The following is a 125,084-nucleotide window of genomic DNA, read 5'->3' on the forward strand; positions in this document are numbered from 1 at the left end:
AATGTTTGCTCCATTTTATTTTACGATTGGAGATATCTACTCCTTCATATCCATTCTCAATATCTACATAATTACTCTAAATATCTATCAAATCSAAGTGTGATTGATAATATTGTAAAAGACAATGGCTTAATGTGTACAGTTCGAGGAAATTCTGTGTACTTTTTTCTGAGTTGAAATACAAGTCTCCCTCTCACACACATATTAGACCCAATGTAAATCAATTGTAATAACTTGTTTATTTTATGTATGCTCCATTTTATTTGAGGAAAATATCTGCAATAAAGTACATTCACAGTTAAAGCAATGTCTTTGGTTTAGTGGATATTTCTCTGAATACAATGTGTGACCAGAAGGAAGTTGGCAGACCTGCAACCCTTGGACTGTGTAGGTTTTTTCATCGAGCTGAAAAATAGAGGGATGGGAGGAAGAGTGCAGTTTAAAGGTTTATCATTAATAACTGACACAATTCTATAATAAATACATATTAGAATAATAATACATAGAGTGACCAATAGTTACTGTATTGTGATTATTTAGTGTTTTATTTACTCAATCAAGTAGTGCCACAAGGAGGGATCGAACCGTATCTTAAAAGCAGAAGATAAGGTCACAAATGTCCATTACAGCTATTCACGACTGGCCCCCGCGGAAGAGCAGAGTACTGTGAGSCAAAAGATTGAGAGTTCAAATCCCCGGTGAGGATATGTTGAATGATAATTTCTGTATAAATGAACGTGCACAATGTAATCATGTGTCAAACATCCACATTGAAAATACTGTATGAGTATCTCTTTTTATTTTTTACATTCATTTAACTAGGCAAGTMAGTTCAGAACAAATKTTTATTTAAAATGACGGCCTACCCTGGTAAAACCCTCCCCTAACCCGGACRACGCTGGGCAAATTGTGCGCCGCCCTATGGGACTCCTGATCACGGCCGGTTGTGATACAGCCCGGAATCGAACCAGGGTCTGATCTCTAACCTTACCAACAGACAAAGAGCTATGAATGGATCAGTGGTTTATCAACCAGGGCCTGGCTTGGCAACAGTAACAAGACGCGATGTATAATGATTAGTTTTTTGGGGGGGGTGCACAAATGTTCTTGCAACATTCCCATGAAATATGTCTAGAACATACAGTACYGGTCAAAAGTTTTAGAACACCTATTCATTCAAGGGTTTTTCTTTATTTTTACTATTTTCTACATTGTAGAAAAATAGTGAAGACATCCAAATGATGAAATAACACATATGGAATCATGTAGCATCCAAAAAAGTGTAAAACAAATCAAAATATACTTTACATTTGAGATTCTTCAAATAGCCACCCTTTGCCTTGATGACAGCTTCTTGGAAACATTCCTTACACATCACGGGAACATTCCTATGAAAAYGTTAGTTCATTTYCTAAACGAGATTCTTCAGGGAATGTTCTTTAGAGTTGTGGCAACGTTCATTGTTCGCTGAGTGTAGCTTTTCAGAGCTGTCTTTTTCAGCTGGTTTACCAGGTGCTATGGCACCGATACCTATGACTGGTGGGTTTGATAAGCTTCATGGTAGTGTTTTTTCCCTGGGTCCATTTTTTATGCGTAGGGTCCAGCACTGGGTGCCAGCCGGTTACCAGTACTCGTCTTGCTGCCTAAACCGAGTGTCTCGTTGTGACAGAAGTACCCCAAAGTGGCATTGCCAATTGGATTACGTCACTGATTGCCGGAGCCCCCGAATCCAGAGTAGACCGGGCTTCAGGCAAACCTCGGTACATAAACAGTTGTGAGTACCCAAACTTCCACAATGTTCAAGGGTGTCGGAAGTGTTGCGTCTCCCACRTGGGTTCAATGAAAAGTGTCCCTTCTCCAGATCCAGACAAATGGTGGTCGAGAGTGGTGGAAAGGGAAAAAGAACCAATCTCTCCCAGTCCACAAGGTGGTGTCCCACCCCTTCAGATGGCACTTAACGGGATGCTGCTGTCTRCTCCAACCAATGGCGTGTATGCGCAGTGTTGCTCTGCATCATGCAAACAGTTATGTCTGGGTACAGGCTCCAAATTCTTGCTCTTTCCCYGCGCTTTTGTGGCGTCGTCACTTTGACTGTTCCCGAGGCCTCAGTGCCTGTTTTGAGGGAGGGAATATCCTCCCGTCTCCAGAMGCCAGCAATCCGAGTGGTTTCTATGTCAGATCCAGGACGGCAGGTACAGMCAGTATTTCCTGGTTCCGAAAAGTGATCTGAACTTTCTCCCCCTTCTAGACTTCAGTGTCTTCAGCAAGCACCTCAGAGTCTATTAATTCAGAATGCTCATGAGCCACCACCGGCTATTACAATTGACTGGCTGGAGGAAAAAAGTTTTACACACATACTGCACATGCTGGTGTCCAAAACCAGAAAAATTGTTGTCTTCCGTTTCGGGGTCTCAAGTGAGACTCACTCGCAAATCACGTTTGTCTATCCCTACACGGGGTGTCCAGGTTCTGGCTCTGATTAGATACATTTCGGCTGTGTCACGCAGTGCGTTCCCGCCAGTGCCTACGCCTACTGGGTTGATGGCTTCTGTGATAGAAGCCGCTCCCCTGGGGCTATTGTTGTTGCAGCCTTTTCAGTGATAGGTGCTAGTTGCTCACCTAGACACATCTCCCAGCCTAACCGGTTGCTTCAGGTGTCCCAGTCGGGGCTACGGGCCAGGGTGGTGGACCCCTTGTTATTGTCAGGGGACTCCAATGGGTTCAGTTTTACTCTGCAGGGTGWTCACGACAGATGCATCCCCCAGAGGGTGGTGGGGGGGTTATGGACAGCGGTGTGGAGCCTGGAGTTCCTGACGRTCTATCTGTCACTCAGGTGCTTCCTCCCGCCTTTGTTTGGCTRGCTTGTGCTGGGCAATATTTACGGCGGTGGTGGCATACATCAACAGAAGGTGAGGGACTCAGTCTCTCTCCCTTCTAACCTTGGTGATACCTATTGCTGTGGAGCAGTRCGCACATACTCTCGYTTTGGGTGATGCATGTACCTGGTTGCCTCAACTCGGGTGCAGATCTTCTATCCAGGGGTGCTCTCTCTTAGGAGTGGTGGCCACACCCCTAGGTGGTCTCCCAGATGGGAAATGTTCGGCATGGCCGACGTAGACCTTTACGAGTCACGAGGAAGCACGCTTTATCCTCTTTTTCTCTCGATGAGGGGAACGGATGCACTGATTGATATGAAAAACATACAGTGCATTTGGAAAGTTTTCAGACCCCTTGACTTTTCCACTTTATTACATTACAGCCTTATTAAAATATTATGCACATTTATAAAATTTAAAAAAGAAACATATACATATAGATTATCTATCTATATATACAGTTGAAGTCGGAAGTTTACATACACCTAATCCAAATACAATTAAACTCGATTTTTCCACAATTCTGCCATTTAATCCTAGTTAAGATTCCCTGTTTTAGGTCAGTTAGGACACACTTTATTTTTAAGAATGTGAAATGTCACAATAATAGTAGAGAGAATGATTTATTTCAGCTTTTATTTCTTTTATCACAATTCCCAGTGTGTCAGAATTTTACATACACTCAATCAGTATTTGGTAGCATTGCCTTTAAATTGTTTAACTTGCGTAAACATTTTCGAGTAGCCTTCCACAAGCTTCCACAATAAGTTGGGGGATTATTTTGGCCAACTCCCGCTGACAGAGCTGGTGTAACTGAGTCAGGTTTGTAGACCTCCTTGCTCGCACACACTTTTTCAGTTCTGCACACACAATTTTCTATGGGATGGAGGTCAGGGCTTTGTGATGGCCACTCCAATACCTTGAATTTGTTGTCTTAAGCTATTTTGCCACAACTTGGAAGTATGCTTGGGGTCATTGTCCATTTGGAGACCCATTTGTGACCAAGCTTTAACTTCCTGACTGATGTCTTGAGATGTTGCTTCAATATATCCATATAATTTTCCTACTTCATGATGCCATCTATTTGTATAGTGAACCAGTTCCTCCTGCGGCAAAGCACCCCCACAACATGATTCTGCCATCCCCCGTGCTTCATGGTGGGATGGTTTCTTCGGCTTGCAAGCCTCCCCTTTTTCCTCCAAACATAACAATGGTCATTATGGCAAACAGTTCTATTTTTGTTTCATCAGACAGAGGACATTTCTCCAAAAAGTACGATCTTTGTCCTCATGTGCATTTGCAAACCGTAGTCTGGCTTTTTTTATGGCGTTTTTGGAGCAGTGTCTTCTTCTTGCTGAGCGGCCTTTCAGGTTGTGTCGATATAGGACTCATTTACTATGGATATAGATACTTTTGTACCTGTTTCATCCAGCATCTTCACAAGGTCCTTTGCTGTTTGTCTGGGATTGATTTGCCTTTTCGCACCAAAGTACGTTCATCTCTAGGAGACAGAAGTGTCTCCTTCCTGAGCGTTATGACGGCTGCGTGGTCCCATGGTGTTTATACTTGCATACTATTGTTTGTACAGATGAACATGGTACCTTCAGGCGTTTGGAAATTGCTCCCAAGGATGAACCAGACTTGTGGAGGTTTACCATTTTTTTCTGAGGTCTTGGCTGATTTCTTTAGATTTTCCCATGATGTCAAGCAAAGAGACACTGAGTTTGAAGATAGGCCTTGAAATACATCCACAGGTACACCTTCATTTGACTCAAATTATGTCAATTAGCCTATCAGAAGCTTCTAAAGCCAAGACATAATTTTCTGGAATCTTCCAAGCTGTTTAAAGGCACAATCGACTTGGTGTATCTAAACTTCTGACCCACTGGAATTGTGATACAGTGATAAGTTAAATAATCTGTCTGTAAACAATTGTTGTAAAAATGTATTGTGTCATGCACAAAGTAGATGCCCTAAYCGACTTGCCRAAACTATAGTTTGTTAACAAGACATTTGTGGAGTGGTTGAAAAATTAGTTTTAATGATGCCAACCTAAGTCTATGTAAACTTCCGACTTCAACTGTATATACCTTATTTACATAACTATTCAGACCCTTTGCTATGAGACTCGAAATTGAGCTCAGGTCCATCCTGTTTCCATTAATCACATTTGAGATGTTTTGTAGAACTGGATTGGAGTCCACCTGTGGTATATTCAATTGATTGGACAAGATTTGGCAATGAACACACCTGTCTATATAAGGTCCCACAGTTGACAGTGCATGTAAGAGCAAAAACCAAGCCATGCGGTCGGCGAAATTGTCCATAGAGCTCCGAGACAGGATTGTGTTGAGGCACCGATCTGGGGAAGAGTACCAAAAAACCTCTGCAACATTGAAGGTCCCCAAGAAACACAGTGGCCTCCATCATTCTTTAATGGAAGAAGTTTGGAACCACCAAGACTCATCTTAGAGTTAGCTGCTCGGCAATACTTAGCAATTGGGGAAGTAGGGCCYTGGTCARCGAGGTGAGCAAWARCCCAATGGTCACTCTGACAGAGCTCCAGAGTTCCTCTGTAGAGATGGGAGAACCTTCCAGAAGGAAAGCCATCTCTGCAGCACCCCACCAATCAGGCCTTTATGGTAGATGGTAGAGTGGCCAGATGGAAGCCACTCGTCAGTAAAAGGCATATGACACCCCACTTGAAGTTTTCCAAAAGGCACCTACAGGACTGTCAGACCTTGAGAATCAAGATTYTCTGGTCTGATGAAACCAAGATTGAACTCTTTGCCCTGAGTGCCAAGCGTCACGTCTGGAGGAAACCTGGCACCTCCCTACAGTGAAGCATGGTGGTGGCAGCATCAWGCTGTGGGGATGTTTTTCAGTGGCAGGGACTGGCAGTTTAGTAGGGATCGAGGGAAAGATGAACGGAGCAAAGTACAGAGAGATCCTTGATGAAAACCTGCTCCAGAGCACTCAAGACCTCAGACTGGGGYGAAGGTTCAGCTTCCAACAGGACAACAACCCTAAACACACACCCAAGGCACAGTAGTGGCTTCGGTACAAGTCTCTAAATGTCCTTGAGTGGCCCAGCCAGAGCCCGGACTTGAACCCAATCAAACATCTCTGGAGAGACCTGAAAATAGCTGTGCAGTGACGCTCCCCATCCAACCTGACAGAGCTTGTGAGGATCTGCAGGGAAGAATGGAAGAAACTCTCCAAATACAGGTGTGCCAAGCTTGTAGCGTCATACCCAAGAAGACTCGAGGCTGTAAACGTTGACATAGGTGCTTCAACAAAGTACTGAGTAAAGGGTCTGAATACTTATGAAAATGTTATATATATATATTTTTTTATATATATAAATTTGCCCAAAAATATATAAACCAGTTTTTGCTTTGTCATTATGGGGTATTGTGTGTACAATGATGAGGGATTATTATTTATTTATTTTTCTTATTATTTTTCTTATAAAGCTGTAACGTAACAAAATGTGGAAAAAGTCAACGGGTCTGAATACTTTCAAAAATTGCCTGTACATGGCGGCTATTTCAGAATGTCRTGAGAATTGATGGTGCCACTCCAGGGGCTCATCAGCCAGTGGTGCAGTTCCTCAAACTGGCTCAGACCGGTCTCTAAACCTATTGCAGGCACTCGGGATATAGCTTTGGTTTTGGGTGCTCTGTGTKTGAACCCTTTGAACCACASGAGGCTGTGGATCTGAGTTTCCTCTCCTACAATAACTTCCTGCTCATGGCTTTGACCTCAGATATGCGTGTTGAAGACCTCCAAGTTTTACACCCTTCTTGTACTCAGTTCGCCCTGTGTAATGTTGCGTCCAAATGCGACCCTTCACCCCAAAAGTCATGGCTATGTCCTACAGGTCTTATGCTTTTTAGATATTTCCCTTATCAACTCCTCCTTTTGCTTATGAAGAAAAACAGAGGTTACATGCCCTGTGCCCGTTCCAAGCTTTACGCATCTACATTGAGTGGACCAGGCATATCCAGTTCTGTAACTAGCTTTTTATCTGTTTTGCTAATCCAGCTCACCAGCTTTTTGTCTGATTTACTTATGAAGCTCGCGGCAGGGTGCTCTCTAGGCAGCGTCTCTCCCACTTGATTGTGGAGACTATCTCCCTGGCATATAGCAGCAAGGGACAAGGGTTACCTAGCGGTGTACGTGCCCACTCCACTGGGGGTCTGGCAGAGTCTTGGGCGTTATTTAAACTTTAGGGGAAATTTGTGTTGTGGCTGGTTGGGCATCAGTGTGCTTACATTGTGCTTACAGCTGGGACAGGGGAAAGTCACTAGACACCATGCAGTGTGCGCAATTCCCAGACTACCGCTTCTTGCGGGGTCGAGGTCTTGGAGGTCTGCGTGGACCGTTTCATTTAGTATTCGCTGGGCTCAGCTTTGGGCTTGATTTCATTTCCCCATAGTAGTGTTGTACCAAGAGTACTAACTGAAAGGGAAAGTAACATTATGACTATAAATACTGTTCCCTGAAGGAGGGAAAAGAGGTACAACACCAGTTTGGCCCCGCACCGTCCGTTCCTGGGCTCGGCGAAGGGCAGTATTTAATTGAAGGAATAAATCCGAGCTTCACGTTTATCACCTGTGGAAGGCCGGGCTTCCAGCAAGGTGCTGATTTCATTGGCCTTGTCAGGCTTGATTTTCGTTTTTCAATCGAGGTTGCGGGGGTGCGTCTACACCATAGTTGTGTTGTACCTCGTTTCCCTCCTTCAGTGAATGGTAGTAATCGTCATAATGTTACGTTTTGGCCCTCCTGAATACATTTTGTGAAGTTACTTGTGAGCTTCTGCATTTGACCTACAAATCAAATCAAACCTCCCTGCTCACTGTGGCACCGTCCCACATGCACTGGAGACCACCCGATTGGTTAAACATTTCAAGGGGGCAGGAGCTAAGGGGGACAGGGCAGACATATCAGCATGCAGCTGTCATTCTGATGCCTTCTGGTTGTGTGGCTGTCTCTTCCGCTAAGGACTTGCCTGGCAGAGGTTGCGAGAGATCATGAGTGAGAAAGCTTAGCTCTTTTGGGACAAGAGGGGGGGACAGACAGTGTACATTTGGTGCGACTGAGACTGGTGCATACTGAATTGGAAACAAAGTGAGTTTGTCAGCCAATCTTAAGGGTCAAACTGGGAAGTAAGGGAATAGTCCTTTACAGGTTTACAAGAGTTCAGTGCAAGTTTTCTTTGACTCGCGCTGAACGAGTTCAAGACAAGGACCGGCTCAAGAGGGGTGAGAAGCAAGAGAAACCAGCCAGGGGAAAGGAAGGTGAAAGGCAGAGGCCATCAACTTCTAGAAGGCAAGACTGGGAGCTGTTAATGCAACATGATCCTGTGGGTCTTGCCCTAAAAATACCGCCAGGCAGGAGAACGTGCACAGACTGTATGTGCCTAATTTTCCCAATTGGACTTCAAAAGCCGTCACAAAAAAAAAACATTTTGGCTTGGGCACTTTGAAGGTAATCTAATCCAWTGTAATGACGTTTATTTGCTTGAGAACTTTGATAGCAGAAGTTACAGGGATATTCTTAGCAATACATGAGCCCATTCAAACCACTTTAAAAGTTAGTGTTACGTTTGAAAGGCTTAACAATAGTTATAATAATCAAAATGATCAAGTCTAGATGGGAAACTTACTTTTAATCTTCTCTTGAATCTCTCTACGTCAACTATCATAAAGAAATTTAGAAAAAGGGTCCAGTAAACATTGGGACCCATTTTGAATACGCAGCTAATGCTATTATAAGAAAGCATCACTGTGACAATGAAAAAGGCAGAGGTGCAGATGACCCTGAAAAAGGGAGCAGATGAGGGGGTACGCAACGTCCCTAGCCCCATCTTCATGCCAAAGCGGGCCAAAGCCAATCCTAACCCCGGTCAGACGGTCCCCGACTCGGGGGCCTCCGCGTTTCCCACCCAGACCCCTCCTGTGTTTGTACGCAAAATGAGGAACGCCGCTGTGGGTACTGGCTGCGACATCCGCCTGAAAGTGGCGGTGGCCGGAGACCCGCAGCCCTCGCTCTACTGGTACCACAACGACGACCTGCTGAATATGGATAATCAGGAATACGGGGGCCTCTGGATCAGGGACTGCAAGCCCAGTGACGCCGGCCTTTACACCTGCATCGCCAACAACCATCTCGGGGAGGTGCGGAGTAGCGCCGTGCTCGCCGTCCTGGACCTGGGGGAAGGTAATGTAGACGGATCACTTATCCTATTGTTTTGTGTTCAAAGTCCTTGACCTTTTATCGATGTGTTTCTCTACTCAGTTCTGGCACAATCAAGGATGTTTTGGGGCCATGTTGCCCCCAACTAATACTCCCATGTGTTTCAAGCCATTCATACTTATGAGTATTGATCCAAGAATATGTGAGCAAATAAGGTTTGAGTTTATTTTGAAAAACTTAAGCCATTTACACTATCTCCACATTGTCATGACATGATAGTTTACCGATTGAATCTCTCAATGCTCAAAGCTTGTGAAAAGTTGAAGGGTTCACATGAATAGCATAATGAATCATTGAATTGAACCAGTCATAATGCGTGATTTGATTTTGTAGCTATGTTTGTGCAGAGCTAAAGAGGGATTAATAGTGAAGACCAACAAAGACACAGTGGCAATGTGATAATGGACAACTTGTCCAACAGGCTGTACATTTGTAATGGTGGGATCATAGGGAAGAGTTGGGTAACACTTGACATACATCCTGCAAGAATGATGTATTATGATGCAGTTATAATGCATTTTATGACTATATGTCACTCTTATAATGTTGTATTATCATTTATGATGATCCTTAAAATGAAGCCATTTTGAGTCAGTTGAAATGTTGATACATAGAGACATAACATATTATAAATCTTTGTGTAAGTCATATAAGCTTACAACAAGTCATAAAGAAGTATACCTTCATGCTTCAAGTTAAGTGTTACCAACAGTTTTATAGGGGCTAGAGTGCTTTATCGTCCCGGGTTACCTTGTTTTGTCCTGATGACTGAATCCTGAGGCCTGTTTTGTGGCTGCAGGAGTGAGGATATCCAAAATCACTGCATAGAAGTATGGCAGCCTATAGAGATGACATGTTGCTTTAGGGTTGTGTTTGGTAAACTGCATCAGGTTAATAAAGTAATAGTCTAATAACTCTTGCACTTCCATAATCTCAAATAGAATTATGTAATATAATGTATTATAGCATGGCTCTGTCCTGGATCAGCAGGTCGTTCGAGATTGACAAAATYGGATGTGCTGAGGACGTCGGGAAATGCCTTAAGAACTGTCCACTAGGGGCAAGTAGGCTTGGGTTTTGCTAGGGTGTTGTGGGCTGGGGTGGTAGATGTGTGACTCTGGATTAGAACGTTGTGTATTCGATCCCATTTGTGGACAGTGTTTTTTTATTTGAACCCTATCCCAAACCTTCACACTTACCTTAACCATTTGGAATGAGTTCCTAAACCTTATGTTTTAACCCTATCCCAAATCTTAAMMTTTACCTTAACTATTYRGAATGAGTGCCTAAATTTAACCCTTAACTTCGAAATWTGAAGCTTGGAGATATGGAACGATACAACTACTTCTCAGACAGAGTTCAGTGTGTCAAATCGGAGGGACTGTTGTCTGGACCTCTGGCAGTCTCTATGGGGGTACCACAGGGTTGAATTCTCGGGCCAACTCTTTTCTCTGTATACATCAATGATGTCGCTCTTGCTGCTGGTGATTCTCTGATCCACCTCTACGCAGWYGACACCATTCTGTATACTTCTGGCCCTTCTTTGGACACAATCTACCTACCTCATCCCCATACTGCACACCAGTATTTCTACTTGCACATCACCATCTGCTCATCTATCCCTCCAGTGTTAATTTGCTAAATTGTAATTACTTCATTACTATGGCCTATTTATTTCCTTACCTCGTCACGCCATTTGCACACACTGTATATAGACTTTCTTTTTTTTCTATTGTGTTATTGACTGTACGCTTGTTTATTCCATGTGTAACCCTGTGTTGTTGGTTGTATCGCACTGCTTTGCTTTATCTTGGCCAGGTCGCAGTTGTAAATGAGACCTTGTTCTCAACTGGCCTACCTGGTTAAATAAAGGTGAAATGAATTAAATCAAATAAAAAAACAGAGCAGCAGGAGCAATAAAAACACTTCGAAATTTGACGTTTGGAGCAAGTTCGAAATTTGACGTTTAAAGAAAATGGATGAATGTCTAATTCTGTAGTGARACTGTGAGAGCTTATTTCCTGGATAGCTTTCCACATTTTCCAGCATAAAGTTTTTCATGCTAGCCTTTAAGTGTAATTTTACATTTTCAGGCTACCTGGATGTATGTTTAATCTACGATATTAAAAACATGAAAATATACAGTGGCAGTGTGATTGAATCTAGCTTTCAGTCTTACATAGAGCCTTACTTACGGATATGCATGTGTGTACAATCATTTCCAGGGTATGTGCTCATTATTAAATCAGTGACACCCGTTAGTTGTATGAAAATCAGCTATATGACTGATAGACCAATGATTCATGTATCCAGAAATCAGCATGCAATCATCACACTACTGAGCCAAGCTGAGCTGAGCCAAACCAAGCTGTATTGGGCTGACCTAGTTACGCATCCACCATAGTTGCTGGAACCGTGTTGAAAAGCAAAGTGTGAACWTATCAGAGCAAACACAGTTTTGTTCAGGTCTGGACGATAGTATGAAAAGGGTAATAGATGCTGTTTGGAAATACCTAAATATGCCTTGGTCTTTTGGCCATGTTTGTCTTGTAGGATGGGTTGACTGGTCTTGATCATCAGATGTAATACCAGGTATTCAGTGGTATACAGATCTGGCGTTTTTACCCTGGCTAAAGCCTGCTCCCAATCAGATGAGTTACTGTTTCAAACATGCCTAAGATCTCCTGTTCGCACTGCAGCTTCTTTCATTGCCGGCATCGGGTTCGATTTTTTTAAGGCAGTAACTTTTACAGTTCAAGTTTTTTGTGTGGAACAAGCATTCAATAAAATTGGATTATAACTGCAGTTTATACTCTTGTGATATTATTCTGCAACCGTGTGGACTTGAGAGTGTCTTGTTTTTGTACAGAAATTACAGTATGTGATTCAAATGTCACCTGTATGGCATACTTTTTTAGGACACCCTCAGCTTCAACAGCCTCCTCTGTCTTTACTRCTACAAAGTGCTTTTGGGTCAAATGGGTGTAAACAAATGATTTCTTGCTCTTTGACTCTTGAAACTCTGTGTTTCAGTCCTCAGCCCTGACTGTGCCTAGTCTACAGCTGTCCTATCAGTCATTGGTAGTGCCTTAGCCCTCTGCCTCTCTCTCTCCCTCTCTCTCACCATCCCCTTCCCCCTCATCGACGACCAATCTCTGCACCGCATGTTATTTATACCCATGGAATGTGCCAGGCCTCAGATTTGTGTAATGTTAATAGGCCACAGTGTCTCCAATTACACAGGAAGACATCACAGCTAATAATAGACCTACCCCCCTGGAAGAGGTTTTCAGGGTTCTCTGTTATCAGAACTCAAATCTGAATGACCAGGGAGACAAATTTGATTTCAAACCCACACATCCTCTCAAAACATGTTGATACTATATTCTGAAGATGCCCACTCAGTACAGTAGATATCCGTGGTCAGCCTCTAGGCCCCGGGAGTTTGATTTTAGCTAAACTGGCTAAATGAGGATCTTATTGATGGGGCTTAGGATGGTTACCTGGCCAGCACCACACAAATACAAGGCCTTTTAACATTTGGCTCAGACAGAGGCCAGCTAGCAATGGCCCAGAAGCGGCCCTCTTCCGTGGGGCCGGAACTGACTGAATCGGCCCGGATTCGGATGTCGGACTCGCCCCGGAATCAAAATGAATGACTGCCCAGAATCGTCCCAAGTACATCAGGCCGTTTCCGTCTACCAGAATTAGGATGGTTACCTGGCCAGCAACACACAAATACAAGGCTTTTTAACACTTGGCTCAGACAGCGGTTGGCTTCGCCTCGTGCCTACCCAGCTAGCAATGAGGAATCGGCCCATGCTAACCCCTGTTCAACCTCTCTTCCGTATCGTCTGAGATCCCTAAAGATCTCCCCCTCTTCATAGGGGGAGACACTCTAGACCCAAACTGTTACAGACCTATATCTATCCTACCCTGCCTTTCCCATTGTACCTTCTCCGCTATGCAATCTGGTTTCCGAGCTGGTCATGGGTGCACCTCAGCCACGCTCAAGGTCCTAAATGATATCATAACCGCCATCGATAAAAGACAATACTGTGCAGCAGTTTTCATCGACCTGGCCAAGGCTTTCGACTCTGTCAATCACCACATTCTTATCTGCAGACTCAACAGCCTTGTTTSTCAAATGACTGCCTCGCTTGGTTCACCAACTACTTCTCAGACAGAGTTCAGTGTGTCAAATCCTGTTGTCCGGACCTCTGGCAGTATCTATGGGGGTGCCACAGGGTTCAATTCTCGGGCCGCCTCTTTTCTCTGTATACATCAATGATGTCACTCTTGCTGCTGGTGATTCTCTGATCCACCTCTACGCCGACGACACCATTCTGTATACATCTGGCCCTTCTTTGGACACTATGCTAATAAACCTCCAAACGAGCTTCTATGCCATGCAACACTCCTTCCGTGGCCTCCAACTGCTCTTAAATGCAAGTAAAACTAATTGCATGCTCTTCAACCRATCGCTGCCCGCACCCGCCCGCCCGTCTAGCATCACTGCTCTGGACGGTTCTGACTTATAATATGTGAACAACTACAAATACCTAGGTGTCTGGTAAGACTGTAAACTCTCCTTCCAGACTCACATTAAGCATCTCCAATCCAAAACTAAATCTAGAATCGGCTTACTATTTCGCAACAAAGCATCCTTCACTCATGCCGCCAAACCTACCCTTGTAAAACTGACTATCCTATCGATCCTTGACTTCGGCGATGTCATTTACAAAATAGCCTCCAACACTCTACTCAGCAAATTGGATGTAGTCTATCACAGTGCCATCCGTTTTGTCACCAAATCCCCATATACTACCCACCACTGCGACTAGTATGCTCTCGTTGGCTGGCCCTCGCTTCATATTCGTCGCCAATCCCACTGCCTCCAGGTCATCTATAAGTCTTTGCTAGGTAAAGCCCCGCCTTATCTCAGCTCACTGGTCACCATAGCAGCACCCACCCRTAGCACGCGCTCCAGTACGTATATTTYACTGGTCACCCCCAAAGTCAACTCCTTCTTTGGCCGCCTTCTTCCATTTTTCTGCTGCAAATGACTGGAAGAATTGCAAAAATCACTGAAGCTGGAGTCTTATATCTCCCTCACTAACTTTAAGCAGCTTACCGATCATTGCACCTGTACATAGCCCATCTGTAAATAGCCCACCCAACTACCTCATTCCCATATTGTAATTTATTTTTTGCTCCTTTGCACACCATTATCTCTACTTGCACATTCATCTTCTGCACATCTATCACTCCAATGTTTAAWTGCTAAATTGTAATTATTTCGCCACTATGGCCTATTTATTACCTTACCTCCCTAATCTTACTACATTTGAACAAACTGTATATAGACTTTTCTACAACCAAACCCTCCCCTAACTCGGACGACGCTGGGCCAATTGTGCATCGCCGAATGGGTCTGCCGGTCACGGCCGGCACGGGTCTCGAACCAGAATCTGATGGAAACACAGTTTCCACTGTCTTAGACCGCTGCGCCACTCGGGAAGTTCCATCTGCAATGTTTTTAATGCTTATCAATTGCCTTGCCCAAAGTGGCAAAATACTAAAATACTACACAGGACTCTTAAAAAATGTCATTCAAATGTTAATTGTATTTTTTGCTGACAGAAACAATGAGGAAAATATTGAAAAATAAATAAATAATGAAATGCTAATTATATAAAGCAGCTCGTGTAATCATCTGCCAGAGTGTAGCCCCAATTGGCCCGAGCCCCAAGTAATACATTTGGGCCAGAAAACTCTCACCGGAATTGGCYCGAGCCGCAAGTAATATATTTGGGCCAGATAACTCTCACCGGAATCGGCCCGAGCTCAATCCCTGCATCCTAGCCATAAGTAATRCTGCCGAAGTTGGCCCAGACTCAGGCCACATGACGTCGGCCGAGTCTGACTCTCAGTCGAGTGCCCCGACTCTCAGCCGGAATAGGCCCAGATCCACTGTGCTAGCTGGGTAGTGATCGCAGGCATTCTGAATGGGTGGCAATGACAATTTAGTCTAAATAATTAGTAGGAAAACTCTTTGCCACCGTTATGATGTCGTCAGATCTACTTTAGATATGACACTGATGTGGCTTTGTGACCCAGAGGAGGYAGAGGTTGGCTTTTAGCTATGATAGCTCTACACGGTCTCGGATATAGTCTAGCTCTACACGGATTTAGATAATAGGCTCGCTATCTCTTCACATTCATGGATATCCAAGCAGTGAGAGGAGCAGTAGACACGACACATACCAGCTTTTGAACTGTGTGGCTGTAGTGGAAAGCCAGCTAGCGAGCTGAACCGGGTGCTACTAAATTCATTTCTAGCTAGCTATTATAGCTAATCTGGTGCTCTTCATTAAATCCTAGCTACCTAGCTCCTGTAACATTATACTATATCTAAACTAAATCTGACAGCACCATAATGACACAGGGTATCCTTACCTTCCTTTGAAATGTCCAGCCACTATAGTGCACTTACACAATCATTGTTAAATCACAGTAAAGCTGTGAAACCCATGACTAGGTGCTCTAATCACGTTTTTTATTTGAACTGGCCTTGTTGCTCTTTGTATAATTAAACATTTGAAGAAGTGGATAGATTGTCTCGCTCTCTCAACCACAAAAAAAGGACATACACTATGGGTAATATGCATTTGGAAATTGTGATGGTGTGAGTGCACCATTCCCTAATTTAGATCATTGGACATTAAAGTGATAAGGAATGAAAGGAAGCCATCTTAGACTATTTGGACAGAATCACTCAAAGGATCACTCTGTGTGTGTAAGTCTGTTGAGACATGAGCCTCAGATCATATCCCAGATCATCAGTATTATGTCTGCTGTGAAAAAAGCACGACAGCCTTTTCTGTTCACCTTTTTCATCTTGGCTCTTGATTCTCGTTTTCTAATCCCTTATGCCCCTGTAATGTATCAAAGTGATTGACTCACACTGCCTGTTTGTTTTTCAGCGTGCGGCAAGAGTTCAGTTGACTGTAAGTAGTAGATACATGTTTGAAAAACAAACCTGCATCTGAACTGCAATTCCCATGTTCCTATTGAGATAGCTCCTGACTACACGGGGTGATCATGGCATGGCATGGCATTCTGTCTGTCTGAGTTGACCACAAATTGCATCGCGGGTTAAATAAAGCCTCCACGTCAGTGCAACACTTCTGCACATGGGGCATCTCCTGATCCCATCCATTTCAGGGCTACTGCAATTGCCAGGGATCTCCTCTCACAATTCACAGAGACTATTCTCTCTCCTACAGTATGTCTCAACTTGCCAAAAGTGTGACAAAGATTTTTTTATCAGTACAGCAACTCCTACTTGGAGCTTCAGATTAATTTAGTATTTCAATTTATAAATGTATCTCTTTCATCACAAATATGCCTACTTACATGCCTTCTATCAGTCTCTTTACATAAGTACCACATTGAAAATTGCATCAAGGACCATATTGGAAATAAGTTATCCACCGAACAAAAATGTGCGCAAAAAAATATAAGTTGAATCAAATCAAAATACATGGAAAGTATAAAGATAAAGATACCATAGAGATAGTTCAAATTGCAAACATGTTCTTTCACAATGTTCGGAAAAAGCTGTTGCTTTGAAGGCCAAAATCAAAAGATCACTTTTTAAACTCTGTGTGTAATTCCCTTTTGAATGGCCTGACCGGTGTTAAATCTAACGACAGCGCTCCTGTTACTACTGAACGAAAAAGTGCTCGTGCTTCAAACGACAAGTTGAAAACAGTCCACATCATCCAGATAGTCACATTCAGTGAGTAAAGCCAGGAATTAACTAAAAAAAAAAAAAAAAAACAGACAGTGGGACAGATTTACCAAGTATTTGCACCTGTTAGTTACAAGTAAAAGAAACCGAGCTGAACTATATAAACTTGACTCTTTACCTGAAAGCCGTATTCCTTCTCTTTACCCTCATTTGACCTGTTTGTTCCATCGTTTATGTTTCATGGAAAAAGCAAATGCACATTTAGCACCAGGGCAAATGCTTAGTCAATCTGATCCAGCGACTTTAGTTCATATCATTGTTTGTTATTTATTGTTCTTTATTATTTGTTCTTTGGAGTAGAGTTGGTCAGAGACACTGGTTGAGTTTTTTTGGGAAGTGTCATGGTTTTTTTAGAGCAGAGGACATGACATGAGGCAGAATGGCAGTGGCATCAGAAACCCGACAGTGCAAGGGGTGAGCGTGGGGGATTTCCAACCCATTCCACTGAACATATGAACAGGGGGACAGTGAGAGCAGCAGGAGAGGGAAAGATGGGTGACAACAAGATCGGTCTTAGAAAAGAGGTTCACAGACAGCATTGTGAATTGCAAAGTGTCAGCAATGGTTGGAGAGAAAGGGAGAGTAGGGTAATGGACATTATAATACACATTTTGTCATCTAACCAAGTCTCCCATATCCAGCAGCTCAATATGGTTCTTCCTCACGGAGAATGGTCACGATTTCAGATATGTGTTCATACACAAGTTATCAGGAAGCAATTGCATTGGCCACCCTTGCTCGAGGTACAGTGGTACTCGTTGAGCTGCCACCCGGCCACATGCTGTAAGTAGTAGATTAATTTGTGGCTCGCAGTGATTTTCCTATTTTCCATTCATAATACATAACAACGATACAATTTCAATTCAATGTGTTTAATGCAGGCCTGAATCACTTCATTGAATATATCTATTGTTCCCTGGATGGCAGATAGATGGCAGTATGGTGCAGCTGTTGAACAGAAAGGCCATACTAGAACATTTGCCGAAATAGAACGCAACTGCTCAGCTACAGCAACCGACACATATCAGTTTGCTACTAACTAATTTTGCAGTCAGGTCGACATGGATCGATTTATTGTGAAAATTAAACGTAAATCTATTGACAATGAAAATGAGGGGGGAAAAGCTGGAGAACAACGTGACAGCTATGAACAAACAACCACCGGAGGACCAGGAAATGGTGGAGGGGAAATGCAGCTAGCTAACGTGGCTCCGGTGGCTAAGAGAAGGATATGGTAGATTCAAGAAGAACCCAGAAAGTTCCGAGAGAAATGGACAGACAAGTATTTTTTCGTACTGCACGATGGGACTAGCTCACTTTGTCTTATTTGCCAGAAGGCAGTCAATTGTTTAAAACAAGCAAAGTTAGAGCGACATTTCCAGTCACACCATGACCACTTTGACAAAACATATCTGCCATAAAGCAACCTCAGAAACAAAATAATAGCGCAACTCAAAGGGCAACTGTCACGCCTGTTCCCGCTCCCCCTCTCTGTCACCATCGTTACGCGCATCAGCGGACTCACCTGGACTCCTTCACTTTGTTGATTGCCCCTCAATATCTGTCTGTTCCTCAGTTTGATCCCTGTGTCAGCATTCATGTCATTTTGTTTCCCCTGTCCAGACGCTGTCCGTGTTTTGTTTCATGTCCGTTACTTATTAAATGTTCACTTCCTGTACTTGCTTCTCGTCTCCCAGCGTCTGTTCTTACAACAACAACAAATGATGGACAGATCTAGCACAGTTGCAGAGAAAACAACAGAGATGTATGAGATTGCTTGGATACTCGAGAGAAACAAGAAGGCCTTCACAGACGCGGAGAATGTCAAAGAATGTTTTTTGACCTCAGCCAAAATATTGTATGCTGATTTCACAAACAAGGAAGCTATTGTAAAACAAATTAGGGGACTGCCACTCTCAGACTCAACCATAAGAAGACGCATAGAAGACATCGGCAAGGACATCGGTAGGCAACTGATTACTGACATATCCATGGCACTGTATTTTAGTATTGCGCTTGATGAAAGCACTGATGTAAGTGACATTGCCCAATTATGTGTTTGGGTCCGTTTCCCTCAAAACGAGTGGTTCAGAGAGGAACTTTTATGTTTACTGCCCCTTCAGGGACAAACACGAGGAGAGGATAATCTGAAAGCCCTCGTAAAAAATTTTGATGATAATAATATTAACTGGTCAAATTTTGCATCTGTGTGCACTGACGGCGCCCCAAACATGTGAGGGAAGGAGAAGGGACTCATAGACCTGATGAGAAAGAGAGAGGATATTCCCGAATTTGTTACGTTTCATTGTATCATTCATCAGGAAGCACTTGTGGCTAAACTCAGACTGTGATTTACAGAATCTGATACAGCAAGTCGTGCTCGTGATGAACATTATTATTGCGAGGGCACTGAATCACCGGCAATTCCGCAAGTTGCTGGAGGAATACCAGACAGAATACCGCGACTATTTCACAGTGAGGTGCGATGGCTGTGTTTTCTCTCTCTCCTCCCTCAAATCCGTGAATTTGTTGCAAGCAAGGGGAGAGAGGAGCCAGAGCTGGATGATCCACAGTGGATATGAAAGCTGGCTTTTTTAACTGACATCACCTGCCACCTGAACATGGTGAATCTCCAGCTCCAAAGGAAAGCTACAATTCTGGGCAAAATGCTGCGTGTGGTCACAGCATTTCAAAATAAAATCACCACACTGGTCATACCTGACAGACAGTTTGATCATTTCCCAGAACTCAGAGCCGTCACCACATACAACCCAGACATACTGCAACATTTTAGCTATGATGCATTTGTGCGTGTGTTGGAAGAGTTGGAGTTGGAGTTTGATTCAAGGATATCATGGAGTACAATGAGTTTTTCTACTTCATTGAGAACCCCTTTCATGTGCCAGTGTCATCTCTGACCCAGTCATCACAGCCCTCTGTCCTGACCGTGCTGGAATAGAGTGAGATAATGGGGCTGCAGGCAAATGACACAGTGCAAGGTGAGCTAAGGTGTTACCTATTTCTGGAGCCTTGTGTCAGACACAGAGTATCCACTTCTGAAGCAGTGTGTGCAAAAGGTGACATACTTCTTTGTCAGCACTTATTCATGTGAAGCAATATTTTTAACAATGAACATTGTGAGAAAAAAACTGAGAAACAGACTGACCAATGCACACCTGGCTTTCCTCACAAGTATAGCAATTTAGAATTAATTCAGTCAAGGAGCAGAAGGGACATTTTCGCTCATCCAACTACTGAGGTAACCGTTAACATGGGTCTTACACGTGATGCAGCATATTTGATGTCTGTATGTATATATTTGTGATGTGCTGTACATCAAATCAATTGCATGTGCTCTATTGCTCTGAATTTGCTCTCAATTGATAATTGATAATATTGGGGGGGGAAGTAAACAAATTAAAGATCTGTGCGGCCCTCTGAATGATTGTCTCAACCCAAAGTGGCCCCCTTACAAAAAATTGTGAGTAACACTGCTCTAGGTTATGTATCAGATTTAACTAATCTGGGGCAGATTTTATGGATGGACTTGAGAAACGTACAAGCTAATTACTTTGTACTGTGGCGTACAGCAGGTCAGCCACCAGGGGGAGACTCGTCCGGGCCTGGTAACAGATGGAGTATACATCACGAGGCGATGGCTCCATCTGCTGGACGTGCCAGGTCTCGACGGGCTCTCCAGCCAGGACAAATTGGGGCTGATTGGGAGTTGGTGAGTAATCAAGGGCGGATTGCTCACCAGCTGTGCAAGGCCCATTAAGCTGCCAGAAGGGCAGCACACAGGAGGAACGGTGGAAGAAAGGACTCTTGTGGTATTGTTGACGGTTGCAGAGGTAACAAGAGGGAGTTCAGTTTTGTGCCCGACAGGATACAGCCAGACCCGGAACCCAGAAGACGGTATCCCGTAGAGGGTCTCATAGGGGAGACCTATCCTTTTCTTTTTGATCTATTATTTAAATTAACACCCTTGAAACTGAGCTAATCCTTCTCTGTCCGTGTCTGATATGGGTAAACGTCTTGACCAAACCCCCTGGTTTGCCACAGTACATTTTACACCTCTACTCAGTGGTGATTTTAGCATGTAAATCTTGGTGAGGCAAAACATGAATTTTGTGGGATGCATGCCAGCAAAGCCACTACACAACAGAACACAACACTAAACAATACATTATTTGCACTATAACGGTGACAAATGGTGCCCACAAACTGTTAGGGCCTACAGTACATAAAACTGTCCCAACAGTAGTCCCAACACCTTACCACTRCTACACCTGGCTATTGGCGGAGCCTTGTCTGGTAGCGAAATAGTTCATTCAGCCTCATTTACTGCCTTTAAAAAAATATAGCTGATATGACTGGCTTAAACAAATGTGGTTTCTACTGACAATTGAGATGTACAAACTACGGCATAAGGGGACGATTAAGACATTAATGAGTGAGCTAGAACAGACGTATTCAATATAGCTATTTGTTTCGCACTTTTGAAATGTACAGCGACAGAATTCAGAACATGGGTCGTGCTTACAGTGTTCTCCCTGTACACCAAGTCAGAACCGTCGGATAAATAAAGGGGGCTTATAAGCAGACAATGAAAGCTCTTACAATTTTTGATTATTACATTTCTCAAAAACTGGTTATAGGCTACATGTGCACCACCAACTCAGAACAGTAGGTGAAATTAAGAGGTGAAAATATAATTATTAGAGTGAGGCACATGGGCTACTAACAGCTTACTACGCAACATAAACATATTACTTTCTTAGCTACAGTAAGGTATCCCCCTTTCCTTTCCTTTATACATATCTCCCTGGCATATTACATAATTTATGCAGCAGCATACAAGACATTTTAGGACTCACCTTGTTGTGCTGTGCTCACTTGAACAGGAAGGTGACGTGGTGGTCCTTCGTGGGCAAATCTTGTCATCAAACTTTGTCATCAAAGTCTAGTCATCTCTGGATTTATGGTGCTTTCAAGACAACTCGGGGGGAAAAAGTTGAATCATGATGACGTCAGTGATCTTCAGGTCGTGGCTCTAGAAAAAGGCCCGAGATCCGAATTTACAATTCCGAGTTGGATGAAAGTTCAAAACGTATTTCCCAGTCGTAGCTAATTTTTCCCCAGTTCCCAGTTGTCTTGAACTCACTAAAATCAGATTTTTCAGTTCCGAGTTAACAGTTGTTTTGAGCGCAGCACAAATCATGCTTCATTGACAGCATGGCCAATGTTGAAAGTTTATCATTTTAAACTAGGAAAAGATACCCTTTAATCTTAGACACGGCCACTCCACTGAATAGCAGGCAACGATTGCTTTGCAATGTTTGCAGTTAGCCACACTGATTCCTTCCAAATCACTCATTGTTAAATTTGCGATTTCCAACTTGTTGTGTAATGTTTATGTCCAATGGTCGATGAGCACCGATACGTTTTATCTATAATTTCTCTTCATTATTCATCTTCAAATGAAAGGGATTTGCCAGTAGATTGTTGAATTGATTAATGATGATGACTGCTAGCTAAGATTTTGAAAGTATGATGTTGACAGTCCAATCAAAGCTACTGTAGATAGAATGTGATTTGACATAATTGTATCTGTGGCCAATGACCTTGAGCCTTCTTGGATGGGCACTTCTAATGTAACTCTATGGCAGCACCCAAGGGGCTTGAATTTTCAAGCTCTACCTTTAGACTTGGCGGTGACATAGTGTCCCCATGAGTGACAGAACACTGAGCCAATCACGGCACAATGCTCTGTATTTTCTGCTGGCTTGAGCTAGTCTGAAACACCTGCATTTTGGAGCTGCCTTAACTCAAGAAAACAAAAAAGAGACCATGTTTGTATGCAGCTTTATTAACTCAATGATATAGAAGATCTCGTACAATGCGGTGTACTACACCCTTCACAGAACAGCGCAAACTTGCTCTAACCAGATAAAGAGGAGTGGGAGGCCCCGGTGCACAACTGAGCAAGAGGACAAGTACATTAGMGTGTCTAGTTTGAGAAACAGACACATCACACGTCCTCAACTGGTAGCTTCATTAAATAGTACCGGCAAAAAAACAATCTCAACATCAACTTTGAAGAGACAACTCCGGGACGCTGGCCTTCTAGGCAGAGTTGCAAAGAAAAAGCCAAATCTCAGACTGTCAAATAAAAAGAAAAGATTAACATGGGCAAAAGAACACAGACACTGGACAGAGGAACTCTGCCTAGGTCAGCATCCCGGAGTCTCCTCTTCACTGTTGACGTTGAGACTGGTGTTTTGCACTTTTCACTCTGATTTTGGTTTACAATGAAATATCTTTCTGAAACATTATAATAGGCGTACATGTTTACATTGTTACATATTTGTCGAAATACAGAACAATCCAATCTCATTTGGACCAGAATAGCTAGAGAAAAATAGTTTAATAAAATACTGTTTTTCTCAATAACGTACAAGCATTTTTTGGAACAGTTGTTGATTTTCAATACAGTGTACTAAAGACATAGAACTTTGCAAAACAGAATATGCAACTTCAAAATGTATTTTCCTTGTCAATTCAAATGTATTAATCAAAACTATATGATACACTGTCAAAATTGCAAATACATTTGTGCAAGAACCCGACTGTCTGCAAAAAGATTAACACAAACATACATTAATCTTCTATCTAGGCTGGCAAAACAGAAAGTAAAAAAAATCCCAGTAGATCAGTAGAATTTCTTTGCAGTCACTAAGTCATGCTTTTATGCATATTTCACCAAACAATTTCATACACATCAAATCAAATATTATTCCTGATCAAAAAGAAAATGGTAAATAAGCACATCGTGTGCAGGATTCATTCATTTGTATCATCACAATCCAATTCCATGTATTCAATATATAGGCTGGTCTGCTCATATTAGCAGACTGTCCATGGGCAAGCAGAAACATAATCCCCAATAGAAATGAGGAAAGGTGAATACAGTGGATGAACACGACGCATATGAATGTATAGACCACAATGTTCGAAATGACGAGTGACCCAAAGTTTCTTAGAAGTAACTCAACTTCATTCCATGCATCTCTGCATGTCCATAATGTTGTAAAGATATCCTAAAAATTGACATTTGCCTAGATCTTTCCCTATATTTTACCTGATTTACTACTGACAAACACATTTACAATTTTGTACAGTAGTACTTACTGATTTCTGAAAGCTGTGATCACATTTGCAACCTTTTCTCTTCCGATCAAAACAACGTGTTTAATATTTTGTGAATATACACTTCACAGTACATGTTGTATTCATTGACGACAATTGTATTGAACGTTTTGGCAAAAGTGGTTCGAAAATATGCAAGCCAGGTATAAAGGCAAGAATATGATCCAGCATTTTCCAAATGTATTTAAACATTTGATCATTGATGTTCTGCTTCAGGCATGTTTAATCACCATTCCCCCCCCCAAAAAAATTGAAGCAATTAAGAGAAACTGTGATTTGAAACTTAAAGGTAATACCTGTCTTGTACAGAACCGGTAACACTTCACTTGAATAGTCCATCTGTAGATGCTCATCAAACAGACTATCAGTAACGTGTCAACAGCATATCTGTTGACTTGCACGATGTTACTGATAGTCTGTTGATGGGCCTCTGTGGCTTAGTTGGTGAAGCATAGCGCTTGAAACCCCAGAATCATGTCTCCCGCAGGGACCACTCATGTGCAAAAGCTATGCACGCATGACTTGGATAAAAGTGTCTGCTAAATTGCATATTATAGTTTGCTGTTGATCTACACAAACTAAATGTTGACCCTTTTTCCACTTATAGTCAGTTTGCAAATAACACATTTTCCATTGTGTTACATGTTTGTTCACTTGTTTGAGCTTGCCTCTTCCTTGAGAGTTTATCTCCTCAGTGGGAACACACTCAATGTCTTTAGGGCATATTTGTGTGCTGTAGCATGGCACTGTTCTCGGTGAGCTTAGCCAGCTCAATATATCGATTCACAGTGTAGAGGAGAGAAACTGAGATCTTAAGCAAGGACATGGGGCGAGTCATGTTTGCAGTCATGCAGCGCTGCTAGCCTAGTATGTTATTGTCACTTCAAATATCCATGCCTGACAATATTATTCATAAGGGTTGTTTGACGTTTGATATAGTTTTATCTGCCCAAATTGTGGATTTATTGTGTGCAAACAAGAATGGAGAGTCACTGTAGCCTACATATCCTTACAAAAAAACATAAAAACAAATCACCATGCAACCATTCACACATATAAAAAGAATGTGTTGAAATTTTCACGCTTGTGATGTTTCACATGTACATTTTTCACCAGTTTTTCCCACTTGAATTTTTTTCTCTCCCAATTTTCACATTTATTTCATCACTTCCAGCTACGTCTGGAGACCAACCAGGACCAAACCTGCTTAGCTTCAGAGACTAACTAGCAGGGTGCTATGTTTCTGGAATGAACGTGCCAAAACTTGCAGCTGGGGGAAAAGGCAGTGAAAGCAAAGGCCAGCGTAACAACCAAAGATAGGGAAAATTGCAGGAAAGAAGGAGGCGTTTTATGTAATCGCATGGTCATTTTTTTTTAAATCACTGAACTATATTTTTGCAACCATTCACAATGAATTTGTTCTCCCATTTCAAAACTATTTCCTTGCAATATTTAGTTTTGTTATCAATACTTCTGAGTTCATGTTTGCTTTCATTATCATTATTTTTGTTTGCAATACTAGGAATCTGGTTCTCAACTTCAGAGGTTTTGCTTGATATTAATGGCACAAAAGTAACTCACTCACTAGAGTATTGCACCATATTATTTTTTTTTATTATTTTTTTAATCACTAAATCAATGCCATATAATAGCATTATTCCTCTATTAAAGGTATTTAAAGCGGCAATCCTTAACTGAAACATTAACAAAGTGTTCTCTCCTCCACAGTTTCAGAAAAAGCTGAAGGATGGGGCTGGAGAAATGCAGCCATTTTCAAATCCATAGATTACGCTATGGATGGAAGGACTGACCATTCATAATATCAAAATTATACTTTTAACCATGTTTCTAGTGGTTGTTCACATTGAGTTTGTTTACATTTTGGGTTCTGATGGGGCACAACAGAACTAAGCTCATGGTGTATTTATACTTTATATTCTTCAAGAATCATTAAGTACATGTCATTCATTTACAAGTCAAAAAATTGATGTAGCAACTAAGGCTTGCCCTTTGAACAGGCAGTGACTATACTGCAGAACTGGAGTAAGTCGCCATTTGATCGTGATTCATTAACCTGCACCCCGACAAAAAAATCACGGTTGTAATTGCAAGTTCACGTGAAAAGCAATCACACGTGAAAGTGAGATTTTCACATGTGGAGTTTTCTTACATGTGAATCTGCATATCCGATTTTCAAGTGTAAGTTTTTAACATGTGAAACAGCAAAAATATATTATTCTCATCACGTGAAAAGGTCAACTCTAAATGTAATACTTGTGCAAATATGTTTTCGGGGGGGATATGTAAGCTCAACATTTGTTGAAAACAGCAATTTCACATGTGCAAATGCAATTCTGCCTCTGAAAATGCGATTTCACATGCGAAACTGCAAATTTGACGTGTTTTCTTTGTAAGGGAAAATATAGCCCTCAGCTTGTTTTGATGTCACATTCAGTAGTTCATCAGGGATGCGGAGTAGTGAGGAGAGTCCTGACTAGAATCCTCTCTTCAATGCTTATCTTTCCTCTACTGCACACAACATTGCTTCATTAAGCCAACCCAGGACTGTTATGTAGACAGAGACTTGGGGAAGAAAAAAAAGGCACTTGGGGAAGAAAAAAACGGCCCTATTGTCAGGAGACGCTGATTCCCTCCCACTGCTGCCTCTCTGCCTCTCCTTTCTCGTTCTCCGTGCGGTGAGAGACGCGCACGGGGGAACGCGCTCGCTGTCTCTGGCTACTGTTGTGAGACGCAGATTATTCTTTATGAAAAGCGAATAATATTTGATGCTCTTTTGCCTGTCGACACAACCATCTGTGCTTTACGGAAGTGGCGTTCCTTTACTGATCCACGTTGACTCTCAGGAGGATCAGGGAGTGATAATGACAATCGTTGTAATGATTATGTAATAAACCCTAGTGCCTTGATGCCCATGTTCCTCTGCACAGCACGTTGGAAAATGCAATTGTTGAATGACAGATTCCATTTTTTGAGCTCAGTTCTTGCAAGTTGATTGTCGGAGTACGATGAAAAATCTGTATCTTAGTGAAGAGGATCTCCCTTTTCTGCACATATTATACAACGCAGACCCAACCAGAAAAATGGTCAAACAAAGACCCAAGGCAGGCATGAAGAAAACCAGGTCAAAGAAATTCCTCCAGGTGAGTTCAAACTGTTCTGAAAGAATTTGACATAGTGATTTCGCTCTACGCTCTATCATTTTTAGTCGAATAAAATGGTATAAACTCGCATTTGTATGTTGTCATGTAGGTTAATGTCATATTGCAGCATGCTAAATGATGAGTAGGACTTGATCTACACACTAATTCATGATTAGCAATGATTTATCTTAATGTGTTAGTGGAGAATGAGCATTACACCCTTACCAATCAATGCCTTCAAAAATTATTCAGACCGCTTGACTTTTTTCACATTTTGTTACGTTACAGCCTTGTTCTAAAATGGATGACATATCTAATAATAACGAAGCTAAAAAAAAATATGTTGTAATTTTAGCGAATGTATTACAAATAAATAAAAAAATACATTATTTACATAAGTATTCAGACCCTTTGGTATGAGACTCGAAATTGAGCTCAGGTGCATCCTGTTTCCATTGATCCTCCTTGAGATGTTTCTACAACTTGATTGGAGTCCAGCTGTGGTAAGTTCAATTGATTGGACATTATTTGGAAAGGCACATACCTGTCTATAACAGCCCACTTGGAGTTTGCCAAAATGCACCTAAAGATTCTCAGACCATGAGAAACAAGATTCTCTGGTTTGATGTAACCAAGATTGAACTCTTTGGTCTGAATGTCAAGCGTTAAGTCTGGAGGAAACCTGGCACCATCCCTATGGTGAAGCATGGTGGTGGCAGCATCATGCTGTGGGAATGTTTTTCAGCGGCAGGGACTGGGAGAAGTACTTAGAAAAGGGTCTGAACACTTATGTCAATGTGATATATATATTATTTTTTTTGCTTTGTCCTTATGGGGTATTGTGTGTAGATTTAAGAGGCAACATTTTTGGGGGGGACATTTCAGAATTAGGCTGTAACGTAGCAAAATGTGGAAAAAGTCAAGGGCTCTGAATACTTTTTGAAGGCACTGTAGGCATTAGGCAATCCATTTCTAGGTTCAGATGCCATGGAGACAATAAGAGGCGTTCAGGTTGATCCACTTGCAGGGATTATTATTCTCACAATCTGGCGACGTTCTTATTCACAGAGGACCTATTTTTCCAGAAAGATCAGCAGYCATCTGGAATGAGCAATCCTGGATAAATGTATATGCTCCCCCCCACCCCACCCCCGCCCCAAGACAAAATTTAAGACCATGCTTTCACTTTTAACTAGCATATAAGAATTTCCAAAACTTTTGTTTATCTGAGAAAAGGTTGCATCCTGAAAGACTTGTCTACGTGACAACCATTGTCATATTTACCAGCCTGTCAGCTAATGACACCTACGAAATAAACACATCTTATGCCATATTATTTATGCCCCAGGCTATTGTATCACATGCCCCAGGGCCAGCTCTAGCCTTTTGGGGGTCCTAAGCAAGATATTATTGGAGGGCAGCCACCTCAACGCAAAACATTTTGGTGGCCCCCCTCTTGAGGACAGAGATAAAAATGTTAGTTGTAAATTTAATTTCCTGCAATTCCACACATTTTGCCATGTAGCCCAGAGAACATTCAGAAGGAATGGGACAAAATTCTAATCCTACTCCTAATTGTCAACAAATTGAATGACTGACATAACAAGAGAAAAACTGCTGATGCACAAACAAATTTCGAAACTGCACCGCGTATTCTACTATTCTCAATACTAAATTGAGACCCCGACTGAGTTCCTACATTTATTTTTGGGGGTCGACCCCCTAGTGGCCAGGGCCCCTAACCGGCCGCTTATGCCTGGAGCCGGCCCTGACATGACCATTGTTTACTTTCCACATCCACATTCCACATGACCATTTTTTGACTTTTACATCTCAGGAATGTATTATTTTCTTTCATAAGTTCTCTATGTAATACATGCTAGATAAGAATGAAGAGGGTGGATAATGTAACCTATTGATCAGGTACTATAGCAGCCTAAACTTCAACTTCAGAGAAGGTTGTTTTATAGCCCTTCTCTCTCATGACTTGCTGTGTGTGAGGATTAAAATGACCAGTCAAGTATGTTGGCAGGTCACTCTGTATGTCCGTAATTTTGGAAAATGTAACAGGAGCCCTTAGCTGCGCTTCTGGAAGCATGTTCCAGAGTGTCCCGGGACAGCAGAGTGGTCATGATAGCTCTGCGTCATTAAAGCCTGCTGGCACTGTCGTCATATCCCCCAGACTTTCTATTCAACAGCTGTAGGCTACAATCCCTGCCGACCTCTCTAAAAATGTCTCCTTTGGCATCCTGGGAGAAAACACATTACTCTCCACTCACTCGCTCAGTCACTTACTTTTCTCTCACATGTTGCATCATACAGCACCAAAAATGCATGTGAGCAAAGGAAATTATATTTTCACTCTTATTATATAATTATAGCATCAAAACATTTACTGTATTATATTTATGCATTCTAATACTGTTTACCATGGCATTAAATCACTTTTTGTTTCTCCTTTCAGAAAACTGCCAACTCAAAGCAGCCATTTGGATCATCCACTCATGGTGTGTTCGGAATTAGCAATAACAGGTTACTAGAACACATTACCTATGGAAGCTACAGGTAACTGCCAAAATAATGGAAACACTTGATTAAATGAGGGATACAAAGTATATTGAAATCAGATGCTTCCACACAGGTGTGATTCCTGAGTGAATTAAGCAATTAACATCCCATCATGCTTAGGGTCAAGTATAAAAATGCTGGGCAGGCCATTATTTTGGCTACCTTGGCTATGCCCCCATAGGATGACAATGCCCCCATCCACAGGGCACGAATGGTCACTGAATTATTTGATGAGCATGAAAACAATGTAAACCATATGCCATGGCCGTCTCAGTCACCAGATCTCAACCCAAATGAACCCTTTTGGGAGATTCTGGAGCGGTGCCCGAGAGAGCGTTTTCCACCACCTTCCACAAAAAGCGATTGAACTTATTAGATCAATTGCACATATGATTTWAAAAAATTACGTATCGTCAAACAGAACTGTAGTACAGTATAATTCTGTTGTAAGCTAATTCATCTCATACTCAAATCAAGTCTAACCAATCAGATGAACATCAAATAATCATTGAGTTCCAATCCATCTCAAGCGGTGAACTTTGAGCATCGAATCCTCCCATGTTGAGGTGGAGAACATCTCGCGAGAGCTGCTGGGTTTACCGATGRCTCCGTGGAGTCTCATCTATTCTGAGTGGTAGCCGTGACTTGGTGCGGTGGAGCTGTATGTCAAGAGTGTTTGGCAGTCTGAACTCAGTGGTGCTGTAGAGATGTTCAGGTGGTGTAAATGATGATGCTGTTGAGTACAGCTTAGTTGAAGGTTATGTTCAGTGAGTGGTTGTGTTCTGAGTTGTACTCTTTGGCTGTGAGCCACGTAACATTTAGCGACCTACGAGGTAGTCATGTCCAATGATTCACTATGTCTTGCATGATGAGGCAGTTTTAATCACTGCTCTTTCACTCTTAGCTCAAACTCAGAATGCCTGTCTTGTTTGAATAGACAAGGAGAAGTATGATTCACTAGGTCTTGCATGAGACAGTTTTAATCACAGGAGAAGTATGATTCACTCATGATAACCAAACTGACTCAACCGATTCACAACAATTAATATCTCCAAAATAATGATTTCAAAGTTTTCCGTGCATCCTTTACTGTGTTTGAGGTAAAGAATTACAGCATTGTGTTGAAACGTTTTTCCAAATTCACCTCTCTTCCCTTACAAAAATGTATTTGTTGCAGCAAACTTCCTGCATGTTGCCAGGAGTTTCCAAATGTTTGCCTCTAGTGGTGAATCTGCGGTAAACCTTTGGCAACAATAATATGTACTGCCACTAGTGGCAAACAGTTCGCCAAAGTTGTCCGGTGAGTGTCTAACTTATTAATTAAACTTCCTAATAAACCTGAACATTTTATTAGCTAAATGATGCCTAGTTATTTTTTTTACCTTTATTTAACTAAGCAAGTCAGAAAAGAACAAATTATTTTTTACAATGACGGCCTACCCCGGCCAAACCCTAAGCCGGACAACGCTGGACAAATTGTGCACTGCCCTATGGGTCTCCCAATCACAGCCAGTTGTGATACAGCCTGGAATCAAACCAGGGTCTGTAGTGCCTTAGACCGCTGCGCCACTCGGGAGCCCGAGGTAGCAATGTCATGTTTTATGGGATAGAGTGAAACACATTTTGATGATACCAGTTTCAATCTCTGTCACTGACTGGCTAGGGTTTAGCTAGCTAACGTTAGCTATCATATTTTTTGCAAAAATACAGATGGATGTCACGTGTGCTCCGTCTCCGGCCTCTAGGTCACTAGGCTGCTCGTTATAGCGCACACCTGTCACCATCGTTATGCGCACCTGCGCGTCGTCAGACTCACCTGGACTCCATCATATATGTCACTCCCTTTGGTTCCTTCCCCAGGCGTCGTTGTTTCTGTTTCAGTTTCATGTATGTGTGCTGTTAGTGTTTCTTGTTTTGTATTATGTTCCGTTTATTTTATTAAAACACTCACTCCCTGAACTTGCATCCTGACTCTCAGCGCAAATCGTTACAGAATGGCTTCACCGAAGGGAAGCATCAGTTTTTTGCGGGGTGCGGGAGCCACTACAGGTTCTCATGCCTCAAACAGATCACCAGGCTCCCTTGCCTCAGCCGGTTCGTCAGGCTCTCATGCATCAGCCGAATTGCCAGGCTCCCCTGCTACAGCCGGCTCCTCGGGCTTTCATGCCTTCACCGGATCGCCAGGTGGAAAAATCTGCCATTCTACCCTTCAAGACAGTTAACCCCCAACAACTGCTCCCCGGGTGCTGTTGATGTCGATTTAAGGCAGCCCCTCCCACCTCTGATACAGATGGGTTGGGTTTGTCACACCCTGATCTGTTTCACCTGTTTTTGTGGTTGTCTCCACCCCCCCTCCAGGTGTCGCTCATCTTCTCCATTATCCCCAGTGTATTTATACCTGTGTGTCCTTTATCTGTTGCCAGTTCATTTTGTGGTCAAGCCTACCAGTGTTTCCCCTTGCTCCTGTCTTTTTCTAATTCCTGTTTTCTAGTTTCCCGGTTTTGACCATTCTGCCTGCCCTGAGCCTGCCTGCCGTTCTAAACCTTGTCACACAACCCTGGATTAATGACCCCTGCCCGCCCTTGACCTGTCGTTTTGCCTTCCCCCCGTTCTAGAAATAAACTTGTGTTACTTCAACACTGTCTGCATCTGGGTCTTCTCCTGAAAGGCGATGGGTTAAATACGGAAGACTCAGTCAATTGTGCAACTGACTAGGTAGCCCCTTTTCTCTTTTGTAGCGGAGGAGATAGACCAAGAAATGCTCTTGCTTTTGGACGATTACACTATAAGCCTGAAGTTAAAGAACATAAGACTGACACGCTTTGAGTATTCTGTAAACGCCACATTTTTTTATACACAAGGGGAGGTCCTTGGGGGGGACACATAGGACTGTGGACACACCAAGCGACACACCAAGCGTCAGCAGTAGCCGGGTCTTGCCAGGTGTACTGTATGTTGAAAGATGTGTATTTTGTAAACTGATTGTTAAAATGAATTTATACTTAATTTATTACTTTCCAGTCCTCATATTCTAAAATGTAATGATTTCCATCTAACAGGTTGGGACCAATATGCTTGAGTACCTGCACCAGGCAGAGGTGACCAGACCCTACCCATTTGTGTGGGTGCTTGGGGACTGCTCACAGGTGTTTACAGTCATTAGTGAACAGGCATTGGAGCAAGGTACATTGCTTGGGATACTGGATGTGTGCTTCAAGTCCTATTATGTGTTTGATATCAACTTTACCAGACTGTGTGCTCCAGCATGGTATGTACCACAGGCCAGTATATCAGCTGTCAGGAACAGAATCCCTGCAGTAAGACTGTTGCGAGCATGTCTTTCAGTCAGGCTTAGTCCATGTCCTTAGTAGAGTGACCTTCAAATGTAATTTTTTTACACCTGTTCTCTGTGTAACATTATTTTGACTTGACTCAAATGTAGACCATTATTGTATGGCAAAACAGCAGGATGTGTGTGTGCTGTCACCTAAGATCGCTGAAGTGTGTCAGGGAACATGCTAATCTATTGATTAGCTCCGGCACTGTCTGATAGACAGATCTGTGTTAATACCACTTAAGACAGTCTCACGGATGCGTGCTTTGTTTTTCCTCAGATTGCAATCCGAGTGTGCACATGCAGTTCAGCTGAGGCTTTGGTCTGTTTGGTTAATGAAATAATATAAATCAATTTTAATAATCTATCCTAGCTTATGAAATTACAAATACTGAGACAATAGGGCTTTGTTTCAATTTGCTATTTCAAAAAATGTATATATATTCTTGTACATTGTGGACAATTCTCTGCTGTGATGTATATGTTCTGAAATGCAGGCAATAGACATTTATTATTTGACATTCAACATTGTATCTTGATTGTGTGTCGGAAAAGGAGGGAGTGGTATGGTAGAAAAGGCAAATATTTAAGCAAAATTAGGATTACACTGAAAATAACCCAAGGATTACATAAAAAAAATGACTCAACTGCTGGGTCAATCCCCCAACCCAACACGCTGGGTTGTTTTAACCCAGCATTATAGTCTAATTTACCCAGCAGCTGGGTCAAGCGCTCAACCCGAGGCGATGGGTTAGAAGCTCAACCCAAACCCGCTGTGTTGAATCAATCCAATGCTGCTTAAATCCAATATTTACCCAGCGCTGGGTTGTTGGAATGACCCAAATTGGATTATTTTTAACACAGCTTTTTTTTAAATGTAACAGTAGTTAATATTGGAAAAATAATATGAATTGCCATATTAAGCATTACTCAATTTCTACCTGCCAAAATAAAATGTTTTCAGTATCCTAATTTAGTTTTTGTTTTGTGATTGTTCCAATGCATGCATTCAACAAGCTTTGGACTTCCACAGGGCTGCCATCTCCAAGTTCAGTCAAAGGCAATAGCTCTGAACTGGGTTTCATTTTAGTTTTATTTGTTAAAATGTTGTTAATTATCTTTTAAACTTCCATTGGTTGAAATCTATTTCTCAGTTATCACTTGGCTCATAAATAATGATGTAGTTGCCCCTTTAAACATTCAAAGGTCAACATGCCCATAATGTTCACATTTCTCTCGTGTTAATGTTGTAGCTACATAAAAATATTAAATAATCAATGTATTATGGTAACATCCAGTCTTTGCCCTTTTTTCATTACCATGCTGATTTCAAGTTGTATTGGATTTATTTTTCAATGTTAAGTATGTTTCGTTTTTTCTATGAAAAGTTTATTTAAAGTTATGTGACTTGGATTATGTAGATACATTTCACACTGTAACCAAAAAAAGGATTTCATTTGCATATTTGTACTTTTTGCAACAAAAAGTTTGCAACAAATTTGCAGCAAAAATTGAATGTTCCCTACAAGTTTCCCAGAATAGTTTGCCAGAAGTTCACAAATTGACACAATCAAATTGATTAATCGCAAGAGTTTGCCACAACAATGTGCATGTGAAAATATGAGCTTGCCGCAAATTTGTGACAAATTGACCAAAGGTGTGCCACAACCAATTGCCAGAAGCCTGTTTTTCGGTAAGGGTTGTCTTGCAGTAGGTTGACTATTCATAGCATCAAATGTCGTAATCAATTAGGCAAGACACCAATGACAATGGTAACTGAACCACCAAATATATGAAACATCATGATTGAGGTGTATCTGAGTGTCTGCCATTTGTGAGGGATGGCAGATTCCTCAACTGGCAGCTTCATTAAATAGTACCTGCAAAACATCAGTCTCAACGTCAATAGTGAAGATGAGACTCCAGGATGCTGGCCCTCCTCTGTACAGTGTCTGTGTTCTTTTGCCCATCTTATTAATATTTTATTTTTATTGGCCAGTCTGAGATTTGGCTTTTTCTTTGCAACTCTGCCTAGAAGGCCTGCATCCCAGAGTCATCTCTTCACTGTTGCCGTTGAGACTGGTGTTTTGCGGGTACTATTTAATGAAGCTGCAAGTTGAGGACTTGTGACGTGTCTATTTCTCAAACTAGACACTCTAATGTACTTGTCCTCTTGCTCAGTTGTGCACCGGGGCCTCCCACTCTTTCAGTTCTGGTTAGAGCCCGTTTGCGCTGTTCTGTGAAGGGAGTAGTATACAGCGTTGTACGAGATCTTCAGTTTCTTGGTAATTTCTCGCATGGAATAGCCTTCATTTCTCAGAACAAGAATAGACTGACGTGTATCAGAAGAAAGTTCTTTGTTTCTAGCCATTTCGAGCCTGTAATCGAACCCACAAAGGCTGCTGCTCCAGATACTCAACTAGTCTAAAGAAGGCCAGTTGTATTGCTTCTTTAATCAGGACTACAGTTTTCAGCTGTGCTAACATAATTGCAAAAGGGTTTTCTAATGATCAATTAGCCTTTTAGAATGATGAACTTGGATTAGCTAATACAACGTGCCATTGGAACACCGGAGTGATGGTTGCTGATAATGGGCCTCTGTACACCTATGTAGATATTCCATTAAAAATCGACCGTTTCCAGCTACAATTGTCATTTACAACATTAACAATGTCTACACTGTATTTCTGATCAATTTGATGTTATTTTAATGGACAAAAAATTGCTTTTCTTTCAAAAACAAAGACATTTCTAAGTGACCCCAAACTTTTGAACGGTGTATGTAGGATCTTAATTGGATCACCCTGTTGCAGGAGAACCTTCCTACATTGCAGGAAATGTAAAACTTGTAATGAATTTGAGTTTTAAAAAGGATTATAAGGTTTGTAATTCCCACTGAAATTTCAGACTTGGTTTTTCCTTACAAAAAATGTATCAACCCCAACAAAAATGTCCATTAAATATATTCCACGTAATTCACATTTCCTGTTGCTGCAGGATTGTTTTCCTGCAGGAGCAAATTGGCTCAAAATAAGATCCTACACCTGTATATAGGGTCGCAAAATTCCTGGAGATTTCAATAAATTTCCTAGTTTTTCCCGAAATCCCGGTTGGAGGATTCTCGGAATCAGGAGAGAATAAAGAGGAAATCAGGTTTCCTACAACCAGGATTTCTAGAAAACCAGGGAATTTATTGAAAGTTCCAGGAATTTTGCAACCCTACCTATATCTGTGACAATAAAACACACACCTGAGAGCAAACATTGAATTCTGACCATGGTTCCATTTTGACACCTGATTTGTTTATTTTACCAATAGCTATTTTTTCTTCTCTATGTCATGTTGGTTTTTCCTAATGCAGTGTTTCACAATATATTCCTGGGGGACCTCTCAGGGGGTGCAACATTTTGCTCAGGCTCAGCGCTAATACACCTGATTCAACTAATCAAGAGCTTGGTGTTTAGTTAAATCAGGTGTGTTAGTGCTGGGCTATAAATGCGGTGAAAATTTAACTTAAGTGGAAGTTAGGACTCAACCCATAGTTTAAAATGGAATGTCATGCAACATCATACGTTATCTGTTAGTGTTGGGGTGGAAATCGACATACTTAAATTTTGCAATATCATTTTGGATGATATTATATACAGTAGATACTTTGACTCTAAGACATTTACATTTTTTGGTAGATAGCTGTAGCTCGCACTAGTCGGCTGTACCTGTGCCAAAACTCCGGTCATTTTCATCTTATAGCTTGTTCTCATATTCTTTTTAATTCAATAATGAGCCAACGTGTTCAGCACTTTTATTTCCATGACTGATCAAAAGTATTTTTCTCATGCTCTTTCTTGTCTCTCTGCACCAGGCATAACGCTGAGTATACAAAACATTAAGACCACCTGCTCTTTCCATGACAGACTGAACAGGTGAATCCAGGTGAAGGTTATCATCCCTAATTGATGTCACTTGTTTAATCCACTTCAATCAGTGTAGATGAAGGGGAGGAGACAGGTTAAAGAAGGATTTGTAAGTCTTGAGACATGGATTGTGTATGTGTGCCTTTGAACAGGTTATGGTAGTAGGTGCCAGGCACACCAGTTTGTGTCAAGAACTGCAAAGCTGCTGGGTTCTTATGCTCAATAGTTTCCCGTGTGTATCAAGAATGGTCTACCACCCATTGAACGTCCAGCCAACTTGGCACAACTGTGGGAAGCATTGGAGTCAACATGGGCCAGCATCCCTGTGGAATGCTTTCGACACCTTCTAGAGTCCATGCACCGATGAATTGAGGCTGTTCTGATGGCAAAAGGAGTGGGTGCAACTCAACATTAGGAAGGTGTTCCTAATGTTTGGTATACTCAGTGTATCATGAGCAATATGTTTGGAACATCAAATAAAATTGCAATCGAATCGCATACATATAGAACCGTGAGGATCATGAGAATTGCAAAAGATATCATATTGGCATCTAATTATTGTGATAATGTCGTATCATGAGGCCACTGGCAGTTCCCAGCCCCATTATCAGTCCACAGTGATTTGAGTCAAATATCTTTTCTTTGTCACTCTTTCAGACTCAGAGACCACAGAMGACGAAGGTGGAGACCCCATTGAGACTAAAGAAGAAAGCAGAGGTCTTCAGGACCAGGCTATGCATGCAGGTAAGGTGTCTTTTCCAATCATCCCTGTCTCAAATGCATGAAGGATAATGTATGAAACATCAACAGGTCCATGTGTGTAACTGTTACACATTGTCAGATACAGTGCCTTGCAAAAGTATTCATCCCCCTTGCCGTTTTTCTTATTTTGTTGCATTACAACCTGTAATTTAAATAGATTTTTATTTCGATTTTATGTAAAGGACATACACAAAACAGTCCAAATTGGTGAAGTGAAATGAAAAAAAAGTACTTATTTCAAAAAATCCCCCCCAAACAGAAAAGTGGTGCGTTTCGGATATTAAAAAAATATCCGAAACTTTGAACATCCCACGGAGCAGCATTAAATCCATTATTAAAAAATGTAAAGAATATGGCACCACAACAAATCTGCCAAGAGAGGGCCGCCCACCAAAACTCACTGACCAGGCAAGGAGGGCATTAATCAGAGAGGCAACAAAGAGACCAAAGATAACCCTGAAGGAGCTGCAAAGCTCCACAGCGGAGATTGGAGTATCTGTCCATAGGACAACTTTAAGCCGTACACTCCACAGAGCTGGGCTTTACAGATGAGTGGCCAGAAAAAAAGCCATTGCTTAAAGTGTTCACCAAAAGGCATGTGGAGACTCCCGAAACATATGGAAGAAGGTACTCTGGTCAGATGAGACTGAAATTGAGCTTTTTGGCCATCAAGATAAACGCTATGTCTGGCGCAAACCCAACACCTCATGACCCCGAGAACACCATCCCCACAGTGAAGGATGGTGGTGGCAGCATCATGCTGTGGGGATGTTTTTCATCGACAGGGACTGGGAAACTGGTCAGAATTGAAGGAATGATGGAAGGCGCTAAATACAGGGCAATTCTTGAGGGAAACCTGTTTATCTTCCAAAGATTTGTTCACCTTCCAGCAGGACAATGACCCTAAGCTTACTGCTAAAGCAACACTCAAGTGGTTTATGGGGAAACATTTAAATGTCTTGGAATGGCCTAGTCATAGCCCAGACATCAATCCAATTGAGAATCTGTGGTATGACTTAAAGATTGCTGTACACCAGCGGAACCCATCCAACTTGAGCAGTTTTGAGCTGGAGCAGTTTTGCCTTGAAGAATGGGCAACAATCCCAGTGGCTAGATCCCAGTGTCAAGCTTATAGAGACATACCCCAAGAGACTTGCAGCTCTAATTGCTGCAAAAGGTGTCTCGACAAAGTATTGATTTTTGGTGTGGGGGAGGGAGTGAATAGTTATGCACGCTCAAGTTTTCCATTTTTTTTTCATTTCTTGCTTGTCTTACAAGAAAAAATATTTTCCATCTTCAAAGTAGTAGGCATGTTGTGTAAATCAAATGATACAAACCCCCCAATTATCCATTTTAATTCCAGGTTGTAACGCAACAAAATAGGAAAAATGCCAATGGGGGTGAATACTTTCACAAGCCACTGTACACTACATGACCAAAAGTATGTGGACACCTACTCGTCGAACATCTCATTCCAAAGTCATGGGGATTAATATGGACTTGGTCCCACTTTGCTGTTATTACAGCCTCCACTCTTTTGGGAAGGCTTTCCACTAGATGTTGGAACAGTGCTGCGGGGACTCGCTTCCATTCAGCCACGAGCATTAGTGAGGTCGGGCACTGATGTTGGGCGATAAGGCCTGGCTTGCAGTCGGCGTTCCAATTCATCCTCCTTGGTGTTCATTTGGGTTGAGGTCAGGGCTTTGCGCAGGCCAGTCAAGTTTTCCACACCGATCTCGGCAAGCCATTTCTGTATAGACCTTGTTTTGTGCACGGGGGCCTTCCCCAAACTTTTGCCACAAAGATGGAAGCACAGAATCGTCTAGAATGTCACTCCAGAGAACGTGTTTCCACTGCTCAATGGCCAATGGCAGCAAGCTTTACACCACTCCAGCCGGCGATTGGCATTGCGCATGGTGATCTTAGGCTTGTGTGCGGCTGCTCGGCCACGGAAACTCAATTCATGAAGCTCCTGACGAACAATAATTGTGCTGACGTTGCTTCCAGAGGCAGTTTGGAATTCGGTAGTGAGTCTTGCAACTGACGACAGATGATTTTTACACGCTACGTGCTTCAGCCAGCACTCGGCAGTCCTATTCTGTGAGCATGTGTGGCCTACCACTTCGCGGCTGAGCCGTTATTGCTCCTAGACATTTCCACTTCATAAGAACAGCAGTTACAGTTAACCGTGGCAGCTCTAGCAGGGCAGACATTTGACGAACTGACTTGTTGGAAAAGTGGCATCCGTTGAAGGTGCCACATTGAAAGTCACTGAGCTCTTCAGTAAGCCAATGTTTCTCTATGGAGATTGCATGGCTGTGTGCTCGATTTCTCTACACCTGTCAGCAGCGGGTGTGGGTGAAATAGCCGAATCCACTCATTTGAAGGGGTGTCCACATACTATAGTGTACATTCTAGACATTTGTTTGCTTGATTGAAGGGTATTGCCTCAAATATTATATTTTGTGAACACCTGTGTAGTATTAAAGTTTCATGGTAGTTGTAGACTTTATAATCATCACATTCTCTGCACCAGATAGCTGAATATAATTTATGCCATGATTTGGGTTCACAGAATTGTCTGTATAGAAAGGAAAAACATTTTTTTTACATGGTTGCCATGGAATTGAATAGGAACATTGCTCTTTATAAATCCAGGGCTAAGGCATATTTATCCTATCTGACAGTTGCAGGTCTTGTGTAAGCTTAGTGTGCTTATATGTAACTGTTTTTTGCATGTCTGAAGCTTATATCTGAGTCAGCCTTTGTTATCTTAACTATGCCAACTGAGGTACTAGATTATTTCAAGTAGAAACTGATGACTGAACTATAGGCTAAACACACAATATTATACATTTTTCATGTTTTATCTTGCCACAGGGGACAGAATGATGGACAGCTGGGGCGAAGAACTTCAAACCATCTCCAAGCCCGCCAGGCAAGCAAACAGTGTGGGGCAAGCACAAAGGGGTCAATTCTCTGATTGGAGCATCATATGTTAATCTAACCCGGCCAGTATGGGAGTCTAATGAACGTCTGTCTTTAGCTAGCGGTTTCTATGACAGCAGGTTCAGTATCTATAAATGGATACTCAAACCATACTCCTTTTGGTTAACACTACCAAGAAGCCTGGATAATACACTTAGGAAAGACTAAAAGATTAAAGCACAACAAATACAACACAAGTTAATAACAGTTTTTCAGTTGACTTACTCGTATACTGTGCAACACATAATAATGCTTTAAGACGTGGATTGTTGCCCCTGTGAAAACTCCCACTTGAGAAACTATGAAGTTACTGGGATGTGTATTCATTTGCTGTCACCACGTGACTGGAGGTGCAGGTGATATACTGAGCAGTATGTATTATGAGTATGTATTATTTGAGTAACTGTAAGAACAGATTTCACTACTGACTAGTAAACATTCCTTCTGCGATTGATACATTTTGGGACTTTTGAATTAAAAATGTACTCTCAAATTTTTGTTTAATTTCAGCTAGTAGCTTTGAAAGTGGTACTCACAAGCCAAAACAGGTCCCTGTTTTTTTGTGTAATTCGTGTGATATGTTACAAATACAATTTGTGCTGCTTAAGATCCTAGAGTGCATCTTTAATTATATACATGTATACCCCTCAAACACAACTCTGGACCTCGAAGCCAATTCCACTGCGTTTTTTCATTGTTCCCCTCTAACTAGGGACTGATTTAGACCCCTTTGGTTCTTTTCTGGTTGTTATGCATGCCGTTGTTGAATAGATAATTTTCTGAATGCCATGCGTTTGACGTCTTCTGTTTCATATACAGTGTAATTACATTGAAATAATTATATTATATAATTATATATGATAGTCTAACGTTACTCACACTGGCTCATGTATCATTTAGAACTCTTTAACACATATTTTCCCATAACCACCTTTTTTCAGGAGCCAATCAGAAGAGTTTTTGCGGGAATCTCCCCAACAAGTCCTCCCACCCGCCTCCCCCAAAATTATCAAACGCCCCTCCACTTCTCCAATGCCAAGCCGCTCAGGTTCAGCACCAAACACACCCCTCACCCCCCGAAAGAAAGTTTTTGTGCCAACAGACTACCAAGACACTGTCCCTGGTGAATTTGAGGAGAAGGTTAAACATCCAAAATCATCAGCCATGTCTCTAAGCAGTACTCAGGACTCCCGTCCTCAGACGCCTGTTAGTGTCAGTGAGTACTCTCGCAAGGAATACCAAACTAGGCCATCCCCCAAACTGACCAGAGCAAGCTCCAAGATCTTCGAGAAGGTGCGCGGTTTCGAAGAGCGAAGGCGAAGTTATGATCATGAAGGCTCCATCTCGGGACAGTCCTGGGCCGGGTTCAATCGCGCCGGGTCCGTCGACTCGGACGATGGAGGGAGCCGGTTGGGCATCTCCAGAGAGAGTTCGAGGGAAGACCTACGAGAGGCTCTGAAGGAGGACGCTGCCGAACGGAGGTCTATGTTCAGACAGAGGGCTGCGTCCTTGGAGGACTGCAGGCCCCGTACCACCCAGAAGGTCCAGGAAATCGAGAACAAGTTCACTGAAGAGCTTCAACGAATCAAGAAGCTTGTGGGTAAACCTCACATGAAGAAGTCCTTCTCCACCGAGCAGCTCTCGCTCAGGGCACGTGGCAGGCAGCCTTTGAGGAAGATTGAGCCCCTCCCACCTCAAATTCTCCAGAGGCTCCAGGAACGGGAACGTGCCCAGCATGAGAAGCAGCAGAAAGAGATGGAACAGCCCAAAGAAGTAGTGCCACCAAAATCACCACGACTACAGCTCCAAGAACAAGCACGGCAGGGGCTGCCTTCGCCCCAAACCCAAGAGATTGACCGACACTCCATGAGTAGCATAACATTCAGTAGATTGGGAGAAGTAGCTGCCACTCCAGAATCTATGCAACTGGCTGACTTACCGGGACAGAGGCCAACAAGACAGGTAAATCAAGCCAGTCTTGTCAGGGAGATCCTTCAGAGGTCTCCATCACCAGCAAAGATGCAGATGCAGAGGGCTTACAATCCATCGGCAAATCACCAACAGCGGGCAGAGTCACCAAGCAGAAATGTTGTTGAGATGACGCTACACAAAGTTGAACGCAGGCCAGAAAGCCCTCTTGTTCAGAGTATATATTGTATGCAAGAATCACAGGACATCCAACAATCTCCTGTGCAAAAGTCCCCAAAGGAAGAATCGCCAGGAACAAAAATACCTGTAGATGTAGCATTAAGAAAAGTAGAGGATAGACCAAGAAGTCCATTGGTACAGAGAACGCCAACCGTTGTACAAGAGCGTACAATCCAGCATCTGCAAAAACCTCCACGGCAGGCTACCTCTTCTACAAATGTTCCAGTTTCCCCATCTGAGGAGAAAATGGAAGTGGAGTTGATCAAGCCAGCCCCCAAGCTAATCATACCTACCATCATTGTTGAGGAAGAGCCCATGGACGACGAAGTTCCTCCAGAGACTGACAAGTCTAAGATGGCAACCAATGTGAAAGAAGGCCAAACACAGAAGACCAGGGGGAAGGGTCGCCGCAGTAGTCCCATGTCTCCAGAGTTAGGTGGGAATTATTTTCAATCTGTCTTCATTTATCAAAATGAAAATCTATGTTGTGTATATCAGAGGCTTGTATCTTATCTCCCTTGTCTTTGCAAAGTTCAAATCTCATCAGTATTCCTTATTTCTGAACACAGCCATGAATGTCTTTGTAATTACGTTTTGTAATTTGTGCAGATTCTTCAGACGACTCTTACGTGTCTGCTGAAGAGGACCCCTTGGAGGCCCCTATGTTTGAGTTTCCTCTTAAGGACACTGTGGTAACTGCTGGCACTGAGGTCTTGCTGAGAGTCATCATTGCTGGCATGCCTCCCCCAGAAGGCAAGCTATCTCTATATCTATGTATCACTTTATAACAAAGTTTATATCCAGAACCGAAAAGGGGTCATCGGCTGCCCCCATGGCAGAACCTTTGAACCCTTTTGGGATCGATGTTAAACCTGTTTCCAACCCAAAAGGATTTCTCGTTGAAAGGGTTCTCCAATGGGGACTGCCGAAGAACCATTTTGGAACTCTTTTTTTCTAAGAATGTAGTCACCAGCTTCACTCCGGTTTGTTGAGCACAAATACATTTTTTATATCGCCTCAACTCTTATTTGTCTGTGTCCATATCTAGCTATCTGGACGAGAGACAATATCAAAATCCAAAACAGCTCAAACTATGGGATCAAAGTGGAGGGAGAGCGTTATTCACTTCTCATCAAATGTGCAAAGCCAAGTGATGCTGGAACGTACTGTGTGACAGCTGCCAATGAGGCTGGGAAAACATCTAGCAGTGCCACACTTTCGATCAAACCAGGTAAGCATGAGTTGCAACATCGCATTGGTTAGGGTCACCCTTTACTTAAAGTTGATTTACTAATACCTTGTTATTACTAAACAAGAAGTGGTACTGAAGGTTAGAGACCTTCTGATTTACCGGCCCTTACCTGCAACCTTATGTCTGCTTGATGTCCTTGTACTGGAGATTGTAACCTGAGCTTTAGCCTCTGGGAATTGCACCTGCCTTTTGCTAACCTTTGCGTTCTACACTCTTAGGAAAAAAAAGTGCTGTCTAGAACCTAAACGGGTTCTTTGGCTATAGGAATTCCTTTGGAACCTTTTTTTAGATGGGTGTAATTCCTTTGGCTATTTCAGAAAAGTGAATTAAAGGATGATGTGGACATTTTTGTCACTCCACTGACCCGTGGAATGACATTGATGACATTGTCATTTGCCCTGCCAGAGAAAGTGTCATTTCAAAAGTATGTACGTTGTTATTTCCTTATAAAGCTATTTCCTCACCCTCTCATAATTTCYCTCTCTCTCTCTCTCTTTCTTTCTTCCTCCCTCTCTTCCTCCCTCTCTCCAATATATTGTGTTCAAGCAATATATTCCAGTTGAGCCAACTCACTTAGTTGAGTAGTTACCACAGCAACTAGGAGGCTAAATTGAACCAATAAATTGTTAAGACACACTGGTTTCCTTTCAATATGAATCCACTGTTGTTAAGATATGACGCAAGTAACATCTTGTCTAGGGTAAATTACATCATGAACTTGTTTATTATTAAGCATAGGCTAGTTAAAGTATAAATTCAACCATCAAACATTTTCAGTTCATTATTGCATCTGGAACTTATCTTACTTAAATGAGAAACTTAGACCCTTTTGCTCCCAGAGCCATCAAGATGGTCATATTTTTTACAGTGTACAAATGAATGAGAATATGAATGCTTGTATTTGAGAGCGAAAAAGAGTAAGAGAGAGGGATGATAAGGGAGTAGCATTAACACCTGAGATTAACAATAAAACACTCATGATAATGCTAACAAGCACGCATTATAGTACATMATTTGTCATGTGTACTTTAAAAAGCTCTTTTGTACATGGTCCCCATTCAGACATATAGGACTGTGTAAGTCCCATATGGTCTCATAAATGACCCAATAAGAGAATTCCTGCTGAATAAAAATTGGATAGATTTTTATTAACTTAAAAGGTGGGAAAATGTAATATTCAGTATAATAAATTAGACATTATTACTTAAGAATTTAAATGGTTATCATGCTTATACATGATTATGTTTACAAGTAATGAAATGAATATTCATGAATAATTCATATATAGTTTATTACTGCTTATTCATGAAAGTTATTATAAACCTGATGAAAGATATTTTTTAAGCCATGTCATACTTCTGAATTGAAATGCTTATAAGCCTATACGTATTGATTTATTTTTTTACAAGTAATTATGAAATACCTATTTATTCATAGTTTATTAGTGGTAATACATACAAGTTATTATTGGGCGGCAGGTAGCCTAGTGGTTAGAGCGTTGGATTTGTAACCGAAAGATTGTAAGATCGAATCCCCGAGCTGACAAGGTAAAAATCTGTCGTTCTGCCCCTGAACACGGCAGTTAACCCACTGTTCTGAGGCCGTTACGGAAAATAAGAATATGTTCTTCTGACTTGCCTAGTTAAATAAAGGTAAAATAAAAATAAATTATAAAGTGTTACAGAATATTCAAAATATGTTTTAGGTACAAATGTTATGACTCATCCTTAAGCATTTATGTCAGCCGTGGTTTTGTTTGCTATTGCTTCCTATATGCAACGCTACTCTTTTTGTAGATGTCACATCATGGGCATTCAAGTCACATTTAGTGTGTTGGCATACTGTTGTTGTAGGAGGAGACCTTTTCACAGCATTTACTTTTTACCATATTTACATTGTCACTAATTCACATGCACTCTTGGAATATTTTCATATTTACAGTTACCAATATTTAATTTCAGAGAGAGAGAGAGAGAAACTCAGGATACTAGACAACGAGGACTCTGAGTCAGCTAATATAAATCTCTTTAAGTCTGGAACAGTATTGGTACAGGGCAACCGCCAACAGTTTCAGCTGGACTTTCACCAAAGAAATAGCTCAGCAGGAGAAGCTCTCCCTTGAGAAAGATACCCCCAACCCGAGCGGGTCAGACCAGACCTCTTCATTACATAAACCCACAGACGAGCAACCCCAAGCGGAAAGTTAACCTCCCAGCACAGAGTACTACTCCCTCATTGAAATGAGGAATAAATTCACCCAGCTGGAGGTAAGGCAGGTGGAGCTGGAACAGCAGGTGATTACACTCCAGTCAGGACAGACTCAGACAACAGTCCAGCACAACAACACCCCCTTAACTAGACCTGGAGAGCAGGAGGTGGAGAGAGACATATCTGCACTCTGGACTGTAGTGAGACAACATCTACAAGAGAAAGAGCAGGAGCAGAACAGCGCACTAGAGGAGAGGATCAGACTGCTGGAGGAGAGGCTGAGGGGGGTGGTGTGTGACAGAGAACAACCCATTAGAGAGGTAGCCACCCCTGCAGGGAAGCCAGCAGAAAGGCTCACCTCAGGTCCCGACAAAAGTCTCGACACCACAGCAGAACAGTGCACCCCAGACCCTGACCATAGCGTCGACAACACAGCGCGACAGACAAAGAACCCCAAGCCCAAGGGATCCCACCCCTTCTGAGCACCCACCTTTCAGCCACCCTGATAGCCCTCCTGGGTCAGCCAGCCACATAATACACAGAGGCACAGACGACCTGAGAACACAGCAGGAAAGGGTGGCCACAGCACAGAAGGGAGTGATTGAAAAAAACACTTGTGCGTTGGGGAAAGTAGAAGAAGCTATCTCCACCCGTGACTGTACCTCAAAACCAAATGTTTTCCTGGCCCACCACTCCACCCTGGACTTGAATAGCCTTTACAACCAGGCCCACCTTCGCCAGGACCCTAAAGGATATTGCTCTCAAACACTTCACACAGGAGCACCAGATCAATAGACACCCTGCCCAGAACAGCAAGACGCTCTCCCAGACCTGTTGCCCCCCCCTGGACCTACACATAAAGGACCCATGCCGAGAGGGCCTACATCCAGACCACAACACCACCAGCCACATCCACATCCACCCCCCCACCCCAACCAATCCACCCCCCCCCCCCCCTCCCAGTCAACCATCCCCACACCCCATTTAGGCCCTGTCTCTTATACACATCTAGATGTGTATAAGAGACAGCCCTCCTGCTCACCCCATGCCCCCCACTCCCGCAAAGAGGGCCTGAACATGGAAGTCACACATACGCCCAGGCCGGGAGCGGGCAAGAAGGATCAACACCCACTCTTACACTAGCCCAAGCCAATGGAATGTACCAGACGCTCAGCAGGTTCTGCTCAGCAGGTTCTGCTCAGCAGGTTCTGCTCAGCAGGTTCTGCTCACATTTACTGGCCTGAGGCCAAACCACACGACCAACAACACTGGACACTTTATGGAACACAAAGCCTTCACTATCTCATCCTTTAATATCCAAGGCTTGAGGTCCTCTGCCTTTGGCCTAAAGAGCAAGAACCTGGACTTCATCAAATAAATCTGAAATACAAACATTGTCATCCTACAAGAAACATGGGATAGAGGAGACGGGCCCACTGGTTGCCCTCTAGGTTACAGAGAGCTGGTAGTCCCATCCACCAAACTACCAGGTGTGAAACAGGGAAGGGACTCAGGGCCTATGCTAATTTGGTATAGAGCAGACCTAACTCACTCTATTAAATTCATCAAAAGAGGAACATTTTACAATTGGCTAGATATTCAAAAGGAAATTATCTTAACAGAGAAAATTTTCATCCTGTGTGCTAACTATATCCCCCCCATTAGAATCCCCATACTTTAATGAAGACTGCTACTCCATCCTGGAGGGGGAAATCAGTCATTTCCAGGCCCAGGGACATGTACTAGTCTGTGGCGACCTAAATGCCAGAACCGGACAAGAACCTGACACCCTCAGCACACAGGAGGACAAACACCTGCCTGGAGGTGACAGCATTCCCTCCCCCATATGCTTGGGGGAGGGAAGGCACAACTATGACATCATAACCAACAAAAACGGGTCACAAGTCCTGCAGCTCTGTCACACCCTGGGAATGTACATAGTCAATGGTAGGCTTCGAGGGGACTCCTATGGTAGGTACACCTATAACTCAACCTAGCGTCTCTCAGAGCGTTCAGTTAGCCCACCGACACCCCTATCAGATCACAGCAAAATCACAGTCTACTTGAACAGAGCAATACTCAATCATGAGGCATCAAAGCCAAAGGAACTGAGTAATATTAAGAAATGCTATAGATGGAAGGAATGTAGTGTGGAAACCTACCAAAAAACTATTAGGCAACAACAAATTCAATCCCTTTTAGACAACTTCCTGGACAAAACATTCCACTGTAATAGTGAAGGTGTGAACTTGGCAGTAGAACATCAAAACAATATATTTGACGTCTCAGTGTCCCTGTCAAATCTAAGAATTTCAAACAGAAAACCGAAGAAAATGAACAACAATGATAAATGGTTTGATGCAAAAACCAAAGAAAGAAACAGAGAAACCTGTCCATCGAAAAACATATAGACCCAGAAAACCTGAGTCTATGCCTTCACTATGGTGAATCATTAAAACAATACAGAAATACACTACGGAAAAAGAAGGAACAGCACGTCAGAAATCAGATCAATGCAATGAAGAATCCAAACTCTAACCACTTCTGGGAAAATGTGAAAACACTAAACAACACAAATAATTATCTATCCAAAATGAAGATGTATCCATCCAATCTTTTTGGCTCTATAACAAAGAACAAACAGCAAAAAGATATACCGCTGAAGTCGGAAGTTTACATGCACCTTAGCCAAATATATTTAAAATCAGTTTTTCACAATTCCTGACATTTTAATCCGAGTAAAATTCCCTGTCTTAGGTCAGTTAGGATCACCACTTTATTTTAAGAATGTGAAATGTCAGAATAATAGTAGAGAGAAGGATTTATTTCAGCTTTTATTTCTTTCATCACATTCCCAGTGGGTCAGAAGTTTACATACACTCAATTAGTATTTAGTAGCATTACTTTTTTWTTWTTTTTTATTTTAATTTCACCCCTTTTCTCCCCAATTTTCGTGGTATCCAATCGCTAGTAATTACAATCTTGTCTCATCGCTACAACTCCCGTACGGGCTCGGGAGAGACGAAGGTCGAAAGCCGTGCGTCCTCCGAAGCACAACCCAACCAAGCCGCACTGCTTCATAACACAGCGCGCCTCCAACCCGGAAGCCAGCCGCACCAATGAAACACCGTGCACCTGGCCCCCTTGGTTAGCGAGCACTGCGCGATGAGACAAGGATATCCCTACCGGCTAAACCCTCCCTAACCCGGGCGACGTTAGGCCAATTGTGCGTCGCCCCACGGACCCCCCGGTCGCGGCTGGCTGCGACAGAGCCTGGGCGTAAACCCAGAGACTCTGGTGGCGCAGCTAGCAATGCGATGCAGTGCCCTAGACCACTGCGCCACCAGGTAGGCCCCATAGTAGCATTACCTTTCAATTGTTTAACTTGGGTCAAACGTTTCAGGTAGTCCCCTACAAGCTTCCCACAATAAGTTGGGTGAATTTTGGCCCATATCTCCTGACATAGCTTGTGTAACTGAGTCAGGTTTGTAGGCCTCCTTTAACGCACACGCTTTTTCAGTTCTGCCCACACATTTTCTATGGGATTGAGGTCAGGGCTTTGTGATGGCCACTCCAATACCTCGACTTTGTTGTCCTTAAGCCATTTTGCCACAACTTTGGAAGTATGCTTGGGGTCATTGTCCATTTGGAAGACCCATTTGTGAAAAAGCATTAACTTCCTGACTGATGTCTTGAGATGTTGCTTAAATATATCCACATCATTTTCCTACCTCATGATGCCATCTATTTTGTGAAGTGCACCAGTCCCTCCTGCAGCGAAGCACCCCCACAACATGATGCTGCCACTCCAGTGCTTCACTGTTGGGATGGTGTTCCCTTTTTCCTCCCAAAATAACGATGGTCATTATGGCCAAACAGTTCTATTTTTGTTTCATCAGACCAATGGACATTTCTCCAAAAACTTCAATCTTTGTCCCCATGTGCAGTTGCAAACCGTAGTCTGGCTTTTTTTATGGTGGTTTTGGAGCAGTTGCTTCTTCCTTGCTGAGCGGCCTTTCAGGTTCTGTCAATATAGGACTCGTTTTACTGTGGATACTTTTGTAGCTGTTTCCTCCAGCATCTTTACTGGGTCCTTTGCTGTTGTTCTGGGATTTATTTGCACTTTTCGCACCAAAGTACGTTCATCTCTAGGAGACAGAATGCGTCTCCTACCTGAGCGGTATGACGGCTGAGCGGTCCCATGGTGTTTATACTTGCGTACTATTGTTTGTACAGATGAACGTGGTAACTTCAGGCATTTGGAAATTGCTCCCAAGGATGAACCAGACTTGTGGAGGTCTCCAATTTTTTATCTGAGGTCTTGGTTGATTTCTTTTAATTTTTACCATGATGTCAAGCAAAGAGCCACTGAGTTTGAAGGTAGGCCTTGAAATACATTCACAGGTACACCTCCAATTGACTAAAATTATGTCAATTAGCCTAGCTGAAGCTTCTAAAGCCATGACATAATTTTATGGAATTTCCCAAGCTGTTTAAAGGCACAGTCAACTTGGTGTATGTAAACTTCTGACCCACTGGAATTGTGACACAGTGAAATAATCTGTCTGTAAGCAATTGTTGGAAAAATGACTTGTGTCATGGACAAAGTAGATGTCCTAACCGACTTGCCAAATCTATAGTTTGTTAACAAGAAATTTGTGGAGTGGTTGAAAAACAAGTTTTAATGACTCCAACTTAAGTGTATGTAAACTTCCGACTTCTTTTGTACATGATCAAATACAAATCTTAGAATCAACTATTAAAGACTACCAGAACCCACTGGATTATCCAATTACCTTGAATGAACAGGACAAAATAAAAACCCTCCAACCCAAAAAGGCCTGTGGTGTTGATGGTATCCTCAATGAAATTATAAAATATACAGACAACAAATTCCAAATGGCCATACTTAAACTCTTTAACATCATCCTTACCTCTGACATCTTCCCCAATATTTGGAACCAAGGACTGATCACCCCAATCCACAAAAGTGGAGACAAATTTGACCCCAATAACTAACGTGGAATATACGTCAACAGCAACCTTGGGAAAATCCTCAGAATTATCATTAACAGCAGACTCATACATTTTCTCAGTGAAAACAATGTACTGAGTAAATGTAAAATTAGCTTTTTACAAAATTATCGTACGACAGACCACGTATTCACCCTGCACACCCTAATTGACAAACAAACAAAAAAACAAAAAAAAGCCATTGACTCAAAGGGTCTGCTATACAAATTGATGGAAAGTGGTGTACACAAACAACACGTGTGCGGCTAAAATTGGCAAGAAAAAACACACATTTCTTCCCACATGGCATTGGCGTGAGACAGGGATGCAGCTTAAGCCCCACCCTCTTCAACATATCGACGAATTGGCGAGGGCACTAGAACAGTCTGCGAACCCCGCCTCACCCTACTAGAATCTGAAGTCAAATGTCTACTGTTTGCTAATGATCTGGTGCTTCAGTCACCAACCAAGGAGGGCCTACAGCAGCACCTAGATCTTCTGCACAGGTTCTGCCAGACCTGGGCCCTGACAGCAAATCTCAGTAAGACCAAAAGAATGGTGTTCCAATAAAGGTCCAGTCGCCAGGACCACAAATACAAATTCTATCTCGACACCGTTGCCCTAGAGCACACAAAAAAAGCTATACATACCTTGACCTAAACATCAGCACCACAGGTAACTTCCACAAAGCTGTGAACGATCTGAGAGACAAGGCAAGAAGGGCCTTCTATGCCATCAAAATGAACATAAAATTCGACATACCAATTAGGATCTGGTTAAAAATACCTGAATCAGTTATAGAACGCATTGCCCTTTATGGTTGTGAGGTCTGGGGTCTGCTCACCAACCAAGAATTCACAAAATGGGACAAACACCAATTGAGACTTTGCATGCAGAATTCTGCAAAAAAATATCCTCTGTGTACACTATAAAACACCAAATAATGCATGCAGAGCAGAATCAGGCCGATAACCGCTAATTATCAAAATCCAGAAAATATATGCTAAATTCTACAGCCACCTAAAAGGATTCCCAAACCTTCCATAATAAAGCCATCACCTACAGAGAGATGAACCTGGAGAAGAGTACCCTAAGCAAGCTGGTCCTGGGGCTCTGTTCACAAACACAAACAGACCCCACAGAGCCCCAGGACAGCAACACAATTAGACCCAAACAAATCATGAGAAAACAAAAAGATAATAACTTGACACATTGGAAAGAATTAACAAAAAAACGGAGCAAACGGAGCAAATAAAAAAACGGAGGCACTGTTTGGTCCTAAACAGAGAGTACACAGTGGCAGAATACCTGACCACTGTGACTGACCCAAACTTAAGGAAAGCTTTGACGATGTACAGACTCAGTGAGCATAGCCTTGCTATTGAGAAAGGCCGCAGTAGACCTGGCTGTCAAGAGAAGACAGGCTATGTGCACACTGCCCACAAAATGAGGTGGAAACTGAGCTGCACTTCTTAACCTCCTGCAAAATGTATTATCATATTAGAGACACATATTTCCCTCAGATTACACAGATCGACAAAGAATTTAAAAACAAACACCATTTTGATAAACTCCCATGTCTAATGGGTGAAATACCACATTGTATCATCACAGCAGCACGATTTGTGACCTGTTTGTCACAAGAAAAAGGCAACCAGTGAAGAACAAACACCATTGTTAATACAACCCATGTCTATTTATTTTCCCTTTTGTACTTTAACCATTTGCACATCGTTATGACACTGTATATATACTGTACATAATATGACATTTGAAATGTCTTTATTCTTTTGGAACTTCTGTGAGAGTAATGTTTACTGTTCATTTCTATTGTTTATTTCACTTTTGTATATGATCTGCTTCACTTGCTTTGGCAATGTTAACATATGTCTCCCATGCCAATAAAGCACATTGAATTGAGAAAGAGCAAAACCTTTCTATGTTTACTATTCATGGTTGACCCACCATTTCTTCATTATATCCGTTTTTTTGGACTGGATTCCACATTTCTTAATGACATTTAACTGTGACACAATAAAAGTAAAGCCTTGTTCACCTTCGGAGGTGGGTTCTCCAGATACTGTGATCACAACATGGAAAATCAAGTATATTTTCTATTCTATTCTTTATCTGATTATAATGTGTATTTGACAGAGCCTATACAGGAGCTCCAGGGGACCATTTGTGTTCCTAGGGACATCAGCAGCCCTATCACATCTGATGAAGAGTACCTCAGCCCACTGGAGGAAGGCATGGACTTTGGAAGCCCAGAGCCCAGGAAGATAATTGACACTCGATTCAAGGAGCCTCCTGCCTTCCAGGTGAGACTCTATAACGCTGGTTCTCTGGTGCATATCACCTGGCTTTCGTTGACTTTCCATTATACTGTAGGACCTTGATGTGGTAAACTTGGGGCAAGGGATCAGTTTGGTATTTTGCAACTATATTTTGTTAAAAAAAATGTATTGGTATTGCAATACACTGGAAATTGATTGAATCTATAAATTGCTTCTAACTAAATCTGAAGGCACTGCGTATGGTGATTCACCTCACCCAGCATGCATTGGATGTTCCAAATAGTGTAGTTTACATTTTAATAAGTTACAGCATGGAAATTAGTCTGTGTTCTCTGCTCCAATTTCAAAATGGCCCATCATCCTTTTTAACAGGTAACTATGAATGATCAAGCGGTCATTGAAGGGCAACAGGTCACCATGTCTGTCCGAATAAGTGGGCAGCCCAAACCCATGCTTTATTGGTAGGTTTCCTGACTCCATCAAATCCTCAACTCATTCCTATTTGTTTAATGTGGAACTGACAGCATTTTAGCCAGATGAAATCTTATTAAAATCTGTTCATATACACCACCAGGAAGAATATGACACTTTAACAAAAACAATTTTTGAGAAGCTTTCATAAATTCATAGAATTTTTGGGAATGACGTATAGTAAGGCATTTGTGAAAATTCTACAGCAATATAGAGTGGGAAAGCGGCCGTACGTTTGCAAAATCAATAGACACTGCAGTAAATAAAACTGAATAAAAACATCTGTCCAGGACAGGAGTCCACGCAGACCGGTTGTAACGTCAGGAGAATGATGGGTATGGTGTCAGGCGCAGAGAGTAGAAGTTTCACGGGAAAAAACGCTTTAATGTCCACAGTAAACAGGAACAGGTACAAAAATGGGTGAAGCCAAAACACAGGCGCAAACACAACCCAAGACCACTGTTACATAAACCGGACAGCGAAAACCCAAAATCAACAATACACCTCCTACGTACAATAACAACAAGCCCGCACAAACACAAGCGGGCTAAACGAACTTAAATAGTACCCATCCCAAATACCCAACATGGAACAGGTGAAACCAATTAGACAAAAACAAACGAAAAGGAAAAAGGGATCGTTGGCAGCTAGTAGACCGGCGACGACGACCGCCGAGCGCCACCCGAACAGGAAGGGGAGCCACCTTCGGTGATATTCGTGACACCGGTGCCATAGCCATAGCCAATCAGAGCTATAGTACGCCTATATGCAAAGAAGCCATTTGCCGCACGGGCCTGCCATCATTCACTTTGAACTGGACTGGAAAGTCACGCTGTTGCAGTAGCAACAGATCATTAGAACGCATTCGCCCGAAAGCCACAAAATGCACCTAAATGGATTTCTGCATTTATGTGAATACCACTGCAGTCCTCTTACATTTGGAAACTTCACAAACAACCATGAAAAGGTATGCTCTCTCTCCTTCAGTTACCTATGCACGTTAACAACAAAAAGATCAAAAACAAATGCTAGCCAGAGCGAGATCAGCTAAAATATAACAAGGGAACATTAGAGATTTCAAACTTTTTCAGCTAGTTGGCTGTCAAAATTGCACTGATAAACAATTGGGAATAGTAGCCTGCTCGTTGTTCTGCAGCTTGCCTGCCAATGCATGAATGTACCAACCCACGTTTTGACAACTGAATGGGAACTTGCCTGCCTGCCCACCCATTTGCTCGATGCCAAATACATTTGATTGACAACTAAGAGATATGCTAACTGTGTATAACAGTCATTCAAGTTCAGCGTAGCAAGCTAGCCATATCTTGCTAGCTAACCAAACACCACACCTGCAGTGTCTCTAGCTGTAGCCAACGAAAAACGATATGAGGGGGAAAAGTCGGTCACTCACCCACTCCTCCAATGACATGACATCCTCCCAGCAGCTAGGTAGCTAGCTAGCTAGCTAACGTTAGGTGGCATCTTTTTAGCTTGATAAATAAATAGCTAGTTACATACATAAATACTCTAGCTCAGGGGTGTCAAACTCAATCAGTGCACGGGCCATATAAAAAAATAAAAAACTCGCGGACCAGACATAGCCTATTTGTTTTGTTTTTTAATGTGCAACTGCGACCCAAACTGGCCATTGTTTTATTATGAATAAATATGGCCCTGAGCCTACAGAGTGGCGCAGCGGTCAAAGGCACTGCGTTGAGGCATCACTACAGACCCGGGTTCGATCCCAGGCTGTGACACATCTGGCCGTGACCGGGAGACCAATAGGGCGGTGCACAATTGGCCCAGCGTTGTTAGGGCCTGGGGGGCTTTACTTTCGTCATTGCGTTTTAGCAACTCCTAGTGGGGGCCAGTGCGTCTGCAGGCTGACTTTGGTCGTCAATTGAACGATGTTTCCTCCAACACATTGGTGCGGGTGGGTGTTAAGAAGAGCGGTTTGGCGGACCAATGCCAAATCTTTTCCATCTCCTGAATAGGTGTTGTCGTGCCCTTTTTCATGACTGTCTTGTTGTGTTTGGACCATAACAGTTTGTTGGTGATGTGGACACCAAGGAACTTGAAGCTCTCAACCTGCTCCGCTACAGCCTCGTCGATGAGAATGGGGGCGTGCTCGGCCCTCCTTTTCCTGTAGTCTACGATCATCTCTGTTTTCTTGATCACGTTGAGGGAGAGGCTGCTATCCTGACACCACACTGCCAGGTCTCTGACCTCCTCCCTATAGGCTGTCTCATCGTTGTCTGTGATTAGGCCTACCACTGTTGTGTCGTCGGCAACACTGTTGTGTTATCTGTCCTGGATCCCCCACTCTACTACTCCCTTGGATTCCACCCCGGACCTGCTTACCCTGTCTCAAACCCTCTCGCTCCAGCCTCAGCCTCCGCACCTGATCTCCAGCAACCCTCCCGAGCATCCCCTGACCTGCACTCCATCTTCCCCCTGTAAATAAATACCTTGGTTACTTCATCCCAGTTTCCTCGTCTGAGTCTGCTCTTGGATTTCCCTGTTCCACTCCGCGTAACAGTACGATCTGGCCAAGAACCCAGCAGACTCTCGCTGGCCAAGGCGCCCTGCTCGAGCAACATGACCAAGCCCTGAAAGCCCTTCTGGAGCACATCAAGGAGTTTTCACCGGAGACTGTCTGACCTACAGGGTCGAACCTTCGCCCATAGCTCACAACCAGTCCCAAGTCCTTCTTCTCCTCCCCGAGAGCCATTTGTTCCGACTCCCGAGCACTACGATGGCAACCTCGGAGCTTGCAGAGCCTTTTTAGTACAATGTTCACTACTATTTGAGCAACAGCCCTACTCTTATGCTAGCGAACAGGGCAATATTTCCTTTCCTGGGCCACGGCGGTGTGGGAGAGACAGTCCCCCATCTGCTTCTCCTACTCCAGATTCAAGGAGGAGATGAAGAAAGTCTTCGACCACCCAGTCCGCGGTAAGGATGCCGCTAAACGACACTTGTCCCTCCGTCAAGGCCCCCATAGTGTTGCTGAGATGGCATGTGAGGTTTGCACCCTCGCCTCAGAGTGGCTGGAATGAGGAGGCCCTTCAGGGAGCATTCTGGAACGGGCTCACTGAGACCCTCAAGGGTGAGTTGGTGTCCAGGGATGAGCCTGATAGACTTGATGAACTCATCTCTCTCGCTATCCGCATCGACTACCGTCTCCGTGAGCGTCGGAGGGAGAGGGTAGATAAGGTTGCATGTACCATAACATCTGCTTCAGTGCCTTGCTCTCCTTCTCCGACTGCATCCCATCCCCAGGCTCGTCCAGATCCTGAACCCATGCAGCTCGGCCGCGGCCCGTCTCTCTCCAGAGGACAGGCAGCGACGAATCTGCACTAGGAGCTGCCTATACTGTGGCCAGGTTGGTCAATTTTTCTCCTTGTTCCCTGTGTCCAGCAAAAGAGGGGGCTCAGCAGTAGTGGGGGATATACTGTTGAACCAAATCGCCTGCCCATCTTCCCCCAGACCCCTGCTTGAAGGAAACCTTGTGTGGTGGAGCCAGGCTTTTCCTCTGTCTGTTCTCATCGATTCGGGCGCCGACGAGAACTTCCTGGACCGGGGTGTCGTTAACCATTTGGGCCTGGACACTGTTCCACTCGATTCACATCTTGATGCCAGCGCTATCAATGGAAAGCTCCTCGCCCGTGTCTGTGAGAGAACCATCCCTGTCATCCTGCGTCTTTCTGGAAATCACCAGGAAAATATCAGTTTCCACATAATCGACTGTCCTTACTCTCCCCTAGTTCTTGGCCATCCATGGTTAAAGCTACACAACCCACAGGTTGACTGAACCGCCAGAAAGGTAACCAGTTGGGATTCATTTTGTCACTATAATTGTTTACATTCTGCCCTTCCCCCTGCCTTGTCTGTGCCTCAGTTCATTCCAGAACCTCCGGAGCTGTCATCAGTTCCTACCGAGTATCACAATCTTGTCTTCAGCAAGCACCACGCCCTGTTGCTTCCGCCTCATCGGCCATACGACTGCGCCATTGACCTCCAGCCTGGAGCTCCTCTCCCCAGTAGCCAGTTGTTTAACCTCTCTCTTCCCGAGCAAGAGGCTATGGAGAGTTACATCCAGGATTCTCTGGCTGCAGGACTTATCAAGCCATCTTTCTCCTCGGTGGGTGCTGGGTTTTTCTTTGTGAAGAAGAAGGATAGGTCACTGAGGCCATGCATGGACTTCCGTGGACTGAATAATATCACTGTTAAGAAGTACCCCTTGCCACTCATCCGTTCTGCTTTTKCCCCCCTCCATGGTGCCACGGTGTTTACCAAACTCGACCTCCGGAATGCCTACCACCTTGTCTGCATAAGAGAGGGGGACGAGTGGAAAACTGCGTTCAACACACCACCGGGTCACTTTGAGTATTTGGTAATGCTTTTTGGTCTTACTAACACCCCTGATGTTTTCCAGAACTAGTCAATGACGTGCTAAGGGATGTGATTGGACGATTCGTTTTTGTCTGTTTAGATTACATCCTGATTTTTTCAAGGACCCTGAGGCTCACCAGCAACACAGTCACCAAGTTCTTCAACGGCTGTTGGAGAATAAGCTTTTTGTTAAAGCTGAAAAATGTGAGTTCCATGCTGCCACAGTGTCTTTCCTGTGTTATATTATTGCACAGGGACAGTTACGTATGGACCCCGCCAAGGTCATGGCAGTCACAGAGTGGCCTGCGCCCTCCAACCTGAAGCAGCTACAGCGTTTCCTGGGGTTTGCACATTTTTACAGATGTTTCATCCGCAGCTACAGCCGTCTAGCAGCACCTCTCACCACTCTCACCTCCACTCCGTTCCACTGGACTCCTGAGGCAGAGGCAGCTTTCCTGGAACTCAAGCGTCGCTTCACCTCCGCTCCGGTCCTTACTCAGCCCGTCCCAGAACTCTAGTTCATCGTGGAGGTGGACTCCACTGACACCGTCGTAGGTGCTGTTCTGTCTCAACGTTCCCCCTCTGATCAGAATGTTCACCCATGTTCGTTCTTTTCCCGTAAGCTCTCACCTGCTGAGAGGAACTTTGACATCGGTAACCAGAAACTCCTGGCAGTTAAGCTGGCTCTGGAGGAATGGCGTCACTGACTGAAGGGCACTGTAACCCCCTTCATCGTGTGGACTGACCATAAAAACCATCCAGACCGCCAAACGTCTGACCTCCCTGCAAGCCAGGTGGGCCTTGTTCTTCGGTAGATTCAATTTCACACTCACTTATCGCCCTGGTTCGAAGAATACCAAGCCTGAAGCCCTCTCTCGCCAGTTCACCACCGACAACACGGGTACCAAGCCAGAAGCCATTGTGCCATCCACCTGCATTGTTGCCGTCGTCACCTGGGAGATCAAGTCTCTTATCCTCCAGGCTCAGCAGAACCAGGCTGACCCTGGTAACGATCCTAGTAATGCTCTGTTTGTTCCAGATTGTGTTCGCTCTGATGTTCTTCAGTGGTGCCATTCTACCCACCTCACCTGTCACCATGGTATGAAACGGACCATCGCCTTCCTGCGTCAGCGCTTTTGGTGGCCCACCATGGAGAGAGATGTCTGGGAGTGTGTCTCAGCCTGTACGGTTTGTGCCCGGAACAAAACCTTCACTAAACCCACTTCCAGTCTGCTCCGCCCTCTTCCTATACCCAGTCGCCCCTGGTCACACATAGCTCTGGACTTCATCACTGGCCTTCCCCCCATCTAACGGTAACTCCGTCATCCTCACCATTATTGACAGGTTTTCCAAAATGGCTCACTTCATTCCGCTCTCCAAGCTACCGTCCTCCAGAGAGACTGCGGACCTGTTAGTATCCCATGTATTTCGTCTACATGCATCCCCACTAACATTGTTTCCGACAGAGGACCCCAGTTTACCTCCTAGGTATGGAGATCCTTCTGTTCAGCTCTTGGTATCAATGTCAGTCTTTCTTCTGGATATCACCCCCAGACCAACGGCCAGAACGAACGGGCCAACCAAGAGATGGAGACTGCCCTACGCTGGGTGACTTCTGCTAACCCTTCCTCCTGGAGCACTCAGATACCCTGGGTTGAATATGTCCACAATACCCTCACCAACACCTCATCAGGTATGTCACCCTTCGAGTGCGCTCTGGGTTACCACCCCCCCCTTGTTCCCCGCCCAAGAGGTTGAGGTTGCGGTTCCCTCTGTCCAGGACCATCTGCACTGTTGTCACCGTACCTGGAGGAAGGCCTGTGCTGAGGACCCAGTCCCAAGCCAACCGTCGCCGGGCCTCAGCTCCAGTCTATACCCAGGGTCAAAAGGTATGGCTCTCATTGAAGGTAGCATCAAAGAAACTTTCCCCCCGCTTCATTGGTCCCTTTGAAATCGACCGTGTCATTAACCCCTCTGCTGTGCACCTGAAACTCCCAGACTCACTTATGATCCACCCCACCTTCCATGTGTCCCTGATTAAACCTGTCTCCTCCTGCAGCAGCTCCTCCAGCCCCTCGGCTCATACCGTCTGGCGGCTTGTGGATGTGCGCCGTCGGGGTTGCGGCTGGCAGTACCTGGTGGACTGGGAGGGATACGGGCCTGAGGAGCGCTGCTGGGTGCCTCCCAGTCCGTCTGTTTCCCTGCCTGACGCTGTTTTCCTATCTACTACAGTTCTGCCTGCTCTGACTCTGGTCTTTGTCTCCTGTTCCACGTCTCATCAACCTGTTACTCTGTCCTGGATCCCCCACTCTACTTCTCCCTTGGATTCCCCCCGGACCTGCTTACCCTATCTCAACCCCTCTCACTCCATCCAGCCTCAGCACCTGATGTCCAGCAACCCGCCTGAGCTTCCCCTGACCTGGACTCCATCTTCCAATAAATACCTTGGTTACTTCATCACAGTTTCTTCGTCTGAGTCTGTTCTTTGGTTCCCCTGTTCCCCTCCGTGTAACAGACTGTGGCATGTGTCTGTACACTTTCCCTCTGCTGCGTGCTTCTGTCTCCTATTCGGCCTTTAAGCCTTGTGTTAGACACATGCACTAGCCTATTAGCCACGTAATGACTGACTTGTGATCATTGCCCTTGCTAGTTTGATTGTATTGACATTCCTAGTCTTACAGTATTTTTTTTCAAAATATTGAATCATTGAAACTGAAACGGTGTGGGTGGCGGCAGCAAACAATCTACCAGGCCAGCTGTGATTTACAACCTGATAGCAATATGTTTTGGACTACCAAGAAATGTAAATTATATTATTATTGCTGAATTATGTTAATCTTGCATTGAACATCTATTCTGTCAACAATGCCTTACTGTACGTCATGGAATTTTGAGTCAAATAGAAGCTATTTTCAAAACCTCTTATCAAGTTGTTCCTTAAGCATAAACTGGGAATTTGATATTTTTGACTGATATTATGATTGTCTTTTTGTTTCATATGTGCAAAGTAGTTAAAACGCTATCAGTTCCACTTTAAGCCTGCTGTAACATATAAGGGATATTGTTAATATTGAGAAACACTAGTCACACATATCTTGTCATTAGTGTTTTGTGCATGCTCCACGTTGTCAAGGTTCACATTGGCAAGACAATGGTTGCTAGGTTTCTGTAATACATTTACATGTTACCTTTATGAAACCAATGTACTGTAGTTCACAGTACATTGTAATACATCTGGAAACATTGCAAAACGTAGAACTCTCCCTTGGTTCAGGCTGAGGGACAGGATGACGATAAAGACAGACTTGCGCCACACCGTGTGTGAGACTGAGGACGGCACTTTTGAAATGACCATCAACTCACCTCAGAAGTTGGACACAGGAGTGTACACCTGCAAGATCATCAACGAGTATGGAACAAAGCAATGTGAATGCAAACTGGAAGTGAAAGGTACAGTACAGTAATTGGTTGTGTTTTCTATTTCCAATTCCTCTCTTTGCTGTAAGTCAATCACATAATACATAACATTGGATAACAATTTGTGTKAGCTACTGTATGTACAGTTGAAGTAGAAAGTTTACATACACTTAGGTTGGAGTCATTAAAACTCGTTTTTCAACCACTCCACAAGTTTCTTGTTAACAAACTATAGTTTTGGCAAGTTGGTTAGGACATCTACTTTATGCATGAAACAAGTAATTTTTCCAACAATTGTTTACAGGCAGATTATTTAACTTATAATTCACTGTATCACAATTCCAGTGGGTCAGAAGTTTACATACACTAAGTTGACTGTGCCTTTAAACAGCTTGGAAAATTCCAGAAAATGAATGTCATAGCTTTAGAAGCTTCTGTTAGGCTAATTGACATCAGTTCAGTCAATTGGAGGTGTTTTTTAAAAGTTACTTCACCTTTATATAACCAGGTAGGCCAGTTGAGAACAAGTTCTCATTTACAACTGTGATCTGGCCAAGATAAAGCAAAGCAGTGCGACAATAACAACACAGAGTTACACATGGAATAAACAAATGTACAGTCAATAACACAATAGAAAGTAATCTATATACAGTGTGTGCAAATGAGGTTAGGGAGGTAAGGCAATAGATAGGCCGTAGTGGCGAAGTAATTACAATTTGGCAATTAACACAGCGATTGGTGTGCAGAAGATGAATGTGCAAGTCGAGATACTGGGGTGCAAAGGAGCAAAAAAATGAATAACAATATGGGGATGAGGTAGTTGGATGGGCTATTTACAGATGGGCTATGTACAGGTGCAATGATCTGTGAGCTGCTCTGACAGCTGATGCTTAAAGTTAGTGAGGGAGATATGAGTCTCCAGCTTCAGTGCTTTTTGCAATTCGTTCCAGTCCATTGGCAGCAGAGAACTGGAAGGAAAGGCGGCCAAAGGAGGAGTTGATTTTGGGGGTGACCAGTGAAATATACCTGCTGGAGCGTCTACTACGGGTGGATGCTGCTATGGTGACCAGTGAGCTGAGATAAGGCGGGGATTTACCTAGCAAAGACTTATCGATGACCTGGAGCCAGTGGGTTTGGCAACGAATATGAAGCGAGGGTCAGCCAACGAGAGCATACAGGTCGCAGTGGTGGGTAGTATATAGGGATTTGGTGACAAAACGGATGGCACTGTGAAAGACTAGATCCAATTTGTTGAATAGAGTGTTGGAGGCTATTTTGTAAATGACATCGCCGAAGTCAAGGATCGGTAGGATAGTCAGTTTTACGAGGGTTTGTTTGGCAGCATGAGTGAAGGATGCTTTGTTGTGAACTGGAACTGGCTGTAAGAACTGGTAATCTAGTGTGTTCGGAAGAGAGAGTAAAAGGAGCAGGTTTCTGGGAGCGGAAGAATAGATTCAAGGCATAATATACAGACAAGGGTATGGTAGGATGTGAATCCAGTGGAGGTAAACCTAGGCATTGAGTGACGATGAGAGAGGTTTTGTCTCTAGAGACACCATTTAAACCAGGTGAGGTCACCGCATGTGTGGGAGGTGGAACAAAAGGGCTAGCTAAGGCATATTGTGCAGGCCTGGAGGCTCTACAGTGAAATAAGACAATAATCACTAACCAAAACAGCAATGGACAAGGCATATTGAAATTGGGAAGAGGCATGCGCAGCCGAGTGATCATAGAGACCAGTGAGTAGCTAGGCGAGCTGCAGACATGCGATTCAGACAGCTAGCGGGCCGGGGCTGGCAGAAGGGCCTTAGGGGGACGTCGTGATGAAAGTGTTTGTTGTAGCCCCCTCGGACTGTAACGTTGGCAGACCAGTTGTGATGGATCAGCAGTGCTCCGTGTAGGTAGTAAAAGGGTCCAGGCCAATTAGCAAAATAGGTATTGTAGCCTAAGAAATTGGCTGATGAACCTCTTCAGCTAACTGTCCGATATGCTCTAGAAAGCTAGCGGATGGGCCTTCAGGGTTCGTCGCGACGGAGGAGCCTGTTGAAACCCCCTTGGGCGGATTACGTCGGTAAACCAGTCGTGATGGATCGGCGGGGCTCCATGTCAGCAGTAAAAGGGGTCCAGGACAATTGGCAAAATAGGTATTGTAGCCCAATGAGTGGCTGATGGACAACCTCAGCTAGCCGGGAGATGGGCCTAGCACGAGGCTAGTTCCCGGCCAACTGGTGCTTGCTTCAGGACGTTAGCCAGGAGTAGCCACTCGGATAGCAGCTAGCTAGCTGCGCTGATCCAGATGAAAAGGTTCAGAGCTTGCAGTAGGAATCCAGAAATATGGAGATTTGGTGGATAAAAAGCAGTCCAGTATGCTCTGGGTTGAATCGCGCTGTGCAAACTGGCAGGAGTTGACTAGGCTAAGGTTAGCAGATGACCGCTAACAGTGGCTAACTGACTACTAGCTAGCAGCTAGTTAGCTGGCTAGCCACTGTTGGGGGGTTCCGGTTCGTGTGACTGGACAGTCCAGCAGGCATCGGCTGTGTAGCCGAGTGATCATAGGGTCCAATAAGCAACACTAGATGAGACAGGGAACAGTTCAGTAGTCGATTACTACGTTGAGCGAGCGGGAGACACGGCGTTCAGGGAGCTAGCAGATGGATCATCACTAAACATCCACGACGCAGAGGCCGGTTCAGAGCACATCAGCCGAGTTACATCAGCAGACCAGCTGCTGGAGCCCCGTGATGGATCGGCGGGGCTCCGTGTCGACAAAGGGTCCAGGCCAATTGGCAAGAGAAGTGTTGTAGTTGGTGTACTTCGTTTGCTAGCTGGGAGATGGGCCTAGCTAGAGGCTAACTGGTGCATGCTTCTGGACAAGGGCGTTAGCCACAATAGCAACTAGCTAACTGCCAAGATCCGGTGTAATGGTCCAGAGCTTGCGGCAGGAATCCGGTGATGTAGTGGAATGTACCTGTGGATGTATTTCAAGGCCTACCTTCAAACTCAGTGCCTCTTTGCTTGAGAAAATCAAAAGAATTGAGCCAAGACCTCAGAAAAAAATTGTAGACGTCTACAAGTCTGGTTCATCCTTGGGAGCAATTTCCAAATGCCTGAAGGTACCACATTCATCTGTACAAACAATAGTACGCAAGGAAAAACACCATGGGACCACTCAGCTCCTAGAGATGAACGTACTTTGGTGCAAAAAGTGCAAATCAATCCCAGAACAACAGCAAAGGACCTTGTGAGATGCTGGAGGAAACCGGTACAAAAGTATCTATATCCACAGTAAAACTAATCCTATATTGACGTAACCTGAAAGGCCGCTCAGGAAGGAAGAAGCCACTGGTTCAAAACCGCCATAAAAAAAGCCAGACTACCGTTTGCAACTGCACATGGGGACAAAGATCGTACTTTTTGGAGAAATGTCCTCTGGTCTGATGAAACAAAAATAGAACTGTTTGACCATAATGACCATCGTTATGTTTGGAGGGAAATGGGGGAAGATTGCAAGCCCAAGAACACCATCCCAACCGTGAAGAACGGGGTGGCAGCATCATGTTGTGGGGGTGCTTTGCTGCAGGAGGGACTGGTGCACTTCACAAAATAGATGGTATCATGAGGTAGGAAAATGATGTGGATAAATTGAAGCAACATCTCAAAACATCAGTCAAGAAGTTAAAGCTTGGTCTCAAATGCGTCTTCCAAATGGACAATGACCCCAAGCATTCTTCCAAAGTTGTGGCAAAATGGCTTAAGGACAACAAAGTCAATGTATTGGAGTGGCCATCACAAAGCCCTGACCTCAATCCCATATAAAATGTATGGGCAGAACTGAAAAAGCGTGTGCGAGCAAGGAGGCATACAAACCTGACTCAGTTACACCAGCTCTGTCAGGAGGAATGGGCCAAAATTCACCCAACTTATTGTGGGAAGCTTGTGGGGGGCTACCTGAAACGTTTGACCCAAGTTAAACTATTTAAAGGTAATGCTACTAAATACTAATTGAGTGTATGTAAACGTCTGACCCACTGGGAATGTGATGAAAGAAATAAAAGCTGAAATAAATCATTCTCTCTACTATTATTCTGACATTTCACATTCTTAAAATAAAGTGGTGATCCTAACTGATCTAAGACAGGGAATTTTTACTAGGATTATATGTCAGGAATTGTGAAAAACTGAGTTTAAATGTATTTGGCTAAGGTGTATGTAAACTTCAGACTTCAACTGTACATACAATGCCTTATAACGTTGATTGTCATGCATTATGATACACTTATAATGTTACAACATTGACTATAAACATAGTAATACGTGTAGTAATAAGCTATAAACTCATGTCATTCATTACAACATCCTTTATAATGTTATATAGATCATTGACTATAATGCCTTATTAGACTAAAATGCATGACGTATTATTCCCCCGCTTTGAAAACRCAGGTGATATTTAAAATACCTTAGTAAATATAACTCTGCGACTGACCGATGACGAACATGAAACAGGGTTGACAGAATATTAACTCCTGTCCTGTGCATCCCCTAGTGCCCCCGGTGGAGCCAGGCCTCACCATCATCCGTCCAGTGAAGGACATTACGGCGGATGCCGGCGAGACAGTCATGTTTGAGTGCCACGTAATTGGACCACTGGACACGGATGTTGATTGGCTGGCAGATGGGAAGCTGATCCAGCCGGCTCTGCTCAACTGCAAAATGCATTTTGATGGGAAGAGGTGCAGGCTGCTCCTCAACTCAGTGCATGAGGATGACAGCGGCATGTACACGTGCAAGCTGACCTCGGCCAAAGGTGAACTCTTAACTGCACTGTCACCCGCTTCACTTGTTCTCTTCATCTCTGAGGTCTTGCAAGAAGAGTCATGCTCTTCATTTTCATTCATGTTGGTAGAATAACCAAACGTTTCCTCTTTTTTTTAAACACACTTTTAATCTTGGTATATCATTAGGTTATATACATATACACTATATAGATGAATAAATGTGTAGTTAAGAACATCAACTTCCCAGAATCAAATTGTTGCTCTTGAAATAAGTTGAATGACCATTGAATTCATAAAACCGGTATTGTACTTTTTTTTTGCTTTCTTCTCCTTTTCAACTTCATTTTCAAGTTCGTTGCTTTACTTTGGCCTTGTTTCGTTTTAGAGGAACTGACCTCGAGTGGCCAACTCAAAGTCATTCCCTCCGTCGAGCCCCTATTCACCCGTAAACTGGACGTCTTAGAGGTGATCGAGGGCCGTAACGCCCGCTTTGACTGCAAGGTCAGCGGAACACCACCTCCCAGAGTCAGCTGGGGACATTTCGGTAGGAGAACCATTTTCATTATGTTCACCTAGCCTGGTCCCAGATCTGTTTGTGCTATGTAGCCAAACATGACAATAACCATAGGAGGACAAACAGCCATTGTCTCCATAGTGATTTTATTGGCCAAAACCTTATAATTGTGCACACTGCAAACAAGTATAATGGTAGTACTATGTAACAATGTGTACCTGCACTGTCAATGTAGATATAAATATACAGCACAACACAGATTTGGGACCAGGCTAGTTTACCACCAAATTAGCTCTTATTGCTATTCTAGAGCATATAGTAGTTTACACGGTTGTTCAGGGTCAATGTAATCATGTATGGAACCGTATATTTACATCTACATTGACAGTGCAGGTGCGCATTGTTACATTACTAATGTTATACTTGTTTGCAGCATGTACAATTTGAAGGTTTTGCAAATTAAATCGCTATGGAGACGATGTCTGTATGTCCTCTTCTCTCCTCAGACCATACACTGGTAGAGAGCGACGATGTGCGCATCTTACAAGAGGGAGGTCGTCACTCCCTCATCATCTCTCATGTCACCAATGAGGACGAGGGCTTTTACACGGTCATCGCTCGCAATCCACATGGCGAYGCCGAGAGCTCCGCTGAGCTCTATGTCCAGGAGCCCAGACCTGCTATCTCATCTCAAATGTAGGAACACACTTACCACCTACAGTCCTCACCATACAGATTTAGGATCTTCATTTGATCACTCTTTTGTTGCTGAGAATTTTCCTGCAGTGCAGGAAATGCAAATTTGTAGTGTATCAACGTTTAAAAAGGCGATGACACTTTACATTAAGTTGTCCCTATTACTATGTAACTAACACAGTAATAACTTAACAATATAGTAGTTACATAGGTTTTACTATGTAATTACATGGTAATAGGGTTGTTGAGGAATCAGTTATTACACAATTGGAACAAGGAATGCGTAATTACACATTCAGTTGTTGGTTATTCCACAGTTGTAACTACTGATGTTATTAATCCCCTAAGGTCGATGTCCGAGCCCCCATGAAATCGAATTACCATAATACAAAATTCCCCATAAAAATCTGTCCGTTTAAGGTAGAGATGTTTTTTTCTTCATAGGATACATCTAAATCCACCGCATCTGCTTATGCCGCACTTCCAAATCTGTGGTGAAAGGTGACAGAGCTAGAGTGGTGTTTGTCAGACCAAGAGACAAAATCGTCTGTAGCTCCGAACCCTCTATGGAAAGATGAGACGGTCACGAACACGACGGTATTCTCCGTTTTGATATACGACCTCCGCAAGTGTTAGGAGACTCGTCTGAAGTCAGTTCAGCCAATCTGCCGACTTCTGTCTGTAGCGTCCAAACCGCTTGGGCTATACACTCTCACGAACATGTTTTGCTCTAGAATGCCCACAGGCTTCACAAAACTCATCTGAAGGTCCCCCGGTACTAAAATGAATGGAAGTACAGTATATATGGAGACTGTTTAATGCCAAAAATATGGGGTTAAATACATATTTTAAAAAATGTTTTCTGATCTTTCTTATATCTCTCGTATATAGCGGAGAAACTTCAAAAACAAACTTATTTTGGGGGGACTATCTGTTCCATGCAGTGAATCTGTTATTCAATGCGTTTGTATGGGGCTAATAGCAGTAAGACCAAAAATGATTTATCAAATATTTTTTTTAGATATGTTTTTATGCTTCAAGGGGCTTAGACACGGCTTAGACTCTGACGGGATAAACATTTGAAAGTCATGTGTGAATTACCATGTTAATAAGTCAAACCAAAATATGACCTTATTATATATAACTACAAGGTGTCACTACCATCGAATCCACATGCAAATCCACATGCAATACCAGGGTTGATTAATAGGCCAGGACCTTGTAACAACAATAGTAACTGTTATTAGCTACCGGTCATTTTCAGTTAATTTATTCCTATGTTATGACCTGGCTCAAAGGCCATACCGAATCAAGTGTAATGTAAGAACAATGTACTTACATAGGATATACTCGTAATTCTCATGTAGCTACTCAGGATCAAGCAACTTAATGTAAAGTGAAACCCAGTAGGGTGTAACCTCTATAATTACTATGTGGTTACAATGTAACAACCTTTGCAGACAATGGGCTAACCAGGAGAAATTAAGAGACAGGAGAACATTACATGTAACCCTTTAGGTTACATTATACACAAAAGGGAAACAGTCTTTGAGTAAAACGACACTGAGACTCAAACCTTCCCTTAGAGGAAAAGAAAAATACTAACTTTTAGATGCAAGTGAGAGCAACGGACAGCTGAAGGAAATCCAGGAAAACATAGATAAAATGCTTTGAATGATCACGAACACAAACAATCTGTTAAAAATGTAGATTTGCTTGAAAGGAATGTAGTCTATCGTGCCAGATATGCATATACAGGGCGGAGTGTGGACGAAAAGACAACAACATGGACCTTCTGGAAACAATGGTGCAAACTTTAGAAGATGAACTGGATCAGCTAGAAAACAGATCGAGACAAAATAATATGAGAATATTGTCCCTACCGGAAGATGAGGGAAAACAGGGGACCTTTCCATCTACGTGATTAAGCTGATATCGGAGGAACTTGGCGTGGATGTATCCCCAGAGGATCAGGAGTGGGCATGAAGGAGAAAAACGCTAAATACCCTTGCATGGTAACCTTTTAAGATGTGGAACTATCAGACCAAAGTCAACATTCTGAGGGCACATGGGGAAAAGGAGATCAAGGTCCAGGGCCAGTCCATTCGATTCTTCCAGGACCTGTCTTCCAGGCTGAGAAAAAGCGCAAGCAATCCATTCCGATCAGACATTCACTGGAGGAAAAAAAAGTCTCAACTCCAATTCCCGGCAGTACTGTGGGTATGGAAGGGAACACAGAGAATGGAGTTCACAAGCGCTAATGAAGCCCTGAACAGGCTGCAGCAAACCTTTTCAGTTTAAAGAGAGCCCGGTGCCTTGAGGAGCGATAGAGGTAAAACAGATAAGCACAATAGGCTACAGACAGTGATGCCTAAGACCAGTTTATCATAAATTGAGACAATATTCCTTCCCCCTCCTCACACAACAATCTAGACTATTGTCCACAAGTAACTGTTCTTCTCTAGGAAGTAATGCCAGAAATAGCCGATGCCAGTGAAATGCATGGTACATTAGGGCTGTCCCCGACTAAAAAAATAAATATTGGTCAACCGAGAGTCGATTGGTTGAAACTTGAAAAAGTGTATTTTTCCATATACAGTGCATTGCAAAAGTATTCATCCCCCTTGGCATTTTTCCTATTTTGTTGCATTACAACCTGTAATTAAAAATGATTTTTATTTAATTGGATTTCATGTAAAGGACATAAACAAAATAGTCCAAATTGGTGAAGTGAAATTCCCAAAAATTACATGTTTAAACAAATTCTAAAAAAAATGTAAACAGAAAAGTGGTGCGTGCAAATGAAGCCCCTAAATAAGATCTGGTGCAACCAATTACCTTCAGAAGTCACATAATTAGTTAAATAAAGTCCACCTGTGTGCAATCTAAGTGTCACATGATCTCAGTGTATATACACCTGTCCTGAAATGTCCCAGAGTCTGCCACACCACTAAGCAAGAGGCAACACCAAGCAAGAGGCAATATGAAGACCAAGGAGCTCTCCAAACAGGTCAGGGACAAAGTTGCTCCAGCTGCTTCAAGTTGGATGGGTTCCGCTAGTGTACAGCAATCTTTAAGTCATACCACAGATTCTCAATTGGATTGAGGTCTGGGCTTTGACTAGGCCATTCCAAGACATTTAAATGTTTCCCCTTAAACCACTCGAGTGTTGCTTTAGCAGTATGCTTAGGGTCATTGTCCTGCTGGAAGGTGAACCTCCGTCCCAGTCTCAAATCTCTGGAAGACTAAAACAGGTTTCCCTCAAATGTCCCTGTATTTAGCGGCATCCATCATTGCTTTAATTCTGACCAGTTTCCCAGTCCCTGCCGATGAAAAACATCCCCACAACATGATGCTGCCACCACATGCTTCACTGTGGTGATGGTATTCTCGGGGTGATGAGAGGTGTTGGGTTTGCGCCAGACAGCGTTTTCCTTGGTCTTCATATTGCCGCTTGCTTGGTGATGCCTCTTGCTTGGTGGTGTTGCAGACTCTGGGGCATTTCAGAACAGGTGTATATATACTGAGATCATGTGACAGATCATGTGACACTTAGATTGCACACAGGTGGACTTTATTTAACTAATTATGTGACTTGTGAAGGTAATTGGTTGCACCAGATCTTATTTAGGGGCTTCATTGCAAAGGGGGTGAATACATATGCACGCACCACTTTTCCGTTTTTAATTATTTAGAATTTTTTTATACAAGTTCTTTTTTTATTTCACTACACCAATTTGGACTATTTTGTGTATGTCCTTCACATGAAATCCAAATAAAAATCCATTTAAATTACAGGTTGTAATGAAACAAAATAGGAAAAAACGCCAAGGGGGTGAATAATTTTGCAAGACACTGTATGCTTCTTCTAACCCATCGCTGTCTACTGCATATAATAATACCATTGAATTCTATCTTTACATTAATATACACTGCTCAAAAAAATAAAGGGAACACTAAAATAACATATCCTAGATCTGAATGAATGAAATATTCTTATTAACTACTTTTTTCTTTACATAGTTGAATGTGCTGACAACAAAATCACACAAAAATTATTAATGGAAATCAAATGTATCAACCCATGGAGGTCTGGATTTGGAGTCACACTAAAAATTAAAGTGGAAAACCACACTACAGGCTGATCCAACTTTGATGTAATGTCCTTAAAACAAGTCAAAATGAGGCTCAGTAGTGTGTGTGGCTTCCACGTGCCTGTATGACCTCCCTACAACGCCTGGGCATGCTCCTGATGAGGTGGCGGATGGTCTCCTGAGGGATCTCCTCCCAGACCCGGACTAAAGCATCCGCCAACTCCTGGACAGTCTGTAGTGCGACGTGGCGTTGGTGGATGGARCGAGACATGATGTCCCAGATGTGGTCAATTGGATTCAGGTCTGGGGAACGGGCGGGCCAGTCCATAGCATCAATGCCTTCCCTTTTGCAGGAACTGCTGACACACTCCAGCCACATGAGGTCTAGCATTGTCTTGCATTAGGAGGAACCCAGGGCCAACCGCACCAGCATATGGTCTCACAAGGGGTCTGAGGATCTCATCTCGGTACCTAATGGCAGTCAGGCTACCTCTGGCGAGCACATGGAGAGCTGTGCGGCCCCCAAAGAAATGCCACCCAACCAATGACTGACCCACCGCCAAACCGGTCATGCTGGAGGATGTTGCAGGCAGCGAAACGTTCTCCACGGCGTCTCCAGACTCTGTCACGTCTGTCACATGTGCTCAGTGTGAACCTGCTTTCATCTGTGAAGAGCACAGGGCGCCAGTGGCGAATTTGCCAATCTTGGGTTTCTCTGACAAATGCCAAACGTCCTGCACGGTGTTGGCCTGTAAGCACAACCCCCACCTGTGGACGTCGGGCCCTCATACCACCCTCATAGAGTCTGTTTCTGACCGTTTGAGCAGACACAGCACATTTGTGGCCTGCTGGAGGTCATTTTGCAGGGCTCTGGCAGTGCTCCTCCTTGCACAAAGGCGGAGGTAGCGGTCTTGCTGCTGGGTTGTTGCCCTCCTACGGCCTCCTCCACGTCTCCTGATGTACTGGCCTGTCTCCTGGTAGCGCCTCCATGCTCTGGACACTACGCTGACAGACACAGCAAACCTTCTTGCCACAGCTCGCATTGATGTGCCATCCTGGTCTCATGCTACCACTAGAGTGAAAGCACCGCCAGCATTCAAAAGTGACCAAAACATCATCCAGGAAGCATAGGAACTGAGAAGTGGTCTGTGGTCACCACCTGCAGAACAACTCCTTTATTGGGGGTGTCTTGTTAATTGCCTATAATTTCCACCTGTTGTCTATTCCATTTGCACAACAGCATGTGAAATTTATTGTCAATCAGTGTTGCTTCCTAAGTGGACAGTTTGATTTCACAGAAGTGTGATTGACTTGGAGTTACATTGTGTTGTTTAAGTGTTCCCTTTATTTTTTTGAGCAGTGTATATCATTAATAAGTCCAAAAATTGATGTAGCAACTACAGATTGCCCCTTTAAGTCTATCAAATGTGTGCACGTTTGATAATGTCTCCGTTAGTCTTATGGATAAAAAAAATTATCAGCATGAATTAGATTGAGCAATAAAAGCCCCACTTTTATTCCATAGGCTGGGATCTGCACTATGCAGCTGTTGCAGAGCGCATTTTTCACTGGCTGTCGACTGGTTTCAAAAACAATGATTGATAGGCAGCTTAAACTTCTTGAATTCAACCATTCTTGGGTTCAAATACACATTTAGATTTGTGAACAGCCATCCACAACAACCACAATCCGTAACGCGCAAATAGCTAAATGAAAGAGCAGCAGTGTGATTCAAATCAATGCGCTATGTAGATATCAATAATAAGTGATATCCTTACCGCTGTAGACTACACAACTTGCTGTCATCCTTACCTCCAAGCGTTTATTCAAGTTGCGTAATCTTGGGAATGCCGACAGCAGTCGCACCATTGGAAGACATAGCTTGGACTGTAGCCCACAAAAGCCTATTCCTGCTCTTTTCCCGCCGATCCATCAAACACATTTGTAGTATCATCATAGTGGTCTCTGACTTGTGGTCAGACTTACTGGGGTGGAACAAACTTGAATGTGCGCCTTTTTTCAATGCTGATTTAAATGGCATTGAGAAAATAGAGAAGTGCAAACAACAACAAAAAATCCTCAAACATCCTTTCTGAATTTAAAAGTAATCCTCAGAGTAATCATCAAGTCTTTCAAAAGTATCTGTAATCTGATTTACATTACCAGCAAAAAATATTGTAAATCAGATTACAGTTACCTTTTTTTGTAATTGCTTACATGTAATCCGTTACTCCCCAACCCTGCATGTGGATTTGATGGTTGTGGCACCGTGTGTGTAGTTTGATGACCAAACAAAATATGACATTGTTATAACATGTAACAATGTCATATTTTGGTTTGAGTTATTAACATGGTAATTCACAGGTGACTTTCAAACGTGTAATTAAAAAATATTAGTTACATAGTAGCTAGAGCAAGAGAATGTGTAATAATATCAGTATTTACACATGTGGAATAACCTTCAGCAAGTGAATGCGTAATTACACATTCCTTGTTCCAATTGTGTAACAAATGATTCCGGAACAACCCTATTAACATGTAATTACATAGTAAAACCTATGTAACTACTGTTTACACAGTTATTACTGTGTTAGTTGCATAGTAAAAGGGGCAACTTAATGCAAAGTGTTACCAAAAAGGCTTCTAAAGTTTGTAATTTCCGCTTTAAAATGTCAGACTCCAACCATAATTATGCATTAAATATAATCCACATAATAATTCACATTTCCTGTTGCTACAGGATTATTTCCCTGCTGTAGCAAAGTGGGTCAAATTAAGATCCTTCATCTGCATTCGGAAAGTATTCAGACCCCTTGACCTTTTCCACATTTTGTTACGTTAGTCTTATTCTAAAATTGATGACATTGTTTTTTTCCCTCATCAAACTACACACAATACCCCACAATGACAAAGTTAAACCTGGTTTTAGACATTTTTGGAAATGTCTAAATTATAAAAAACTGAAACATCACATTTACTTAAGTATTCAGACCCTTTACTCAGTACTTTGTTGAAGCACCTTTGGCAGTGATTACAGCCTCAAGTTTTCTTGGGTATGACGCTACAAGCTTGGCACACCTGTATTTGGGAAGTTTCTCCCATTCTTCTCTGCAGATCCTCTCAAGCTCTGTCAGGTTGTAAGGGGAGCGTTGCTGCACTGCTATTTTCAGGTCTCTCCAGAGATGTTCGATCGGGTTCAAGTCTGTCACGTTCGTTGTAACGAGGAGACCAAGGCGCAGCGTGATTTGAATACATTCTTCTTTTATAAACGAAGAACATGAAGAACACTAAACAAACAAACAAACGTGAAGCTAATATAACGAGTGCTGACATGCAACGACACATAGACAATAACCCACAAAATCTAAATGGAAAATGGCAACCTAAATAGGATCCCCAATCAGAGACAACGATAAACAGCTTCCTCTGATTGGGAACCAATTCAGGCCACCATAGACCTACATACATAGACATACAAAATCCCCATAGATAAACAAAAACCCTAGACAAGACAAAAACACACATACCCACCCACGTCACACGTGACATCATCAGACCAAAGAATCTTGTTTCTCAAGGTCTGAGAGTCCTTTACGTGTCTTTTGGCAAACTCCAAGCAGGCTGGCATGTTCCTTTTACTGAGGAGTGGCTTCTGTCAACCACTCTACAGTACCATAAAGGCCTGATAAGTGGAGTACTGCAGAGATGGTTGTTCTTCTGGAAGGTTCTCCCATCTCCACAGATGAGCTCTGTCAGAGTGACCATTGGGTTCTTGGTCACCTCCCTGACCAAGGCCCTTCTCCCCCAATTGCTCAGGCTGGGCGGCCAGCTCTAGGAAGAGTCTTGGTGGTTCCAAACTTCTTCCACTTAATAATGATGGAGGCCACTGTGTTCTTGGGTTCCTTCAATGCTGCAGAAATGTTTTGGTACACTTCCCCAGATCTGTGCCTCAACACAATATTATCTCGGAGCTCTATGGACAATTCCATTGACCTCATGGCTTGGTTTTCGCTCTGACGTGCAATCTCAAATGTGGGACCTTCTATAGACCGGTGTGTGCCTTATCAAATCATGTCCAATCATTTGAATTTACCACAGGTTGACTCCAATCAAGTTGGAGAAACATCTTAAGGAGGATCAATGGAAACAGGATGCATCTGAGCTCAATTTCGGTTCTGATAGCAAATGGTCTGAATAATTATGTAAATAAGGTATTTATGGGGTAAAATGTGGAAAAAGTCAAGGAGTCAGTACTTTCCGAAGGCAATGTACCTGTACTGTATTTGGAAAAGCTACATTTTATATATACTGTACTCCAGTATTTGGGATTTTAAATAAAGTTATGAATATATTGTTCTCGTACAGAATCTCACCTTTTATTTGTGGGTGTTTTCATTCATATGTTTTATCACTTATGTATCCATTTAAAGAAATTATACGTATTTGGTGAATTTACTATAGTGTATAGTAATCACAATCCTTGCACGCAATGACTACATTATGCTTTTGACTCCACAAATATGTTGTGGATGTGTTTTGGGTCATGTCTTCCCAATAGTAACTTCCCTTCCCTTCGTCCCTCCCCTTCTCTCTCTCACCTCCCTCCCTCCAAAGGGCAAAGCTAGAGAAGATGCCATCCATCCCGGAGGAGCCCGAGGTGCCGGACAACGAGGTTGAGCGCTTCACCATGCCTGACTTTGTCAAGCCCCTGTACGACCTGGACGTGATCGAGGGCAAAGAGACCGTGCTCAAGTGTAAGGTGGCTGGACTGCCGTACCCCACCATTGTGTGGTTCCACAACGGCAAGAAAATCGACAGCACGGAGGACAGGAAAATGACACAGTGTGAGTTGAGATTGGTATTTTATAAATCTAGCTCTATAAGTTAAACTGCAACTTCATCAAATAAGAACAAATTGTATTGGTGGAGTACACAGTTTATCAGATGTTATAGCGGATGAAGCGAAATGCTTATGTTACTTGGACCTAACATTGCAGTAAAATGTCAAGCAAGTACACAAATAATAATAACAATTAAAAAATATATTCAAGAAACCAATTAAAATCCAAATAGCACTGTAAAAGTAATCCAAATGCAATCTATACGTACAGTGCATTCGGAAAGTATTCAGACCCTCTCCCCTTTTCCACATTTTGTTAGTCTTATTCTAAAATGGATTAAATAAAAATATGTCCTCATCAATCTACACACAATATTCCATAATGATAAAGCAAAAACAGCTTTTTAGAATATCTTTCAGATTTACAAAAAAATAATTTTATTATTTAGATAAGTATTCAGACCCTTTGCTTTGAGACTCGAAATTGATATCTGTGGCATCCAGTTTCCATTGATCATCCTTGAGATGTTTCTACAACTTGATTGGAGTCCACCTGTGGTAAATACAGTTGATTGGACATGATTTGGAAAGGCACACACCTGTCTATGTAAGGTCCCACAGTTGACAGTGGATGTCAGAGCAAAAACAAAGCTATGAGGTCAGAGGATTTGTCCATAGAGCTCCAAGATAATATTGTGTCGAGGCTCAGATCTGTGGAAGGGTACCAAAACATTTCTGCAGTATTGATGGTCCCCAAGTGGCCTCCATCATTATTAAATGGAAGAAGTTTGCGACCACCAACATTCTTCCTAGAGCTGGCGGCCCGAGCCAAACTGAGGAATCAGGGACAAAGTAACTTTATCAGGGAGGTGACCAAGAACCCAATGGCCACTCTGACAACGATCCAGAGTTCCTCTGTGGAGATGGGAGAACCTTCCAGAAGGACAACCATCTCTGCAGCACGACACCAATCAGGCCTTTATGGTAGAGTGCCAAACAGAAGCCACTCCTCAGTAAAAGGCACATGACTGCCTGCTTGGAGTTTGCCAAAAGGCACCTCAGGACTATCAGACCATGCGAAACAAGATTCTCTGGTCTGATGAAACCAAGATTGAACTCTTTGGCCTGAATGCCAAGCGTTACCTCTGGAGGAAACCAGGCACCTCATCACCTGGCAAATACCATCAGTACTGTGAAGCATGGTGGGGGCAGCGTCATGCTGTGGGGATGTTTTTCAGCTTCAGGGACTGGGAGACTAGTCAGGATCGACAGAAAAATTTATGGAACAATGTAGTGAGAGATCCTTGATAAAAACCTGCTCTAGAGCGCTCAGTACCTCAGACTGGGGCGACGGTTCACCTTCCAACAGGACAACGACCCTAAGCACACGGCCAAGACAACACAGGAGTGGCTTCGGGACAAGTCTCTGAATATCCTTGAGTGGCCCAGCCATTGCCCGGACTTGTACCCAATCGAACATCTCTGGAGAGACCTGAAAAGACATGTGCAGCGAAGCTCCCCAACCAACCTGATCCTTAAGTAGCCTCTCAAAGCACTTCATGATGACAGAGTGCAGTTACCTTCGCATTCTTGGGTACAGAAACAATGGTGGACATCTTAAAGCAAGTGTGGACAACCGACTGGGATAGGGAGAGATTGAAATATGTCCGTAAACACTCCATCCAGCTAGTCTGCACATGAGGACGTGGCTCGGGATGTCGTTTGGGCCAGCAGCTCTGCGAGGGTTAACACGCATGAATGTTTTACTTACGTCGGCCACGGAGACCGGGAGCACACAGTCCTCGTGAGTGGTAAGGGCCCACATCTGCAACTAGGTGTTGTTTGATGCAGATGAAGGTCTTTAGCTTGTAGGACCTCTTTAGGTATCAATATATTTGATAAAATATTGAATTTGGCCTTTACCTCTATAGCCTAGAGAACTGCATGGAATAACACATCCATAAATGGCAAAAACTACAGTCCAAAACTGTATCGTTGGGGTCGTACAGCAAAAACGGAGAACACGATCATGTTAGTGAGAGTCTCCCCTTTCCATAGAGTGGTGATAATAGTTTTCTAGCTCAAACTGTTCGGACGCTACAGACGGTTTTGTGAGAAGACAGATTTTCGAGATGTCTTGTGTTCTGACAAACGCTGCTCTAGCTCTGCCATCTTTCACCGCAGTGCGACATCAGCGGATGTGGTGGACTGAGACACATCCAATGCAAAAAAAAACGGATATCTCTAGCTTAAACTGATAAATCTTGATGGGGACGCACCGGGTGCGTTAATCGACTATAGGGGGTCAGTTTAAGTGCAACAATGTTTTTTGGGATTCAAACAATGCACTTTCAGCAGGATATAACGATTATCTTAATGCTATCAAGGCATTGGGAAACTCACCCCTGTGGTGGTCCTCTCTTCCAGTCAGAGACATCCACAGCCTGGTCATCCATTCTGTCTGCCACGCCCACGGAGGGGTATACAAGAGTGTAATCTCCAACAAGGTGGGCAAGGCCACCTGTTACGCCCATCTCTATGTGACTGGTGAGGAATCCCAGATGATTTTTTGATAATATTACTTCAATCCTACAGGTATAATGCATTTTGGTACAGTTATAATGCATTGTAAGACATTGTCCATTGTCATGGGCCTCACATTGCCCGAAGAACCATTTTAAGTCAGTTGACATTTCATTACCATAGTCAAGAGAGTATAGTCTGTTGCTGAATCCCAAATCAACCCATATAGCCCTACCCCCATGGTACTCGTGTAGATCTGAAAGAATCTGATAGGTTTAAGCAACACAGCAATTACATAGGTTTGCCTTGCTTTGCCTCAACTGGGTAGAATTTTCACCATAGAGCACGCACCTATCCAATTGTTTCAGATCTAGAGGCGGGGCTAGGGGTTGATTTGGTATGTTGATGCATGCACAAAAAGGTGATTTCACCATTTCCCATTAACTTCAATTACAGTGTTAATGGAATTGGGCACCTTATGTTTTTAACAAAAGTTAAAATCTATGATCAAATGCATTCGATTGAGCTATTTACTGTAGGGGATGTGATAAAGGAATACTGTTTAATATGAAGGTTAATGAACACTTAAAATTGAACTCTTTTAGTGTGAAACACCTGTAGTGTGAAATTATATATCTATTACTGTTTGGTTATTTTCAGACGTTCTTCCAGACCCTCCAGACGGGCCCCCAGTAATAGAGGCTGTTACTGGCAAGACTATAACCCTGTGCTGGAAGAAACCCCGGAGGCTGGATCCCTCTATTGGTCATTTTCTTTTCACTAGCATTACTATCATTCAATATAATATGGACTGTGGAGCCATGGTTTCCTGTATTTCAAGAGCTAGAGCTGCTAGACAGATGTAACAGCACACAAGAAAAAAAATGTAAAAGTGAAGAATGATATATCTTTACTGCATTTAGGTTTACCAAGTCATAGTTTAAAATTGAAAGCGCAGCACCAGGGTGAATAATTTATTGTTAAAGAATATTGAATAAGATGCGGCTGCGGGTAGATGGTATCAGTAATGGGGTTCAAACAAATCTGCAATGTGAGAATATAACAGTTCCAGCACATCTATATTGCATTTTGTTTTGTTATCACATCCATTTTCCTAGTACAGGAAAACGTCTCTCACACATTCAATTGAATTTTGTTTGAATGCAATTTCGTCTGCACTCTGCACAGCTGGTCAAAGTCATGCTCCGTCTACATGCATTCACATATTGAAAAGGTATATGTTTCTCATCGCAGATCCCAACGCGTTGATGTATGCCATCCAACAACAAGTGCTGGGCTCAATCCAGTGGACCATCATAGCATCCAGTTTGAAAGAGCCTTGCTACACAGTGACCTCCTGCTCCAAAGGAGTCCGCTACACCTTCAGGGTCCTGTCAATCACCGCCAAGGCCTTTAGCAAACCCTCTCCGTCCACGGACCCAGTGCAACTTGTCGAAAGAGGTATGAGCCATCAAGTGAGGGCAACATAAATCGATGACACAGTGCTTATATTGGTTGGTGGCAGGGGCTAATAACTAAACGAAAGCATGGCTTTCACTCTCTCCTCGTCCAAAGACTGCTAACAAGGCAAGGAAAGAAATATGTAAATTCTTTAATTTGGATGAACTATCCCTTTACATGATTTTATTTCTCCAAAGGTCCATATCTTCAGGAGGCTCCAGTAATAATTGATAAGCCAGACATGGTCTATGTGCAGGAGAACCAGTCAGTCAGCATCACTATCACTCTGAACCACATCAACGCTGCTGTAATCTGGAAAAGGCAAGTCACGCACTGGATCACTACACCTGATAGTCTATTAATAATGTACACTGAGTGAATGAAACCATTAGGAACACCTGCTCTTTCCATGACAGACTGACCAGATGAATCCGGTGAAAGCTATGATCCCTTATTGATGTCACTTGTTAAATCCACTTCAATCAGTGTAGATGATGGGGAGGAGACAGGTTGAAGAACTGCAACGCTGCTGGGTTTTTAACACTCAACACAGTTTCCTGTGTGTATCAAGAATGGTCCACCACCCAAAGGGCATCCAGCCACTTCAAAGTAAAAATAATGACCTGGACTAAAATATTCAAAATTTGATTTAATTTGGTTGGAGGCAAGTGATTCTCGTTTAAGTGCAATTTACATCATCTGTGGTAAGTTGCAAGACCCTACAGGGTAAAAATAGCCATTCAACCAGTTTTGAAAAGAGAAAACAGAACATCCTGCTCCATTGTAAAGTGCAAGGGTGCCAACATACAATACAACTGTATTAACATGGACATTTTTAAGCAGATGCTTTTTATTTAAATATACAATTCAACTCATATTCACTGCATTTGGGTTCATACCTCTTCACTTTTTCCACATTTTGTTACGTTAGTCTTTTCTAAAATTGAACAAACTATTTTTTTACTCATCAATCTACGCACAATATCCCATAATAACAAAACAAAAACTGTTTTTAAGAAATGTTTGCTAATTTATGAAGAAAAAAAAAACGTATTTACATAAGTATTCAGACCCTTTGCTATGAGACTCGAATCTGAGCTCAGGTGCATCCTGTTTCCATTGATCTTTGTTGTGGTAATTTCCTGTATTACTCAATAAAGAGAGAGAGAGAGCCAACCACACACAAGTCAGAGTTAAATTATATATTCCATTTTTAATATATATACAAGCTTCACCAAAGCCCTTTTTTCGACTCTCAGATCAATTCAGTGTCTATAAATGAATTCTCTGAGAGTGCTTACAAAACAATTCTTAGTTTCATTTATAGCCAAGATACACCCCTCTCAACTTACAAAGAATCCTTTACCCGAAAGAAGAGTATCCTATCGCTAGACAGCATCAGCTATAAATCATCGTTCAGTTTGATCTCCCAAGACAAGGTTTAAATCTCATGCTTGATACTTCACTGTCTACCAAAACATTACCTCATCCAATGGCATATATCAATTGTCATTTCTAGATACTCCCAAACCTGGACAAACTCAAAATCAGACAGTGAGCCCCTTAGGTCAAATACTAGGTCAAGATAAGGGCAACCTCAGAGGGGACATACAATGGTTCCAAACACGGCCAAACTCCTTCCCCCTATGAGAAAAGTAGGGAGTGACTGGCATACAGACATTGTATGAGATAACTAACTGGTTCGCCAATTAATAACTCCATCCCGTCACATGGTTTAGGAATAGTTACAAACAACGTTCCCATAAGAAAACAACGTTCCACTCTGTCCTCCTCCCCTTCTAATATTCTACTTAGCACCACATGGTTTAACAAATACATTGACATATGAAGACAAGCCTGACCTCTCCCCTCTCTGGCCCCAAGTTACCAATCCCTAGCTCAGAAGATTCTAATGACAAGTATCTCACAAGCATATGATGAAAATAACATCTTATCTATCTATGTTACTTAGCTAAATCTGATTCTGCCACGACATCTTCCTTGTGAGGTTCCAACAACTTTATTGGAGTCCATCTGTGGTAAATTAAATTGATTTGAACTTGATTTGGAAAGGCACACACCTGTCTATATAAGGTCCCACAGTTGACTGTGCATGTCAGAGCAAAAACCAAGCCATGAGATTGAAGGAATTGTCCGTAGAGCTCCGAGACAGGATTGTGTTGAGGTACAGATCTGGGGAAGGGTACCAAAAAGTTTCAGCAACATTGATGGTCCCTAAAAACACAGTGGCCTCCGTCATTATTAAATGGAAGAAGTTTGGAACCACCAAGACTCTTCCTAGAGCTGATGCCCAGGCTAAACTGAGCAATCGGGGGAGAAGTGCCTTGGTCAGGGAGGAGACCAAGAACCCGATGGTCACTCTGACAGAGCTCCAGAGTTCCTCTGGGAAGATGGGAAAACTTTCCAGAAGGACAACCATCTCTGCAGCACTCCACTTATCAGCCCTTTATAGTAGAGTAGCCAGACGGAAGCCACTCCTCAGTAAAACAGCCCACTTGGAGTTTGCCAAAAGGCACCTAAAGGACTCTCAGATCATGAGAACCAAAATTCTCTGGTCTGATGAAACCAAGATTGAACTCTTTGTCCTGAATGCCAAGCATCACGTCTGGAGGAAACCTGGCACCATCCCTACGGTGAAGTATGGTGGTGGCAGCATCATGCTGTGGGTATGTTTTTCAGCGGCAGGGACTGGGAGACTAGTCAGGATCGAGGGAAAGTTGAACGGAGCAAAGTACAGAGAGATCCTTAACTTAGGGATGAGACGGGCTGAAATCCCGTTAACGGGATCGATTTGACAACAGCCAGTGAAAGTGCAGGGCTCCAAATTCAAACAACAGAAATCTCATAATTAAAATTCCTCAAACATACAAGTATTATACACCATTTTAAAGATAAACTTGTTGTTAATCCCACCACAGTGTCCGATTTCAAAAAGGCTTTACAACAAAAGCATACCATGCGATTATGTTAGGTCAGCACCTAGTCACAGAAAAACACAGCCATTTTTACAACCAAAGAGAGGAGTCACAAAACGCAGAAATAGAGATAAAGTTAATCACTAACCTTTGATAATCTTCATCAGATGACACTCATAGGACTTCATGTTACACAATACATGTATGTTTTGTTCGATAAAGTTCGTATTTATATCCAAATATCTCAGTTTACATTGGCGCGTTATGTTCAGTAATGTTTTACTTCCAAAACATCCGGTGATTTTGCAGAGAGCCACATCAATTTACAGAAATACTCATCATAAATGTTGATGAAAATACAAGTGTTATACATGGAATTAAAGATATACTTCTCCTTAATGCAACCGCTGTGTCAGATTTCAAAAAAGCTTTACGGGAAAAGCACACCATGCAATAATCTGAGTGCAGCGCTCAGGCACCAAAACAAGCCATACAGATACCCGCCATGTTGTGGAGTCAACAGAAGTCAGAAATAGCATTATAAATATTCACTTACCTTTGATGATCTTCATCAGAATGCACTCCCAGGAATCCCAGTTCCATAATAAATGTTTGTTTTGTTCAATAAAGTCCATAATTTATGTCTAAATACCTCCTTTTTGTTCGCGCGTTTAGTTCACAAATCCAAATTCATGAGGCGCAGGCACACTTAGTCCAGACAAAAAGTCAAAAAAGTTATATTACAGTTCGTGGAAACATGTCAAACGATGTATAGAATCAATCTTTAGGATGTTTTTATCATAAATCTTCAATAATGCTTCAACCGGACAATTCCTTTGTCTTTAGAAATTAAAAGGAACGCAGCTAGCTCTCACGGCCGCGCGCATGACTTAGCTCATAGCCTGTCTCTTATACACATCTAGATGTGTATAAGAGACAGGTACACTGTATCTTGGATAGGCAAAGACTTGAAAACCTACAAACCTCAGATTTCCCACTTCCTGGTTGGATTTCTTCTCAGGTTTTTTCCTGCCATATGAGTTCTGTTATACTCACAGACATCATTCAAACAGTTTTGGAAACTTCAGAGTGTTTTCTATCCAAATCTACTAATAATATGCATATCTTAGCTTCTGGGCCTGAGTAGCAGGCAGTTTACTCTGGGCACCTTATTCATCCAAACTACTCAATACTGCCCCTCATCCATAAGAAGTTAATGAAAACCTGCTCCAGAGCGCTCAGGACCTCAGACTGGGGCGAAGGTTCACCTTCCAACAGAACAACAACCCTAAGAACACAGCCAAGACAAGGCAGGTGTGGCTTCAGGACAAGTCTCAGAATGTCCTTGAGTGGCCCAGCCAGAGCCTGGACTTGAACCCGATCAAACATCTCTGGAGAGAACCTAAAAGAGCTGTGCAGCAAAGCTCCCCATCCAACCTGACAGAGCTTGAGAAGATCTTCAAAGAAGAATGGGAGAAACTCCCAAAATACAGGTATGCCAAACTTATAGTGTCGTACCCAAGAAGACTAGAGGCTGTAATCGCTGCCAAAGGTGTGTCAACAAAGTACTGAGTAAAGGGTCTGAATACTTTTGTAAATATGATATTTGAGTTTTTTATTTGTAAAACATTTGCAAAATGTCTAAAAACCTGTTTTTGCTTTGTCATTATGGGGTATTGTGTGTAGATTGATGAGGGGATAAACAATTAAATCCATTTTAGAATAAGGCTGTAGCGTCACAAAATGTCAAAGGTGAAGCTGTTTGAATACTTTCCGAATGCACTGTGTATGACCCATGTGGGAATCAAACCCACAAACTGTATGTTGCCAGCACCATGCTCCAACACATTGAGCCATTAATCAACTCTTGCAGCTGGCCTTCTTGTTTGCGCCACCACAATTGAATCAACAAAAATGCAAATATGCAAAAATGTCATTTTAATACCAAGGACTGTAGGATAAAACAATAAAATGTGTGAAACGGTCACACAACAAAAGTTCTTACCCCCAAAAAGTAGCAACACCCCAACAATGGGATATGTAAGTTGCCTTATTGTTCTCTGCGTTCAGGAGGGGAGTGGTCCTTGCCACCAAACAGGGGCTGTATGAGATGAGTATGCCCGATGACGACCAGCACTCTTTGAAGATCCTGAGGGTGAAGAGTGGCGACTTGGGTCAACTGATGTGTGTGGCCTCCAACAAGTTTGGCAGCGACTCCTGCATCTTTAGTGTGGAAATGGCAGGTGAGTGTAATAATGATGAATTATGATAATAGTTTGGATTTTTGGATATATCTCTATTTACAGGCGCTCAAAGCACTTTTCAATGTTTCGAAGGGGAAACTCGTATAATTAACAACAGTTATGGCCATTTTAAAAGCGAGCAACTTTTTCTAAATGCCTTTCTGCAGCAAGGTACATTGTAAGGACATTTACTTTGCGTCATGTTTCCTTGCAATGATACTTTAAGTATCGAGGTACTGAGTATTGTGACAAATCAAACACATTCTGGTGTTCCCTATCTGTAGCACCGCCAACCTTTGAGACAATCATGGAGGATGTGGATGTCCATATGGGAGATACGCCTCGCCTGGCTGTGGTCGTGGAGGGCAAGCCCATTCCCGACATCATGTGGTTTAAGGTGCATAAATTGAGACACATACATATGAGTGTTTTATGTCATTGGAACCCTTTCTTAATTTCACACTCATGCCTTGTAGTTACTCAATAGCTAACAAGATTGATAACCAGAATGTAGGTACTCAGCTGGTAAGAAGGTAAATAAACAATGACTGAATTGTCGTGAGAGGAAACTGTCCACATTATGTTTCAAATTAGTTTCTAATATAGTAAGTGCGTAATTACAAGTAACATTGACATTCTATGTAATCATATTACCATATGCATGTTTATTTTCATGAAAAAAAGAGATTACATTCAGAGTGACTTATTGTGACTTGGTTTCAGGATGATATATTGTTGTGTGAGAGTAGTCACATCACTTTTGTGTATGACGACAACGAATGCTCCCTCGTGGTGCTCAACACAAGTCCGGAAGATTCAGGGGTGTATACCTGCACAGCCAAGAACCTGGCTGGCTCTGTGTCCTGTAAGGCTGAGCTCACCGTGCACACAGGTAAGCATCTTCGTACTATTCAATCAAATATGCATTCCAGTATTTACACAAAGGCATAGTTGTGTAAGCAAATTAATTAAAGGGACCTTTCACTCCAAAATTAACGAGAATTCATTTTGAGGTCTGGAAACATTAGATACACTTTCATTTTTGGAGTGAAATGTCCATTCATCATTGCTTATGCAGATTTCTCTGAAACTGACCCACTGCTTGCACCTCATACCACTAACCAAGGACACGTATTAGTCAGATTGCTGAGATGCAGCTACAGTATGCAGAGGCTGATGTAAATTAAAGGTTGGGAATGTGATTAACTCAGGCCCAGAATACTATGACATATCGGCCTGTAATTAGGCTACATTGTAATTGTGTGCAACTCAGGCCCAGAATACTATGACATATCGGCCTGTAATTAGGCTGCATTGTAATTGTGGGTCCTCACTTTTGCGCTACCTTGCAGTTAGAGAAGACAAAGAGGATTCAATGGAGGACGAGGAGACCATTCTCAGGAAGATGCGCCGGCTGACTGACTACTATGACATCCACAAGGAAATCGGGAGGTGAGGCACCAGTTTGTAAGGGAAGCTAGGAAGAAGAAATATATACACGCACACATATACATACACTGAGTGTACAGAACATTAGGAACACCTGCTCTTTCCATGACATAGACTGACCAGGTGAATCGAGGTGAAAGCTATGATCCCTTATTGTCACTTAAATCCACTTCAATCAGTGTAGATGAAGGGGAGGAGACATGTTAAAAAATGATTTTTAAGCCTTGAGACAGTTGAAACATGAATTTTGGATATGTGCCGTTCACAGGGTGAATGGGCAAGACAAAAGATTGAAGTGCCTTTGAACGTGTTATGGTAGTAGGTGCCAGGCGCACCGATTTGAGTGTGTCAAGAACTGTAGCACTGCTGGGTTTTCCTGTGTGTATCAAGAATGGTCCACCACCCAAAGGACATCCAGCCTTCTTGTTACAACTGTAGGAAGCATTGGAGTCAACATGGGCCAGCATCCCTGTGGAACGCTTGATACTTTATAGAGTCCATGCCTCAACGAATTAAGGCTGTTCTGAGGTGCACAAGAGGGTGCAACTCAATATTAGGAAGGTGTTCCTAATGTTTTGTGAACTCAGTGTATGTATATATACAGTACCAGTCAAACGTTTGGACGCACCTACTCATTCAAGGGTTTTTCTTTATTTTTACTATTTTCTACATTGTAGAATAGTAGTGAAGACATCAAAACTATGAAATAACACATATGGAATCATGTAGTTAAACAAATCAAAATATATTTTATATTTGAGATTTTTCAAAGTAGCCACCCTTTGCCTTGCGCTCTCTTGGCATTCTGTCAACCAACTTCACCTGGAATGCTTTTCCAACAGTCTTGAGTTCCCACATATGCTGAGCACAGATGACCTGAGCAGTCCAAATCATCCCAAACCATCTCAATTGGGTTGAGGTCGGGTGATTGTAGAGGCCAGGTCATCTGATGCAGCACTCCATCACTCTCCTTTGTCAAATAGCCCTTACACAGCCTAGAGGTGTGTTGGGTCATTGTCCTGTTGAAAAACAAATGATAGTCCCACGAAGCGCAAACCAGATAGGATGGCGTATCGCTGCAGAATGTTGTGGTATCCATGCTGGTTAAGTGTGCCTTGAATTCTAAATAAATCACAGACAGTGTCACCAGCAAAGCACCCCCATACCCCCTTCTCCATGCTTCACGGTGGGAACCACACATGCTGATATCATCCATTCACCTACTCTGCGACTCACAAAGACACGGTTGGAACCAAAAATCGCAAATTTGGACTCATCAGACCAGAGGACAGATTTCCACCGGTCTAATGTCCATTACTCGTGTTTCTTGGCCCAAGCAAGTCTCTTCTTATTATTGTTGTCCTTCAGTAGTGGTTTCTTTGCAGCAATTTGACCATGAAGGCCTGATTTCCCACAGTCTCCTCTGAACGGTTGATGTTGATGCGTCTGTTACTTGAACTCTGTGAAGCATTTATTTGGGCTGCAATTTCTGAGGCTGGTAACGCTAATTAACTTTTCCTCTGAAGCAGAGGTAACTCTGGGTCTTCCTTTCCTGTGGTGGTCCTCATGAGAGCCAGTATCATCATAGCTCTTGATGGGTTTTGCGACTGCACTTGAAGAAACTTCTTGAAATGTTCCGAAATGACTGAACTTAGTGTAACGAATGTAAAGTAATGATGGACTGTCGTTCTCTTTGCTTATTTGATCTGTTATTGCCATAATATGGACTTTTACAAAATATGGCTTTATACCACCCCTACCTTGTCACAACACAACTGAAGGAAAGAAATTCCACAAATTAACTTTTAACAAAGCACACCTGTTATTTGAAATGCATTCCAGGTGACTACCTCATGAAGCTGGTTGAGAGAATGCCAAGATTGTGCAAATCTGTCATCAAGGCAAAGGGTGGCTATTTTGAAGAATCTCAAATATAAAATACATTTTGATTTGTTTAACTACATGACTCCATATGTGTTTTTTAGTAGTTTTCATGTCTTCACTACTATTCTACAATGTAGAAAATAGTAAAAATAAAGAAAAACCCTTGAATGAGTAGGTGTGTCCAAACTTTTGACTGGTACTAGATGTAAATGTAAAACCAACAAATCAATTCCTAATTTTGTATTAATTGTAAGAACTATTTCCTTATAAATGTTCTAATTATTAAGTTATGCTTATAAATAATGAAATATGTGTTTATTCACTGTTTAGAAATTGTTGGTTAATGCTTTCACATGAAAGTGATTGTAAAATGTTACATCCTAATCAATAAAACAATTTTTAGAGGAGCGTTCTCCTACGCAAAACGAGTGACGCAGAAAGTGGGGAAAATAGAGTATGCTGCCAAGTTCATATCTGCCCGAGCCAAGAGGAAGGCCTCTGCACTGAGAGAGATGAATCTGCTGTCTGGGCTGGACCACGAGAGAGTCCTGTATTTCCATGATGCCTTTGAGAAGAAGAATGCAGTCATCATTGTCACGGAGATGTATCCTTTTCAGAGTTCATACTCACTGGTGCCTTTTACACAGATGAAGTACTCCATTTGACTTGAAGAGTGGGGAAAATGGAACATATCACAGTCTTTATTTGTAGCAGACACACATGCACAGACACACTCACATTCCTGTGTTTGCATATTTTTTTGCATTTGTATTTCCAGTGTCATAAATCTCCTTGATCAATGCATACAGATGCAACGAGGAGCTCCTGGAGAGGTTTACAAAGAAATCTACAGTGATGGAGTCGGACGTGAGTTGTTTAACGTGTGCTTGGAGGACACTTAATTATGGGATCATGAGTAACAGTGACCCCTATTGTAAGAACCTTGAACTCGTCTGTATCAACTTGGCACCTGGAATTATTATCAAATGAAGACAACCAAGTAGATCCACACACTTTTACAGGAATAAGCGGGACCTTGGGTAACAGTTGATATGATCAAAACACCCTGTTTCTCTTATTGTATAAGAATGTGTCTCCCATAATATCTTTACAAAATGTAACATAATGACAGTAACATATCCCTGTATACTTGGTATACCTGCAGATCCGTTCCTGTATGAGACAGCTGTTGGAGGGTGTGGACTACCTTCACCATCAAAATATTGTCCATCTGGATATCAAGGTAAACATGTTTCTAGTTAAAAGGTTTAAGGCCAGGCACCTCAGGCTGAAAAATAATAATAATAATAAAAAATAATAATAATCTACCTATCAATGGTATTTTGGTCAATTAATATTCTATTTTTTCAAAAAGTAAACATAAAAATGTCCAAATATATATTTTATTTCGTTTATCATACTACTGTCATTAACATTTGAATGAATTTTAACCACTTTAAAATGGATATACATCTGTAATTTCAGAGCTCACAACATTGCATTCCACATAATTCTGAAGCCCATTTCATAGAGAATGTTACAAACTGGACTGCATTTAGTAATTTATTTTATTTAACCTTTATTTCACTAGGCAAGTCAGTTAACCTGTCTAGGACTGCACATTCCACTGAAAAGGCAGCGCGGGAAATTCAGAAATATTTTTTTGAAATATTTAACTTTCACACATTAACAAGTCCAATACAGCAAATGAAAGATAAACATCTTGTGAATCCAGCCAACATGTCCGATTTTTTAAATGTTTTACAGCGAAAACACCACCTATATTTATGTTAGCTCACCACCAAATCCAAAAAAGCACAGACATATTTCACAGCCAACATAGCTTTCACAAAACCCACAAATAGAGATAAAATGAATCACTAACCTTTGAACATCTTCATTAGATGAGTCATATAACATCATGTTACACAATACATTTATGTTTTGTTCGATAATGTGCATATATACATTTATATATATATATATATATAAAAAATCTCAGTTTACATTGGCGCGTTACGTGCAGTAATGTTTTGATTCCAAAACATCCGGTGATTTTGCAGAAATACTCATAATAAACATTGATAAAAGATGCAAGTGTTATTCACATAATTAAAGATACATTTATCCTCTATGCAACCGCTGTGTCAGATTTCAAAATAAACTTTACGGAAAAAGAATAATCTGAGAACGGCACTCAGAGCACAATCCAGCCAAAGAAATAGTCGCCATTTTGGCGTCAACAAAAGCTACAAAAACACTATAAATATGCACTTACCTTCGAATAACTTCATCAGAAGGCACTCCCAGGATTCCCAGATCGACAATAAATGACTGAAAAGTTCCATAAAGCCCATCATTTAGCCACTTGTTGTTAGCATGTTCAGCCCAGGAATCCATTTTCATGACGCACGAGCAAAGGTTCCGTTACAGGTCGTAGAAACAAGTCAAATGATGTATGCAATCCATATTTAGTATGTGTTTTACATTAATCATCAATAAGGATCCAACCGGAGAATTTCATTGTCTGAAGAAAGAGCATTGGAACGAGAGCACTCTCTCTCGTGAGCGCGCCAAAGGAGACTGACAATTTCTGACGACCACTCAGTAAAATAGCTCCTATGAGCCCCTCCTTTATAGTAGAATCATATAACTAAAATCTAAAGACGGTGACATCTAGTGGAAGCCCTGGGAAGTGTTTGCTCATCCATAACTATAAGGGGTATCATTTGACACTGTTTTGAAAATCGAGTTCTCACTTCCTGTTTTGAACTCTTCTCAGCTTTTTGTCTGCCAAATGAGTTCTGTAATACTTACAGACATAATTCAAACAGTTTTAGAAACTTCAGAGTGTTTTCCATACAATAGTAATAATAATATGCATGTATTACCTTCTGGGACAGAGTAGGAGGAAATTCCGTTTGGGCACGCAATTTGTTCAAAGTCGAAATGCTGCCCCCTATCCCAATGAAGTTTTAAGAACAAATTTGTATTTACAATGATGGCCTGCGGGGACTGGGATTAAAAAAAGAACAAATAAATTAAATATAGAATAAAGCACACATCACGATGAGAGACAACAACACTACATAAAGACAGACCCAAGACAACAACATACCAAGGCAGCAACACATGACAACACAGCATGGTAGCAACACAACATGGTAGCAGCACAAAACATGGTACAAACATTATTGGGCGCAGACAACAACACAAAGGGCAAGAAGGTAGAGACAACAATACATCATGCAAAGCAGCCACAACTGTCACTAAGAATGTCCATGATTGAATCTTTGAATTTTCATTTCATTTTATTTAACCAGGTAGGCCAGTTGAGAACAAGTTCTCATTTACAACTGCAACCTGGGTGCGAAAGAGATAGAGGATAAGTAACAATATGGGGATGAGGTAGTTGGGTGTGCTATTTACAGATTGGCTGTGTACAGGTACAGTGATCGGTAAGCTGCTCTGACAGCTGATGCTCAAAGTTATAGAGGGAGATATAAGACTCCAGCTTCAGTGATTTTTGCAAATCGTTCCAGTCATTGGCAGCAGAGAACTGGAAGGAAAGGCGCCCAAAGGAAGTGTTGGCTTTGGGGGTGACCAGTGAAATATACCTGCAGGAGCGCGTGCTACGGGTGTTGCTATGGTGACCATGGAGCTGAGATAAGGTGGGGCTTTACCTAGCAAAGACTTATAGATGGCCTGGATCAAGTGGGTTTGGCGACGAATATGTAGCGAGTGCCAGCCAAGAAGAGCATACAGGTCGCAGTGTAGTATATGGGGTAGTATATGGGGCATTGGTGACAAAACGGAAGGCACTGTGATAGACTGCATCCAATTTGCTGAGTAGAGTGTTGGAGGCTATTTTGTAAATGACATCGCCGAAGTCAAGGGTTGGTAAGATAGTCAGTTTTACAAGGGTATGTTTGGCAACATGAGTGAAGGAGGCTTTGTTGCGAAATAGGAAGCCGATTCTAGATTAAATGTTGGATTGGAGATGCATAATGTGAGCCTGGAAGGAGAGTTTACAGTCTAACCAGACACCTAGGTATTTGTAGTTGTCCACATATTCTACGTCGGAACCGTCCAAAGCAGTGATGCTAGTCGCGCGGGCAGGTGCATGCAGCAATCGGTTGAAAAGCATGCATTTAGTTTTACTTGCATTTAAAAGCAGTTGGTGGCCTCGGAAGGAGTGTTGTATGGCATTGAAGTTCGTTTGAGGTTTGTTAGCACAGTGTCCAAAGAAGGGACAGATGTATACAGAATGGTGTCATCTGCGTAGAGGTGAATCAGAGAATCACCAGCAGCAAGAGCGACATCATTGATGTATACAGAGAAAAGAGTCAGCACGAGAATTGAACCCTGTGGCACCCCCATATAGACAGCCAGAGGGCCGGACAACAGGCCCTTCGATTTGACACGTTGAACTCTATCTGAGAAGTACTTAGTGAACCAAGGAAAGCAGTCATTTGAGAAGCAAAGGCTATTGAGTCTGCCGATAAGAATGTGGTGATTGACAGAGTCGAAAGCCTTGGCCAGGTCGATGAAGACGGCTGCACAGTATTGTCTTTTATCGATGGCGGTTATGATATCGTTTAGGACCTTGACGTGGCTGAGGTGCACCCATGATCAGCTCGGAAACCAGATTGCATAGCGGAGAAGGTATGGTGGGATTCGAAATGGTCGGTGACCTGTTTGTTAACTTGGCTTTCGAAGATTTTAGAAAGGCTGGGTAGGATGGATGTGGGTCTAGAGTATCTCCCATTTGAAGAGGGGCATGACCGCGGCAGCTTTCCAATCTTTGGAGATCTCAGATGATACAAAAGAGAGATTGAATAGGCTAGTAATAGGGGTTGAAACAATTTTGGCGGATAATTTTAGAGAGGGTCCAGATTGTCTAGCCCAGCTGATTTGTAGTGATCCAGATCCTGCAGTTCTTTCAGAACATATTTGGATTTGGGTGAAGGAGAAGCCGGGGGGGGGGGGGGGGTGTCTTAGGCAAGTTGCTACAGGGGGTCCTGAGATGTTGACCGGGGTAGGGGTAGCCAGGTGGAAAGCATGGCCAGCCGTAGAAAAATGCTTATTGAAATTATTGTTAATAGTAGATTTATCGGTGGTGACCGTGTTACCTAGCCTAAGTGCAGTGGGCAGCTGGAGGAGGTGCTCTTATTCTCCATGGACTTTACAGTGTCCCAAAACTTTTGGAATTAGTGCTACAGGATGCAAATTTCTGTTTGAAAAAGCTAGCCTTAGCTTTCCTAACTGACTGAGTTTATTGGTTCCTGACTTCCCTGAAAAGTTGCATATCACAGGGGGCTATTCGATGCTAATGCAGAACGCAACAGGATGTTTTTGTGCTGGTCAAGGGCAGTCAAGTCTGGGGTGAACCAAGGGCTATATCTGTTCTTACTTCTACATTTTTTTGAATGGGCATGCTTTTTAAGATGGCGAGGAAAGCACTTTTAAAGAGCAACCAGGCATCTCTGCTGACAGGATGAGGTCAATATCCTTCCAGGATACCCGGTCCAGGTTGATTAGAAAGACCCAGATGGTTTTTGGGGGATAAGTTTCATGAGCTCCTTTTGCACCTCGGACTCATTGACTGCCTGCAGGGAGAAATTTGTATCCGGCAGGGGAAAAAGATGACGAAGCATCTGGGATAGTCGCATTAGAAGGGATGGGAGATGAGGAAATGTTGGACGGGCAAGGAGGCATGGCTGAGTCAAATAAGATTCTGACTTAATGACGTAGTGATTAAAGAGCTCGCCATGTGCTTCTTGTCAGTAACAACCACATCATCAACATTAAGGGACATCGGCAGCTTTGAGGAGGAGGGTTTATTCTCCAGGTCTTTAACCGTTTTCTAGAACTTCTTGGGGTTAGACCCACAGAGAGAGAACAGCTCCTTTAACAATACCACTGAAAATATCAAAAAAGAAGGTCCAAGCGTCTTTGACAGAGTTGATTCTATAACATTTTACAGAGGCCAGTTCATGAAGGAAGGCTTGCTTATTAAAGTTTTTTAGCAAGCGTCTATGACAAATCAGGGCAGTCATTTCACTGAGCAGCCATTACGAACACAGGCTGTAAACGGTGATCACTAAGGTCATTACAGAAAACACTAGACTGATACCTATCAGGATTATTTGTGAGGATAACATCAAGGAGAGTAGCCTTTTCTGGGTGTTTGGAGTCATGCCTTGTCGGATTGGTAATAATCTGAGAAAGATTTAGGGAGTCCCATTGCTTTAGGACTTGGTCAGGTGGTTTAAGCATGTCCCAGTGTAGGTCACCTAGCAGAACAAATTCAGACTTAGTGTAAGGGGCCAGGAGAAAGCTTAAGGCTTGTAGGGTACAGGCCGATGCTGATGGAGGACGATAGCACCCAGCAACAGAGCTATTTGAAAGTTTAATGCTTAAAACCAGCAATTCAAATTGTTTGGGGACAGACTTGGTGGAGACAACCGAGCACTGAAGATGATCCTTGGGAAAGATTGCCACTCCACCACCTTTGGAAGATCTGTCTTGCCGAAAAAGGTTATAACCAGAAAGGTTAACATCAGCATTCAAAACACTCTTCCTTAACCACGTCTCAGTAATGACCAACATATCTGGATTGGAGCTGTGAACCCACACTTTCAATTGATCCACTTTCGGTAATAAGCTTCTAGTGTTAACGTGCAGAAAACCCAGGCTTTTACGAGAGCAGAAATCAGTGAAGTAGATATCAGAGCACAAGTCAGAATTGAGGCTAGCAATAGTAGATGGTCCAGGGTGTACTGTACATGCACATTTCCAGATATCATCAACAGTAATACAATCAAGGCACGGCATAGTACAGGGAGAGCTGATTTATGACATCTGAATGTGCATCAGATGGCAACAAGATCATATTGTTCAGCAATTTCATCAGGTAACATGAATACAAAGCCGGCGAGGGGTGGTTAGAATAGGATGGGAGGTCAACAGTCCGTGTAACCAATAGAGAGTCCCGAGTGTGGGAACAAATAGTCTGTCCCACGGTTGGGTAAAGAAAGTTCGTAGTCAACAAAGCATGCAGGAGTCATGAGGCAAATAGAAAAATGCACAAGAAAAAAATATATATAACGACTTGGGGCTAGCCATTGTAAGTTCAGAGTTACACGCCCCAACAATGCGTGTGTGCTGGAGGCGAGCGAAAGCTCGGGAGAGAGGGGGGGGAGTGTAGTGGGCGTACCTGTACCAGACAGCGGGAGGCAGGCCAGGGCAGATGGTGAACAGATAGCCAGTTGAAGTCCAAGCAGCAGTGCAGCAGGCAACAGAGTAGGTGTCACACCCACTCGGGAGAAGCTTGGAAGAGACGGTCTTTGAGATGGTAAATGGGTCTAAATAGGCTTCTGGCGTTTGCTAGTCTTAATTCAGTGTATTCATCTTTAACTGCCATTTACCAAAGTTCCACATTTCCCACAAGCCAACTCTGCTTCAGAAGCATCCGCATTCACCAAATTATGTGTGGTTGTCCTTAGATATATTCAACCGATTTGCCCAGAGGAAGTTGTTGATATGGTGTACATTTTTTATTTTAGATCATATTTTATTTGGAAAAATGCACCAAAAATACTGTAGAAATATTTTTTAAATATTTATCCTGGAGTGTCTTAAAGAAATAAAATAAAAACTATTTAGGCTGACTTCATCCAGTGGCCAGAAAAAAAATTATTTGCGTGGTATTCCAAATTTTTATGAGATATCACAAAATGTGCGTATTTTAACATTTTTCTTTTTTTTTTGTAAAAGTTGATTGCGATATAACAAAATATCCCTATTAGGGTGTTGGGCCTGGCCTTAAAGATATCTCACGAGATATTCTGGATAGTACTGTTTTTGTTTGTTTATTGCAAGTGCGCATTTAGGAATATGTCCCCCTGAATGCATACATTTAGTCAAAAACAAGGTTTTTATTCTGAACTCTGACCTTATCTTTGGGTTTCCTCCCTAGCCTGATAACATACTCATGGCAGAACCCCATGGTGATCAGATCCGCATCTGTGATTTCGGCAACGCCATGGAGCTCACACCCGACGAGGCTCAATACTGCAAATACGGCACACCAGAATTTGTCGCTCCAGAAATTGTCAACCAAACTCCTGTATCCAAGGCAACTGACATCTGGTAAAAATGCTGGACCCATTCAAGTGTTTAAAACTTGATTCCTATCACAAATGGATCCTCTCTAATTCTCTTCTTTCTCTTCCCAGGCCGATTGGAGTCATCACATATCTGTGGTAAATATGGTGTCTATGCAGTGATTACAAAACCAATCATTGATTCATGAGATGATTAATCACGATTTAAGCATGGAATTATTATGCACATGCACACTACAAGCCAAATGGATAAATAAACACCACATAAGTACCTGTTCATTCCGATTTTAATTACTATTAGAGACCCTATCAAAAGGGTGGACATGGACCTGTAATAATATTGGAACATGGCTCTAGAATCAGTGAACAATTAGTGAGAGGAAGAGAAGTTAACAGGTGTTTCTGCATTTCAGCTTGACTGGAGTATCTCCGTTTGCTGGAGAAAATGACCGCAGCTCCGTGCTCAACATCAGGAACTACAATGTGGCTTTTGAGGAGAGTATGTTCGCTGACCTGTGCCGTGAAGCCAAGGGATTCATCATCAAACTGCTGGTGGCAGACAGACTGTGAGTGAAACCTATAGATTTTAACATGTTCAGGCCAAAACTTGAGATGTCCATATGCTACTCAGAATGTCATGTAAATCATGCATTTGATTAAATTGTCAATGTTCCAGACAATTTTAGTTATGGATGTCAAGATAGGATTTGTCCTTAGGATGTTTCCTCTGTTCTTATACATTTGTGGGCTTCTTAAGACGAACTAGAAATCTAATGTAAAATGGTATCATGTCATCCCTTTAGTAGGCCTGATACACAGGAGTGTCTCCGTCATCCATGGTTCAAGGTGAGGCATGTGAACGTTGACTATGGACTCATGTGTGACGCATAACTTTAGGGCTCTGTTCTAACTTGAGATCCCCCGTCATATAATTTGGTAAGATATTGAGCAATTTCAAAATTACGGAGTAATATATGCTAATCTATTCTGTTTTCATTCTTTCACAAAGACCCTAACCAAAGGGAAGGCCATAAGCACAGAGGCCCTCAAGAAGTTTGTGTCTCGCCGAAAGTGGCAGGTAAGGGATCTGTCAAAGCGTCTTTTTTTATTATTATTATACAATTCAAGCCATGATTTTTATTTTCATCTGATTCAGTCTAATATTTGTTTATGTCCATCTTTTCAGCGGTCCCTTATCAGCTACAAATCCAAAATGGTAATGAGGTCCATCCCTGAGTTGCTGAATGACTCATCCAGCCACATCTCCATCGCTGTTCCCCGACACCTCAAAGAGGGCTCACCCCCACCATCGTCGTCCTCTGACTCCGACGAAGATATTGACGAGCTTCCCTTCATTCCAATGCCACTCACCATGGAGTTCTCTGGATCAAGAATGTCTCTGAATGAGATCCCGGACGATCAGGAAGGCACAGGCAGGCCAAACGGCCCCATTGACAGACCAGGATCAGCAGTCACTCATGGCCAACAGAAGATGGTGAGTGAAACCACTGGGAGAGAGAAAGAGGCTGGAGTTTCCGCAGGTAAAGGCCACGGCAGGAAAAGGTCAACGCTAGAAAATGACAAGGGGTCTTCGGACGAGGAGGCTCCCGCAGAGTTGGTGCAAGTATCTGAGAAAGCAAGAAGGCCCTTGTGCAGAGGCTTGAGCTTGGAGTCAGATAAGCCAGAGGGAGGAACCAGAAGGGGGCCGCTGCGTAGAGGGGGCTCTGCAGACAGTGCGCTGCTACTCCACCTCGTACCAGAAGAGGACACTCCGGAAAGGAGCCGACGAGTCCTCAAAAAGACAGTATCCATGGAGCTGCCTAGGAGGAGCACAAGCCCAGGGCCTCTGAGTCAGGAGGACTATGCTCTCAAACTGGAGCTGATGCGGCAGAGGCTACTTCGAGGCGGCTCTGTAGACAAGAAGATGAGTGGCCTGCGAGGACCCCTGCTAGAGACGCTGGGCATGGACGATGGAAAGCAGCGGTTGTCACTGGAACGCTACTCGCACGCCCCCCGCTTAGGGGTTCCCCCATTAACCAGGGCAGCTTCCAGCGACCAGCCTGGAGAAGACGACCCCAAACCCAAATTGCTTCGCAAGAGCGCCTCCTTCAGTCAAGGAGATGATGCAGAGCCCATTCCTCTGCACAGACGGTCCGGGGAGCCACTGGAGTTCCCGCAGATAGAGGAGCGAAGACTCAAGGAGGCCATATCCATGTCTGCTCTCACTGAGCCATTCAAGAATGACTCCCGCCCTGTGACTCCCAGGGAACCTTCCCCTAAACTTCCCATACCAAGCCCAGAGCCTGGGGAACAGGAGACAACAACCAAGATGGAGAACAAAGAGATTAAGACTGTGGAGTCCATTGGCGTGAGTACAGACAGTAATGCAGATCAGAGATCGAACACAGGTGGCTTCTCAGAGAAGAACATGAGCACGTCAGGAGAAGCAATGATTGAAACAGAGTACGTGGATCTGAGGGAGCCTAGCCCTCGTGTGAGGGTTCTTCCATTAGAGGAACCAATGGAGGAAGAGAAAGAAGAGATTGAGGAAAAAGGGACTGTTCCTGTAGATGAACCGAAAGCTAGAGAAGTTGAAGAAATACACAAAGAAGTACAAAACAAAGTCAAAGAAGTAGAAGAAGAAGTGAAGGCACCAGTAAAATCTTCTGAGATGGTCATTACTACAAGCTCCATAAGGGTCACGCCAGCACCAGCATTTTCAAGGGCACCAGATAATGTTGTGACTCCCTTTCCACCTACGTACGTGGCTCCCTCTCCACCTGCCCTTACTGTGCTCCCAGACGGTAGGACCTCTGCGTACGCTAGCATAATGCAAACCATCATGGTCCCCTCGCTTCAGCCCCTAGTTAGCCCCCCATTAGCAGACTCCACCCCTGTAGTTGTTCCAGTCCTTGCACAAGCACCATTTCCAGCACCAACATTAAAACCCACATCTACAACTGTCCCTGATCCATCAAAGCCAGTAACTCTGCTATCTACACCAGGGGAACACCCTGCTGTCTTTTCAAGGGTGGCATCCCCCGAGCCCAAGGAAATGAGTCCACCCAAGGTTTCCCCGTGCCCCACGCCCCAACATGAGCTCTCGCCAGGGGGACTAAATCTCCAGGACATTGCCTCAGAGGAAATATTCAAGGCACGCTTCAAAAAGCGTGACTCTTCCGTCATTCGAGGCCTGAAGCTTCTCAACTGGTCAAAGCCTGAGGAGAAACAAGTAGCCTCTTTGGACTCTGCCGAGTCAGGCGAAGATGTATATCGTCCTGGGCCCGTCGGAGCGCCGCTTGAGTTTGTCCCCAGGAGACTGGAGGAGAAATCCAAGTCGGTGCAGGATCTCCGCGAAGCCCAGAAGGACCAAGGTTTTATGAGAAGGCTCTCCATGCGCCTCAAGAGGACTCCGTCAGCCGAACGCAAGGTAGAAAAGCCAAATGAGGAAGAACCGGTGGCTCCCAGGCGTCGGCTCTCCTGGGCTCTCCCCGGCCGAAGAGGATCTCATTCCCAGGAGAGAAAGGAGGTGGAGATGATGAGGATGGATGGGGGAATGGAAGCCGAGGTGGAACAGGAGGTCAAGGAGCCAAAGAAGCCAAACGAGTCGCCAGTCATGGCCATGCGCAGGAAGATCGAGTCGACGGTGTCCGGAATATCCATGAGGATCCGCAGTGCCTCGGAGGAGAGGAGGGTAGCGGCGGAGGAGAGGGAAGCCAACAAACCAGAGAGCAAGAAGACACCCCTGTTCTCTATTCTGCGCAGGTCGACTTCCGAGGGACGTAGCCTAAAGAATATGGCTGGACACAGTGTCCCTCAGAACCAGCTGGTTTCTCAGTCGGGCACCGGAGCTTCCTCAGATTCCCTGGAGTCCATTTCCAGCGTCAAGTTGGAGACAGCATCGAAGGGTACGAGACTTCTACCAACATATAAATAACATTTCTTTAGAATGAACATGTTCCCCCTACACCTGAAAAGGTCATATCTTTCATTTGAAGATGATTACTGAGCAGAATTAGACAAAACCAAACTTTACCAATTAAAGGGTGTATTATCACTGTACAGAGACAATGTCACTATTCTGGAGTGTTACTAAGAATGTAATAAGAATCATACATTTTAACAATTATACAAACCCTCTCACCCCCTTCCCCAACCAAACCTTTGTTCTTGCATACTGAGATACAAGAAAAAGTAAATCTTAGTAAACACGCTTCCCTATGTGTGCTATCATCCCCTTTTTTCTTTGTTACTATTTATATATGATTTAACTTTGTTATGTTTGTTCCCTCTGGCAGGGGCAGAGGGCGAACGTAGGTCCCGATGGGACCGTTGGGGCCTAACCAGAGGCAGCAAGAAAGACAAGACGGTCTCGCAGCCTGATATCCCCACGGCTATTGCCAGAGAAAATGGCTCCCTACGCTCTCGCTCGTACTCCAGACTGGCATCTGGTAATACTTAAAGTCCCTCTTTTCTTAAAGAGATTGTTCATCCAAATTTCCAGACCTGGTAATCTCAATTACATTTCAAAATAAGTATTCAGATATATTTTATTTGAAATAAAAAGTAGTTGATTATAAGTAGTATAAATACACTTGGAAACTGTTTGAAAATACTCAAATACACTTCCATGCATTTAACCCATGTATTTGAAATAAGTATTGAAAATACTTTCAAATACAATTTGCAAGACTATTTGGTTTAAAAAAATAACCATTCAAATGTTTTGGGCTGTGTATTTGAAAAGCATTTAAAATACCAGATACTCAAACACACATTTATTTGAACCCAGGTCGGCAAATTACAACATTTCATATTTGTTTCCTTACCTTAAAAGCACTCAGTGGACAGGAAGAAACCGCAATCCATCATCATGTATCAAATTACCGGAGGGTTATGAGAATATTCCATCAACGTTCCACCAAACAATTTATTTTCAATCTCTTTTCTATTTTTAAATTAAATATACCTTCCGGTAACCCGCCTCACTCAATGTGACACGGATCCGCAATTTTTTTTAGACCTTAGCTACTAGCTATTTAGCCATTGTTTGCCACTGCTAGCGGCCTTTACCTTCTGCACAGTCACCAACCGATAATACCTACCAGCCTCAGACTATTTTTCTCCACTACAACGCCGGATTACTGCCGTAAACCCTGGACCATTACTCCTGATCATCACAGCTAGCTAGCTGCCACCGAGTGACCCAGCCCCGAAGCTAGCCCTGAGCCAGGCCCACATCCTGGCCTACTCTGTGATCACCCGGCTACCCAGCCGATGCCTCCCAGACACGGCTAGAATCTACTACTCCACTGGATACTTGCCGTAAGCTCTGGACCTTTGCAGCAGATCGTCGCTGCTACCAAGTGGCTATAGTGGCTAACGCCCCTGCCCCGAAGCTATCACCAGTTAGCCGCGAGCCAGGCGCATCTCCCGGGTAGCAAACACAATTACTACAACTACTACACCTCTTTCGCCATCTGGCCCGGACCCTTTGTCGACACGGCGCCCCGCCGTACCACCACGACTGGTCCGCAAACGTAATTCCATCCTCTGTGCCCTCAACCGGCCGTTGCTGAACGTCGGAGCTCACGCTTCTACTTACCACGGCTTGCTAACTTTAAACACTGTGTCTCCCGCGTGCTAGCGTAGTAACGACTACCCCGTGGCTTCCCTGTTCCATCTATTGCTGTTCACTGGACCCTATGATCACTTGTCTACGTAGCTGATGCCTGCTGGACTGTTCATTTATCACGTACTCCATTTGGATATTTTTTTCCGTTTATCTGTCGGCCCTAGCCCCAAACTCAGGCCCTGTGTGTAGTTAACCAACCCACTCTGCCCATTCATCGCCATTTTACCTGTTGTTGTTGTCTTAGCTGATTAGCTGTTGTTGTCTTACCCGATTAGCTGTTGTTGTCTTACCAGTTGTTGTCTTAGCTAGCTCTCCCAATCAACACTTGTGATTGCTTTGTGCATCATTTTATATCTCTCTCAAAGGTCAATATGCTTTGTATACTGTTGTTTAGGATAGTTATCATTGTTTTAGTGTACAGTGGAGCCCCTAGTCACACTCTACATGCCTCAGATTCATCCTTTGTCCCACCCACCACACATGCGGTGACCTCACCCAGTATAACCAGCATGTCCAGAGATGCAACCTCTCTTAACATCACTCAGTCCCTGGGCTTACCTCCACTGTACCCGCACCCACCATACCCCTCTCTGCACATTATGCCCTGAATCTATTCTACCACGCCCAGAAATCTGCTCCTTTTATTCTCTGTCCCCAACGCACTAGGCGACCAGTTTTGATAGCCTTTAGCCGTACCCTCATCCTACTCCTCCTCTGTTACTCTGGTGATATGGAGGTTAACCCAGGCCCTGCGTGTCCCCAGGCACTCTCATTTGTTGACTTCTGTAATCGAAAAAGCCTTGGTTTCATGCATGTTAGCATCAGAAGCCTCCTCCCTAAGTTTGTTTTACTCACTGCTTTAGCACACTCCACCAACCCTGATGTCCTTGCCATGTCTGAATCCTGGCTTAGGAAGGCCACCAAAAATTCTGAGATCTCCATACCCAACTACAACATTTTCCATCAAGATAGAACTGCCAAAGGGGGAGGAGTTGCAATCTACTACAGAGATAGCTTGCAAGGTTCTGTCATACTTTCCAAGTCTATGCCCAAGCAGTTCGAGCTTCTAATTTTAAAAATGAATCTCTCCAGAAATAAGTCTCTCACTGTTGTCGCCTGTTATAGACACCCCTCAGCTCCCAGCGGTGCCCTGGACACCATATGTGAATTGATTGCCCCTCATCTATCTTCAGAGTTCATTCTGTTAGGTGACCTAAACTGGGATATGCTTAACACCCCGGCCGTCCTACAATCTAAGCTAGATGCCCTCAATCTCACACAAATCATCAAGGAACCCACCAGGTACAACCCTAAATCCGTAAACATGGGCACCCACATAGATATTATCCTGACCAACTTGCCCTCCAAATATTCCTCTGCTGTTTTCAACCAGGATCTCAGCGATCACTGCCGCATTGCCTGCATCCACTATGGGCCCGCGGTCAAACGACCACCCCTCATCACTGTCAAACGCTCCCTAAAATACTTCTGCGTGCAGGCTTTTCTAATCGACCTGGCCCGGGTATCCTGGAAAGATATTGACCTCATCCCATCAGTCGAGGATGCTTGGTCGTTCTTTAAAAGTAATTTCCTCACCATCTTAAATAAGCATGCCCATTTCAAAAAATGTAGAACAGATATAGCCCTTGGTTCACTACAGACCTGACTGCCATTGACCAGCACAAAAACATCCTGTGGCGTACTGCAATAGCATCGAATAGTCCCCGCAATATGCAACTGTTCAGGGAAGTCAGGAACCAATACACACAGTCAGTCAGGAAAGCAAAGGCTCGCTTTTTCAAACAGAAATTTGCATCCTGTAGCTCTAACTACAAAACGTTTTGGGACACTGTAAAGTCCATGTCCAATGTCCTGATCTCCAATCCAAAATAAAATCTAGAATCGGCATTCTATTTCGCAACAAAGCCTCCTTCACTCACGCCGCCAAACTCACCCTAGTAAAACTGACTATCCTACCGATCCTTGACTTTGGCGATGTCATCTACAAAATAGCTTCCAATACTCTACTCAGCAAACTGTATGCAGTCTATCACAGTGCCATCCGTCTTGTTACCAATGTCCCTTATACCACCCACCATTGCGACCTGTATGCTCTAGTCGGCTGGCCCTCGCTACATATTCGTCGCCAGACCCACTGGCTCCAGGTCATCAATAAGTCTATGCTAGGTAAAGCTCTGCCTTTTCTCAGCTCACTGGTCACGATAACAACACCCACCCGTAGCACGAGCTCCAGCAGGTATGTCTCACTGGTCATCCCCAAAGACAACACCTACTTTGGTCGCCTTTCCTTCCAGTTCTCTGCTGCCAGTGACTGGAACAAATTGCAAAATCGCTGAAGCTGGAGACTTATATTTCCCTCACTTACTTTAAACATCAGCTATTTGAGCAGCTAACCGATCGCTGCAGCTGTACATAGTTCATCTGTAAATAGCGCACCCAATCTACCTACCTCATCCCCATATTGTTTTTATTTACTTTTCTGCTCTTTCACACACCAGTATCTCTACTTGCACATAATCATCTGCTCATTTATCACTTCAGTGTTAATCTGCTAAATTGTAATTACTTCGCTACCATGGCCTATTTATTGCCTACCTCCTCACGCCATTTGCACACACTGTATATAGACTTTCTTTTTTTTTCTATTGTGTTATTGACTGTACGCTTGTGTATTCCATGTGTAAGTCTGTGTTGTTGTTTGTGTCGCAATGCTTTGCTTTATCTTGACCAGGTTGCAGTTGTAAATTAGAACTTGTTCTCAACTAGCTTACCTGGTTAAATAAAGGTGAAATATATATATATATATTTTTAAACATACACAGAACATGGTTGCCATCGTCACAGAATTGTGTGTCCAGTTTTCTGAGGGTTCTATAACATTAATATCTTATGTTCTGAGAACATGGAAACCATATTCTGTGTATGTTTGGTAGGACGTTAATGGAATATTCTCCTAACCCTCCGAGAACTGGACACATGAATGTTCTTGCAACGTTCCCATTAAACGTATCTAGAACATTCATATTTTAAGTTCTGAGAACATGGTTAAGCACGTTCTGGCTAAGTTATATTTGACATTAAGAGAATGTGTCTCATGGAAACATTCCTTGCACATCAATGGCACATTCAACATTTAAAAAAATGTAAATACCTGAGACTCTTAAAACTTCTTTAGGGATCAAATCCTGTTAACGGGATCGATTTGACATCATCCGGTGAAATGGCAGAGTGCCAAATTCAAATTAAATTACTATAAATATTAAACTTTCATGAAATCACACAAGCAATACACCAAATTAAAGCTACACTTGTTGTTAATCCAGCCAACGTGTCAGATTTCAAAAAGGCTTTACGGCGAAAGCAAACCGTGCTATTATCTGAGGACAGCACCCCATCAAACAAACACAGACAATCATAATTCAACCCGCCAGGCGCGACACGAAACTCAGAAATAATTATATAATTCATGCCTTACCTTTGACGAGCTTCTTCTGCTGGCACTCCAATATGTCCCATAAACATCACAAATGGTCCTTTTGTTCGATTAATTCCGTCGTTATATATCCAAAATGTCCATTTATTTGGAGCGTTTGATCCAGAAAAACACCAGTTCCAACTCGCGCAACATGATTACAAAATATCTAAGAAGTTACCTGTAATCTTTGTCCAAACATTTCAAACAACTTTCCTAATACAACTTTAGGTATTTTTTAACGTAAATAATCGATCAAATTTAAGACGGGATAAACTGCGTTCAATAGCGGATAAAAACAAAGTGGAGCGATCTTTCAGGTCACGCGCCTCTAACAAACAGTACACTTCACTCGAAGCTCGTTCTGAACTGTCCTAATTCTTCATTACACAAAGGAAAAACATCAACCAATTTCTAAAGACTGTTGACATCTAGTGGAAGCGATAGGAACTGCAAGCAAGTGCCTTAGAAATCTAGATCCCCATAGAAAACTCATTGGAAAAAAAAGATTTTCCTGGATGCTGTAATCGCTGCCAAAGGTGCTTCAACAAAGTACTGAGTATATGGTCTGAATACTTATGTAAATGTTATGTTTTTTAAATTTTTAATAATACATATGCAAAAATTTCTAAACCTGTTTTTCTTTGGTCATTATGGAGTATTGTGTGTAGATTGATGAGAAAAAGGGGTCTGAATACTTTCCGAATGCACTGTAGCTTGCCAGTGTGTCAACTCGCTTGTCAGTCTAAACAGCATGTTGATACTCACAGTTGTTGGAAGAGTCTAATTAGCAAACAGTGAAAGACATATCAAACAACATTTATTTTTATGTGGTCCATAGAAATGCCAATTTTTTTACTTCTTAAACCCATTCCCAATTTGTCTCTCTTCCAGACTTCCCTCCCGTGTTCCACATCAAGTTGAGGGACCACGTCCTGCTGGAGGGAGATCCCATCACCCTTAGCTGCCTCCCTGCTGGCAGCCCCCACCCACACATCTCCTGGATGAAAGGTAAGAACTTAATATAAGAGCAGAATGTAATATCAACCCCTATAGTATCTTCAGAAAGCATTCAGACCCCTTGACTTTTTACACATTTTGTTAATTAAAGCCTTCTAAATTGTATTTTTTTTTTATTCCCCCTAATCAATCTACACACATTACCCCATAAGCACAAAGCAAAAACTGTTTATTTTTTATTTTTATAAAAACTGAAATAGTACATTTAAATAACTATTCAGACTCTTTACTCGGTACTTTGTTGAAGCACCTTTGTCAGCGATTACAGCCTTGAGTCTTCTTGGGTATGACGCTACAAGCTTGGCACACATGTATTTGGGGAGTTTCTCCCATTCTTCTCTGCAGATCCTCTCAAGCTCTGTCAGGTTGGATGGGGAGCATTACTGCACAGCTATTTTCAGGTCTCTCCAGGGATGTTCAATCAGGTGTAAGTCCGGGCTCTGGCTGAGCCACTCAAGGACATTCAGAAACTTGTCCCAACGCGGCTCCTGCATTGCCTTAGCTGAGTGCTTAGGGTCGTTGTCCTGTTGGAAGGTAAGCCTTCACCCCAGTCTGAGGTCCTGAGCACTCTGGAGAAGGTTTTCATCAAGGATCTCTCTGTACTTTGCTCCGTTCATCTTTGCCTCGATCCTGACCAGTCTCCTAGTCCCTGCCGCTAAAAAACATTCCCACAGGATGATTCTGCCACCACCATGCTTCACCATAGGGATGGTGCAGGTTTCCTCCAGACCTGACACTTGACCAAAGAGTTCAGTTTTGGTTTCATCAGACCAGAGATTTTTGGTTCTCATGGTCTGAGAGTCCTGAAGTGCCTTTTGACAAACTCCTAGTACGCTGTCATGTGCCTTTTACTGAGGAGTAGCTTCCATCTGGCCACTCTACCATAAATGCCTGTTTGGTGGATTGCTGCAGAGATAGTTGTCCTTCTGGAAGGTTCTCCCATCTCCACAGAGGAACTCTGGAGCTCTGTCAGAGTGACCATTGGGTTCTTGGTCACCTCCCTGACCAAGGCTCTTCTCCCCCGGTTGCTCATTTTGGCCGAGTGGCTAGCTCTAGGTAGAGTCTTGGTGGTTCCAAACTTCTTCCATTTAAAAATTATGGAGGCCACTGTGTTCGTGGGGAACTTCAATGCTGCAAAAAATGTTGGTACCCTTCCCCAGATCTGTGCCTTGATGCAATCCTGTCTCGGTGCTCCTCTGACATGCATTGTCAACTGCGGGACCTTATATAGACAGGTATGTGCCTTTACAAATATTGTCCTATCAATTGAATTTACCACAGGTGGACTCCAATCAAGTTGTAGAAATATCTCAAGGATGATCAATGGAAACAGGATTCACCTGAGCTCAATTTCAAGTCTCATAGCAAAGGGTCTGACTATTTATGTGAATAAGGTATTTCTGTTTTTATTTATTTGATCAATTTTAGAATAAGGCTGTAACGTAACAAAATGTGGAAAAAGTTAAAGGGTCTGAATACTTTCCGAATGCACTGTAAATGCATCATATTGCATTATAACTGTTGGCTTTAAGTGTACATTTTCTCCCACCTCAGATAAGAAGCCTCTACAGATTGATGCCAGAATGAACATGATCTCCTGTCCGGATGGCAGGCAGCTGCTGATGATCATGACAACCACCAAGAAGGATGCAGGGCTATACGAGTGTGTGGCTACCAACCCTCTGGCTTCGGTCTCCAGCTCCTGTACTCTCTCCCTTGCTCGTAAGAGTCACACACACCTCGGAAAGGGGAATAGAGGGAGAGAATTGTCGTAATTTTTTTGTTGGTTTTCTAAATTACAGATTTTCCTGCTCTATTATTTAGGTTTGGATAGAACCTTGGCCAACTCAGTTGTTCGAACGAACCTATTCTAGCGCAAATTCCTTTCTAATTCTGTTACGTCAGAAAATTATACCAAATTAATTACCATCAACTAATCTTTAGACCAACTCTCTTGCAACTGAAAATCTTTTTTATTTCGGCCTAATCATTTGAAACACTTTTAGTGGTTTTGAATGAACAGGACTGAGTTGAACCTATACCTCTCTGCCCTTCTAGGGCTGCCCAATCATCCTGGTACTCCTGAGGTTCCCCAGCGCTATAAGAACACTGCCCTGGTCCTCTGGAGGCCCTCAGACACTATGGCCCCCTGCACCTACTCTCTGGAGAGAAAAGCAGAGGGTGAGTCATGGTGTCACATACACTCACACATACAACATCATTCGTATCATTTCAAAGTCTGAACTTAAAGCCATACTGTCCAAATGCAGTTGTATCATAAGTCAAATGTCCACAGTCCAACACATTATTGCCCTGTTGCAGTCATTAGCAATATTGCAGTGTTGTTCTGTTCAATCACTGATAGAAATACATTTACATTTAAAAATGTAATCATTTTATCAAGGCGAGACCCAAATGCAGACACAGGAGGCAGATGGTTGGAGTCTTACAATGTTTATTAATCCAAAAGGAGTAGGCAAGAGAATGGTCGTGGACAGGCAAAAAGGTCAAAACCAGATCAGAGTCCAGGAGCTGCAGAGTGGCAGACAGGCTTGTAGTTAAGCAGGCAGAATAGTCAGGCAGGCGGGTACAAAGTCCAGAAACAGGTATGGGTCAAAACCGGGAGGACTAGAAAAAGAAGAATGCAAAAAGCAGGAGAACGGGGAAAACGCTGGTTGACCTGGAAACATACAAGACGAACTTGCACAGAGAGACAGGAAACACAGGGATAAATGCACTGGGGAAAATAAGCCACACCTGGAGGGGGTGGAGACAATCACAAGGACAGGTGAAACAGATCAGGCCGGGAGGGGGGGGGGGGGGGGGGCAAGTGCAAGTGCTGGTAAATTTTTTACATTTTGTATTTTAGGTGAGGAGGCGGATTGTTTAAGATACTGTTTGAAGAGGTAGGGTTTCAGATGTTTTCAGAAGATGGGTAGGGACTCTGTCCTAGTTTCAGGGGGAAGCTGGTTCCACCATTGGGGTGCCAGGACAGAGAAAAGCTTGGACTGGACTGAGCGGGAGCTGCCCCTCCCGTAGGGGGGAGGGCCAAGAGACGTGAGATGGCTGAACGAAGTGCTCGGGTTGGGTTGTAGGGTTTGAGCATAGCCTGAAGGTAGGGAGGGGCAGTTCCTCTTGCTGTTCCATAGGTAAGCAACATGGTCTTGTAGTGGAAGCGATCTTCGATTGGAAGCCAGTGGAGTGTGCGGAGGAGCGGGGTGACATGAGAGACATTTTTTTATGCAGTTTTATTATGCCAATGATTCATTCAAAATAACTGCCTTCCGTGACCTTATTCTCTGACAATGATTGAAATGTGTCTTTCTAAATGAAATATAAACATGAACACGTAAATGTATGTCTATGGTCTTTCTCCCCCAGGTGAGAGTAACTGGCTCATCGTGGCCACTGGAGTGGCTGACTGTTACTACAATGTGGTAGACTTGCCAGGAAGGGGCACCTTCAGGTTTAGAGTGGCGTGTGTGAACAAGGCAGGCCAAGGACCCTACAGTAACCTCTCAGAGTTAGTGTGCCTGGACGCCTCAGGTATGTGCTACTTTCTACTATGAAGACCTAATGGTAATACAGTATGTCATTATTATCATACATTTATTTTCCATTTGGTTTAAATGTTTGCACACATGTATGATGTACTTTAGGCACCTGGAGATGGACAAACTCCTGTAAACGTCTATACTTTCTCCATCAAATATGAATGTTTCCTAGCAAAGTCTTTTTCATAGAATTCTACGAGAGGGCTCACTCTCGTAATACTAAAAACGGTATTATTCTGAATCAACAGCACCAACAAAATCCAGTGGATCAGTCGTTGTGAAGACAGTCCATGCAGCACCGGTTGTCAAAACGTCAGCAATTACCGTCCCCTCCATGAAGCCTGTGCCTAGTAAAGTGCCGACCCCAGCCCCATCTTTCTCCCCATCCACACAGACCCCATCCCCCTCTGCTGCTGCTCCCACTCCTGCTGTACCAGCGGCCAAGTCTATTGCTTCTATCCCTGCTTTTAAACCTGTTGATTCCAAACCCTCAGTCCCTCAGACCCTAACCAGCGCTGCCTCCGCCCCCATTGTTATTAATGTGGCCCCATCCCACCGGGCCATCCCTGAGATCCAAAGCCCGTCTCCAGTTCAGTCCGCTCCTGCCCCGGCCAAAGCCAAGACCACCATCAATATCAACGTCACGAAAACACCACATTCTCAACTGGGAACCGTAACCAAGCTCGCTCCTCCTACCGTTCTCCCCAAACCCCAGAGTCCCATCAATATTGTCTCTCCCATGACTAAGACCCCGCACCCACCTGTGGCACCTCCCACAGCCATTGGCAAACCCATTTCGTCTGTGCCCATGTATGCGCCAATACCGGCTACCACGGCACGCGTCATCCCACCATCCCCCTCCACCCCCATCTCACCCCCGGTGGTGCTGGTTTCCAGCATGAGTCCTGTAGGGGATGGTGGGGTTACACCCACACGTATGACCCCGTCTGGGCGGATGACCCCCTCCGGCACCCTGTCAGGACGCAAGACGCCCTTGGGGGGACGCCCCGGTGAGAGTTCCCTGCGCCAGGGAGTGCCCCAGAAACCATACACCTTCATGGATGAGAAGGCCAGGTAAAGAATGTCAAAAGTAATGTCCACAATGCTCCCACAGTGATATGCTCAGAGATATTTTAGACACAGCATTTCCCTCAAGACTGTCTATCCATAACTGTGTTATTGCACTGAACAAAAATATAAATGCAACATGCAACAATTTGAAAGATTTTACTGTTACTGTTCATATAAGGAAATCAGTCAATTGAAATAAATTCATTAGGCCGTGATCTATGGATTTCACATGACTGGGATTACAGATATGCCTCTGTTGGTCACAGGCTAGTCAAGTTCTTCCACACCAATCTCGACAAACCATTTCTGTATAGACCTTGCTTTGTGCAAGGGGGCATTGTCATGCTGAAACAGGAAAGGGCCTTCCCCAAACTCTTGCCCCAATGTTGGAAGCACAGAATCGTCTAGAATGTCATTGTATGCTGTAGTGTTACGATTTCCCTTCAATGGAACTAAGGGGCCTAGCCCGAACCATGAAAAACAGCCCCAGACCATTATTCCTCCTCAACCAAACTTTACAGTTGACACTATGCATTCGGGCAGGTAGCGTTCTCATCCATAAAACCCAGATTCATCTGTCGGACTGCCAGATGGTGAAGCGTGATTCATCACACCAAAGAATGCGTTTCAATTGCTCCAGATTTCAATAGCGGCAAGCTTTACACCCCTCCAACTGACGCTTGGCATTGCGCATGGTGATCTTAGGCTCGTGTAAGGCTGCCCGGCCATGGAAACCCATTTCATTAATCGTCCGACGAACCGTTCCTGTGCTGACGTTGCTTCTAGTTTGACCGTTTGTGAAGAAATTCTTCAGTTGTGCCATCCCACAGTTTCATCAGCTGTCTGGGTGGCTGGTCTCAGACGATCCCACAGGTGAAGGAGCCAAATGTGGACGTCCTGGGCTGGCGTGGTTACACGTGGTCTGCGGTTATGAGGCCGGTTTGGCTTACTACCAAATTCTGTTAAAAATCGTTTGAGGCGGCTTATGGTAGAGAAATTAACATTGCATTCTCTGGCAAGAACTCTTGTGGACATTCCTGCAGTCAGCATGCCAATTCTACTCTACCTCAAAACTTTAGATATCTGTGGCATTGTGTTGTGTGACAAAACTACACATTTTAGAGTAGCCTTATTGTCCCCAGCACAATACATTTTCGCACAGAATCTGAAAAAAATATGTTTTCTGGGATTATTTTATTTCATGAAACATGGGACACTTTACATGTTGCATTTATATTTTTGGTCAGTGTATTATTAATATTATTATAATTATGAAACACTATTATTATTATTTATTATATTATGCATTTCCCTGGAAATCTACCTCTAATTCAGTTAGAATTACTTTTGAGTCTGTTATAATGTTGATACATTTAGAGAGACATCATACATCATCATCCATATTATAAGCCTTATTATACAACATTTTAATGGTTTGTATACAGTTATCTTCTTGATGGCTTTTTTTGAAGTGTCAACTCAAGGTTGTCTCTTTGTTTGCTTTAAAGGGGCCGCTTTGGGGTGATCCGAGAGTGTAGAGAGAACGCCACGGGCAACCTGTTCATGGCTAAGATTGTGCCCTACGAGGCAGACAATAAACAGACAGTGCTGCAGGAGTACGACATCCTCAAGTCCCTCCACCACGACAAGATCATGGCTCTGCACGAGGCTTACGTCACGCCCCGCTACCTGGTGCTCATCTCGGAGTGCTGCAGTGGAAAAGAGCTCCTCTACAGCCTTATCGACAGGTCAGACAGCACAAACTCTTACGTGTACCAACTAATGGATATAACTCGTTTATTTCTGTTATATGATTTTGTATGTAATGAATTACATTTGCTCTGTATAGTATCCCTGGGCCAGGGTTGGGGTCAATTCCATTGGATTTCTTCGTTGAAAAGCTATTTATCTTCAAGGACAACTTTGGAAATTAGTGTTTCTATTAATGCTTTAAAGGGCTATAGTCAGGGGATGCAATGCAAATCTTGTGGTATTCTTATTTTTTTACCCAAATAAATCAGTCAAGGCAAATCAGAAGAAATTGGAATTTCAGTTTACTTTCTCAATTGATGGAATTGACCTCAACACTTTCCTCTTTTGTTGTCTCCCTAGATTCCGCTACTCCGAGGATGACGTGGTGGCCTACATCGTTCAGGTCCTGCAGGGTTTGGACTACCTGCACAACCGCCGCATCCTGCACTTAGACATCAAGCCGGCGAACATCATCATCACCTACATGAACGTGGTGAAGATCATTGACTTTGGCAGCGCCCAGACCTTTAACCCACTCTTCCTCAAGCAGTTCAGCCCGCCTGTTGGAACTCTGGAGTATATGTGTAAGTCGTGAGCATGATCGAAATTGGTGTGTCTCAACCCAGTCCTACCGGTTGAAACTTAGGGGGTGAAAAGTGTTGTTTTAGCCTGGCACTAACATACCTGATTCAACTTATCAATCAAATATGTATAATAGGCAATCCTTGTGTATAATAATATGTATTAATGTGATAGTTTTTAAACATGAGCAATCTGAACAGGGAATTTCAAGCACATCAAAATGTGTTCTGTGCGGAAAATGCTCTGTAGCCAATCGGTCTGTCTCTGTGGCACGATGTAGACACAGACGGTAAGGGACGGCTCATAATACCATGTACAGATGCCACGACTGAGCGGTGAACAGATTGTGATAGATGAATCTTTGATCAATGAATCATATGTTAATACCAGGTACAGTATGTGAACACACCCTAGTTGTGCCTATGTATGTGTCCTGAATGCCTCAAAGTTCTCACACTAACCTTTCCCTAACCTGCTCTTTTTCCTAACCTTTCCCTAAAGCGCCTGAGATGTTGAAAGGGGATGTGGTGGGCCCTCCGGCTGACATTTGGAGTGTAGGCGTGTTGACCTTCATCATGTGAGTATGACCAAGGCTTTGGGCCAATGTCATTTGAACACATTTGAAACTTAAGCCAAATCCCGGTTCATTCAAGTACCATTCATGAGTTGCAATTTGTCTCTATACAGTTCTGTACGTTTTTTATTTTATTTTAAATAAATTAATCAATTTTTGCAGTCATCTACACAGTGTAACAGATGGGCACCTGCTTTACATGAATAAAATCAAACTTTAACGTTCATTTAAATGTCTCAACACACAAATTGTTACACATGAATGTTTGACTGTGTTAATTTGTTTATTTGAAGTGCTCTGTCCCTTATGTTTATTTCAAACCCATTTCAAACGTTTTCAGGCTAAGCGGCAGGTCGCCCTTCATGGATCATGATCCACAGGAGGTTGAAGTCAGAATCCTGGCAGCCAAGTTTGACGTGGGCAAACTCTACCAAAATGTGTCTCAAAGTGCCTCTCTGTTTTTGAAGAAGATCCTGTGTAGCTACCCTTGGTAAGTGATAGTTAACACCAATTAAGTGCTCTTTTCTTTAGATTATTTGGTACATTAATTATATTATTTACTGTCTGGACTGACATCAGCAGTTAGTACTTATTTTCTTTGTCAGAGCAATAAAGTTGGGGCACAACTAAATTTAATCAACGCAATGGCCTCTGTCTCACTCCACAACATTACAAACATTGGCTGTTGTTAACTTGATCTGTACACATATTTTGCAGTGGTTGATAATGCAGGATTGAGGCATTGACGTCTTCACACTTATACCCATTCAACAAGGCTGCCAATGGATGCCATAGCTTGTAATGAATGAATTATATAAAAAATGGTGCGTGTCGTATCACATTTATATGACCAATCCCTTATGGGATAGTTTGTGATTTTGAGTTAGGGCTGCTTGACCCTGGTTGTAACCTCTGTTTCAGGGCCCGTCCTTCCATCAAGGACTGCTACAACAACTCATGGCTCCAGGATGCCTACCTGATGCGGCTGCGGCGACAGACCCTCACCTTCACCACCACGCGCCTCAAGGAATACCTGGACGAACAGCAGAGCCTGCGGGTGGGGGTGGCCACCAAGCACAAGGTCCTCCTCCGGTCATACCAGAGCTCGCCCCAGTCACCCACCAGCCCTATACCCCCCTTGCCCATGACACCGGTCACACAGTGAGCACGGCTTCATATGTCAAATGCATGAAGGCAGGAGCTGTTGCCTGAGAGGAAGTACACAATCTAAATGAGGCAGGTCTTAGGACCGAGCTCCCTAACTTGGTGAGATGAGGTGTGACTTGACCTTTTCAGCCAAATGGACATAAAATCACAAAATCCAGCACTGGTTCTGAATATTGAGGACCTAACCTCTCTGCCTCCACTAGAAAAGTCCCTATACTAAGCCTACAGGAAGCCACACATTTTTTGTCTTGCAATGAGACAATCCCACAATGGTTCTTTGTGTATTTCATAGGGTGATACATGTTTCTCAAGGACTGGATGCCAGCTCAAAGTTCCAAACCTCTGCTCTCTTTTTTTATGTTAACAATCTCACAATGTTTTCATCTGATCCTCTTGTTTCCATGTTCATCAACCAGATATCTTCTCTAAACATCTAGTGCATGTGTGATTTTATCTTTCCCTAGGATAATGACATTTGTTGAGATTATGTCTCTTCTAAGCAATTTTTTATGAAGCAACACTACTGATGACATCTTTGCCCATGATTTTGGGTGCTACGGTATGCACACCATAGTGCTCAGTTGCATTTTCTATCTCTGATCATCAGAATGTTCTTGAAAACATGAGACGGAATAAATGCATTGAGAAATAATTGTTAGCTAAATGGTCGAGACAAGATCAGCAAGAGCTACCAGAACAGTGAACAACCAATCAATACAACCCAAATCAAGGAATAGGACCACATCTGCCTGAAAATATTCTTAAAGGCATTCTGATTTGGCCCGTTGAGTCTTTGTCATGATATATTACTATGTCAATGGCTACATGTTCCTATAGTTCCCATAATTCATGGACATTGCAGAGGATTTGTGTATACAAAGGCTGCCTTGAACTCCAGTACCTTAGATTCACAGTAGCTATGGGTGTCTTGAGTCACATGGTATAATGTGGAAGGGTCATGCTGTAGCTTACAAGTGGCCCTTACTAGAGTTCAGATTGAACATTTTGACAAATTGCATTTGTAAAATGTGAATGAGTAGAGGGAGTGATGAGTGGCTTAATCTACAGTTAAACAGGACCTCTTTGACTGTACGAATGTAAATGAGTACACAGATAATACAAGTTCCCACTTTTAAATTAGGATGATGCTTGGAGAAAGAATGTATCTTTGTTTTGGGGTTATTGCCATATTTGAAAAATACATGTGTGTAGGTGCATGTCAGTCACATCCACGCAGATGTAGAAAGTGTGAACGTTTCATTCATAAACATTTGAGAATGTAGTTATTTGATTATCTGTTTTGGTATCTTCATCATCCAACATCGAAACAGTATAACAAAAGAGATTTAATAGTATAGATATGATATATATTCATTGTGGTATAGTCATGAAATGATGCGGCAAATGAGTGTCATGAAGATGGTTTTACTTGACATTGTATTTCAGTTTTTAAATCAGCAGTTTGTTAACAATTAAGTATTTCAGCAGGATTCTTGTAGTTGAATACCATTGTCAAGTATGATATTAGTTTGAGGCCTGCCCTGTGTGTCATGTCATACAGTTTTCTATACAATTATGATATGGTCAATTTCTTGGATGACAGAAGTACTTGGGGTAAATCTACAAAATGGATAAAGAATATATTTCAATGGATTGTGAAGACAGTATTAACATTTCAAAAGAGAGAGTGAACATTGATGTATGAAGACACAGAAGGAATGTGCAAGACACCTCCAGTACGTTAAGAAGTAAAGTAATTGCAAATTATTTTGTAATGGAACTGTTTGCAAGGTTGGCAATGATAAAGTTAATAGTTTTGTACCAAAGTAAGATACCTTGAATTATTGCAGTGTCCCATGTAATGCACATTGAAACACAAGCGTTTGCTTTGTATGTTGAGAATCAATATTAGCTTTAATTAAATATTTTATTCGGGGGGGGGGGGGTGAGGGGTATTATGATACTGGATGGCTTTGTGTGTGTGTGTGTGTGTTTGTTTATTTATTCACTGATTGAGCAATTCAGTTTGGGCCTAGATTAAATCAGATCAAGCATTAAGCGGTGATAGCCAACACCCTAGCTGATGTTTTGGCAGTGTCGGAGGTGAAACTGCATTGGAGCTGTCAAATCATTGTCCCGAAAACACACCCATGAGAAAGTGTATGCTATATAAGTGATAATGCCCGAGAAGCCGGTATTTGGAGGATATATTGACACGGGTGTTGTTAGGCCCAAGACAAAGTCGAGGGCCGGCAAACTGTGCCAATATATCCTCCAAACACCGGCTTTGAGTGCATTATCACAGGTTACCAACATACTCAAATAATGATTGAGATTTTTCATTAAAAACCTTATTTCGATGAATGTATTCATACTATTTCATCCTTCCACAAGATATAGTCCCGACACAAATCTAGGGTTGCTATCCAAGCCGGCTGGTCGTTCGTTCTATCGGTTCGGTTGCCAGAGACGCGACCCAGTCGTTCCGTGTTTTTGTTCTGTATCTACGGACGCGACCCAGTTGTTCGTTCTAAATATTCCATTGCCATCCTGGCTGGCAGCGTTCTTATCCCTTGCTTGATAGCTAGCCAACTACGGCTAACTTAGTCACGTCAAAAAGTGCAGTCAGAATAACAGCAAAGTAGCTGCATTTGCATTTGTCTAAGCTGTTTTCTAGTGACATTTATTTGGATACATCCATAACAATGAGCTAATGATGCACGATTTTGCCTGGCATAGAACATGTGCTCTCTCGTTAGGACACTATTGTTCAGAGGAGCTAGCCAACAATACAGCTAACACAATCACTTCAAACTGAAGCTGGAAAGACTGCAAACTAGCTGCACTTCGTTTCGTTTTACCTTTTACAATTTACATATATCCATAAACATTTTGACAGCTGATTCATGATTTCGACTGGCTGAGAAACGCTGCCTGCCTGTCTGTATCGTCCCGACTCCCGACACGTTCATTACTATGGGACAGTTGGAGATCGAATTTGAATATTGAAACGAAATGTTAGTCTAAAAGAAATGTGAGATAATGTCTAGATGCTATTTATAGTGGCGATCAAGTTTAGAAATTGCTTGGCTGGGCTGATGAGACAGTGGATTGCACAGTCAGATCAAAAATAGTAAATAGGCATTTTAATGTCATGGATTTAGCCGGTGGTAACTTGTGGAATAGACACAGGCTGGAATGCAGTTTTAACCGATCAGCATTCAGGATTAGACCCACCCGTTGTGTAACTGAAAATAATGACCATTAAATTAAAAAACATTAAAATTAAATAATGAGGATTTCAATCAGCCTAATCAAGGTGTAGATTACATCTCACATTCCAGTGTTAGAACTTGTAAACAAGGCTGCATGGGATTTCTCGTAATGCAACGCCGTGCAGCCAATGACAATGTCTGCTTTAGGTATAATACTAGGAGACACTTGTGGATTTGACAGCTCTATATGGAGTTCCACCTCTGACACCGCCAAAACAACCGCTATGATTGAATAGAGCCCTTGATGCGGCTCTTAACCTTCTTTGTTCTGTGGAATCTCTCTGAATCTGGCATGGAATAGCTACGAATAATAATAAAGAACATACATCTTAAACCCATTAGTTTCAGTTTGTGTTATTTCAATTGAGCTTTGAGTTGTGTCTATGTTTAATGACATTTAACAAGCACTCATATGAGCAAAAATATTTCATTTTATTTGGAATGTTAAGGCAGACAAAATTAAACATGCCTATTTACGTAATGAATTTGAGTTTGGGGGGCTAAAGGGGGGCTAAAATGATTCAATATTAAAGCTTTAAACCTCACTAAAAGCTTCACTCATACATAAATTATACTTAAACCCAAAATGGTTCTCCAGTAGATTATTAAGAAAGTCTCATCCTTTGTTCAAAAATGGCCTTTTTGACTTTATAGAGATTACAACTTCTCATTTCAGACTAATTGAAAAATAAAATGTATAAAGTATCGCCCTTTCTTAAACAAGCCTTACAAAGCTAGTTACAATTTCATTTTTATCCTCCAGAAAATATTGAAAAGATATATATGATGAATGATGAACACATTTGCATAACACAACCAACCAACAGTAACTCCTGTTCAGGCTATCCTATCCAATCAATCAATCAGCTAGTTATGATATGGAGGTAGTTTAGTGTTAGCACACAGTTAAGCACCACTGTGCCAGGATGCACTTCCACACTCCATCCCCAGGTGGCAGCACCAACCGAGTCCAAGCGCTTAGCCAAGCCTTTATTTGCACACAGGTGTGAGTAATTAGGACTGAGCTCGACTTCCTCATGAGAAATCGTTAAGCACTGTATGAATTTAAGAATTTCCAAGCTGATGAAATGGCGTCCCTTGAGAAGGCCAGAATGTATGTTAGGAGAAGTACAATATTATCATAAGGAGACATAGAATTCAGATGAGGAGTGGAGGGGGGGATGCAGAGGAGGCCGAAGAGAGAGAGAGAGGAGGAGGGTGAACTTGAGTCGGGTAAACATTTACAGGAAAAAAGGAAGATGGTTTAATGAAGAAGAATGGTAGAAAGTGTAAGCAGAGTGAGCCGTATGCCAGATCGAGGTCTGGAGGAGGAAATATAAGTGAATGAGGGCGAATTATCGGAGGTGGCAGGTGTGGTGAAGTCCTTGGAGACTGAGGCTTGCACCGGTGGTCAGGATAAAGATCAGTCTGTGACGGTAGGAGTGACATTTTTGGAGAAAGTGGACCCCTGCATTTTGGTTGATCCATTTGTGATTTCAGGGTGGGTGAAAATGAGTTGGATGCTGTGGAATCAGTGATGGTAACCCAAAAGTGGACTTGTGATAATTGTTTGTGTTTCTGCTGGTCAAAGGGAGCCGGCGCTTTGCGCCAAACGAATTGGGACAGGAGATGTGAATTGTTTTGCTCTCAAGAAAAGGGCATCATTGAAAGGTGAGATTACTGGGATAGCAGTAAATCTGAAAGTGGACCAACTGAAGGGAAAGATTTCCGATGTTTGTGATTCTCGTCATTTGGTGCGACGCAGACAGGGTGGCGTGAGTGGTGAAACAGAAGAGTCATTGTCTGTTCTTTTAAGTTTTGATGTTGAGTCTCTGCCCAACAAAGTGATGTTAGGATATTTCAGTTATCCCGTACGAGCTTATATGCCGAATACATTACTGTACGTTGTTACAGGTGTCAAGCGTATGGGCATGTGGCAGCAGTGTGTAGGGAGGTTCCTGGTGTGAGAAGTGTTCAGAAGGGCATGAGAAAAAGGAATATGTAGCATTGGGGAAAGAAGTGGTATGTGTTAATTGTAGGGGTGTCTATGGGGCTGGGGATCAGAAATGCATGGTGTGAGAGGCAGGTTGAGGTTACCAGGGTTAGAGTAGAGCAGAGAACGTTGTATTTTAATAAATTTTTTATTTCACCTTTATTTAAGCAGGTAGGCTAGTTGAGAACAAGTTCTCATTTACAACTGCAACCTGGCCAACAATAAAGCAAAGCAGTTCAACACAAACAACAACACAGAAATACACATGGAATAAACAAACATACAGTCAATAATACAGTAGAAAAAGTCTATATACAGTGTGTGCAAATGAGGTAAGATAGGGAGGTAAAGGGAATAAATAGGCCATGGTGGCGAAGTAATTACAATATACCAATTAAACACTGGAGTGATTGATGTGCAGAAGATGAATGTGCAAGTAGAGATACTGGGGTGCAAAGGAGCAAGATAAATACAGTATGAGGATGAGGTGGTTGGATGGGCTATTTACAAATGGGCTATGTACAGGTGCAGTGATCTGTGAGCTGTTCTGACAGCTGGTGCTAAAAGCTAGTGAGGGAGATATGAGTCTCCAGCTTCAGTGATTTTTGCAATTCGTTCCAGTCATTGGCAGCAGAGAACTGGAAGGAAAGGCAGCCAAAGGAGGAATTGGCTTTGGGGGTGACCAGTGCGATATACCTGCTGGAGCGCGTGCTATGGTTGGATGCTGCTATGGTGACCAGTGAGCTGAGATAAGGCGGGGCTTTACCTAGCATAGACTTATAGATGACCTGGAGCCAGTGGGTTTGGCGATGAGTATGAAGCGAGTGCCAGCCAACGAGAGCGTACAGGTCAAAATGGTGGGTAGTATAAGGGGCATTGGTGACAAAACGGATGGCACTGTGATAGACTGCATCCAATTTGTTGAGTAAAGTGTTGGAGGCTATTTTGTAAATGACATCAACGAAGTCGAGGATCGGTAGGATAGTCAGTTTTGGTAGGATAGTCAGCATAGTCAGGCTATGTTTGGCAGCATGAGTGAAGGATGCTTTGTTGCGAAATAGGAAGCCGATTCTAGATTTAATTTTGGATTGGAGATGCTTAATGTGAGTCTGGAAGGAGAGTTTACAGTCTAACCAGACACCTAGGTATTTGTAGTTGTCCACATATTCTAAGTCAGAACCGTCCAGAGTAGTGAAGCTGGACCGGCGGGCAGGCAGGTGCGGGCAGCGATCGGTTGAAGAGCATGCATTTAGTTTTACTTGCATTTAAGAGCAGTTGGAGGCAATGGAAGGAGAGTTGTATGGCATTGAAACTCGTCTGGAGGTTAGTTAACACAGTGTCCAAAGAAGGGCCAGAAGAATACAGAATGGTGTCGTCTGCGTAGAGGTGGATCAGAGAATCACCAGCAGCAAGAGCGACATCATTGATGTATACAGAGAAGAGAGTCGGCCCGAGAATTTAACTCTGTGGCACTAAAAGTAGAAGCTCGAATTGTTTGGGTACAGACCTGGATAGTAAGACAGAACTCTGCAGGCTATCTCTGCAGTAGATTGCAACTCTGCCCCCTTTGGCAGTTCTATCTTGCCGGAAAATGTTATAGTTAGGGATGGAAATTTCAGGGTTTTTGGTGGTCTTCCTAAGTCAGGATTCAGACACGGGCCTTCCTCTGACACCGCCTGGTGTAGAAGTCCTGGATGGCAGGCAGCTTAGCCCCAGTGATGTACTGGGCTGTACGCACTACCCTCTGTAGTGCCTTGCGGTCAGAGGCCGAGCAAATGCCGTACCAGGCAGTGATGCAACCAGTCAGGATGCTCTCAATGTTGCAGCTGTAGAACTTTTTGAGGATCTCAGGACCCATTACAAATCTTTTTAGTTTCCTGAGGGGGAATAGGCTTTGTTGTGCCCTCTTCATGACTGTCTTGGTGTGTTTGGACCATTCTAGTTTGTTGTTGATGTGGATACCAAGGAACTTAAAGCTCTCAACCTGCTCCACTACAGCCCCGTCGATGAGAGTGGGGGTGTGCTCGGTCCTCCTTTTCCTGTAGTCCACAATCATCTCATTAGTCTTGGTTACTTTGAGGGATAGGTTGTTATTCAGCCACCACCCGGCCAGGTCTCTGACCTCCTCCCTAGAGGCGGTGTCATCGTTGCCGGTGATCAGGCAACACTGTTGTGTCGTCAACAAATGAGAGCACCTGGGGAATAGGAGTGGAGCTAGGCACTGCAGGTCCTGGATTGGCCTCTACATCACCAGACGAACAGAGGACTCAAGGGGGAGGGAGATGGGTCAAGGGGGAGGGATCCTGAGAGGATTCATGTGATGAGTAGTAGATCTGTATCAGTACAGAGGGATAGGCCAACAAATGATATATGCTTCAGTAAGATTGGCCTTTTAGCATTCATAGTAATGGTTATCAACTGTACTGCAGGGATGGAACGTAAGTCACAGAAAATAGTTGTGGTGGCAGCAGCAGAGAAGTATTTGGGTGTACGAGATTTGACGTCAGAAGAGTTACAGGGTGTGTTGAGTGGTGGGGTCCCGTCCATACAGGCTGTTGGCCTGAGGTAAGAATAGATAGGTTTAAGTAGTGGAGCAGGGTGGTGGTCAAGAAGGAGCTGACCTTGGACCTAAGATAAAGTGTCTGTTTCCTTGGTACATGCATCCAACACGGTCCTCAAATGCTGATTTCTCACATAAATGCACACATCAAATCAGGTTACAGACCAGTTAACTAGGCCTAAGACTGCTAGACTTAGCGAGACAACAATATTAGCAGGCTAGTTATTGGCTACGTAACACAATCACAACAATACATTTTTTATAACACAATCAAAACAACTACTTTGATTAAAGGCACCTTCTGGTACGTTGATCAAAGAGCTCCTTATAATGACTAAATGTAATTGTTTTGAGCTGGACTCATTGATTGCAGAAGTGGGAACACCTGTGTGTATTGGTCTGGTGCAAGGGCTGTGGTTCCTCTGGCTACTCATCCTGGGATGCAAGAGGCGGCAGGGAGAGGTTCACGCTGGCTGTCCTCGTATAAAAGGAACGTCAACCTGCAAAGCAATACAAATAATATAAAATATACACACACACGTGTTCCCACTTCTGCAGTCAAGCTCAAAACAAACATGAAGGAGTGTGATAGGGCAGACATTACGCATACAACAAAATACACTTTTCACCCATATGACCACATAATTCAGAGTAAGAGGTAACAAAACTCATACACTGAACAAGAGTTAGTCTCGTCAAAGAATGACAAGTTGATGGCTTGAAAAGCAAGTTAGCCTACAACAATGATATTAAATGAATGCAACAGATTTG

At 42.9% G+C, this 125,084-nt stretch overlaps 1 protein-coding gene and 1 long non-coding RNA gene across 2 annotated transcripts; both read left to right on the plus strand.

Moving 5' to 3' along the window:
- The first annotated feature begins 7,868 nt into the window (after window positions 1–7,868).
- Window positions 7,869–120,098, plus strand: spegb (striated muscle enriched protein kinase b). The gene is made up of 41 exons (XM_024000746.2): window positions 7,869–9,101; window positions 37,797–37,883; window positions 40,782–40,839; window positions 41,831–43,473; window positions 43,647–43,790; window positions 44,086–44,268; window positions 53,665–53,831; window positions 54,180–54,268; window positions 61,948–62,123; window positions 66,637–66,897; window positions 67,254–67,412; window positions 67,889–68,078; window positions 76,787–77,016; window positions 79,440–79,559; window positions 80,196–80,300; window positions 80,790–80,996; window positions 81,194–81,317; window positions 86,003–86,175; window positions 86,460–86,572; window positions 86,899–87,067; window positions 87,528–87,627; window positions 89,912–90,112; window positions 90,318–90,375; window positions 90,674–90,751; window positions 97,490–97,662; window positions 97,749–97,775; window positions 98,051–98,203; window positions 98,441–98,483; window positions 98,647–98,715; window positions 98,824–101,545; window positions 101,936–102,088; window positions 107,660–107,776; window positions 109,340–109,507; window positions 109,844–109,966; window positions 111,167–111,331; window positions 111,588–112,413; window positions 113,919–114,158; window positions 114,523–114,746; window positions 115,246–115,321; window positions 115,659–115,808; window positions 116,240–120,098. The coding sequence occupies exons 1-41, from the start codon at window positions 8,675–8,677 to the stop codon at window positions 116,481–116,483; spliced, it is 10,935 nt and encodes a 3,644-aa protein (XP_023856514.1). The 5' UTR covers window positions 7,869–8,674; the 3' UTR covers window positions 116,484–120,098.
- LOC111973401 (uncharacterized) lies at window positions 26,811–34,516 on the plus strand. Its single transcript, XR_002878570.2, has 3 exons — window positions 26,811–27,323; window positions 29,788–29,888; window positions 31,870–34,516. It is a non-coding gene; the product is annotated as an uncharacterized lncRNA (long non-coding RNA).
- Window positions 120,099–125,084: the final 4,986 nt, after the last annotated feature.

This window comes from Salvelinus sp. IW2-2015, linkage group LG2 (genome assembly GCF_002910315.2).
Source record: "Salvelinus sp. IW2-2015 linkage group LG2, ASM291031v2, whole genome shotgun sequence".
Classification (NCBI taxonomy): domain Eukaryota; kingdom Metazoa; phylum Chordata; class Actinopteri; order Salmoniformes; family Salmonidae; genus Salvelinus; species Salvelinus sp. IW2-2015.